The following is a 144,179-nucleotide window of genomic DNA, read 5'->3' as shown; positions in this document are numbered from 1 at the left end:
CATCGATCAAGGACGTGGCCTCCCAAGCAGACTACCCTTCACTGGCGCACATGGTGCGTAGGCCGCCGACATATGAACAGCGCCACCCAGATGTTTACCAGGATAAATTCAAGCGTGCGGTGGTCCTGGTCGAGGCAGATGAAGATGAAGGGGCTGCGGGAGATCAAGAGATAGCCGTGGCTGAATGGACTCGGGGGGCAAGCCCCGTGTCCTGTAAATGGGTTAAGCCACAAGGTCCTCCAAAAGGGTTTGACTTCGATGTGACCAAAGCTGAGCAGATTTTCGACCTCTTACTCAAGGAGAAGCAGCTAAAGTTACCTGAAGGCCACAAGATCCCCACGGTGCAGGAGCTGAACGGAAATCCATACTGCAAGTGGCATAACACGTTCACCCATGCCACCAACGACTGCAGGGTGTGGCGCCAGCAGGTCCAAATGGCGATAGAACAAGGGCGGCTAATTTTCAGCCAGCACGCCATGAAGGTCGACACACACCCCTTCCCCGCCGTTAACATGGTGGAGTGCACTTACCATGGAGGATGCCAGCCAGGATTCTCGTGCAATATCAACATGGTAGGACCTGGGCACCACTCTGGCAAGGACGGAGATGAGGGCAGCTGCTCTCATAGCAAGGACACAGAGGAAGCCGCTCCAAGCGATCGGCTCCGTCACGATGGCAAGCGCTACATCACAGAGGGAGAAGTGAGGAACGTAAGTAATCAGCGACCTCTCTCTGATCACCTCCTCAACAAGTATGTGCGTCAATACGACCAACGCCGGCGATACAACGACGATGATGAAAGAGATCGTCTAGCTAGGGACGCCAGGAGACACCGTCGGCATGATCGCGAAGAGGAGCGATATGAGCGTCACGCCAAGGAAAAGTCGAGAGAGCAAGACGACGTGGATAGGCACTGGGACTGCCCCTTCTTCGTACACTCGCTGGGATTCAGGAATGAGCCGATTGCCTACAATCGGCAACCGACCGTAATGTAAACAAAAGAAGAAGGATGCAGCTAACGTGTCCGTGTTCAAACGTCTAGGGCCTCTCCCGCCTCGGAACAAGCATGCTGAGTCCGCTCGGGTGGAAGATCTCGAGGAACTAGAGGACGATGATGAAGAAGAAGACAAGTATCATCGGCCAAGGTGGTGCCCCGATGGGCTCAGCCGTTCCCGAAGCGAAGGGTTCAGCGACTACGTGGGTTGGAGGAAGCCGAAAGGTTGTACCTGCACACGTTGAGGAAGGCGCGGCCTGATCTGGCCGCTAAAATTCAGCGAACCCTGGACGAAGAAGGTCGGCCACAAAGGAAAGAGTGGCGCCCGAGACAAAAGAAAGCCGATGATGAGACATCGGCTGGCACAAACATGGTGTTCATCCTTCCAACGGAGTTTAGTGCTCCAGAGTAGACGAAGCACCTGTGGCACAACTTGATCGCGGCCCACGGCCGGTCATCTTTGAGAAGCCACGAGAAAGAAGCTACAGGCATCTGAAGGCCCTGTACTTGCAAGGCTACATCAATGGGCAGCCTGTCAACAAGATGTTGGTGGACACCGGAGCGGTAGTCAACATTATGCCATACTCCATGCTACGTCGGTTGGGACGCTCTAGCTCGGATCTGATCAAGACCAATGTGACTCTGAGCGATTTCAACGGCCAAGCATCTGACGCACAAGGTGTTCCAAACGTGGATCTGACCGTAGGAAGGAAAACCGTCCCTACGACGTTCTTATTGTCGACAGCAAGAGCACTTACGCTGTCCAACTAGGGAGAGATTGGATCCACGCCAACTGTTGCATTCCATCCACGATGCATCAATGCCTAATACAGTGGGATGGAGATGAAGTAGAAGTCGTCCTCGCAGATGATTCAGCCGAGATTTCAACGGCTGGCATGAACGTTTGGGAGACATCAGGCCAAGAGCCACTCTCAGGCATCAATTTGGACGACTGCAAGCGCATCGACGTGACAAAGGAAGGGGTTAGGCTTGTTTTATCCACCGGCCTGACCGTGTAACAAGAGCAACATCTATGGACAAACGTGGCAATGCCGATCCATGTGATCGGCCCCAAGGATCTATGGAGGAACATTGCAAAACCTTCATTGAGCAATTCAACATGGACGCCGATTCCAGCAATCGGCCAAAATTATCCTCACCATTCATTTTACCTAGGTTCAGCATTGATCTAATAGGGAATGCCTGAAGAGCCGATACCCTCAATTACTTGAAAGAATCGGCTCGGGGGGCACTTAGATAGAAAGGACACGAGGATATGAAGTTTGAAGACGAGGATATGAAGTTTGAAGTGGCTGTCAAATGCCCAGCAACTCAAGATATATTCTTTGATGAGAATGGGTATTGAAGTATGGGGGCCGATGCATAAATCGGCCGTAAAAAATACAAATTTTTTAAGCATAGCCGATGCGCAGACATCGACTTAAGGATAGAAAGCCGATGCATGGCCATCGACTCAAGAGGTACATTTGGCAATGAAGCAGCTGTTATAACAGGGGCTCAATGAAGCAGTTGTCGAGTTACAAGGAGAGGCCCTACTGGATGAATTCCTTCGTCGAGTTCAGCAGTGCCAGTATAAGCGTACAGGGTGAGTCCAGCAAAGAGAGCATACCTATCTGTGACATTTTTGCCTGGGGTGAACCAAGGTGGCGACGTGGTCGATGTCACTTTCAGAGGTTGTTACGTCCAGAGTTTTGGAGAGCACCAGAAATTCAAAACATCCTCACCGGAAGTTGCATCAGCCTGCCAAAGATGATGAGCCGATCTGATCGACAAGACGCAAGAATTGAACTCGGAGAAGCTCGGGGGCAGCTCACCCCGAAGGTTCTCTCCTGCGGGGAGCCGATTTTGTTGAAATCGGCCGGCTCTCGCATTATAACTTGGAAGCCGATGGTGGCACATTTGGCTGGCTCACTACTTTTCTCGCCTTGATCGATGCTGGGGGGCAGCTTGCCCTGAAGGACCCTTTGCTATAGGAAGCCGATTTGGTTGAAGTCGGATGGCTCTGCATCTCAACTTTTTTGAGGAATGGTTGCCGCGAGGAAACAGAGCAGGATTTCAAACATCGCTGTAGATTATCGAAAGAAAATTTGTGGATAAGTGATGCTTGTCCTGCGTAAGTATCGACTCCAGCCCTCCGGGTTGATTCAGCAATAGGCCTAGAGCTCTCCCGAAGGCAAAGGGGATTTGGGAAAGAAGGATTCGGCAGGAGAACGTCTGGAAACCTAAAGTTAATAATGAGACCAGGCATTATTTCAGGAGTTTTGCCGTTAAATCTAACACTACGCTCAGTGACTACGGTTTGGACCTGTTCGGTTGGAAGTTTGGGGATCTGAGTTTGAGCAAGGTTCGCAGGTTACCGTTTGAGGAGGTGGCTAAATTGGTCTATCTCGAAATTTATCGTAAGAGACCGATGCGTTGCCATCGGCTCATTGAGCGTTGATCAAATTGACAATCGGCAAAATCAGTACGAAAGGAAATCGGCAAAATCAAGTTAAGGAAAAGTCTTCTTCATTAATAAGGGAGGATTTTTACAATGAAGAGCCGATTGCTCAAGAAAGGAAGAACAAAAGAAGAGCCGATTGCTCAGGGACTACTAATCCTACATTGCTAATCCTCGCTAGCATCATCGTCGGCATCGGAGCCGCCGTCGGCGCTACTTCGGAGAATTCCTCGTCGCTGCTGCCCCAGCCTTCGGCCGGAGCTTCTTCTTCCTCGTCATCATCATCATCCTCCCTGTCCGCCCAAGCGCGGAAGCGCTTCGCCGGCGGGTACCCAGCGGAAGAGGAGGAATCATCCTCCTCCTCCTCCTCTTCTCCTTCCTCGTCATCATCATCGTCCTCGCTGTCCGCCCACATGCGGGAGCGCTTCGTCGGCGGGTACCTGGCGGAGGAGGAGGCCTCTTTCTTCTCTACTTCTTCTTCTTTCTCCTCCTTGTCGGAGGAGATGGGGTTCGCCCCGGAGTGGAGGTCGTCTTCACTCTTGCTCTTTCGGCGAAGATTGGAGGGGGAGGCCTGAGGAGGAAGAAGAAGAGGAAGACATTGCTACAGGGGAAGAGGGTTTTTTTTTGGGCGCTGGTGGACAGAACAGAGCAGGGGGATGAAGTGGCGAACCGTTCGGCACAGATAAATAACGGGGGTGTAGTGGAGATTTAATGCCATGACGGTTCTCGAGGATGTGATGCCGAAATTATCAATTCGTGCAGAGAAGTCAAGGAGGCGAGGCGAAATGATGGAAGATTCTCGCGCAGCTTCGCTCGCCACGACATGACCCGACGAAGGAAAAGCATAATGATTTTGGAATTGTCATTTCCAAAACCAGGGGGCATGTGTTATCACCAGAATTTGACCGGATCAGAGGTGGGCCGCGATTGGAGATGGGCTTGAAGAATATACATGGAAGGAATACATGAATCGGCCTTGTATATAAAGTTTGGGCTAGTTTGCCCGTGTATTTGTACCATAGTAGGATACGTGTCGGTTAGAAAGAGTTTGGGCTCGTACCCGGTTGGGATTATTCCCACGTTAGAAAGTCTACGGACTATAAATAAGTATCTAGGGTTTATGAAATAAACAACAATCACGTTCACCACAAACCAATCTCGGCGCATCGCCAACTCCCCCGTCTCGAGGGTTTCTTCCGGGTAAGCATCATGCTGCCTAGATCGCTTCTTGCGATCTAGGCAGCACACGTTTATTCGTCGTTCATGCGTTGCTCGTACCGAAGCCTTTTGATGGCGAGCAACGTAGTTATCATAGGTGTTTTAGGGTTAGCATTGTTCTTCGTATAATATGCTATCGTCGTGCGACCCTTAGACATCTAGCCGCCCTTACACCTATCTTGGGTGTAAGGGCGGCACCCCGCTTGATCATTGTTTAGTAGATCCGATCCGTTATGATTGCTCCTTGTTCTTCAAGGATTAGTTTAATATCTCGCATTGTTAGGCCTTACAAACGGGTCGAAGGATCCAAAGGGCGCGTAGGGTGTAGTTTGCTAGCCCTAGACAGGATGTTCCGAGGATCAACTTCGTGTTGGTTTTTAGGCCTTGTCTAGGGTCGGTTTACGATCACCGTGCGTGGCCGCCGAGCTCGATCACGAGTAGGATGTTCCGATTATGCGGTGAAAACCCCAAATCGTAGTAGGTCGCTTTAGCTTTATCTTGATCAAGCAGGACCACCATCCGATCGTACACCTCGTACGCATCATGGGTGGATCGGCTCTTTGAGCCGATTCACAGGACAACCTGAGAGCCGATCGCGGCTCGTATTTAACGTTTACGTGTATGCCATGCAGGAAGCTAAGCGAGGCATCATCCAACACCTTCCTGACCAGGTATAGGTCAGGTGGCACGCCTTGCATCAGCATCGGACGTGCGTGCCGAAGGCTTTGCGGGCCGTCGCTCGGAGGGACCAGGGCCAGCCGCAGTCCTGGGAGATTCCCGGCTCTACGGTGTTGCCCGTCGCTGCCCGCCGGTGGGTTTCTGACCGCAACACGGTCTTATGATTTAGTTGGGAGACCGGTTTATAGGCTAGATGTCGTACTATCAAGGGGCTCTCGAGTGAGTAACTCGATCGTATCATTCGGAGTGCCGTAAAACCTTTGCATCCTTGCATTATCTTTCTTGGTTTTATTTGGATCTTATTCATGTGGTGTTTTAGAGCTTGTGGTTATTTTACGACAAGCTCTAGTTCATCGAAAAAAGATTTAGCGTAGATCACTTGTTGCGTTTTCGAGTTTGGTGATTTTCTCGGTTTCTCATATTGAGGGGTTGCACCTCTAAAATTAATAGAAAATCATACCCCACTAGTTTCCATATTTTTATTAGGGTAGCTCTTGTTGTCCTCTTTCCAACAAAATTGGTTTCATGTTGATCGGACTTTCCAAACTATAGTTATTGATTTTCTAAGTTTGCCCACATTTGGTTTTAATAGAAAAGGAGAGGAGTTTGGGCTGGCCGGTAGTACCGCCCTAGCTGGGCTGGTACCACCGCCAAGCACAGCCCGTCACCACCGCCCGCACTGTCGCCCGCGCTACCGCTCGTGGCGCCCTTCTCCCAGTAGCTTGCGCATGGTGATAGGTACCGAAACCGGTACCAAGCCCGGTGGTACCGACCGGCCCAGGCTGGTGGTACCGGCCACCACGCGCCTGCACGTTGTGCTCCCAGCACACGCCCTGCTCGATGGCCTTGCCGCGCTGGGCCCCACCCACGTGGCCGAGCTGCCCACCCACCAGGCCAACCCTCGAGTGCATGCCGCTCCTAGCGTTGACACGTGTCGCTACTCTTCTGCTCGCTGCGTGCATGGGCTGGGCGGTAGTACCGCCCCACCTGGCTGGTACTACCGTCCCATGGAAGAATTTGGCCCCCAACGGGCAGAATATTGGGGCTTCCTATTTAAGGCTTTTTTCTCTCTCTTTGGCATTGCTTCTTCCTCCTCTCTCTCAAGCCTCTCTCCTCCATTGTTGTTGACTTCTTTGAGCTTGATATCTTTCTCCCCTTCCAATGATTCTTGCATCTATTTGAGAGAAAGATTGAGGTGATCTAGATCCACACTTTGACCAAACCAAGTCATCTCTTTGTGAGTAAATCTTTGGGATCTAGATCTTGGAGAATTTTGTGTTCTCCTATTTGTTCTTCCTCTCCTATTCCCCCAGTAGCTTTTGTAACTTTGTTGGAATTTGAGAGAGAAGGATTTGAGCATCTTTGTGGTGTTCTTGCCATTGCATTTGGTGCATCGGTTTGACTTCTCCGCGGTGATACGTGGAGGTGAAAGTTCGTGAGATATTCACTTCGGGAGCTTGTTCCTCTTGGGTCTTTGGACCCTAGACGGCTTAGTGGTCTTTGTGGTGCCCTTGGGGACTCCAATTAAGTTGTGGAGAATCTTCAAGGGAAAGGCCTTTGTGGCAATTTCATCGGGAGCCTCCAATTAAGTTGTGGAGATAGCCCCAAGCTTTGTGCGGGTTCGGTGACCACCCTAAGGTTCCATATTGGATCGAGGTCTTCCCCTTTGGTCGGAAGGGTCGAGGAGCATAAGGTGAGGCCTTCGTGGCGTTTGGAGTGCTTTGTCCTCCACACCGCTCCAACGGAGACTAGCACTCGCAAGAGTGTGAACTTCGGGATACTTCGTCATCTCCGTCTCACCTCGGTTATTTCTATACCCGAGCTATTTACTTATGTACTTTACTTTGTGATAGCCTTCGTGCTTGAAGTTATATATCTTGCTATCTTTTTTTTTTTGTATTTCTTAGCATAAGTTGTTGGTGCACATAGGTGAACCCTAGTTATATAGGATTTGTGCTTGACAAATTAACCGGTAGTTTCATTCCGCATTTGTTAAGCCATAATCGTTAAAGTTTTAAACCGCATATTGATCCCCCTCTAGGAGGCATTCGTGTCCTTTCACATGGTCTATTTCTGCTTCTGCAATATCTAGCCGGCGTGGATGCACCCCTTTGGCTTTGTTCCATTTTAAAAATGTTGTCCTTTTGGATACAATTCGATCCTTCTACCGCCAAATCTCAATTTGTGAAAGCCTTCGATGGCTTCCTTATGAAAACATCCATTTGTATATGGTATAGATGGTCTTTCATTATTCTTCGTGATATTGACCACATTTCTGATCCCTATTTGCATTTCAATGGACTGGTCTGGTATGAGAAGTTTTGGGAAAGAGTATATTACACCATTTCTAATTCGTGAATGTCTAATGATCGTTGTGTCCTGCTTGCTGGATCCTCTACTATTCTATGTTCTTTCCAAAAGCGTTTTTTATTTTATTTTCTTTGAACCCTCCCATGCATGATTACATGGTGGATAAAACTCTCGTGTGATGTCAGGTTTTGTTCTTTATCAATGGAACTGGGGATGATGATCCATGTTGATCTAAAAAAAGCTTTAGAGGATGCATTGGCTCTATCTCTTGCTAAACAATGAAAATAAGTTACACCCTGAAATATGTGCGTTCATCGACAAGTGATAGGATCCATTGACTATCTTTTTCTAGACAATGAAAATAAGTTACACTGTGAAATATGTGCCTCCATGGAATTAGGATTCACCACTGCTTTCACGCTTGATTGTGAACTTATGATAAAATTGGGGAGGTGCCAATCTTAATTTGTTTCCTATTAGACTTTGCATTTAGCCATGATTACTACACATATTAGTAGCTAAAATAACATTAATAACTAAAATAACAATTGTATTCACCACTGCTTTCACCCGTGATTGCGAGTCTAGGATGAAATCGGTGAGGTGCCAAGATTAATTTTTTCCTATTCGACTTTGCATTTAGCCACGATTAGTACATATTTAGGCACTTCTACTGCAAGAATGTTGTGGTAAATTAACACTTTAACAGTTCTCCCAAATAAGAAACTGGAACCTAGCACTTACCTTGGCGTCACTAACTTGAGAACATAAAGCAGAAAACACGGCGTGCAAGGATGGATTACATCAAAATTAGTACATCTCAAGGGAAGTGAGTTAGTTAACATGTCATATCATACATTTTAATAGCTTAACATTACAAATACAACACATCAACTGCTTAGCAACATAGACTTCTGAGTCGAGATGATAATCGAGAATGTCTGACTCATGTCCTAATACTGCTATACTGGAAACATAGCTGGGGCACGCCATTCCGCAGACCGAAACATCATATACAAATTTTTCCTGGGAGATGGATCACCCATACATCACGAGGAAAGGCAGTTTCTCTGCGCACCTACTTCAGAACCCATCTTCTATGCTATGCTACATTTCCGTTCAGCCAGTCACTCTGGCTATCCTGCGAACCAGCACAAGAAACACACGATAAGTATATTCGCCGTGACAAACACAAACAAGCAAGAACGCAACACATGCTACACTTACGGTCAGAGTGGGAATTCCAAAGGCGTTAGAAGGAATGTACAATCCGAGAAGGGCGCGTCCATGTCGAAGTAGTCGGGAGGCAGCGGCTTCTCATGGCAGACGTCCGAGATATCGTCGTTGGGCAGCGGGTGCTCGTCGAGGTCCGACAGCACACCGTAGTCGACAGGCTCTGAGCTTCCAGCGAGGTCTTCGTCAGCCTGCAGCTGAACAGCACATGAGCCGGGGTCTTCCTCATCCTGTCACAGTTTCAGAAAATCCAGCAGTAACCATGAAAGCTAATGATGATGATGATTACCTGATCCTGCTCTGGTTCGAATGGGCTACCACTTAGGCGACGAGGCTGTGGAGGGTACATATTTGGGGTTGTAGGATCGATATTCATTGCAGATTGACCGGATTTGGCATCAACAGCATGCATCTGCGATTTCCCAGTGTTTGACTTCAACTGCCAAAATACTCTGGAAACGACAAGATCCCCGTGCTTTTCATCTTTCTCTACCCCAAGATGACACTGATGGATCGTCCAGTTAGCTTTATGTATCTTTCCCTTGCCACATTTCAGAACCAATATTTTCTTCCATCCTTTTGTGACACCGTTAAGTTTGATGGCTGAAGGTGTTCCGGTCATGTGCCATCTGATCTGCTCATCACAATCCGTGTGATTACTGTTGCTGATTTTCCGACGCTTGCGCTGACCAACATCATACGCGTTTGATATTGTATGGAAAAAATAACTGCTTCTCCCATCCATCTCTATACCTACAGGGGCATGTGAAAATTACCTAAACAATAATTTTCTCTTCAAGTAGTACTAATAGTTAACTGGTTAGTTCAAAAAAAGGTCCTGATGACATGTGAAGAATAAGAATCTTGTACCAGGAAGATTTTTGGGATGTGTATAACAAATTCCATCCACTTCCTCTATGGTTGGAATAAAGTCATCTATTAGTACATGGGACGCTGCCCTGCCAACCTTTCCTTCCAGATGCACAAGCAGTTGCTGATCAGTTGGTTCAAATTTAACACCAGCAGGGAGTCCTGGCCACTCTGATGAAACCTGCAAAACAAGGCATGGAGTGAACCAAAAATCAAGACGTTGTACACCCTCTGTATACGAATGCATGATATGTTGTTCAGAACATAATGGCTCAACAAGCATATCAAGCGTGAAAATGAATACAATGAAATTTTTTGCTTCCCACATGTCATTACTCATTACCATGCATATAGGATCTAACAACTCGTTGATTTTTAAAATTATTTGTGCATAAACTAAGTACTCAATCAACTAATTCATGGAGTACTAGTGTTGCATCTGACATACATTTTCTTTGGAACTAGTGCATTTTTAATCGCTGTTGAACTTCATGCACAAGACTGTAGGGAAAGTTACTACACAAATGAGCATAAATTTTTAAATCTAGCTATCATAATATATAGTTAATAACACTTACATCGCCATTATAGATGCGATATTTGCAATTTGGGCACTTCTTCCACACTGCCGCGACCCATTCCTCGATTTCTCTAGCTGTGTGTCTAATCATCGCAGCAATTATCTTCCCATTAATAATCAATGACCTGCAGGAGGAACTGTGAGATCAGTCTATCTTAGGAAGCATTTGTTTGAGGTGAACTGATGATTCTATATTCAACCAATGATTCATAACAGAAATCCGACCTGACCGAACAAAATTCTCTCTCCGGTTAATCAACAGATCTTTTAGATGCAAAACTGAGCAAACTAAGCTAGATGCACATGTATGAAAGAGTTTTTACAAGCAGATAACTAACTGAATTCTAGGTACAATGATAGGTTATCAAGAATAGTCAATGTCTCTGAGAACATATGCTAACTATTTTTTTCGAAAAGAACATACGCTAACTACGATGTACACTATTCAAAAAAGAAAAGTGTTACTCCTGTTCCGAAATGTAATAGTAACTACGATGTACATTTCAGAGCGGATGTAGTAGTAATGAAGACAATTAATTACGACCATGAACTGTGATAGACACTAGTGTACACTGTTTTGAATCCCCAAAACAATCATAGCCAGAGTATTGGCAAGAAGCTTTGTTTCTTCCCCTGTTTCGGAAGAAAGACGAGACTAATCTGGACCATGCCCGATCTAAACAGCCAATGATCTGAACAACGGGCACTCGGTGACAAACATGTGAAATTATGACCAGTGCCGCTTCTCTTAAACCAGCAGCTGTCATTTGCGTGCAACCGCAAGCGAACAGGAACCTGCAGGCTAATCAGAAGAATCCTGAATAAACACTTCAACTAGCAGTCAGTCAGCAGATAGAGGAACCCAACACCAACCACGTTCGAGCTGGCGTAAGGAGACGTTTTCTGTGATCCATGGATGCTGAACTCGGGAGCGGCACCATCTCGTGCTAGCAGAAATCGAAGATCCGATCAGCACAAATCGGCGTTCTGTATTGTGATCTCTGAGTCTGACCATTGCAATAGCCGAGAGAAGCAAACAGGGACGGACAAGCTGCGAACGAACGCGAGTTCAGTCCCCAACAATCGGAACGGAACGGAACAGAACGGAACAGAACGGACCAGAACGGAACAGAACAATGACCTTCTCTACCTTCGAGAGGAAGGTTCCTCGGTTCCTCCACCCTCGGCAGACCGCGAAACCCCTGCACTGCCATCGCAACAAGAACAGAACCGGGCCGTATACACGGAGGCCTTACCTTTTTTCTGCTGGCTCCTGTTTTTTTTTTTTTTTTTTGAGACGACTTCTGCTATCTTCTAGAGGAAGGCACCTCCTGTCCTCCTCCACCAAATCAGTCCCAAAACCCCCGCACGCCCACTGCAGCGACGAGAGGAACCTTGCCGGAATCACGTCGCCGGCGTTACACCGAGCACCTCCTGACGAAGCGACGTTGTCGAACGCATTTGTTCAGTCAGACTGTACAATCTCGTACCATCAGTCCATCACCAATCGACGGTCCAATCAAACAGCAAAAATCTTTCTCTACTTCGTGCCCACCTCGAAACAAATTACTTCAAAGGAAGGGGTGAGCTGCGATCAGAGAGCGAGAGAGAAACAGAGCCACGATACGGGATGCAATACTGAACGAACGCTGCACCTGCACCATCACACGCTAGCAGTAGTAGCAGGCAGCAAATCTTTGTGACCATCTCAAAACAAAGAAGCATAAGCGCACAGCTGCGACCGGCCGGAAATCGATCAGACCGACACCTGCTCCGGCAATCCATTTCTCCCTCAAACCGCACACGCAACAGAATCCGCCGTCATTCGCATTGCCCATCTGGATCAACGCTGAACCCCCCATCGGAATCTCCCCAATCCCCTCAGGAATTCGGAGCAGATAATAAACCCAGAACAAGCAAATAAAACAATAGAAACCCAGAGGAGAGGAGAAAGAAAAGTCAGACAGACCCAAGAGACTGAACCCAGGGAGACCAGAACGCGGCTTACCCTGCCATGGACGCCCGGCTGCGCTGTGACGGGAGGATGCCTTGGAGCAGGAGAGTTGGGAGCTAAGCAGGAGAGCATCCGAGAGACGGAGAGAGAGTGTGTGTGCGCGCAACTTCTTGGCAAGTGAGGTGGGAGGGGTTGCCCGGCCGGGGAGCCGGGTTTAAATAGGCTCGGGGTGCCGGGATGAGAAGACCGGAACGTGACCACCGCGCCTGGGTACAAAATGTCTTGTCCACGGCAACAAGCAACCCCCTCCTGCTGTCTCAGGTGCAGGCTCGGCGTCGACAGTGGACTCGGCCTAGCCATGGCTGGCAGCTTGCTCCTAGATTCTTTCCTACGGGAGGAATTGTTTCACATATTCCATTTGCTCTTGAGATTACTGCCATTCCGTTTCAAGGCCAAAATGGGATGTACCCATTCATGACAAGTGAGAAGATACATTGATCTCTTTCTCCTCCTAAACAATGGAAAATAAGTTATATTGTCAAACATGCTCGACTCAAGATTTACTAACTCCCTCCGTTTTTTTATTAGTTGTCACAGATTCTACATCTGAATCTGCGACAACTAATAAAGAACGGAGGCAGTACTACTTTCCCTCAACCATGAATAAAACAAGACTATACCCTGACACGTGGCGAACCGGGATTGGCCATGAGAGGTTCTCTATGCGTGGCTTGTGTGCTATTTTCCCTCAACCGCAAATTAAACAATACTTTTGTTAGGAGCCCTTGATAGGTGGCGAGAGGAGATTGGCTACGGGAGGTTCTTCATGTGTGGCAAGCGCGGTGATCTGTGCTACTTTCCACATCGGTGAAAAAAAAAGACTCTTGCCAAGACCTTGACTGACATGTGACAAGCGGGGATTGGCTACAGAAGGTTCTTCTTGTGTGGCAAGCGCAGTGTTAGTACGTTGTTGTTGAGCTGGAAAATTACCGGAACCAGTTAGCGAGAGTTTAGGGGAGTGTTTAAATTGGCAGGTGCAGGGCCAATCCCGAGCATTGATATCGTGAAGTCAAATTCTACTTTTGAACCCCGACGTTGCTTTCATCTCCTTTCAAACCTTGAATTCATGTTTCAAATCCCTTTCTCTATATCAAGGATCATCGCATTTGGTATCGAGGGTCAGTTATTTCTGCTTTGAAAATTGAAGAGCGGGGCAAAAATCATTGGGAATTGTTTCTCCATGAAATATGTTTGTTTGTCACTTAGGATTCACTGCTACTATCCCTTAACCTTAGATATCAAGAATTTTTTAGGACCCTTGACTGACAGGTGGCGGGCAGGGATTGGTTATGAAAGGTTCTTCATGCGTAGCAGGCGCGGTGCCGTGAGCGAATGTGTTGCTAAGCTCCAAAGTTGCCCAACCGGTTGACGAGTCTAGGGGAGACTTTAAATAGGCAGGCGCCAAGCCAATTATGAGCATCGGTATTGTAGTGAGTAAACTAAAATTCTATTCCTAAACTCCAATGTTGCTTATGTCTCCTAAAAAACTTTGAATGCTCAAATCCCCCCTTCTCTATATCAATTTTATGAAGGATTGTTACATTTTGTGTCAATGGTCAGGCAGCCTATCTGGAGATCAAAGAACGGGTCAAAATTCACAAGAAAACGATTTTCTGAATTCATTCGGTTACACAGTCTCGGATTTGCGCAAACTTTCCTCCGAGAACACCCGAGGTTGGTTCCGATCTATGTTCAAGCTCGCGGTGGCTCCTCAACGCACGCTGGCCCAAAATCGAGGAATCCTTGACTCGAATAATAGGCGATTGTGTGTCACAAAACGCTTGATTGGAGGCGCTACACAAGCAGGTGGTGGTCGACCGATCGTATGACCGCCATGGACCTCAAGGTCAACAGCATTCAAGAGCATCTAGGCACGCGCCGATGCATAGGACACACGACAATGGTGATTGCGGACGTCGATCAAACCCGAGCGCACTAGTAGAAAATGAGGCTTCCATCCAGCCCCATTAGTCCCCAAATGTTTTGAACCGTGATTAAGGGGTCTTTAGTCGCGGTTCGGGTGGTGACCCGCGACCAAAAGTCTGGGCCCAGCGGGCTCGGTCGATAGCTGGGGGACGGGATGGGCTTTAGTCGCGGTTGGCCAGGCCAACCGCTACTAAAGGTGCCCGAAGGCCTTTAGTCGCGGTTGGCCAGGCCAACCGGGACTAAAGACCCATCCCTATAAAAGGCAGCACAGCTCACTTCACTTAGCCATCTGGTGCCACTTCTCTTCACAATCTTCACAAGGGGTGGTGGGTTTGCTTTTGGTTCCTCTTATGCACACAAGGTGTTCGATGAAATGCCCGAAAGAATGAAAGAAACATGATATGAAGTGTCCGAGCCACACTTGAGCTTTCTCATTTATTTTTCCTCGATCGCGGTTAGCAACTTGAACCTTTCATGTGTCATTGATAAAAATATGCATGTGTGTAGTTCATTGTTTAATTTCTATTATTTCTAGCTAGTTAGTTTAACAAATGCATGGTTAATTATATACTTTATATAATAATAATGCAGATGAATCGGCAATGGATGTACGGTAACCGACTCTCCGGCGAGTTCACTACGGGTTTGAAAGGTTTCCTCGTAGTGGCTAATGCAAACAAGCAGGGGGGGTTTTGTTATCTGTCCATGTGTTGGCTGTAAGAATCAGAAGAGTTACTCTTCCTCAAGAGAAGTTCACCTGCACCTGCTTCGGCACGGTTTCATGCCAAGCTATAATTGTTGGACCAAGCATGGAGAAAGAGGGGTTATAAAGGAAGAAGATGAAGAAGGGGATGATATCATCGGTGACAACTATCCTGATCATCGATGGCCAGGAGAACCACGACTAAAGGTCCTCCGCTGGCGGCCACGTGGACGGGCCTTTAGTCGCGATCCGTAAGCAACCGCGACTAAAGGGAGGCTTTAGTCGCGCATATTTAATCCCGGTTGCGTAACCGGGATTAATGGTTGTTGCCAACCGGGATTAAAGGCCTTTTTCTACCAGTGGTGGCCCACGTCAACGACGCACCGCATTTGCATTGTCTGTCGTCCTCATCTCAGGTTGCCGCGGTGACACACCCAGCTGCGTCCAATTTGGGTTTGGAGGCCATGTCAATCTACATTGAGGGGATGCTTCGAAACCTCTTTGGGAGCCATCAACATTCTCCGGGAACGGTTTCTTTCATAAAACAATTCTATGTTAAGTAGTATGAGGGTTCTCGACGAGAACTTCTCGTTCTAGTCCAAAGATGGATTTCCTCTCATTTCTCTCATTTTGATGAACAAATCCAAACTTATGGCCGGCCAATCCTACTAGCGCTCAATATGGCCTCCTGCCATGCCCATGTCTACGCCTGCAGCCTACGATACACCCACATAAGATGGGTCACCTCAAGTGACTAGCCTGATAGGCTCGGCATGCACTGGCGCTATCGGTGGGCCATAGAGTGAGGCTCAGGCGGGACCCGCAGTTCCTAGCCTTGTTTCTTGCGAAGCCAGCGCATTAGGGCATCTCCAACGATCGTCTGTTTGCGTTTGCGCGGATAAAAAACGCACTCCAACGGCTAGACGGAAAACGTCCGCAGCGTCCGTCCTGACGCAAACGTGGACCAAATATGCGCCAGGAATGCGTCTATGCGGACGCGTCCGCGCGTCCGTTTGTATCCGTTTGGTCTCCATGCAGCCCTCTCTCTCCTCCTTTAATCACGCATGCGGTCAAATAAATACGTCTCTGCCACTGGAGAAGGGGCAGACGCATACGAACATACGGACATTTTTTTATGTCCGTGCCGAAGCAAACGGACATAAATATGCGTCGCCCCGTTGACGATGTCCTTAGCAGACCAGAGCGCTCAGGCCCACCATGTCCAACAAATGTCTTCCTCTCCAAGGTAACAAGGACACAAGGTACTGTAAGATAAGAACACGTCAGCTAGTTCCCCCTCCCAAACCCAACGTGTCCCCGGAACATCGAACCACGCGTACGTATGGCATGTACAGATGTACTAAAGCTAGTAGAGGACTAGGGAGATCACGGTGACTAGGATATTGCCCTTCGTAGTGAAATAAAGGGGTTATCTGGGACCGAAACTATATTTTCGTACACCAAGTTCTTCGTGCAAGAAGGTTATCCCTTCCTCAAAGAGTTAAAGTTGCTATATGCTCCAAAGTCCAAAAATTGATGTGTATTAGGGCATTTCCAACGCACCACGCATTTCGGACGTCTAAAATGTCCGCGTGCGTCCGTTTTCGTCGTCTGGCGGACGCTGAAATGGTCGCGCGTCCGTTTGCGTCTGGGACTGGCTCGGCGCAGGCCAGATTTAAAAAAATAGATTGTAGCCTCAAATTTGCACGAAATTACAGCCGCAAATTGAGGTCTGCAATATATTCATCACACTTTGCACAAGGTACGGCGCAAGATTCCCGGCCATTAGCTTCTCCATGCTCTGGGTGAACGAAATGGCATGCGCCTCCCGGGCTAGATCGGCCTTGGTAGCCTTATGGCCTCGGGGACGAGGTGGAAGGGCTGGACGAATTGGCTATGGTCGTGGCTGCGGCGGGTGCGAGGGTTTGCTCCGCATCCATGGCAGTGTGTGGTGACCCGGCATACCACTGCATGGTGTAGTATGCAAGTCTGATATAACACCAATGAAACACCGTTCCACTAGTATTATATCGCTCAGAGTGGTACAACAGAAACATATGCGGGTCCAAGGTATGTCTATAGAATTACAACATCGACTACGTTACATAAGATCATCACAGCCTCCTACTTTACAATGAGGTAAAACCGCAAATAAACTCCGGAAGAACGACTCGTAGTCTAATCTTATCACGAACTCTATTTGTAGAGTATTTAACTAGCTACGAGAGGCTAAGAATAGATTCTAGCTAATTAGGAGCTAGGTTTAGGAAGCTTGTTCCCTTCTATGGCTAAACTAGTTTTTCTCCTTGATGGATGTGGTATTCGACTCCTCCGACGAGGTCCTGTCTCTTGAAGTAGTTGTTGACTCCTCGGTCTTCGAGTTGCACCGTAGATCCTCCTTCGATGCCTCCATATCTAAGCGGGGATTTAAGAGTGGGATGAGTACGAGCGTACTCAACAAGTTCATTATAGGAAAGAGGTGTTTAATGCACTAGCTACAGCATTAGACCAGAAAGTCTAATACCAATGCAAGTTTTCATAACCATTTCTTCAAAAGGTTGCTTTTATTCGGAAGAACTATGTCCGTCGGCCTTCACCGGTTTACTAGAACTTCATGGAGCTCCTTTCCGGCCGCGTTCGCAGTTCCATATCCCGGAACGAGGAGTGACGAGTCACGGTTCTTTACACTCTGCGGAGGTGTGTTGCTTTACCCATAAGAGATCTTAACCTTGTTGCCAACCGAGCACGTTACCCGTCCACACTTCCTTTGGTGTGAGGCCCGGTATAAGGTCTAGCCAATCATGTTCCTCCGCTACCTCGAACACCCACCCTTTGTTGCATGCGCCGACCCTGGGTCCACGTCGGTCCCATTATTCCCGTATTTCAGGGTGGACCCCGACCACGACAACGAGTCGCTGGGCTCTACCATACACTCCTACGCCGGTGGCTGCAACCCATCATAGACCGCAATACCGTGGGGACTTAAGGCTTCCCCAACCTACCGCTTGTTCTTCGAACGACAAGTGTCTACGGACCGTGCCGTGGGGACTTAAGGCTTCCCCGACCTACCGCTTGCCGCCGACGGATACAAGTGTCTACGGTAAAGCGCATCCGTTGATGAACGAGAGGTGGAAACACTTTTGACTACTCCGTCCCACTCCGGATCTTATGGTTAACACGGGTATTACGGCACAAGAATCACTCGGCGACATTTGTTGTTTAATCCTAGATGGATATAAACCCGTGCAATGGAACCTCCACCATATCAACACAATCCATGGTTCCATTGCCCACCACATAGTCATATTCATAGTTATGAAAGTAGTGGTTTTGGTTTTTATGCAATAGTGATAATCATAGTACTTTGCAAGTAATTTGATAAAGATACTCAAATGACATGAGCAAGCGATGAACTTGCCTTTCTTGGCTGCAAGATTATGCGGACAAGGTCTTCGATGCGTAATAACTCCAAATTCTGAAATAGCATCATCGTCCGGTAAGGACGATGTTTAAAAGATTGGCAAGGATGCAATAATGCATAAGAATGAGATGCAATCGCTCTAAGCGTGACCTAACCCCGATGATTTAGGATCAGTGAGTTGTAATGATTGGTTTAGGGTGTGTTGCACTTTTAGAGTGATTCACATACAAGGTTCTTATTCAGGTGTGATTTACTTGGTATTATAAACAGGTAGATAATAAAGCATAATAATCAATTGAGCACACAAAGAATGATAATTGGCATAATGTTAACAAGAAAGGAACAGTGGTCATTTTAGTACTATATGGCATGGTTAATGATTAATTATCATATACTTTAAAAGAATAACTTTTGAAGAACATGTTCTTTAATAAAGAACAAGTATGGTAATTAAGTGGGTGGTTTTCTATGGTTGACTATGGCTTCATGTAGTTGTCTGGAATAGGTATTAGATGGATCCCAACAAAGTTGGATTCATCAACACCTAGGGCTTGTAAGGTGGAGTTAAGCCTAGGCATCCTAAGCAATTAATTACACATAGGTGCTATCAAGATTGGTTTATCTTGCTAGTGATAGCTGGCTAGGGTTTATAGATCCTTATAAGCAGGGTTGATGATGATTCCTTATTTTCTTCAAAAGAATAACTTTCGAAGAACATACTTCTTAAGTAAGAAGATGTATATCAATTAGGGTTGAGGTGGCCTAGGTTTTACTTGTTGGTTCCGGTAAGTAAGGAATAATTGGCTCCTAAATAGGATGGTTGATAATTAGTATCCAACACTAGTAGGGTTTAGTGGAGTAGGGAATGTAATACATAATAGTAGGTGTAGTTGCTATTAGGGTTCATCACAATGGTGTGATGCTAGTTATGGATAACTAAGGATGTGGTCTTTGGAATAGGAACTAGGGTTTTGTACTTGGTTGACCCTACTTGATTAGTTAGGTCTGATGAGGATGAACACATGGGATACCCATATATTAGTGATAGGTTTCTACATTTTATGTGGCCAAGACAAGTATTTATTTACTACTTTGGTTCTATGATTCGGAAGTCGGTACCATGATCACATATTCTAACCTAGGATTTAGGTTAGAAGCAATTTAAGTTTCATATGAAATAATGGAATTGGGTTTCCTAATGGAGTTAGGGTTTTAGGGTTTCACATGAAATGATAAATTCCTGGTTCTATTACTTATGAAATTAGGGTTTTCTAAATACCCTAAAGTTCTTGGATTAATAACTTCACTATCAAGTTGAAGTTATTTATGAGTTTGAATAAAAATAATATTGGATTTGACATTTTATTATTTTTAATGAATTTAATAACTAAGGTAATTATTAATTAGGGTTTAAATTTCCATTAATAAAGATTTATCAAAATAAAAAATAAAGAAAAATAGCTTTAATGTTTTCTTTATTTTCTTACTGGTTTTTATTTATTTTAGAAAGTTTTCCTAATTATTGAATTTTAATTCAATTTAGAATTAAAGAAAAGGCTTATTTAATAAGTACTAAATAATTAAATTTTTATTAAAAATAAAAATTTCATTTTATATTTTTATTGGCTAGATTTTTCTTTTATAGGAATTTTGATATCTCATTTGTATTTTTCGGAGCTTTTATGAATTTCCTATAATTATCTAAAGTTGCAGCAATTTATTGAATTGAATTTAAAACAAGGAAATCACTAAAGCTACCCGGTTAAACCTACCCACAGCCATCGGCTAGTGGGCCGATGACCATGTCACGTGCCACGGTGGCCTTTGACCGAGGTCAAAATCACCGAGATGGCGTTGAGGTGGCCGACCGGCGGCCAGGCAAGGTTGCCGCCGGCGATTCGGCGCTCCCCCGGAAGCGTGCGTGTGCACAATCGAACGAGGGTGATGCGACTATGCTACTGGTGGTAGCGCCGCTCCGGTTTGGTCACCGGAGCGTGCTCTCCGGCGAGATACCGCGGCGGCGCCCGCAGACGTCCGGCGCTACAACGATGCAGGGGGTTTGGGAGAGGCTTTTGATGCGCTATGGAGCCAGTGACTCACCGCGAGCATGCCGGGCGTGTCAGCGAGGCCAGAGGTGGACGGCATCGCCGGAATTCGTCACTCCCGGCGTCGGGGAAGACGAGCTCAACGGCGATGTTCTGGGACGCCCCACCTCGATTCCTCGCGCAGTAGTAGCAAGTAGAGCACGGCGACGTTGATGGTGTCTACGGCGGGGCTTGGGGAGGTTCCTACCGGCGGCGGGGAAGATGACCGGCGAGCTAGGGTTTGCAAAATTGGGAAAAATGACGAACACGAACAAAGGGAAATGCGGCGAGGTATTTATAGGCTCGTCGTCGGTCGTCGATGGTCGTCTGGTCCACGTTGGCGGCCGGGACGTGGCTCATCGGCGTCGCGGTGGCGAGCTCCAGGACGTCCAGCGATGAAGACGAAGATGGCTTCGTCCCTCTCGTTCTTATCCGAGCGAAGGGGTACGTGGGTCTGTCCGGGTGGCGGTTTGGAGCCGGGCCTTGGGCTGTTTGGTGGGGCTGCAGCGTGGGCCGCTGCGACGTGTAAGTCCAGGTGAGGTTCTCTCTTTTTTTTTCCTGTTGTTTATTTTATGTTTTATATATTTTCTGTTTTCAATTTCTAGTTTGAATTCAGTTTTGAATTCAATTCCGTTTGCGAGATGTTTGTAAATATTTTATTAAGATCCGGTGTAATGCTTATTACACCACTATTTTATTTGAAACAATTATCCGGTATGAGATTGAGTTTATACATATGTGCTTATTCAAAATAGCAATTGGACATGAGTTTATATTTTAATTTTCTTTTTCTTATGAATCAATTCTGTTTGGAATGATTAATGTTGATATTTTCAACTCAAAGTAATTTCAGAGGTTGAATTCGGTCTTGGTTTCTATTTGGGATATGATTACTTGCATGTTATTTTATGTGCACAATTATGTGTTAATAAATTGGGGATTCTACTAGGGCTCCTTCAAATTTTAGTATTATTATTATAGTTTGATATCACTTTAACTTATCTAGAGTATGTACTACTCTCATGAAGGTTGTGTCTTAATTATATAGATCAGTGGTTGGTATGAGTGGTTATTCACCACACATGGATTTTAATTGTGAGCACTAGATGTTTCTTAGGTTTAATTAGTGAAGCATAGAATTTAGCTAATGAGCAATTCTAGGGTCCTAATTATATTCACCTAATGACACATGGGTTAGAACTTAATTGTGGTTTAGGTTTTAGTTGTGATCACCCAAGTGATACACAAACTAATATTGGGATATAGGTTAGGGTTTTACTTGTGATCATCAAATAATTCACAAGTTAGTTTAAGATATGGGCCTAGGTTCTATATGTGAGTTCAACTCCATCTTACCTTGGCTAAGTTTGCTCTTCCTCCCAATTAACTTCTATTGCTATCCTCAATTTATCATTAAAGTAATTAGGGTGGCTATGGTTCTTCTTATAGTTAACTTTGGTTACACTGATGAATGGTTCCCACCATATAAAGTATAGAGTTTGGCTCTAAGGTTTTCTTAGGTTCTTTAATTTATGCAATGTAGATATGGTAGGTTTCTACTTATGATCACCAATTGTTTCATAAGTAAAGGTTGGGATAGGAACTTAGGGTTGCTTACTAGTTACCTCCCTATGATTTCATGTGGTGGGTAAAATCTACTTAATTTGGCAGGGTTTTAGCTTATCCTCACATATCTCAAGAGCATGATCATGGTTTAGGCATGATCAACTTGTTCTTAATTAATATCTCTACCTTAAGTTCTTAGGATTTATGATTATTACTCATTTTATAATTATCAAGGTTTGGCTTCCTAAGGTACCTCTCATTAAATAGATTTCTCACTTTAATGATCAAGCATTGTCTTGATCAATTAATGTATAGCACTTCTAATTTATCTTCTTGAATGGGACTACTATGGTTGCCTCTTAACTTTATATCCCAGGAGAATGCCTGAGATATTATGTTAGGGTTCTACTAATCAGTGATGATATAATCATCTGGTTATAAGAATAGTTCTCTCCCTCACATTCAATTGTTAGCTTAACTTTCTTGAGTGTAACACCTTAGCTTGGGCTCTCTTACAAAGGTATGGTTTATTCTAGGGTTTATGGTGTATTCACCATATCTCAATAGATATCAAGTCTACAACTCCACTTGGCTATCTTGGTTGAATTAATCTCCTCCTTACTTTATCAATTCATGGATATGTTATTATTCCATGTGATATTAGGTTGTCTCACCACTCCAAGATGAAGTGGTTAACCTCCTAATACTTTAGTTCAAAGGTTGTCCTTTATTCTAAAATAGGTAAAGCTTGGATTAGTACGAAGGGTCTCACACATTTGGGAAGGACTTTAATATTAAGCTGAGGTTAGGCTCTATAGAGATTGATGTGTTCATCAATGTCTATGTTAAATAAAAATGATTTATCTCTCTAGAGATGGTCTGGAATAATATCCTAGAGTTTCTCTTCAAAGTGATGGTTGGAATACATGGATGTATATCCAATGTTTACCACAAGGTTTGTCATTGTTTCTCTTCTAAATAACATAGAACTCTCACCCCTCTAGGTTTGATGTATTATAATTTGAAATAGAGAAGAATACATATTTTTAGAGTTGATCTCCATGTCATGTTTCCAAGAATGAAGTAAAATGAATACCATGAGATTCATGGTAGGATCATGGATTAATTTAAGACATGGAAAAGATAAGTCAAGAATGGTTTCTCCAATTATTGTTACTTGATTTCCAATTAAATGGATGTTCATATGTTATGTCAAGGATTACCATGTTGTGATCTTTTGTATGATCAAGAAATTGATCATTGAGTAAAGTGTTGTTGTGTTGTATATCAATTCCATTTGATCTAACCCCTTAGATCAAATCATCTCTACCCAAAACAAGGTTTTAACAAAGTCACATTGAGGTTTATAGCGCTTGACTTGATGAGCTACTTCAATTCCACCAAGGTCAAGTGAAACTTCAGATTCATGTGACTGTTTTACTTTAAAGCGCGAAAATTCCCAGATTTTCTATGCATGAATGCAATGCACACATCTGTTTCCTCTATTTTTGTAACCCCATTACCTGGGATATTACAGTCTCTACCCCTTAAACTAAACTTCGTCCTCGAAGTTTGAACTCTCTCACGTTTCCGAAGTGTGGTTCTGACTTATGCAGACTTAAACTTTTCTAGAACTCCATAGTGATCTCACTGGATATAATTGAATATATCCCTTGTCCAGATTCTTCCTGGAATCCATTAGGGTTTGTCTCCGAACATTAGTTTCTTACTCCAGTTCTACGATTTTCTTCCTGGAATCTAATAATACTTGTCTCTGAACCATGGCTCTTACTTTGATTCATTGATTTCTTCCAACTATTATAATCTTGTCTCCTATCTCATTGAAATTTCAATGATTGGGACTTCTTCTTGTCCTGGCAGTCTTAATTTGGGACTAATTGAATAACAATCTCCTATTTGATAAAATAGGTCTTTGTTTTCCCTAACTACCAAACTTGCAGTAATGGTGCTTAATAAAGTACTAACCATGGAATTGATCATGATGGTTTATTCCCTTAAGAATGGATTAGACTCATTTAGTCCATCCAATCCTGGTTTATGGTTGATACTTATATCTATTTTGGATTATTTAGGTTCCATGAAAGGAATCTTTCATGTAGTCTCCGATTCTGGTATGGTCAAATCCCTTCAGTCTTTGACCTTCTTGAGCTGTATTTGGTATATAGTATTTTCTTCGTCCAACTTCATTAAACTGAGCTGACTTGAGCTATCATACTTCTGAGTAAATATTACTTATTTTCCCAAGTGGTAGTCCAATTCTAACTTCCTCGAGGTATAAACCTCGGCTTCTGGTCTGACATCCTTCTGAAAGTAGTGTTTAATAATCTTATGAAAATAAGATCGAACTTCCTCTCAGTTCAGACCTTCTGCTTCTATCTAGCTTCAAGTATTGGGTTATTGTACATCCAACTCAATCTTTACTCTACCCCTTAGAGTTTTCTTATGATTTTCAACTCCTTTTCTTCCAACAATTGGACTTATGGTTGGAATATTGGTCTGGTTCTAACTTATGGGTTTTACTTCTTCTAAGGTTTCGCGAAGAATGTTGGTGGTGTATCCACTCAATTGTGGACATCCAATGTGAATCCTTCGACTAAATGATTATAGATCTAGCTATTTGGCTGACAAGATTTTTATTTGTTCACAAACTTTTGTTACAACTAATTAAATCGGGGACTATTTATAATACCAACTGATACCAGCTGTGGTTATTATACCAACTGTGGCTATTTGATATCTAAAGATGGATTCTATTATAGGTTCTGATCAACTGGACGAGACATCTTCTACTCTATCTCGTAGTGTTGATCCTATACCAATTGTGGTCTTCTGATATCAACTATGGTCTTATTAAATCTGCTATGATTTCATATATCACCTTCCTTCATTCAGGGTTTATTTTGCAAGAAAACCACTAGCTGACACTATGATTATAGTATCCTAGGTGATTTCCCATGCATTCCCTCTTCTATGTTGACTATGGATCTGCTTCAGCTTCACCATAATCATTATATTTCTCACCTTCATGCTTCTTTCGTACAAAAGTACTCCTCTGTTGAGGTAAAGCATGAGTTTTGGTTGGTACTTCCTTCTGAATATTGTGGTTGCTTCCCACAACTTTACTCATTTCTTCTGATGAACCTTCATCTTGTCTTCAAAATATTCAGAATTCGTCACTTCCTCACACGAATACTATTACCCTCTAGATCTATAGCATCAAGTAAGAACTTGATATAGCAACATGCATTTGCATACCAAAGTCAAACTTCATGCATGGATCTAGTCAAACAAGTAAAATCCAATAAAATCCAAGAAGATTCAGCTTTGTGTTTATAGTACACATCATCATAAGCCTGAATATGATTGTTGAGTAAGACATCTCTAAACATCAGGCTCTGATATGTAGTATAGAACACCACATAATATAGGTTTATATCGTGATACTTAGCACGAATATAGGGAATTCTACTATTTGTCTCAACCTTTACCTTAATTGTACATTTGCAATGAGATAAACTTGAAACAAAGTGGTCTAGGATAGTTGTGGTTAACCTAATTTTCTTTGGAAGTACTAACAAAGTGTTATACAATATATAAGTGTTATTGAGGACTATTTTGTATGATACCACTATTTCTAATATGGTTACTCTGAATACATATTTATTAGGATATAGTTCCTATACTTCCAAGTATTTCTATCATAAACCTATGGTCATGATGTGCTTGGCACACTTCCCATATTTTTGGAATACATTTATTACACTATTGTTTTGCACTAGGCTTCTTATTGTACTCCTCTTAATTAATTATGAGGTTCTAGTCCATCACATAATGATTCCTAGGTGAATCTTATATGATTACTACCTCTACCATGCATGTAGACATATTTTATTCCTATTTCTCTTCCTTACCTCCCATGATTGACTCGTCATGGTCTATACTACCTCATATGACTCATAGTTATTACTTATTATCAATTGTTTCACATGTCTAGATAATTTTCCTTACTCATTACTTAACTTGGTCTACATCTTTTATTAGGATATCTTAATTACCTTCATCTATTAACATAACTCCTATTACAGTTCTGGATAACTCTTACTTAATCATAACATATGTTGGTGCACATCTTCCAATAGGATAGCTTCCTTATGGTTGTATCCTCTCTTTGGACTACCATGTATTGTATACCAACTGTGATCTACTCATCTATTGTTTTAAGGACTTATTGATGTGCTACATGTTTAGGATTAGCTAACTAACTTCACTTAGGAAAGATAGGTAAGAAAGTTTGACTCAAGTGTGTCAGGATTATTCTCAAGTGAATATCCATCTCAAGTCATAAGATTATTTGGTTTGGCTAAGACAACTTCCTATAGACACTACCAATCCTATAGATCTCCTATAGAGGGTTTTAAACTTTTAATCCTAGGGTCAAAGCATTTGCTCTGATACCAACTGTGGTGACCCGGCATACCACTGCATGGTGTAGTATGCAAGTCTGATATAACACCAATGAAACACCGTTCCACTAGTATTATATCGCTCGAGTGGTACAACGAAACATATGCGGGTCCAAGGTATGTCTATAGAATTACAACATCGACTCGTTACATAAGATCATCATGACCTCCTACTTTACAATGAGGTAAAACTGCAAATAAACTCCAGAAGAACGACTCGTAGTCTAATCTTATCACGAACTCTATTTGTAGAGTATTTAACTAGCTACAGAGGCTAAGAATAGATTCTAGCTAATTAGGAGCTAGGTTTAGGAAGCTTGTTCCCTTCTATGGCTAAACTAGTTTTTCTCCTTGATGGATGTGGTATCTGACTCCTCTGACAGGGTCCTGTCTCTTGAAGTAGTTGTTGACTCCTCGGTCTTCGAGTTGCACTGTAGATCCTCCTTCGATGCCTCCATATCTAAGCAGGGGATTTAAGAGTGGGATGAGTACGAGCGTACTCAACAAGTTCATTATAGGAAAGAGGTGTTTAATGCACTAGCTACGCATTAGACCGTAAAGTCTAATACCAATGCAAGTTTTCATAACCATTTCTTCAAAAGGTTGCTTTTATTCGGAAGAACTATGTCCGTCGGCCTTCACCGGTTTACTAGAACTTCATGGAGCTCCTTTCCGGCCGCGTTCGCAGTTCCATATCCCGGAACAGGGAGTGACAGGTCACAGTTCTTTACACTCTGCAGAGGTGTGTTGCTTTACCCATAAGAGATCTTAACCTTGTTGCCAACCGAGCACGCTACTGATGTCTACGGGAGCTTCTATTCTTGTAGACAGTGTTGGGCCTCCAAGAGCAGAGGTTTGTAGAACAGCAGCAAGTTTCCCTTAAGTGGATACCCAAGGTTTATCGAACTCAGGGAGGAAGAGGTCAAAGATATCCCTCTCATGCAACCCCGCAACCACAAAGCAAGAAGTCTCTTGTGTCCCCAACACACCTAATAGGTGCACTAGTTCGGCGAAGAGATAGTGAAATACAGGTGGTATGAATAAGTAGTAGCAACGGCACCGCAACGAGTGCTTTGCCCAGGACAAGAAACAAGCAAGTAGTAACGCGAGCAGTAGTAACGCAAGAAAACAAGAAACAAGCAGCGATAGCGTATTTAGGAACAAGGCCTAGGGATTACACTTTCACTAGTGGACACTCTCAACATTGATCACATAACAGAATAGATAAATGCATACTCTACACTTTTGTTGGATGATGAACACATTGCGTAGGATTACACGAACCCTCAATGTCGGAGTTAACAAGCTCCACAATAATGCTCATGTTTAAGTAACCTTATAGTGTAAGATAGATCAATAGACTAAACCAAGTACTAGCATAGCATGCACACTCGTCACCTTCATGCATATGTAGGAGGAATAGATCACATCAATATTATCATAGCAATAGTTAACTTCGCAATCTACAAGAGATCATGATCATAGCATAAACCAAGTACAAACACGGTGCACACACCGTCACCTTTGCACACGTGCAGGAGGAATAAACTACTTTAATAACAAATCACTAGAGTAGCACATAGATAAATTGTGATACAAAACATGTTGCAATCATAAAGAGATATAAATAAGCACCTCACTATGCCATTCAACATTGAGTAAGTATTCTCGTGAAATATGGCCTAAGAGACCCACACGGTGCACACACTGTCACCTTTACACACGTGGGACAAGGAGTCTCCGGAGATCACATAAGTAAAACTCACTTGACTAGCATAATGACATCTAGATTACAAGCATCATCATATGAATCTCAATCATGTAAGGTAGCTCATGAGATTATTGTATTGAAGCACATAGGAGAGAGATGAACCACATAGCTACCGGCATGCCCCGAGCCTCGATGGAGAACTACTCCCTCCTCATGGGAGCAAGCAGCGGTGATGAAGATGGCAAGTGGAGATGGCAGCGGTGTCGATGGAGAAGCCTTCCGGGGCACTTCCCCGCTCCGGCAGGGTGCCGGAACAGAGACTCCGTCCCCTGCATCTTGGCTTCGCGATGGCGGCGGCTCCGGAAGGTTTCTGTGGTTTTCGTCGAACGCCCCGAGGTTTTTAGGTCGTGGGCTTTATATAGGCGGAGAGGCGGCGCAGAGGGCTTCCGGGGGCCCACACCCTAGGGGGCGCCCCCTTGGCCGCGCCGGGGTGTGGTGTGGTGGCCCTGCCCCCTTCTCTCGGCGGTTCTCGTGTGTTCCGGATGCTTCCGGTGTAAAATAGGAACCTCGGGCGTTGATTTCGTCCGATTCCGAGAATATTTCGTTACTAGGATTTCCGAAACCAAAAACAGCAGAAAACGAGAACCGGCACTTCGGCATCTTGTTAATAGGTTAGTTCCGTAAAATGCACGAATATGACATAAAGTGTGCATATAACATGTAGATAACATCAATAATGTGGCATGGAACACAAGAAATTATCGATACGTTGGAGACGTATCAGCATCCCCAAGCTTAGTTCTCGCTCGTCCCGGCGAGTGTAAAACGATAACAAAGATAATTTCCGGAGTGACATGCCATCATAAACTTGATCATACTATTTGTAAAGCATATGTAGTGAATGCAGCGATCAAAACAATATGTATGACATGAGTAAACAAGTGAATCATAAAGCAAAGACTTTTCATGAATAGCACTTCAAGACAAGCATCAATAAATCTTGCATAAGAGTTAACTCATAAAGCAATAATTCAAAGTAAAGGTATTGAAGCAACACAAAAGAAGATTAAGTTTCAGCGGTTGCTTTCAACTTGTAACATGTATATCTCATGGATATTGTCAACATAGAGTAATATAATAAGTGCAATAAGCAAGTATGTAGGAATCAATGCACAGTTCACACAAGTGTTTGCTTCTTGAGGTGGAGAGAAATAGGTGAACTGACTCAACATTGAAAGTAAAAGAATGGTCCTTATAGAGGAAAAGCATCGATTGCTATATTTGTGCTAGAGCTTTGATTTTGAAAACATGAAACAATTTTGTCAACGGTAGTAATAAAGCATATGCATCATGTAAATTATATCTTATAAGTTGCAAGCCTCATGCATAGTGTACCAATAGTGCCCGCACCTTGTCCTAATTAGCTTGGACTACCCGGATTATCACCGCAATACATATGCTTTAACCAAGTTTCACAAAGGGGTACCTCTATGCCGCTCGTACAAAGGTCTAAGGAGAAAGCTCGCATTTGGATTTCTCGCTTTTGATTATTCTCAACTTAGACATCCATACCGGGACAACATAGACAACAGTATAATGGACTCCTCTTTTAATGCTTTAAGCATTTGACAACAATTAATTCTTTTCTCATTAGAGACTTGAGGATGTTTGTCCAAAACTGAAACTTCCACCATGAATCATGGCTTTAGTTAGCGGCCCAATGTTCTTCTCTCACAATATGCATGCTCAAACCATTCAACTCAGGTGTAGATCGCCCTTACTTCAGTACAAGACGAACATGCATAGCAACTCACATGAAATTCAACAATGAGTTGATGGCGTTCCCCGATAAACATGGTTATCGCACAACAAGCAACTTAATAAGAGATAAAGTGCATAATTACATATTCAATACCACAATAGTTTTTAAGCTATTTGTCCCATGAGCTATATATTGCAAAGGTGAATGATGGAATTTTAAAGGTAGCACTCAAGCAATTTACTTTGGAATGGCGGGAAAATACCATGTAGTATAGGTAGATATGGTGGACACAAATGGCATAGTGGTTGGCTCAAGTATTTTGGATGCATGAGAAGTATTCCCTCTCGATACAAGGTTTAGGCTAGCAAGGCTTATTTGAAACAAACACAAGGATGAACCGGTGCAGCAAAACTCACATAAAAGACATATTGTAAACATTATAAGACTCTACACCGTCTTCCTTGTTGTTCAAACTCAATACTAGAAATTATCTAGACCTTAGAGAAACCAAATATGCAAACCAAATTTTAGCATGCTCTATGTATTTCTTCATTAATGGGTGCAAAGCATATGATGCAAGAGCTTAAACATGAGCACAACAATTGCAAAGTATCACATTACCCAAGACATTTATAGCAATTACTACATGTATCATTTTCCAATTCCAACCATATAACAATTTAACGAAGAGGAAACTTCGCCATGAATATTATGAGCTAAGAACACATGTGTTCATATGAACCAACGGAGCGTGTCTCTCTCCCACACAAGCATGATGTAATCCAATTTATTCAAACAAAAACAAAAACAAAAGCACACAGACGCTCCAAGTAAAGCACATAAGATGTGACCGAATAAAAATATAGTTTCAAGAGAAGGAACCTGATAATTTATCGATGAAGAAGGGGATGCCTTGGGCATCCCCAAGCTTAGACGCTTGAGTCTTCTTGAAATATGCAGGGATGAACCACCGGGGCATCCCCAAGCTTAGAGTTTTCACTCTTCTTGATCATAGTATATCATCCTCCTCTCTTGACCCTTGAAAACTTCCTCCACACCAAACTTTAAGCAAACTCATTAGAGGGTTAGTGCATAATCAAAAACTCACATGTTCGAGAGGTGACACAATCATTCTTAACACTTCCGGACATTGCTCAAAGCTACTTGGAAGGTAATGGAACAAAGAAATCCACCCAACACAGCGAAAGAAGCAATGCGAAATAAAAGGCAGAATCTGTCAAAAACAGAACAGTCCGTAAAGACGAATTTTAAAATGGCACCAGACCTGCTCAAATGAAAATGCCCAAATTGAATGAAAGTTGCGTACATATCTGAGGATCCACGTAAATTGGCATAATTTTCTGAGTTACCTACAGAGAATTAGACCCAGATTCGTGACAGCAAAGAAATCTGGAACTGCGCAAGTAATCCAAATCTAGTATTTACTTTACTATCAAAGACTTTACTTGGCACAACAAAACATAAAACTAAGATAAGGAGAGGTTGCTACAGTAGTAAACAACTTCCAAGACACAAATATAAAACAAAGTACTGTAGCAAAATAACACATGGGTTATCTCCCAAGAAGTTCTTTCTTTATAGCCGTTAAGATGGGCTCAGCAGTTTTAATGATGCACTCGCAAGAAATAGTAGTTGAAGCAAAAGAGAGCATCAAGAGGCAAATTCAAAACACATTTAAGTCTAACATGCTTCCTATGCATAGGAATCTTGTAAATAAACAAGTTCATGAAGAGCAAAGTAACAAGCGTAGGAAGATAAAACAAGTATAGCTTCAAAAATTTCAAGCACATAGAGAGGTGTTTTAGTAACATGAAAATTTCTACAACCATATTTTCCTCTCTCATAATAACTTTCAGTAGCAACATGAGCAAACTCAACAATATAACTATCACATAAAGCATTCTTATCATGAGTCTCATGCATAAAATTATTACTCTCCACATAGGCATAATCAATTTTATTAGTAATAGTGGGAGCAAATTCAACAAAGTAGCTATCATTATTATTCTCATCAAGTGTAGGAGGCATAGTATAATCACAATAAAATTTACTCTCCATAGTAGGTTGTACCAAAAGACCACTATCATTATAATCATCGTAAATAGGAGGCAAAGTATCATCAAAGAAAATTTTCTCCTCAATGCTTGGGGGACTAAAAATATCATGAAAACCAGCTTCCCCAAGCTTAGAACTTTCTATATCATTATCAACAATGGTGTTCAAAGCGTTCATACTAATATTACTACCAGCATGCAAATAAGATTTCATAGGTTTTTTAATTTTCGCATCAAACAATCCATGTTTTAAATCAGGAAATAGAATAAGAAGCTCACTCTTGTACATTATGCCAAACTAGTGTAAACAAGAAACAAAAAGATGCAATTGCAGGATCTAAAGGAAATAGCTTCGAGCACACACACAACGGCGCCAGAAAAATACTTTACCCGAGACCGTAGTATGAGAGCCTTTTACCTTTCCTCCCCAAGCAACGGCGCCGTAAAAGTGCTTGATGTCTACGGGAGCTTCTATTCTTGTAGACAGTGTTGGGCCTCCAAGAGCAGAGGTTTGTAGAAGAGCAGCAAGTTTCCCTTAAGTGGATACCCAAGGTTTATCGAACTCAGGGAGGAAGAGGTCAAAGATATCCCTCTCATGCAACCCTGCAACCACAAAGCAAGAAGTCTCTTGTGTCCCCAACACACCTAATAGGTGCACTAGTTCGGCGAAGAGATAGTGAAATACAGGTGGTATGAATAAGTAGTAGCAACGGCACTGTAACAGTTGCTTTGCCCGAGACGAGAAACAAGCAAGTAGTAACGCAGCAGTAGTAACGCAAGAAAACAAGAAACAAGCAACGATAGCAGTATTTAGGAACAAGGCCTAGGGATTACACTTTCACTAGTGGACACTCTCAACATTGATCACATAACGTAATAGATAAATGCATACTCTACACTTTTGTTGGATGATGAACACATTGCGTAGGATTACACGAACCCTCAATGCCGGAGTTAACAAGCTCCACAATAATGCTCATGTTTAAGTAACCTTATAGTGTAAGATAGATCAATAGACTAAACCAAGTACTAGCATAGCATGCACACCGTCACCTTCATGCATATGTAGGAGGAATAGATCACATCAATATTATCATAGCAATAGTTAACTTCGCAATCTACAAGAGATCATGATCATAGCATAAACCAAGTACTAACACGGTGCACACACTCGTCACCTTTGCACACGTGCAGGAGGAATAAACTACTTTAATAACAAATCACTAGAGTAGCACATAGATAAATTGTGATACAAAACATGTTGCAATCATAAAGAGATATAAATAAGCACCTCACTATGCCATTCAACATTGAGTAAGTATTCTGTGAAATATGGCCTAAGAGACCCACACGGTGCACAAACTGTCACCTTTACACACGTGGGACAAGGAGTCTCCGGAGATCACATAAGTAAAACTCACTTGACTAGCATAATGACATCTAGATTACAAGCATCATCATATGAATCTCAATCATGTAAGGCAGCTCATGAGATTATTGAATTGAAGCACATAGGAAAGAGATGAACCACATAGCTACCGGTACAGCCCCGAGCCTCGATGGAGAACTACTCCCTCCTCATGGGAGCAAGCAGCGGTGATGAAGATGGCGGTGGAGATGGCAGCGGTGTCGATGGAGAAGCCTTCCGGGGCACTTCCCCGCTCCGGCAGGGTGCCGAACAGAGACTCCCGTCCCCCGCATCTTGGCTTCGCGATGGCGGCGGCTCCGGAAGGTTTCGTGGTTTTCGTCGAACGCCCCGAGGTTTTTAGGTCGGGGGCTTTATATAGGCGGAGAGGCGGCGGCAGAGGGCTTCGGGGGGCCCACACCCTAGGGGGCGCCCCCCTTGGCCGCGCCGGGTGTGGTGTGGTGGCCCCGACCCCCTTCTCTCGGCGGTTCTCGTGTGTTCTGGATGCTTCCGTGTAAAATAGGAACCCGGGCGTTGATTTCGTCCGATTCCGAGAATATTTCGTTACTAGGATTTCGAAACCAAAAACAGCAGTAAAACAGTGAACCGGCACTTCGGCATCTTGTTAATAGGTTAGTTCCAGAAAATGCACGAATATGACATAAAGTGTGCATATAACATGTAGATAACATCAATAATGTGGCATGGAATACAAGAAATTATCGATACGTTGGAGACGTATCAGTTACCCGTCCACACTTCCTTTGGTGTGAGGCCCGGTATAAGGTCTAGCCAATCATGTTCCTCCGCTACCTCGAACACCCACCCTTTGTTGCATGCGCCGACCCTGGGTCCACGTCGGTCCCATTATTCCCGTATTTCAGGGTGGACCCCGACCACGACAACAGTGCTGGGCTCTACCATATACACTCCTACGCCGGTGGCTGCAACCCATCATAGACCGCAATACCGTGGGGACTTAAGGCTTCCCCAACCTACCGCTTGTTCTTTGAACGACAAGTGTCTACGGACTGTGCCGTGGGGACTTAAGGCTTCCCCAGCCTACCGCTTGCCGCCGACAGATACAAGTGTCTACGCGTAAAGCGCATCCGTTGATGAACGAGAGGTGGAAACACTTTTGACTACTCCGTCCCACTCCGGATCTTATGGTTAACACGGGTATTACTGAGCACAAGAATCACTCGGCGACATTTGTTGTTTAATCCTAGATGGATATAAACCCGTGCAATGGAACCTCCACCATATCAACACAATCCATGGTTCCATTGCCCACCACATAGTCATATTCATAGTTATGAAAGTAGTGGTTTTGGTTTTTATGCAATAGTGATAATCATAGTACTTTGCAAGTAATTTGATAAAGATACTCAAATGACATGAGCAAGCGATGAACTTGCCTTTCTTGGCTGCAAGATTATGCGGACAAGGTCTTCGATGCGTAATAACTCCAAATTCTCGAAATAGCATCATCGTCCGGTAAGGACGATGTTTAAAAGATTGGCAAGGATGCAATAATGCATAAGAATGAGATGCAATCGCTCTAAGCGTGACCTAACCCCGATGATTTAGGATCGGTGAGTTGTAATGATTGGTTTAGGGTGTGTTGCACTTTTAGAGTGATTCACATACAAGGTTCTTATTCAGGTGTGATTTACTTGGTATTATAAACAGGTAGATAATAAAGCATAATAATCAATTGAGCACACAAAGAATGATAATTGGCATAATGTTAACAAGAAAGGAACAGTGGTCATTTTAGTACTATATGGCATGGTTAATGATTAATTATCATATACTTTAAAAGAATAACTTTTGAAGAACATGTTCTTTAATAAAGAACAAGTATGGTAATTAAGTGGGTGGTTTTCTATGGTTGACTATGGCTTCATGTAGTTGCTGGAATAGGTATTAGATGGATCCCAACAAAGTTGGATTCATCAACACCTAGGGCTTGTAAGGTGGAGTTAAGCCTAGGCATCCTAAGCAATTAATTACACATAGGTGCTATCAAGATTGGTTTATCTTGCTAGTGATAGCTGGCTAGGGTTTATAGATCCTTATAAGCAGTGGTTGATGATGATTCCTTATTTTCTTCAAAAGAATAACTTTCGAAGAACATACTTCTTAAGTAAGAAGATGTATATCAATTAGGGTTGAGGTGGCCTAGGTTTTACTGTTGGTTCTGGTAAGTAAGGAATAATTGGCTCCTAAATAGGATGGTTGATAATTAGTATCCAACACTAGTAGGGTTTAGTGGAGTAGGGAATGTAATACATAATAGTAGGTGTAGTTGCTATTAGGGTTCATCACAATGGTGTGATGCTAGTTATGGATAACTAAGGATGTGGTCTTTGGAATAGGAACTAGGGTTTTGTACTTGGTTGACCCTACTTGATTAGTTAGGTCTGATGAGGATGAACACATGGGATACCCATATATTAGTGATAGGTTTCTACATTTTATGTGGCCAAGACAAGTATTTATTTACTACTTTGGTTCTATGATTCGGAAGTCGGTACCATGATCACATATTCTAACCTAGGATTTAGGTTAGAAGCAATTTAAGTTTCATATGAAATAATGGAATTGGGTTTCCTAATGGAGTTAGGGTTTTAGGGTTTCACATGAAATGATAAATTCCTGGTTCTATTACTTATGAAATTAGGGTTTTCTAAATACCCTAAAGTTCTTGGATTAATAACTTCACTATCAAGTTGAAGTTATTTATGAGTTTGAATAAAAATAATATTGGATTTGACATTTTATTATTTTTAATGAATTTAATAACTAAGGTAATTATTAATTAGGGTTTAAATTTCCATTAATAAAGATTTATCAAAATAACAAATAAAGAAAAATAGCTTTAATGTTTTCTTTATTTTCTTACTGGTTTTTATTTATTTTAGAAAGTTTTCCTAATTATTGAATTTTAATTCAATTTAGAATTAAAGAAAAGGCTTATTTAATAAGTACTAAATAATTAAATTTTTATTAAAAATAAAAATTTCATTTTATATTTTTATTGGGTAGATTTTTCTTTTATAGGAATTTTGATATCTCATTTGTATTTTTCGGAGCTTTTATGAATTTCCTATAATTATCTAAAGTTGCAGCAATTTATTGAATTGAATTTAAAACAAGGAAATCACTAAAGCTACCCGGTTAAACCTACCCACAGCCACTGGCTAGTGGGCCAGTGACCATGTCACGTGCCACGGTGGCCTTTGACCGAGGTCAAAATCACCGAGATTGCGTTGAGGTGGCCGACCGGCGGCCAGGCAAGGTTGCCGCCGGCGATTCGGCGCTCCCCCGGCCGGAAGCGTGCGTGTGCACAATCGAACGAGGGTGATGCGACTATGCTACTGGTGGTAGTGCCGCTCCGGTTTGGTCACCGGAGCGTGCTCTCCGGCGAGATACCGCGGCGGCGCCCGCAGACGTCCGGCGCTACAACGATGCAGGGGGTTTGGGAGAGTATTTTGATGCGCTATGGAGCCAGTGACTCACCGCGAGCATGCCGGGCGTGTCGGCGAGGCCGAGGTGGACGGCATCGCCGGAATCGTCACTCCCGGCGTCGGGGAAGACGAGCTCAACGGCGATGTTCCGGGACGCCCCACCTCGATTCCTCGCGCAGTAGTAGCAAGTAGAGCACGGCGACGTTGATGGTGTCTACGGCGGGGCTTGGGGAGGTTCCTACCGGCGGCGGGGAAGATGACCAGCGAGCTAGGGTTTGCAAAATTGGGCAAAATGACGAACACGAACAAAGGGAAATGCGGCGAGGTATTTATAGGCTCGTCGTCGGTCGTCGATGGTCGTCTGGTCCACGTTGGCGGCCGGGACGTGGCTCGTCGGCGTCGCTGTGGCGAGCTCTAGGACGTCCAGCGATGAAGACGAAGATGGCTTCGTCCCTCTCGTTCTTATCCGAGCGAAGGGGTACGTGGGCTGTCTGGGTGGTGGTTTGGAGCCGGGCCTTGGGCTGTTTGGTGGGCCGCAGCGTGGGCCGCTGCGATGGTAAGTCCAGGTGAGGTTCTCTCTTTTTTTTCCTTTTGTTTATTTTATGTTTTATATATTTTCTCGTTTTCAATTTCTAGTTTGAATTCAGTTTTGAATTCAATTCCGTTTGCGTATGTTTGTAAATATTTTATTAAGATCCGGTGTAATGCTTATTACACCACTATTTTATTTGAAACAATTATCCGGTATGAGATTGAGTTTATACATATGTGCTTATTCAAAATAGCAATTGGACATGAGTTTATATTTTAATTTTCTTTTTCTTATGAATCAATTCTTGTTTGGAATGATTAATGTTGATATTTTCAACTCAAAGTAATTTCAGAGGTTGAATTAGGTCTTGGTTTCTATTTGGGATATGATTACTTGCATGTTATTTTATGTGCACAATTATGTGTTAATAAATTGGGGATTCTACTAGGGCTCCTTCAAATTTTAGTATTATTATTATAGTTTGATATCACTTTAACTTATCTAGAGTATGTACTACTCTCATGAAGGTTGTGTCTTAATTATATAGATCAGTGGTTGGTATGAGTGGTTATTCACCACACATGGATTTTAATTGTGAGCACTAGATGTTTCTTAGGTTTAATTAGTGAAGCATAGAATTTAGCTAATGAGCAATTCTAGGGTCCTAATTATATTCACCTAATGACACATGGGTTAGAACTTAATTGTGGTTTAGGTTTTAGTTGTGATCACCCAAGTGATACACAAACTAATATTGGGATATAGGTTAGGGTTTTACTTGTGATCATCAAATAATTCACAAGTTAGTTTAAGATATGGGCCTAGGTTCTATATGTGAGTTCAACTCCATCTTACCTTGGCTAAGTTTGCTCTTCCTCCCAATTAACTTCTATTGCTATCCTCAATTTATCATTAAAGTAATTAGGGTGGCTATGGTTCTTCTTATAGTTAACTTTGGTTACACTGATGAATGGTTCCCACCATATAAAGTATAGAGTTTGGCTCTAAGGTTTTCTTAGGTTCTTTAATTTATGCAATGTAGATATGGTAGGTTTCTACTTATGATCACCAATTGTTTCATAAGTAAAGGTTGGGATAGGAACTTAGGGTTGCTTACTAGTTACCTCCCTATGATTTCATGTGGTGGGTAAAATCTACTTAATTTGGCAGGGTTTTAGCTTATCCTCACATATCTCAAGAGCATGATCATGGTTTAGGCATGATCAACTTGTTCTTAATTAATATCTCTACCTTAAGTTCTTAGGATTTATGATTATTACTCATTTTATAATTATCAAGGTTTGGCTTCCTAAGGTACCTCTCATTAAATAGATTTCTCACTTCAATGATCAAGCATTGTCTTGATCAATTAATGTATAGCACTTCTAATTTATCTTCTTGAATGGGACTACTATGGTTGCCTCTTAACTTTATATCCCAGGAGAATGCCTGAGATATTATGTTAGGGTTCTACTAATCGGTGATGATATAATCATCTGGTTATAAGAATAGTTCTCTCCCTCACATTCAATTGTTAGCTTAACTTTCTTGAGTGTAACACCTTAGCTTGGGCTCTCTTACAAAGGTATGGTTTATTCTAGGGTTTATGGTGTATTCACCATATCTCAATAGATATCAAGTCTACAACTCCACTTGGCTATCTTGGTTGAATTAATCTCCTCCTTACTTTATCAATTCATGGATATGTTATTATTCCATGTGATATTAGGTTGTCTCACCACTCCAAGATGAAGTGGTTAACCTCCTAATACTTTAGTTCAAAGATTGTCCTTTATTCTAAAATAGGTAAAGCTTGGATTAGTACGAAGGGTCTCACACATTTGGGAAGGACTTTAATATTAAGCTGAGGTTAGGCTCTATAGAGATTGATGTGTTCATCAATGTCTATGTTAAATAAAAATGATTTATCTCTCTAGAGATGGTCCGGAATAATATCCTAGAGTTTCTCTTCAAAGTGATGGTTGGAATACATGGATGTATATCCAATGTTTACCACAAGGTTTGTCATTGTTTCTCTTCTAAATAACATAGAACTCTCACCCCTCTAGGTTTGATGTATTATAATTTGAAATAGAGAAGAATACATATTTCTAGAGTTGATCTCCATGTCATGTTTCCAAGAATGAAGTAAAATGAATACCATGAGATTCATGGTAGGATCTGGATTAATTTAAGACATGGAAAAGATAAGTCAAGAATGGTTTCTCCAATTATTGTTACTTGATTTCCAATTAAATGGATGTTCATATGTTATGTCAAGGATTACCATGTTGTGATCTTTTGTATGATCAAGCAATTGATCATTGAGTAAAGTGTTGTTGTGTTGTATATCAATTCCATTTGATCTAACCCCTTAGATCAAATCATCTCTACCCAAAACAAGGTTTTAACAAAGTCACATTGAGGTTTATAGCGCTTGACTTGATGAGCTACTTCAATTCCACCAAGGTCAAGTGAAACTTCAGCTATCGTGACTTGTTTTACTTTAAAGCGCGAAAATTCCCCAGATTTTCTATGCATGAATGCAATGCACACATCTGTTTCCTCTATTTTTGTAACCCCATTACCTGGGATATTACACAGTGGCTGCAGCGGTAAGGACGTCCATCGCTTCTGGACTACTCGCCCCGGTCTAGTTTGATATTTCGCGCGGGGAATGACCACTGGCGGGAATAAGATCGGCCTCCCTGCCACTGACGCGCGGGTCCTACGTCTTTTTCGGCGGACACTCGGCGCGACTGCGGAGCGTCCGCGGAGACGCAAACCTGACGCATATTTAGGCCAGATTTGCGTCTCCGTGGACGACCCGATCACTTTGCGTCGCCCCGCTGGAGCAGGATCCAGGCGCATTTTCGATCACGGCGGACGCAAATGGTCGCTCAGCGTCCGTTTCCGTTGCGCCGCTGGAGATGCCCTTAAGCCCAGCCCATTTTTGTTACCAATGGGGATTCAAGCAAGAGACTTGTTTTATACGATGGGGCTCTATATGTGTATCCAAATGAACTCCGCCAATCAATGGAGGGAGAAAACTCGGACAGTTTAGGGAAAGAGTCAGTTCATTGCCTCCTGACGAGGCAAGATCGCGGCAACTCCCCCTGCTCGTTCAGCATGCACGGTTCCCAAATCCCAACCACGGCCTCGCGTAAAGCCGGTAGGCGAGTACTCCCTCAGGTCGGATTTAATCGACGCGGAGGGAGGCATGCATTTGCCTGTTATAAGCAGGTTGGTGCGTCAATTAAAGAAGTTCAGAGGTAGTACTGAGCAAGGTGGGTCTACTCTAGGGATCCCAGGTCCACGCAACCAAACTTGACGCGACCGTGATCAAGTCCCGCCAAGAACGGGCAGAGCTACTAGTCAATTTTAATAAAATTAACCTAAATCTAGAAAGATCTCACAAAATAACCTCGCTTCCAAAAGATTTCACAAAATAACCTTTTGCTCGGCTCCACACAAGATGGAGTCATGCTCAGTAGCACGGCTCCGTCTCATGTGGAGCCAAGCTGAGATGCACGGCGCCATTGACGGAGCCAAGCTCCTAAGCATAACACCGTCCCAGGCGGAGCCAACCTTAGTAGCACGGCTCCGTTCCAGGTGGAGCCAAGCTCAGTAGCACGGCTCCGTCCCAGGTGGAGCCAAGGTCCTTAGCCGTTTTCTCACAACAATTGAGAGTGGTTCATGCACTTAGTGAGGACCAAGTTTATTGAGCCCAACAGCGAGGTTTGCATCATCTCGGACCACCACCAAGGGATACTCAAGACAGTTATTTTCTATTTTGTGCTTGTTTCCTTTTAAATGGTTATGTGTGCAAAATTGTCACCGGCGGGCGCTTAAACCCCTGCTGCGATAGAAAGTCGCTCTACAACCTAACCTTGTCAGAAAAGACTTTGAGTCACTGATGCACACGAAACTCGTCAGAAGTAAGGCGCTCAGCTGGCAATACTCATTAGGCGCATGCGAGAAATTTTGTGGTGCCTTCGGATACTTTCCGAGTTATTATATTGTCGGTTGGTTAATAAGCGTCTCCCTCAGTTCGTTCTAATTTTCTAGTGAGTCTGGACGTCTTTCGGTTTGAGGTTGTGAGCTACAACCTGATGCTTGTTGGTACTAGATCGCACCCAAGAACCCAAACTATTGAGGGAGCACATTGCAAAGAGAAGTAGACTAATATAGCAAGGATGGATGATAAAATCTATGACAATTTTTATACTTCATGATAAAAAAAACATGTCAAGCTGCTGAGGAAGCACACATTGCAAAGATAAATAGAATAATATAGCAAGGATAGATGACAAAATCTATGACAAGTTATACTTCATGATAAAAAGCATCTCAAGCTGCCAAGGAAGCACATTGCAAAGATAAATAGAATATATGGCAAGGATGGATGACAAAACTATGCCAAATTATATTTCATGATAAAAAAACATCTCAAGCTGTCGAGGAAGCACATTGCAATGATAAATAGAATATATATCAAGGATAGATGACAAAATCTATGACAAGTTATATTTCATTATAAAAAGTAGTTTATATGTTAACAAATTGATAAAAAGCTATAAAATACATATACTATGTCTTCCATCACTCTACTTTATCACCATAATGGTGATAGAGAGGACATGTATGGCGACGACGCCGGAGGTACGAACCACACCGAGATCGCACTCTATGTTGATGTGTCACCCCGGTTCAAAAGAGTAATGTTAAGGAACAATTAATAACAAATTGAGAAGAATACAAACTTGCTATGGTACATCTTCAAATTTTGCACACATAACCACCTAAATGAAAATAAACATAAAATAGAAAATAATTGTGTTGAGTATCTTTTGGTGATAGTCAGAGATGATGCAAACCTCTCCGTTGGGCTCAATAACCTTAGTTCTCGTTAGTTGCATGAACCAAAACGGCTAAGGACTTTGGCTCCACCTGGGACAGAGCCGTGCTACTAAGTTTGGCTCCGTCTAGGACAGAGCCGTGCTACTGAGCTTGGCTCTGCCAGGGACGGCGTTGTACTTCTAACCATGGCTCCATCCGGAACGGAGCCGTGCTATTGAGTTTGGCTCCACCTAGAACGGAGCCATGCTATTGAGTTTGGCTCCATCTTGTGCGGAGTCAAGCAAAAGATTATTTTGTAAAATCTTTTCAGAACCAGATTATTTTATGAGATCTTTCTAGATTTAGGTTAATTTTGTCAAAATCAACGAGCTACTACACCGCGCAAGATCGTGATTTAAATCGTGAGTGAGCACTGAGAGTAAGAAAAAAAAAAGAGCTAATTACACAACTAGTCCTACAACTTGTTCACCATGTGAAGGTTTAGTCCTAGAACTTGCAAAACATGTGATGATTTGATCCTCAATCAACCAGAAACTGACACGTGGCAATGTAGGTTTTGCAGAAAACTTCCTAATATTTTAATTTAGCTAATCTGACCTTGCTGCTGCCTCCTTACATACGGGTCCTACCTGTCAGTGAGCGGCGGAACAAAATAAAATATTTTGTGAGCAAACTGATGTTGCCACTAGACCATGGAACGAGTAGTTATGTACCTTACGAAGATAATGTATTTAATCTATTTCATCCGAGACTGCCGGAAAGAAAAATGGAAATAGAGTTTATTCCTGCATCAACATTACTGAAAACTTTTACTTGGCGCACAAAGTTTAACGTCCATATTTTTGAAAAACTATAGTCAATATGTGTAGGTTAAATTTAGTAACATCACAATTTTGAAATGATGTTTAAATTTTTTGTTCTACTAACTACGTACGAAAGATAAGTCATGTATTTTGTTGGAGATGAGTGTTTTCAACACTGATTTATCCATGAAAATCATTTTTTTGAAGTTCGGGTTCCCAATTTTGTAGGTATGCGGATTCTCATATGAAGGGAACTAGATGATGCTCCGCACGTTGTTGCGGAAATTTCTACAGAATTAGAACCTAACTAACTTAACATTTGCCATATATGGTGGCTTAAGTATATAACAAAAAGATGCAAACGATATCCAATTTCTTACAATCTGTACTTATCACATGAGCACCTAGCTCCCCAGAGCCGCGTGGACTGTGATACATCCATGCCCAACGCACAAAGTGAGTTCCTAACAGACTGGACCATATACTGATTACTTTTATGTTGTGCCTGCGTAGAAAACAAATTGAATTAAAATTAAGAGTCGTCTGCCCTTTGAATCACAACAATATGTGTAAGCAAGTAAACGTCAATATGAAGCCATTCACGTAGGTATGCACATTAAGTTATGCTGAAATGTATGAGTAGCCCATAAACTGAGATTTAGCATAGGAGAAAGTATTTCAAAGAAAAATGGCAAAGATATGCCATAGGACACATTACTTAATATGAGGTTTTCTTACCAATCTCATGCTGGGTATTTAGGGGTGTGAGAGAGACACTATCGATATTTTCAGTTGGCAGCCGCCCAGTTGACGACAATTGCACACATCACCCATCTTGAAAGATGGGAGCAGAGATCTTCCTACAAAGAAAATCATCAACACTACTATATAAAAAAAACACTACATGGTCCACAACTCCACATACATACATGTGAGATAAGAATGGATAGAAGCAGCGGGCAGCATGGGTGGACAAAGGCAGAGATCGGCGACCAATTACAGGAGGTGTTGCTTGCTTACTAATGAAGGAGATGAATGATGCTGCTATTGTCTATTGGTGGTGTCGTGGAGAGAATCAAGTCAAGGCCCAGCATAAGATGCAAAACCGGAGGATATTATTGCCATGCCGGCGCTTGATCTATCTCCATAATCGAAAGAAAACACCTACGATAGAATTGGCCGGATGCTCAACTTCACGCACGAACACCTGCTTCTAGCTCTTGTTCATCTGCTGGATCCACGGAGATAATGATGTAGAATTGTGGTGATGCGATGGCCCGAATCCAAGAGTCTTCGGTCTCGGAGGTGTGAGGCGGAGCTGATGAGGAGGCGGGGGAGACACGCAAAGCTTTGCATATCCATAGCAGATGCCGGAGGGTACTACTTGTAGAGGATCATTTATGCATGGAGGCGGAGGTGGAGGTGGGACCGAGGAGAATAAACATGCCGCTATCTTCTCGCATGCCTTGTACAGGCTCCCATCGATTTGTTTCCAGAGCAAACGTAGCGTCGTAGAGTAGTCGGCTAGCGGTAGCTGAAGAGATTAATACACCTAGGGAAAAAAAGGTCGTTTGCCGCAATTGCCAAGGTCCAATCAACCCTACAAAATCTGAAAGGAATAGCAGGCGTCAGAAGTGAACAAATGAACAATATAAATGGCCAAAACTTACTGCGTGGGATGTTGCATCAAAAATCTATTAGAGAAAATATGGAGGCCCACATGATGATGTGGACATCTTGTATGTTGAGAGAATTCACTTAGTGGGTTGCTCCTATTTAGTTATTATAGATTATAGATATGATGTTATATGAAGGCCAACTTCATGTGCCGCATTTACTTTTTCTCATATAAATTTCTGGTATATATGTAAGTATATATCTTCATATGTTACCGCCACACTTATATTTCGTATTCACATTTGAACTTTCTAATTCTAAGGATGCCCACTAGAAGTGTTGCATGTTTGTTAACTGGAGGCGGTGGTGATGTAAAATAAAGTTTCTTTACGAAAAAGATAACAATATACTATTATGCACAATGGATATTATTTTAAGAATGCTAAAGATATACTTGAATGTTTTTTTTCTAAACCTCATATGCTCTAGTTCCTAATTTATACATTAAAGATCTTGTGCTTGATGTTTCGAATCTGGAAGATGATTCGTATTTGAAACTCTTGCTATAATATTTTTATAAAATTTAACAAAGAGAGTGTGTATAAGAAAATTACTTACTCAAGTTAAACAGAAAGAGTTGCGTCAGCACTTGTTCGTGACTTCGAACCCTCTCCTAGTAAATAAAATTTTATGTGTTTCTTCTCGTTTTTCTTTCCAGTAGTCTAGTTTAGGATAAAATAAGCAAACGTCGTAAATAGTATCACAGACTGATGGCAGGTCTAGTGGCTACACGCTAGTTTGAGCATGAGGCGGTACCAATGTCAGATTTGCTAAATTAAAATATTACGGAGTTTTCTGTAAAAACTACGATGCCACATGTCAGTTTCTGGTTGATTGAGGACCAAATTTTCACATGATTTGCAAGTTGTTGGACCCTACAATAGGTTTTGCAAGTTCTAGGACTAAAACTTCACATGGTGAATAAGTTCTAGGACTAGAGGTGTAATTAGCTCGAAAAAAAAAGAATAATGCGCCTAGTTACTCTCCTTTTATTTTGTTCCGCCGCTCACTGACATGTAGGACCCGTATGTAAGGAGGCGGTACCAATGTCAGATTTGCTAAATTAAAATATTAGGTAGTTTGAGCACAGACTGATGGCAGGTCTAGTGGCTACACGCTAGTTTGAGCATCGTCAGGTCGTGAGTTCAAACCCTCGTTCACACAAGTCCTTTTATTTTGTTTCGCCGCTCGCTAACATGTAGGACCCGTATGTAAGGAGGTGTACCAATGTTAGATTTGCTAAATTAAAATATTAGGGAGTTTTCTGTAAAAACTACGATGCCACGTGTCAGTTTCTGGTTGATTGAGGACCAAATCTTCACATGATTTGCAAGTTGTTGGACCCTACAATAGGTTTTGCAAGTTCTAGGACTAAAACTTCACATGGTGGATAAGTTCTAGGACTAGAGGTGTAATTAGCTCGAAAAAAAAAAGAATAATGCCCCTAGTTACTCTCCTTTTATTTTGTTCCGCCGCTCACTGACATGTAGGACCCGTATGTAAGGAGGCGGTACCAATGTCGTATTTGCTAAATTAAAATATTAGGGAGTTTTTCCGTAAAACTACGATGCCACGTGTCGGTTCGGTTGATTGAGGACCAAATCTTCACATGATTTGCAAGTTGTTGGACCCTACAATAGGTTTTGCAAGTTCTAGGACTAAAACTTCACATGGTGGATAAGTTCTAGGACTAGAGGTGTAATTAGCTCGAAAAAAAAGAATAATGCGCCTAGTTACTCTCCTTTTATTTTGTTCCGCCGCTCACTAACATGTAGGACCCGTATGTAAGGAGGCAGTACCAATGTCAGATTTGCTAAATTAAAATATTAGGGAGTTTTCTGTAAAAACTACGATGCCACGTGTCAGTTTCTGGTTGATTGAGGACCAAATCTTCACATGATTTGCAAGTTGTTGGACCCTACAATAGGTTTTGCAAGTTCTAGGACTAAAACTTCACATGGTGGATAAGTTCTAGGACTAGAGGTGTAATTAGCTCGAAAAAAAAGAATAATGCGCCTAGTTACTCTCCTTTTATTTTGTTCCGCCGCTCACTGATACGTCTCCAACGTATCTATAATTTCTGATGTTCCATGCTAGTTTTATGACAATACCTACATGTTTTGCTCACACTTTATAATGATTTCATGCATTTTCCGGAACTAACCTATTAACAAGATGCCACAGTGCCAGCCTCATGTTTTCTCGTTGTTTTTGGTTCCGTAAAGGTCGTTCGGGCAATATTCTCGAATTGGACGAAATCAAGGCCCACGATCTTATATTTCCACGAAGCTTCCAGAACACTGAAGAGGGACCAGAGGGGAGGCCCAGGGCCCCCACACGCCATGGCGGCGCGGCCAGAGGGGTGGCGCGCCCCCCTACTGTATGGGCCCCCCAGAACCCTTCCGACTCCGCCTCTTCGCCTATAAAGTCCCTGGCGACCTAAAAACGCGATACCAATTGACGAAACTCCAGAAAGACTCCAGGGGCGCTGCCGCCATCGCGAAACTCCGCTCGGGGACAGAGTCTCCGTTCCGCACGCCGCCGGACGGGGAAGTGCCCCCGAAGCCATCTCCATCGACGCCACCGCCTCCATCATGCTCCGTGAGTAGTTCCCCCATGGACTACGGGTTCTAGCCGTAGCTAGTTGGTACTCTCTCCCCCATGTACTTCAATACAATGATCTCATGAGCTGCCTTACATGATTGAGATTCATCTGATGTAATCGGTGTTGTGTTTGTTGGGATCCGATGGATTGTTACATTATGATTAGTCTATCTATATAAGTTTGTGAAGTTATTGTTGCTCGCAATCTTGTTGTGTTTAATGCTTGTCACTAGGGCCCGAGTGGCATGATCTTAGATTTAAGCTCTATACTTATTGCTTAGATTGTATCTACAAGTTGTTTGCACATGTCTATGTCCGGAACCCGAGGCCCCGCAGTGACAAAGAATCGGGATAACCGGAGGGGAAGGCTTAGATATGAGGATCACATGTTTTCACTGAGTGTTAATGCTTTGCTCCGTGCTCTATTAAAAGGAGTACCTTAATTTCCAAGAGATTCCCTAGAGGCCCTACCGCCACCGTACTGGTAGGACAAAAGATGTTATGCAAGTTTCTCATTGCGAGCACGTATGACTATATATGGAAAACATGCCTACATGATTAATAATCTTGATGTTCTCGTCTTAATGATATTTCAATCCTATCAATTGCCCAACTGTAATTTGTTCACCCAACACTTGTTATTGGAGAGTTACCACTAGTGTAGATAGTCGGGAACCCCGGTCCATCTCTCATCATCATATACTCGTTCCTATATGTCATTGGAAGTAGTATCAACTATTTTCTCGGTGCCATTGCTCTCATATTACCGCTATCGCCGTCGTGTTACTCGTTACTATCGCTCTCATATTATCGTCGCTTTCACATCACCCCCGTTACTAGTGCTTTTCCAGGTGCAACTTGAATTGACAACTCAGCTTGTTAAGGCTTATAAGTATTCTTTACCTCCCCTTGTGTCGAATCAATAAATTTGGGTTTTACTTCCCTCGAAGACTGTTGCGATCCCCTATACTTGTGGGTTATCAAGACTATTTTCTGGCGCCGTTGCCGGGGAGAAATAGCTCTACTCATAAGTTCACCTGGGTAGTACACTCTACTTCTCTCTCTCTGTTTTTATTTTATTTTGTTTTGCTTAGTTTACTTCTGTCTAGTTTCTTTGTGCTTAGTTTATTTTTGTCTAGTATTATTTTGCTTAGTTTACTTTTGTCTAGTTTCCTTTTGTTTTGTTTTATTTTTCTTATATACCCAAAAATCCATAAAAATTTGAAAAACCGAAAAATAAAAAACTATTGCTATGGGAGAACCTACAACCTATTTGGAGCTTATAGAATTATATAATAATTATAGAGAATCAAGAACGGGAAAAGTTATGAGTGATGTGATAGAAAAATTGAATACAATTGCTAAAATCTTGCTTAAACGCCATGATATAAACTCGTTGCTCTAAACAGGATACTAAACATCTTAAATTTCAATGTGGCTTTAGTGAGGAAGTTTTAATTAAGAACTATAATTGGAATAGCTATATTCATTTTGGGTTCGAAGAAGTAGAACAATTTGTCATATTTATGGGAGCCTCTGAGATAGAATCCTTCATGTCTAAAAATTATGAAACTTGTGCTGTTTGTAAGGACCTTAAAGATTATGTCTCTTCTATCCTTAATTTTTGCATAGAAAGCTACAGTGATAATCCTTATATCATTGATTATAAAGAGAGACTCATTAATGCACAAGAATGCACTCACAATTTGGAGGAACCAGTGGAAGAAGAAATTGATGAACCTGAAAGCTCATTTGATGAAAAAGAGGAGGAAATTGATGAACCTGAAAGCTCATTGGATGAAAAAGAAGAGGAGAGTGATGAACAAAAGGAGGAAGAATGGATTAGCTACCCATGCCAACCTTCTAATGAGAGTAACTATTTATCTCTTACATTATTTGATTGTCCTCCATGCTTACCAAAGGAGGATGAATGTTATGTTCCTGTGGATTCTCTTGAAATATTCCCTATGAGTAAAACTTGTGAGAATGATTATGCTACTGTTATCTATGATAATCCATGCTACTTTGATAAATTTTATGATAATGCTTTGTTTGTGCCTGATGTCGAAATGCATGGTACTAAAGAGTTCTGCTTGGCAAATGTTTATGATAAATCTCTAGATGATGGTCCTATGTTACTTGATAATATTAATTGTACTACTAATTAATGAAAATGGGATTGAAGAGGTCTTGACTTTATCTAGGAGTCCCATATCTTTTGAGATTGATAAATCATCTTGTTATATTATTGCTAAAAGTGGGTTTGAAAGTTTTAATCCCACTATTTTTGAGCTTGATAAAAATTATGTGTTTATGGATCATGAAAAGTATGATGCATGTGATAGTTATATTGTTGAGTTTATCCATTAAGCTACTGAAAATTATTATGAGAGAGGAAAATATGGTTGTAGAAATTTGCATGGTACTAAAACACCTCTCTATATGCTGAAACTTTTGAAGTTGCTCGTGTTTTATCTTCTTATGCTTGTCACTTGGTTCTTCATGAATTTATTTGTGTACAAGATTCCTATGCATAGGAAGTGGGTTAGACTTAAATGTGTTTTGAACTTGCTTTTTGATGCTCTCTTTTGCTTCAACTCTTATTTCTTACGAGTGCATCATTAAAATTGCTGAGCCCATCTTAATGGCTATAAAGAAAGCACTTCTTGGGAGATAACCCATGTCTTTATTTTGCTACTGTTTTGTTGTGTCTTGGAAGTTGTTACTACCGTAGCAACCTCTCCTTATCTTTATTTTATTGCATTGTTGTGCCAAGTGAAGTCTCTAATAGAAGGTTGATACTAGATTTGGATTTTCGCGCGTAGACAGATTTCTATCTGTCACGAATTTGGGCATGGCTCTCTGTAGGTAACTCAGAAAAATCTGCCAATTTACATGCGTGTTTCTCAGATATGTACGCAACTTTCATTAGTTTTGAGTTTTCTGATTTGAGCAACGGAAGTACCTCTTAAAAATTCATCTTTACTGGTTGTTCTGTTTTGACAGATTCTGTCTCTGTTTTTTGCATTGTCTCTTGTGGACTTTAAGTAAGGCTTTCTAAACGTGGAGAGTCGTAGCTAATGTTTTATTGAGTTCTTGCAATGTGTCACTACAGACCAAAGTGGATTAAAGTTTTTTGAGTACTAACCCCTCTAATGAAGTTTATGAGAAGTTTGGTGTGAAGGAAGTTTTCAAGGGTCAAGAGAGGAGGACGATATATGATCAAGAAGAGTGAAAAGTCTAAGCTTGGGGATGCCCCCATGGTTCATCCCCGCATATTTCAAGAAGACTCAAGCGTTTAAGCTTGGGGATGCCCAAGGCATCCCCTTCTTCATCAACTTATCGAGTTTCTTCTATTGAAACTATATTTTTATTCTGGTCACATCTTATGTTCTTTACTTGGAGCGTCTCGTGTGTTTTTATTTTTGTTTTGTTTGAATAAGATCGGATCCTAGCAATCCTTGTGTGGGAGAGATACACGCTCCGCTTTTTCATACGAACACTTGTGTTCTTCGTTTTACTTTTAATGTTCAATGACAAAAGTTGGAAGCTATTGCATTTATTGCTATTTGGTTGGAAACGTAAAATGCCTCATATTGTCTTGAATAATTTGATACTTGGCAATTGTTTTGAGCTCTCAAGTAGATCATGTTTACTCATGCATCATGTAGTTTAAACCTATTAGTGGAGAACTACCATAGAGCTTGTTGAAATTTGGTTTGCATGATTGGTCTCTGATACGTCTCCGACGTATCGATAATTTCTTATGTTCCATGCCACATTATTGATGATATCTACATGTTTTATACACATTATATGTCGTATTTATGAATTTTCCGGCACTAACCTATTAACAAGATGCCGAAGAGCCGCTTGTCGTTTTCTCGCCGTTTTTGGTTTCGAAATCCTACAAAGGAAATATTCTCGAAATTGGACGAAATCAACGCCCAGTGGTCCTATTTTGCCACGAAGCTTCCGGAAGTCCGAGGGAGAGTAGAAGTGGGGCCACGAGGTGGCGACACACCATGGCGGCGCGGCCCAGGCCCCGGCCGCGCCGCCCGTGGTGTGGGCCCTCGCGTCGCCTCCCGACCTGCCCTTTCGCCTACTTAAAGCCTCCGTCGCGAAACCCCCGCATCGAGAGCCACGATACGGAAAACCTTACCGAGACGCCGCCGCCGCCAATCCCATCTCGGGGGATTCTGGAGATCACCTCCGGCACCCTCGCCGCAGAGGGGAATCATCTCCCGGAGGACTCTTCACCGCCATGGTCGCTCCGGAGTGATGAGTGAGTAGTTCACCCCTGGACTATGGGTCCATAGCAGTAGCTAGATGGTTGTCTTATCCTCATTGTGCTTCATTGTTGGATCTTGTGAGCTGCCTAACATGATCAAGATCATCTATCCGTAATGCTATATGTTGTGTTTGTCGGGATCCGATGGATAGAGAATACTATGTTATGTTAATTATCAATCTATTACCTATGTGTTGTTTATGATCTTGCATGCTCTCCGTTATTAGTAGAGGCTCTGGCCAAGTTTTTGCTCTTAACTCCAAGAGGGAGTATTTATGCTCGATAGTGGGTTCATGCCTCCATTAAACCTGGGACAGTGACAGAAAGTTCTAAGGTTGTGGATGTGCTGTTGCCACTAGGGATAAAACATTGATGCTATGTCCGAGGATGTAGTTATTGATTACATTACGCACCATACTTAATGCAATTGTCTATTGTTTTGCAACTTAATACTGGAAGGGGTTCGGATGATAACCCGAAGGTGGACTTTTTAGGCATAGATGCATGCTTGGATAGCGGTCTATGTACTTTGTCGTAATGCCCAATTAAATCTCACGATACTTATCATGATCATGTATGTGCATTGTTATGCCCTCTCTATTTGTCAATTGCCCGACCGTAATTTGTTCACCCAACATGCTATTTATCTTATGGGAGAGACACCTCTAGTGAACTGTGGACCCCGGTCCTATTCTTTACATCGACATACAATCTATCTGCAATACTTGTTTCTACTGTTTTCTCGCAAACAATCATCTTCCACACAATACGGTTAATTCTTTGTTACAGCAAGCCTGGTGAGATTGACAACCTCACTCGTTTCGTTGGGGCAAAGTACTTTGGTTGTGTTGTGCAGGTTCCACGTTGGCGCCGGAATCCCCGGTGTTGCGCCGCACTACATCCCGCCGTCATCAACCTTCAACGTGCTTCTTGGCTCCTCCTGGTTCGATAAACCTTGGTTTCTTTCCGAGGGAAAACTTGCTGCCGTGCGCATCATACCTTCCTCTTGGGGTTGCCCAACGAACGTGTGAGTTACACGCCATCAAGCATATTTTTCCGGCGCCGTTGTCGGGGAGATCAAGACACGCCGCAAGGGGAGTCTCCACAATCTCAATCTCTTTACTTTGTTTTTGTCTTGCTTTATTTTATTTACTTTCTTGTTTGCTCCATTATATCAAAACACAAAAAAATTAGTTGCTAGCTTTACTTTATTTACTGCCTTGTTCTCTATATCAAAAACACAAAAAAATTAGTTACTTGCATTTACTTTATCTAGTTTGCTTCATTTACTACTGCTAAAATGGCCACACCTGAGAACACTAAGTTGTGTGATTTCACTAGTTAGGCTTAATGGAAAACAACAAAAATATTAGATATCTTTATAGTATTTATCTTGAGTTAGGACATGAGGTGTTTGAAGAGAAAATTAAAAAACCCATGGAAGTTTGTTTGCAAAATAGTTGTAGCAATGTTATTAGCATGAACTCTTTGAACACTATTATTGCTGATGCTATGGAAGAATTTAAGCTTGTGGAAGCTGGTTTTGATGAGCATGATATTTTTAGTCCCCCAAGCATGGAGGAGAGAATTTACATTGATGACACTTTTCCTCCCATTTATGATGATAGTGGTATTTTGGTGCCACCTACTATTGAGGATAAAGTTTATTATGATTATACTATGCCTCCTACATTTGATGATTATGGTGATGAGAATAATAATGATAGCTACTTTGTTGAATTTGCTCCCACTACAATTAATAAGAATGACTATGCTTATGTTGGGAGTAGTAATTATTTTATGCATGAGACTCATGATAAGAATGCTTTATGTGATAGTTATATTGTTGAGTTTATTCATGATGCTACTGAAAATTATTATGAGAGAGGAAAATATGGTTGTAGAAATTTTCATGTTACTAAAACACCTCTCTATATGCTGAAATTTTTGAAGTTACACTTGTTTTGTCTTCCTATGCTATTCACTTTGTTCTTCATTGGCTTGTTTATTTACAAGATTCCTTTTCATAGGAAGTGGGTTAGGCTTAAATTTGTTTCATACTTGCTTTTTTTTTATTATGCTCTCTTTGCTTCAACTCTCATCCTTATGCGAGTGCATCACTAAATTTACTGAGCCCATCTCAATGGCTATAAAGAAAGCGCTTATGGGAGACAACCCATGTTTTTACTACAGTACTTTTATTTTATATTTGAGTCTTGGAAGTTGTTTACCACTGTAGCAACCTCTCCTTATCTTAGTTTTGTGTTTTGTTGTGCCAAGTAAAGTCTTTGATAGTAAGGTTCATACTAGATTTGGATTACTGCAGCGATTACAGATTTCTTTGCTGTCACGAATTTCGACCTGCCTCTCTGTAGGTAGCTCAGAAAAATATGCCAATTTACGTGCGTGATCCTCAGATATGTACGCAACTTTCATTCAATTTGAGAATTTTCATTTGAGCAAGTATGGTGCCATTTTAAAATTCGTCTTTACGAACTGTTCTGTTTTGACAGATTCTGCCTTTTATTTTGCATTGCCTCTTTTGCTATGTTGGATGAATTTCTTTGATCTATTAATGTCCAGTAGCTTTGTGCAATGTCCAGAAGTATGAATAATGATTGTTTCACCTCTGAACATGTGAATTTTTGATTGTGCACTAACCCTCTAATGAGTTTGCTTGAAGTTTGGTGTGAAGGAAGTTTTCAAGGGTCAATAGAGGAGTATGATATACTAAGATCAAGAGGAGTGAAAGCTCTAAGCTTGGGAATGCCCCGGTGGTTCACCCCTGCATATTCTAAGAAGACTCAAGCGTCTAAGCTTGGGGATGCCCAAGGCATCCCCTTCTTCATCGACAACATCATCAGGTTCCTCCCCGAAACTATATTTTTATTCGATCACATCTTATGTACTTTGCTTGGAGCGTCTGTTTGTTTTTTTTTTTTGTTTTTGTTTGAATAAAATGGATCCTAGCATTCATTGTGTGGGAGAGAGACACGCTCCGCTGTTGCATATGGACAAATATGTCCTTAGGCTTTACTCATAGTATTCATGGCGAAGGTTGAATCTTCTTCGTTAAATTGTTATATGGTTGGAATCGGGAAATGCTACATGTAGTAATTCTAAAATGTCTTGAATAATTTGATACTTGGCAATTGTTGTGCTCATGTTTAAGCTCTTGCATCATATACTTTGCACCCATTAATGAAGAAATACATAAGAGCTTGCTAAAATTTGGTTTGCATATTTAGTCTCTCTAAAGTCTAGATAATTTCTAGTATTGAGTTTTGAACAACAAGGAAGACGGTGTAGAGTCTTATAATGTTTACAATATGTCTTTTATGTAATTTTTGCTGCACCGGTTCATCCTTGTGTTTGTTTCAAATAACTTTGCTAGCATAAATCTTGTATCGAGAGGGAATACTTCTCATGCATCCAAAATCCTTGAGCCAACCACTATGCCATTTGTGTCCACCATACCTACCTACTACATGGTATTTCTCCGCCATTCCAAAGTAAATTGCTTGAGTGCTATCTTTAAAATTTCCATCATTCGCCTTTGCAATATATAGCTCATGGGACAAAATAGCCTTAAAAACTATTGTGGTATTGAATATGTACTTATGCACTTTATCTCTTATTAAGTTGCTTGTTGTGCGATAACCATGTTTCTGGGGACGCCATCAACTCTTTGTTGAATATCATGTGAGTTGCTATGCATGTCCGTCTTGTCTGAAGTAAGGGAGATTTAGCACTCATTTTAATGGTTAGAGCATGCATATTGTTAGAGAAGAACATTGGGCCGCTAACTAAAGCCATGAATCATGGTGGAAGTTTCAGTTTTGGACATATATCCTCAATCTCATATGAGAATATTAATTGTTGCTACATGCATATGCATAAAAGAGGAGTCCATTATCTGTTGTCTATGTTGTCCCGGTATGGATGTCTAAGTTGAGAATAATCAAAAGCGAGAAATCCAAATGCGAGCTTTCTCCTTAGACCTTTGTACAGGCGGCATAGAGGTACCCCTTTGTGACACTTGGTTAAAACATGTGTATTGCGATGATAATCCTGGTGATCCGAGCTAATTAGGACAAGGTGCGGGCACTATTAGTATACTATGCATGAGGCTTGCAACTTGTAAGATATAATTTACATGATACATATGCTTTATTACTACCGTTGACAAAATTGTTTCATGTTTTCAAAACCAAAGCTCTAGCACAAATATAGCAATCGATGCTTTCCTCTTTGAAGGACCATTCTTTTACTTTTATGTTGAGTCAGTTCACCTATTCCTCTCCACCTCAAGAAGCAAACACTTGTGTGAACTGTGCATTGATTCTTACATACTTGCATATTGCACTTGTTATATTACTTTACATTGACAATATCCATGAGATATACATGTTATAAGTTGAAAGCAACCGCTGAAACTTAATCTTCTTTTGTGTTGCTTCAATACCTTTACTTTGATTTATTGCTTTATGAGTTAACTCTTATGCAAGACTTATTGATGCTTGTCTTGAAGTACTATTCATGAAAAGTCTTTGCTTTATGATTCATTTGTTTACTCATGTCATTACCATTGTTTTGATCGCTGCATTCATTACATATGCTTACAATAGTATGATCAAGTTTATGATGGCATGTCACTCCAGAAATTATCTTTGTTATCGTTTACTCGCTCGGGACGAGCAGGAACTAAGCTTGGGGATGCCTGATACGTCTCCGACGTATCGATAATTTCTTATGTTCCATGCCACATTATTGATGATATCTACATGTTTTATACACATTATATGTCGTATTTATGCATTTTCCGGCACTAACCTATTAACAAGATGCCGAAGAGCCGCTTGTCGTTTTCTGTTGTTTTTGGTTTCGGAAATCCTACAAAGGAAATATTCTCGGAATTGGACGAAATCAACGCCCGGGGTCCTATTTTGCCACGAAGCTTCCGGAAGTCCGAGGAGAGTCGAAGTGGGGCCACGAGGTGGCGACACACCAGGGCGGCGCGGCCCGGGCCCGGCCGCGCCGGCCCGTGGTGTGGGCCCCTCGCGTCGCCCCCGACCTACCCTTTCGCCTACTTAAAGCCTCCGTCGCGAAACCCCCGATGCGAAGAGCCACGATACGGAAAACCTTACTGAGACGCCGCCGCCGCCAATCCCATCTCGGGGGATTCTGGAGATCACCTCCGGCACCCTGCCGGAGAGGGGAATCATCTCCCGGAGGACTCTTCACCGCTATGGCCGCCTCCGGAGTGATGAGTGAGTAGTTCACCCCTGGACTATGGGTCCATAGCAGTAGCTAGATGGTCGTCTTCTCCTTATGTGCTTCATTGTTGGATCTTGTGAGCTGCCTAACATGATCAAGATCATCTATCCGTAATGCTATATGTTGTGTTTGTCGGGATCCGATGGATAGAGAATACTATGTTATGTTAATTATCAATCTATTACCTATGTGTTGTTTATGATCTTGCATGCTCTCCGTTATTAGTAGAGGCTCTGGCCAAGTTTTTACTCTTAACTCCAAGAGGGAGTATTTATGCTCGATAGTGGGTTCATGCCTCCATTAAATCTGGGACGATGACGAGTAAAGTTCTAAGGTTGTGGATGTGCTTGTTGCCACTAGGGATAAAACATTGATGCTATGTCCGAGGATGTAGTTATTGATTACATTACGCACCATACTTAATGCAATTGTCCGTTGTTTTGCAACTTAATACTTGGAAGGGGTTCGGATGATAACTCTGAAGGTGGACTTTTTAGGCATAGATGCATCTGGATAGCGGTCTATGTACTTTGTCGTAATGCCCAATTAAATCTCACAATACTTATCATATCATGTATGTGCATTGTTATGCCCTCTCTATTTGTCAATTGCCCGACCGTAATTTGTTCACCCAACATGCTATTTATCTTATGGGAGAGACACCTCTAGTGAACTGTGGACCCCGGTCCTATTCTTTACATCGACATACAATCTACTGCAATACTTGTTCTTACTGTTTTCTCGCAAACAATCATCTTCCACACAATACGGTTAATCCTTTGTTACGTGCAAGCCGGTGAGATTGACAACCTCACTCGTTTCGTTGGGGCAAAGTACTTTGGTTGTGTTGTGCAGGTTCCACGTTGGCGCCGGAATCCCTGGTGTTGCGCCGCACTACATCCCGCCGCCATCAACCTTCAACGTGCTTCTTGGCTCCTCCTGGTTCGATAAACCTTGGTTTCTTTCTGAGGGAAAACTTGCTGCTGTGCGCATCATACCTTCCTCTTGGGGTTCCCAACGAACGTGTGAGTTACACGCCATCAGTCTCTCTAAGGTCTAGATATTTTCTGGTAAAAGTGTTTGAGCAACAAGGAAGACAGTGTAGAGTCTTATAATGCTTGCAATATGTTCTTATGTAAGTTTTGTTGTACCGGTTCATACTTGTGTTTGCTTCAAAACAACCTTTCTAGCCAAAGCCTTGTACTGAGAGGAAATGCTTCTCGTGCATCCAAAACCTTGAGCCAAAACCTATGCCATTTGTGTCCACCATAACTACCTACTATGTGGTATTTCCTGCCATTCCAAGCAAATACTTCATGTGCTACCTTTAAACAATTCAAAAGCTATTATCTTTTATTTGTGTCAATGTTTTATAGCTCATGAGGAAGTATGTGGTGTTTTATCTTTCGATCTTGTCATTTACTTTTGACAGACTTTCACAATGGACTAGTGGCTTCATCCGCTTATCCAATAATTTTGCAAAAAGAGCTGGCAATGGGGTTCCCAGCCCCAATTAATTACAACTTTCACTAATAATTCTCTTCATATGTTTTGCCCTGATCTATCAGTAAGCAACTTAATTTTGCAAATAGACACTCCTCCATGGTATGTGAATGTTGGAAGGCACCCGAGGATTCGGTTAGCCATGGCTTGTGTAAGCAAAAGGTTGGGAGGAGTGTCAACCATAAATAAAACTAAAATACATGTGTAAACAAAAGAGAAGAGGGATGATCTACCTTGCTGGTAGAGATAACGTCCTTCATGGGAGCCGCTCTTGGAAGTCTAGTTGATAAGGTAGTTAGAGTACCCGCTACCATTCGTTGACAACAACAAACACCTCTCAAAACTTTACTTTTATGCTCTATATGATTTCAAAACTTAAAAAGCTCTAGCACATGATTTAATTCCTGCTTCCCTCTGCGAAGGGCCTTTCTTTTACTTTATGTTGAGTCAGTTTACCTACTTCCTTCCATCTTAGAAGCAAACACTTGTGTCAACTCGTGCATTGATTCTTACATACTTACTTATTTGCATTCATCATATTACTTTGTGTTGACAATTATCCATGAGATATGCATGTTGAAAGTTGAAAGCAAGCTTGCTGAAACTTAAATCTTCCTCTGTGTTGCTTCAATGACTTTACTTTGAATTTATTGCTTTATGAGTTAACTCTTATGCAAGACCTTTTGATGCTTGTCTTGAAAGTACTATTCATGAAAAGTTTTGCTATATGTTATCTATTTGTTAGAAAGAGAGTGGATTTGGTAACCACATGTATAGGTGTGCACCCACGCTACAACGTTAGATTTTCTTTAAGATTCTCACCTCACACACGGAGACCAAACGACGTGAAACCTGCTTTTTCAACTTGATATTCTCTTCTGTGTGCTCCTGACGCGACAACCTGACGTTGTCTGGGCTCTGAACTAAGCGCGTGGGTCACGGGTGAGCAACAAATTAACAACTACCATGCATTGGTCTCGATGGGTACTTTTTTTACTTGCATTGGACAGGGTGTTTCTGCACCCGGGTGCATATGCACCCTTTATTTGAAATGCATATTAAACATATTTCCAAATGTTAAAAAAATAAAAACAAAAATGCCTCGTGTATACCTTGACATGTTACATGTTCACAAAGTTGTTTCAGCAAAAACCGATATGTTTTGTGCCCTGTACTAAAAAGATAAATTTTTGGTGTTAAAATAGTCTATTTTCGAGGCATTATTTGTCTTTTTTACACATGGTACAAAAATTGTTGGTTTTACGTGAAACTTTATGTGTACACATAGAACATGTCCCTCTACATGCTAAATTTTTTTCCTAAATTTTTTTACTTTTTGAAATATGTTTTATACATACCAGGTGCATATGCACCCATGATCAGTTTTGGTTTTCTGACTTGCATTGCCTTACTTTTCAGGCCAAGCTAGCCATAGCATTTTTGTACATACATGATTTGTTCGAGCGTAGACTCCGGCCGAAAAATAATACTGCAAGTAAATGCGTTGCATTCCTGCCAAAAAATTGATGTACATATATTGGGGTATGATGCCACATATCAAGCCACATCATGTTTATTTATATTGGGGTAAGATGCGTTACGAAGCATACACAGGGGTTCGGGAAATATAAGTAATCTATACCTACTCATATACACGTTTGGTATAACCTTTTATAGAACTACTTGCTTCGGTCAAACTTAATATATTATGTATTTTCAATTTTTTTAAAACCTATTATGTATATTTTTTTTTTAAAGCAGAAACACTGGTGTGAAAGACACATTCCACTATTGAAGGTGCTATTTTGGCCGGCGGCAGTCTGGCCAACCACCGGGTACAGAAGAGACCACAAAACTATGGTGATAGATGCATCGACATGGGTCCCACCTAGGCTGCTACTAGTTTTGTACGTGCATGCAATTAGTTCGAAGATCGAACGTGCTAAATCTTGATTATTTTGCTGTTTGCTCTTCGCTGTGCTGGTCAGTGAGAGCAGTGTGTGTTGGTTCCAGCGCTTGCTTTTCACTGTTGAGCATAGAGAAAGGACTCTGAGTACAGTACAAAAAGTATAACCTTACTTTGCATCCGTGACCGCATCCATGTACCTCCTTAACGTTTTAGCTAACGTCTGTTAGCCACGTGTTGGACATTTAGACCGTGCTCACCTATCCATCTAGTCACCAAGCTTCATTCGTTGTTAGAAAATATAGATCATTACCTCATATGCTTTACAATAGTATGATCAAGGTTATGTAAGTAGCATGTCACTACAGAAATTATTCTTTTTATCGTTTACCTACTCGAGGGCGAGCAGGAACTAAGCTTGGGGATGCTTGATACGTCTCCAACGTATATATAATTTACGATGTTCCATGCTAGTTTTATGACAATACCTACATGTTTTGCTCACACTTTATAATGATTTCATGCATTTTCCGGAACTAACCTATTAACAAGATGCCACAGTGCCAGTTCATGTTTTCTGTTGTTTTTGGTTCCAGAAAGGTTGTTCGGGCAATATTCTCGGAATTGGACGAAATCAAGGCCCACGATCTTATATTTCCACGAAGCTTCCAGAACACCGAAGAGGGACCAGAGGGGAGGCCCAGGGCCCCCACACGCCATGGCGGCGCGGCCAGAGGGGGGGCGCCCCCTACTGTGTGGGCCCCCCAGAACCCTTCCGACTCCGCCTCTTCGCCTATAAAGTCCCTGGCTGACGAGGGATCACCTCGCCAATGCCTACGTATTGTAGACTTGGGTTTTGGGAGAGAGCGACGATGGAGATTCCGGAAGCGAGATTAGGCACACGACGTACCCAGCTTCGGGTCCCCTCGGTGGAGGATCCCTACATGCTGCTAGCAATCCAGTATATGATCATAGATGTGTTTACAGGGTGCCGCCGTAGGCGGAGCTACGTTGTCTATATTCTGTCTATCTATTTGTTGGCCTATCTATTCTCTCCTATTTCGGGTGCCCTGGCTAGCTTTATATATGCAACCAGCCTAGGGTTTTACAAGAGTCCTAGTCGACTACTTCTTCGGGTTGCCTTGTTGGGCCTTCTAAATATTGGGCCGAGCCGATCCAGGTATACCAATAATGGGTACCCGAAGGGTATACCCATGTCACTGGCGACCTAAAAACGCGATACCAATTGACGAAACTCCAGAAAGACTCCAGGGGCGCCGCCGTATCGCGAAACTCCAATTCGGGGGACATAATCTCTGTTCTGGCACGCCGCCGGGACGGGGAAGTGCCCCCGGAAGCCATCTCCATCGACACCACCGCCTCCATCATGCTCCGTGAGTAGTTCCCCCATGGACTACGGGTTCTAGCTGTAGCTAGTTGGTACTCTCTCCCCCATGTACTTCAATACAATGATCTCATGAGCTGCCTTACATGATTGAGATTCATCTGATGTGTTTAATGCTTGTCACTAGGGCCCGAGTGGCATGATCTTAGATTTAAGCTCTATACTTATTGCTTAGATTGTATCTACAAGTTGTTTGCACATGTCTATGTCCGGAACCCGAGGCCCCAGAGTGACAACAACTGGGATAACTGGAGGGGAAGGCTTAGATATGAGGATCACATGTTTTCACGGAGTGTTAATGCTTTTCTCCGGTGCTCTATTACTTAAAAGGAGTACCTTAATTTCCAGTAGATTCCCTAGAGGCCCGGCTGCCACCGACTGGTAGGACAAAAGATGTTATGCAAGTTTCTCATTGCGAGCACGTATGACTATATATGGAAAACATGCCTACATGATTAATAATCTTGATGTTCTGTCTTAATGCTATTTCAATCCTATCAATTGCCCAACTGTAATTTGTTCACCCAACACTTGTTATTGGAGAGTTACCACTAGTGTAGATCTCTGGGAACCCCGGTCCATTTCTCATCATCATATACTCGGTCCTATATGTCATTGGAAGTAGTATCAACTATTTTCTGGTGCCATTGCTCTCATATTACTGCTACTGCTGTTGTGTTACTGTTACTACTGCTCTCATATTACTGCTGCTTTCACATCACCCCTGTTACTAGTGTTTTTCCAGGTGCAGCTGAATTGACAACTCAGTTGTTAAGGCTTATAAGTATTCTTTACCTCCTCTTGTGTCGAATCAATAAATTTGGGTTTTACTTCACTCGAAGACTGTTGCGCTCCCCTATACTTGTGGGTTATCACTCACTAACATGTAGGACCCGTATGTAAGGAGGCGGTACCAATGTCAGATTTGCTAAATTAAAATATTAGGGAGTTTTCTGTAAAAACTGCGATGCCACGTGTCAGTTTCTGGTTGATTGAGGACCAAATCTTCACATGATTTGCAAGTTGTTGGACGCTACAATAGGTTTTGCAAGTTCTAGGACTAAAACTTCACATGGTGGATAAGTTCTAGGACTAGAGGTGTAATTAGCTCGAAAAAAAAAGAATAATGCGCCTAGTTACTCTCCTTTTATTTTGTTCCTCCGCTCACTAACATGTAGGACCCGTATGTAAGGAGGCGGTACCAATGTCAGATTTTCTAAATTAAAATATTAGGGAGTTTTCTGTAAAAACTACGATGCCACGTGTCAGTTTCTGGTTGATTGAGGACCAAATCTTCACATGATTTGCAAGTTGTTGGACCCTACAATAGGTTTTGCAAGTTCTAGGACTAAAACTTCACATGGTGGATAAGTTCTAGGACTAGAGGTGTAATTAGCTCGAAAAAAAAAGAATAATGCGCCTAGTTACTCTCCTCGACACTGTATCGGTGGCAGCTTGCTGTTAGATTCTTATCAGATGAGAAGATCCGTTGGTATTGATCTATGTCTCACGCTGAACAACTGAAATCAATTAAATCATCAAGGACATGTACATCCATCGACTCGGAATTTACTAGCTAGACTCGGCATGCACTGACTGACGGTGGGCAATCCAGCGTGGACCGGGCGATTCCTGCTTGCTGGCCTCGTTTCTTGCGGCATCAGTACACATCACCACTGCGTCTCCCTGTCTTGTCTCTGTCTCTATGTTCCCCTGATTTCTTGCCCAGCAAGGTAACAAGTTAAGAACAAACCAGCTGGCTCCTCCTCTCGGGTCCAACATGTCCCCGAACATGGAACCACCCGTGCTCACTGCTCAGTGCAGGTTATCGCCGTAAATGCCGCCGAGCCCTTGGTGTTCAGTTATATTTGGTCCTCCTTTTGCCTTTCTTGTGGTTGCAGTGAACTAGGCCCAGACCATTTCTATTCGGCGAGGAATGAAACAATAGGTTTGGATTGAATCGTGGATTCGTGGTGTAGCTCTGTGTAGGCAATAATACTGTGTCGCCTCAAGCCGATGGCTACTGTTAAAATAAAAAAAAGGCGATGGCTAGTTGCTAGAACAAAACTATGCGTACGTGTTAGTACTCGCCCCTAAGCTGTTTGCTGGGATCACGCTCTGTACGGAACCAAACTACTTTCTTTGTTTCAAAATAACTGTCGTAGATTTATCGACATTTATATGTATTCAGACATGTTTCAGCGATAGATATACACACATAGAAATCTACTCCTGACGAGGCAAGATCGCGGCAAAATCAGCTGCTCGTTCGGCCTGCCCGTTCCCCTACCACGGCAACACACACAGGGCGCGCGCCGCCAAGAGCATGCAGGATGGGTCTACGGCCGGATCCGCAGGTCTTTGCCTTGACGCGACCACGGTCAAAGTCTCCCCACGCTACTCCTGACGACCTGAATTCTCCGGCCGGCGCGCGATGTTCAGGTTCAGCCGTACGTAGCGGCCAGACTCTATCGTGCAGTGCTATGTTGACTGTTGACCTTGGCATGACTTTACTTTTGACTTCTTTTCACTCGTCAGTAGATAGGGTCTGACATTAGAGCATCTCCAGCCGCGTCCCCAAAGTCTCTCCCAAACCGCACCGGATTGAGCGTTTGGGGGACGTGTTTTGTTCGTGCCGTGTTTGGGGGACGTCGCTCCCCAGCCGCGTCCCCCAAACGCCCCCCAAATGAATATTGGTGCACGAAAATAAAGGTTTTCATTCCATTTTGATTATATATTACAAAGTTTGAATGAAAACGGCTAGCTTTCATCTAAACCTACCCTACTGACCGCCCGGCGGTGCGTTCGACGGCCCCGCCCCGGCGTCGCCTGCCCTCCGCCGCAGCTCTTGCTACGCGCGCCGCCTCTCCGTGCATAGGGCGGTAGCCAGACGCCGGCCGCTCCGGCGACCGCGTCGACGTCCGCCCTCCCTCGCCGCACCGCCTGGAGGGAGAGCTCGATGGCGCGATGAATCTGCGCCTCTTCGCGGGCACGGGCGTCGTCCTGGAGCTTCTTCTCCGACTCGAACGACTCGACGAGCGCGCGCTGCTGATCAGCCGCCTCGTCCGGGTGTGGCCCGTCGTCGTCGGACCACTCGAACTCGTCGTCGTCGTCCTCCTCCTCCACCTCGGTCTCCTCCTCCTCCTCCGCCTCGGCCTCCTCCTCCTCCATATCAGTTGGCGCCTCCATCATCGCCGCCGCCAACTGTTATCACCAGAATTTGACCGGATCAGAGGTGGGCCGCGATTGGAGATGGGCTTGAAGAATATACATAGAAGAAATACATGAATCGGCCTTGTATACCAAATTTGGGCTAAATTGCACGTGTATCTGTACTATAGTAGGATACGTGTCGGTTAGAAGTTAGAGTTTAACCCGTGCACGGTTAGGTGCACGCCTGAATTAGAAAGTCCCCCGGACTATAAATATGTATCTAGGGTTTATGAAATAAACAACAACCAACGTTCAACACAAACCAATCTCGGCGCATCGCCAACTCCCCGTCTCGAGGGTTTCTTCCGGGTAAGCACCATGCTGCCTAGATCGCATCTTGTGATCTAGGCGAGCACACGCGTTTATTCGTCTCCCATGCGTTGCTCGTACTGAAGCCTTTTTGATGGCGAGCAACGTAGTTATCATAGGTGTTTTTAGGGTTAGCATTGTTCTTCGTATCATATGCTATCGTCGTGCAACCCTTAGGCATCTACCCGCCCTTACGCCTGTCACGGGTGTAAGGGCGGCACCCCGCTTGATCATTATTTAGTAGATCCGATCCGTTATGATTGCTCCTTGTTCTTCAAGGATTAGTTTAATATCTGCATTGTTAGGCCTTACAATGGGTTGGAGGATCCAGCGGCACGTAGGGTGTCGTTTGCTAGCCCTAGACAGGATGTTCCGGGGATCAACCTCGTGTTGGTTTTTAGGCCCTGTCTAGGATCGGCTTACGATCACCGTGCGCGAGCGCGAGGCCCAATCACGAGTAGGATGTTCCGATTGTCGGTGAAAACCCCAAATCGTAGTAGGTCGCTTTAGCTTTATCTTGATCAAGCAGGACCACCATCCGATCGTACACCTCGTACGTATCATGGGTGGATCGGCTCTTTGAGCCGATTCACGAGACAACCTCGAGAGCCGATCGAGGCTCGTATTTAACGTTTACGTGTATGCCATGCAGGAAACTAAGCGAGGCATCATCCAACACCTTCCCGACCGGGTATACGTCGGGTGGCACGCCCTTGCGACAGCATCGGACGTGTGACCAGAAGGCTTTGCGGGCCGTCGCTCGGAGGGACCAGGGCCAGCCGCAGTCCTGGGAGATTCCCGGCTCTACGGTGTTGCCTGTCGCTGCCCACCGGTGGGTTTCTAACCGCAACACATTCGGGCACGCCCGGTGGGACAATCTTCGACATCCACCGCATCGCCATCTACATCTGAGATGGCGGAAGGCACTCCGGTCAAGTACGAGGATCTGACTGACGAGCTCAAGAAGAAGCATGACGAGATCAAGGCAGTCCTCGAAGCCGACCTCATCGGCTCTTTCCACGGAACCCGCTCCCACGGCATCGGGTGGAAGGGGTTCTCACCCGAAGGCGCGCTCGATGGAGTGGACCCGTTCGCCCGTCGGAAGAACGCACCGAGTCGCTGCGTCGGGAGATCAACTTCATGGTGGCTCATTCGCCGCACCGCCACTCGAGAGCTCGGTGAACACTTTGGAGCGTGTCGCTCGCGTGTGATCCGGAAATCCCGAGCCATCGGTATTCTCCCTCGGGACCAGCTCGGGGACGTACCAAGGAGAGATGCCACTCCGGTCCCGTCCGCCGCCGCCGTTCGCGTTGGCGGCACCGGGAGTGCCGATTTCACCGGCATCCACCGTTAGCATGGTGGAGCGCACTTACCCCGGAGGGTGCCGGCCAAGATCCTCATTCGACATCAACATGATAGGGCTCGGGCACCACCCTGGTAAGGACGAGAGACGAGAGCGACCGCTCTCACGAGCAAAGTCCAGGGGGAAGCTGTTCCACGCGATCGGCCCCGACACCTCCAAAAAAATCCTGGTTACAATCAAGATGAAGGCCGATTCCAGCGTTCGGCCCGCATTACCCGTTCCACACACTCTCCCCGTATTTGGTGTCGCCCTCACAGGGGACGGAAAGCTAGGATATGGGTTTACGTCGGCTGACGAACTAGAGGAAGTCGACATCGGTCCTGGGGATAAGCCGCGTCCAACCTTTATCAGCAAGAAGTTAGATCCACATCTTAGGGGTCAGATGATAGCTCTGCTGAAAGAATACCCAGATTGCTTTGCATGGGATTACACAGAGATGCCCGGGTTGGACAGGAGCATCATTGAACATCGGCTTCCCCTTAAGAAAGGGTTTCGGCCGTTCCAACAACGAGCACGTCAGATGAAGGCTGAAATCCTGGAAGAGGTCAAGAAAGAGATCGAGAAGATGTTGGCCGCCTGGGTTCATCGGGCCATGCGGGTATGCTGAATGGATCTCCGGTATCGTTCCTGTAGAAAGAAGGACGGCCGGTGGCGTGTGGCCATCAATTTCCGAGATCTTAACGAGCCACTCCAAAAGATGAGTATCCGATGCATGTGGCGAAACATTGATCAATGCGACTCGCTGGCCACAAGGTTTTAAGCTTCATGGATGGCAACGCCGGCTATAACCGGATCTTCATGGCCCCGGAAGATATACACAAGACCGCATTCAGAGTACCGGAGGCGGTAGGCTTGTTCGAATATGTGGTCATGACCTTCGGGTTGAAGAATGCGGGTGCAACATACCAAAGAGCCATGAATTATATATATCACGATCCGATCGGCAAGTTGGTGGAAATCTACATCGATGACGTGGTAGTCAAGTCCGTCTCCATGGAGGGACACTTGGATGATTTGCGACGCATCCTAGACCGAACTCGGAAGTTCGGACTCGAGAATGAATCCAAAGAAGTGTGCCTTTGGTGTGACGGCCGGTCGGTTCCTAGGATTTCGGTTCATGAACGAGGAATTGAGATCGGCTCGAAAAGTCAGGAGGCAGTGCGTACCATGCAGCCGCCCACCACGAAGAAAGAGCTCCAACGTCTTATCGGCAAGATCAACTTCGTCCGCCGATTCATCTCTAACCTGTCAGGACGAATCGAGCCGTTCATGGCGTTGGTGAAGATTAAATCTGATGACGAGTTTCATCGGGGGCGAACAGCGAGCGGGCGTTTGACGAGATTAAGCGGTATCCGACAACGCCGCTGTGCTAGTCCCACCCCAACAAGACAGGCCGTTCTATATCTACTTGTCGATAGGCCGACACGTCCATCGCTTCGGTGGTGGTGCAACTTTATGAGGGTGTTGAAAATGTCGTCTTCTACCTCGGCGGAAGGATGTTGGATGCGGAGACAAGGTATCCCGAGGTCGAGAAGCTTTGCCTTTGCCCGTTCTTCACCTGCACCAAGCTCCACCACATCCTTTTGAAGGCGAAATCATCGTCATCCGCAAGTCGGACGTTGTCAAGCACATGCTGTCGGCCCTCGTTTTAAAAGGCCGGCTTGGTAAGTGGATGTTCGCGCCGACGGAGTTCGACCTTCGGTATCGCCCTGCGAAAGCGATCAAGGGACAAGCGTTGGCCGATCTTATAGGCTGAGCGGATTAACACTAATATAGCGGCACTATCCGTACGTGCGTGGGCTATGTTCTTCGATGGATCGGCTTGTGACGATGGTTGTGGCATCGGCATTCCGCTCGTGTCGCCTCGGGGGCAACATATTCTTTCGCCATCGAGGCTAGTCGCACCTTGCACCAACAATGTTGCTTGAATATGAGGCGGTGCGCAAGGGGATGGAGTTGTTGTTGGAAGCCGGGGCGGAGGCAGTTGAGCTTTTGGAGACTCGAAGTTGGTGATCTCTCAACTCACGAAAGAATACAAGTGCGAGAGTGAATCACTTTTCCCATATTGGGTGGAGTGTCGTGAGCTGATGACACATTTTCGGTACATCAATTTCAATTGGGTCCCAAGGTCTCAGAATACCGACGCAAATGATCTCGCACAGATGGCGTCAGGATACAAGGACATACCTGACGGGTCGAAGTTCGAGTGCGGTTCTTGGAACGGGACGATTGGAGAGCCGATATCTTCAATTACTTGAAGGATTCGGCTCGGGGGCACCCAAAAGGATAAGATACAAGGCTATGAAATATGTCCTCATAGGAGATGACATGTTCTACGGGACGTTGGAAGGGTTACTACTTAAGTGCACGGGACCAACCGAGTCTAACCGGCTCTTACATGAGGTGCACGAAGGCGCTCGTGGAACTCACCAATCGGCCCATAAGATGAAGTGGTTAATTAGGCGATCGGGGTTTTATTGGCCTACCATGCTGGAAGAGCTGCTTCAACTACTACAAGGGATGCCAAGCGTGTCAGATGTTCGGGAAAATCCAGATGGTACCCGCGTCAGCAATGAACCCCATCATCAAACGTTGGCCATTTCGAGGTTGGGGCATGGATATGATCGGCAAGATACACCCTCCGTCAAGCAAAAACCACGAGTGGATTCTGGCCATTACAGATTATTTCACCAAATGAGTGGAGGCCGTACCCATGAAGAAAGTAAAATCGGAAGATGTTATCCAATTTGTCAAAGAACATGTCATTCATAGGTTCGGGATCCCCCAAACCATCACGACCGATGGAGGTTCGGTCTTTGTTTCTAAAGAATTCAGAAAGTTCTGTGATGACATGGGGATTAAGCTAATCCGATCGTCTCCATACTACGCTCAAGCCAACGGGCAAGCTGAAGCATCCAATCAAAGCCCGATCAAGCCGATTAAGAGGAAGATCGAGGAGAACCCCGGGGTGTGGCACGAGACGTTATCGGAGGCTTTGTGGGCTTATCGCATGTCATGCCATGGAGCTATAAAGACTTCGCCGTACCGGCTTGTCTATGGGCAGGAAGCCGTATTACCGTGGGAGATTACGAGCTGGGTCAAGACGTGTCACGTTTCGAATGACTCGACACCCGAGGAATATGCAACCCCGATGAGTGACACTATTGAGGATGCAACGGAACTTAGACTTTGGTCGTTAGAGAAGATTAAAGAGAACAAAGCCAGAGTAGCTCGGGCATACAATAAGAAGGTAAGGCCAAAGGAGTTTCAAGTTGGCGATCTAGTATGGGAAGCCGTGTTGCCACTAGGAACCAGGGATAAAGCATACGGCAAATGGTCTCCTAATTGGCACGGTCCTTACAAAGTCATCCGAGGTTACGAAGGGCAATGCCTACATGCTTGAACAGTTGGATGGTGTGAAGTTCCCAGTGGCCGTCAATGGCCAACATCTCAAGAAGTATTTCCCAAGCATGTGGGAGGATGGGCAGTGAGTTATGGAGGCCGATTTCAAGATCGGCCAGTAAAACAAAAAAAAAAAAGCTACAGCCGATGTACGGACATCGACTTCAGTATACAAGCATGAAGGGACAACAGTATGCGTACAGCCGATGCATGGGCATCGACTTCAGAATAATAAAAGCCGATGCATTGTCATTGACTCTAGAGGGGCGAGCTCAATCATAATATTTGGGATAAGTCATCCTAGCGGTTGTTGAGGAGTCCAATCTGCACGTTTGAGGTGGTTTGGACGGAAACTAGACCTGTTGGACCGTGTGGATAGGCAACGGCTTGGCCTCGAATCGCGGTTATAGTGCAAGCCGATGCCCGTCATCGGCTCTTTGTACGAGCGACTTCGTTTCGACAATCGGCAAGGTCGACAAGAAAGTAAGACTAATTGGGGAATACTCCCTTCATTAATAGTGGGATTTCTTACAAAGAAGGAGATGATTGCTCGGGGAAGAAAGGACAAAAGCCGACTACTACTACTAGTCCCTAATCTAAGGGCCGTTGCTGCCCTCATCGCTGTCGTCACTGCCGCCGGCGCAGCTGCTGATAGGCTCCTCATCGCTGCTCCCATAGCCTTCTACGGGAGCCTCGTCTTCCTCATTGTCGTCATCGCTGTCGTCATCCCACCAGGCGCGGAGGCGCTTCGCCGGTGGATAACCTTCGAGGGAGTCATCGTCGTCATCCTCCACCTCTTCCTCGGAGGAGGTGTAGTTGTCCCAGGAGAAGCAGTCGTCCTCACTCTCCGCCTCCTCCTCCCCGTCGACGAGGAATCGGAGGTCGTCCTCTCCGTCGGTCAAGGATTTGTCATCCTCGGACCAGATGGAGGAATCGTGCTCCTCCTTGTCCCACGTCGTTGGGGCGAGAATGTCGTGCGCCGCCAACGAGCCCCACTCTGGCGTTGGCTCACGGAAGGGAGATGATACATCGGAGAGGTTTGAGGAGGAGGAGGAGGAGGAAGAAGACATGGCTACGGAGGAATGGGGGTTCTTTGCCGATGGCTAGTACGGAGCAGGAGGGTGAAAGGACAAACTGCTCGACGCGGTTAAATAAAGGATGTAGTGGAGGTTCAATGCCACAGCAGTTTCCGAGGAAGTGGTGCCCGACAGAAGAAAAATTTTGCAGGCCACGCGGAGAAGTGGAAGAGGCAAGGCATCGTAATGAAGGATACTGCGGCAGTTCTGCTCTGCCACGACATGACCCGACGAAAGAAAAGCGTAATGATTTTGGAAATGTCATTTCCAAAACCAGGGGGCATGTGTTATCACCAGAATTTGACCGGATCATAGGTGGGTCGCGATTGGAGATGGGCTTGAAGAATATACATAGAAGAAATACATGAATCGGCCTTGTATACCAAATTTGGGCTAAATTGCCCGTGTATCTGTACTATAGTAGGATACGTGTCGGTTAGAAGTTAGAGTTTAACCCGTGCACGGTTAGGTGCACGCCTGAATTAGAAAGTCCCCCGAACTATAAATATGTATCTAGGGTTTGTGAAATAAACAACAACCAACGTTCAACACAAACCAATCTCGACGCATCGCCAACTCCCCCGTCTCGAGGGTTTCTTCCGGGTAAGCACCATGCTGCCTAGATCGCATCTTGCGATCTAGGCAGCACACGCGTTTATTCGTCTCCCATGCGTTGCTCGTATCGAAGCCTTTTTGATGGCGAGCAACGTAGTTATCATAGGTGTTTTTAGGGTTAGCATTGTTCTTCGTATCATATGCTATCGTCGTGCAACCCTTAGGCATCTAGCCGCCCTTACGCCTGTCACGAGTGTAAGGGCGGCACCCCGCTTGATCATTATTTAGTAGATCCGATCCGTTATGATTGCTCCTTGTTCTTCAAGGATTAGTTTAATATCCGCATTGTTAGGCCTTACAAAGGGTTGGAGGATCCGGCGGCACGTAGGGTGTCGTTTGCTAGCCCTAGACGAGGATGTTCCAGGGATCAACCTCCTGTTGGTTTTTAGGCCCTGTCTAGGATCGGCTTACGATCACCGTGCGCGAGCGCGAGGCCCAATCACGAGTAGGATGTTCCGATTGTGCGGTGAAAACCCCAAATCGTAGTAGGTCGCTTTAGCTTTATCTTGATCAAGCAGGACCACCATCCGATCGTACACCTCGTACGTATCATGGGTGGATCGGCTCTTTGAGCCGATTCACGGGACAACTCGAGAGCCGATCGAGGCTCGTATTTAACGTTTACGTGTATGCCATGCAGAAACTAAGCGAGGCATCATCCAACACCTTCCCGACCGGGTATAGGTCAGGTGGCACGCCCTTGCGACGAGCATCGGACGTGTGACCGGAAGGCTTTGCGGGCCGTCGCTCGGAGGGACCAGGGCCAGCCGCAGTCCTGGGAGATTCCCGGCTCTACGGTGTTGCCCATCGCTGCCCGCCGGTGGGTTTCTGACCGCAACACCAACGCGTCGGCCTCCGCCGCCAACTCGTCCGCCCGCCTCGCCCAGGCCGCCTCTGTTGCCGCCAGCGCCGCCTCCCGCTGCTGACGCTCCTCCGCCGCCAGCTGCTGCTGGCGCTCGATCGAGTCGCGCCACCGGCGCTCGATCACCTCCCGCCGTTCACGGTAAAGCGTGTCCCGCTCCTCCTGCTGGCGGCGGATATCAGCAGCCCACCGCTGCTCCATCTCCTCCGTCCAGCGCCGTCGCGCCTCCGCCGTCTCCTCCGCTGCGGCGGCGAACACCGCATTGGTGTCCGCTGTCGCCTGCTCGTGCCACGCTGCTGCCGCCGCGGCCTCATCAGCTGCGGGGGCAGGGGCGTAGAACACCGCTAGATCCGCCGCGTGCGCCGCCTCACGCCGCTGGCGGGCCTCCTCCTCGAGTACCTCCCGCCGCTGCTGACGAGAGCCAGGCCAAAGCGGCGTCCCTCGCCGCCGCCGCTCATCCCGGGCGGCGGGGTCGATGTCCGGGACTGGAAGTGGAGGAGACGGCGGTGGAGGGAACTGGCCAGCGCCGGGGTGGTTCGTCATTGCCACTGGTGGTGGAGGAGACGAGTGCTGTGTTTGTTGCCGGCGGCTGTGGTGGTTACCAATTACGCTGGGAGGCCTTTTATAGACGCTGGCGTCGGGAAGAAAGCGCGGGAAGAGACGAGAAGAGGCGGGAAGATCGCGCGGGAACGGGCGGTGGCGTGCGAATGCCGGCGACGCGTGGAGGCTGCGCAGCACCGACGGGACGTCTCGCCTTCCCCTCCGTCGCCATTAAGGCAAAGATGCGTCGCGCGATTAACTTCCTTCGCGAGGTAGGCGACGGTTAGGTCCAAACTTGAATGAGTCGCTGACGGGTCGGCCCCGCCACTCCCCGCCTCGCTTTCCGTTGTGTCCGGCGTGCCCGGAGCGTCCCTGGTGGGACGGGGACTGGCTCGGGGCGCCGGACACCGTATCGGGGCGCCGGACAAAAATGGGCTTTGGGGGACGCGGCTGGAACGGTTTTTTGGTCCAGCGCGCCCCAGGTGACGGTTTGGGGGACGCGGCTGGAGATGCTCTTATTCCGAGAGATTCAGATGCTGCCGAGCCTGCCGTGCAAGGATTTTGACTCTTCTTTTGCTAATTCAACAGCTAGGAACGTAGATGAACAGCTAGGGTGCTAGACTAGCGGCGCATGTGACAGGACTCGTCCAGGCTGCGCCCCAGGGCCGACGAAGGAACACAGGCCAGGGCCGACGAAGGAACACAGGCACACAGCTACGACGCGCAAGCTCGTGACTGTAATCGTGAGCCGATTAAGGTCATCGTGGTCATGCTCTAACCGAAATGAAGGTCAGCATATATACTCTCAACTCTTGAGCCGATCAACATCAACAGGATCTGATCTAAATTAGGGCCAACATAGTCATTCCATGTTAGTGTACGTCAGTGTCGGCCGTAAAAGGTATACACGTATTTAACTTGCAAACATGTATATCTAGTTGCCATAACGTGCATGCTGATGATCCCACTACAATGACGGAGCGGTTCCAACTTCCAAGTAGTTCATCCGCCTCCAACGCCGCCTCCACATCACCTCCGCCGCCGCCCGCCGCGTGAAAGATCGCCAACGCCAATCGCAGGCTGCCGAAGGAACACCCCATGCCAGAGGTGCTGCTCCTACGTCTATTGGTTTGATTCGTTCTCGTGGTACTGCAGCTTTTCTTTTCCTGGCTAACGATTAAGTAGTCTGGACGTGTTTAGCACTAGTACTTGGGTAATCTTGCTTCAGCCTTGAAGTCAGTCGTATGGGCATATGAATTTATCCAGCAGTGGCTTGGTTAGAGGTTGTATCAAATAAATATGCTGCCTATCGGAGACGAGTAGCTCTACTAAATCTGATCCATGGTTTTGTTTACAAAGCTGAGTACTACTAGTCTCTAATCGATTCTGGTAATTTGTACACAGGTTCGGATGGTCTTGGTCTTCCGATCTTGAGTGAGTTAGCGTGAACACCGTGTACCTACAAATATTTTAACAACTATGCACATGGTAAAATTATATTCTAGTGTTGTGATCAAACACACAAAACCGCAAGTGAAGACTTTGCTCTTTCAGTAATACTGAGCTGGAAAGTTACATTGTGAAATATGTGTGTCCAACGATTTATGATTCACTACTAACTTCACCCTTCCTTGACTGACAGATGGCAAGTAAGAATTGGCTAGAAAAGGCTCTACATGCATGGCAGGCGCAGTGCTATGAATGAGTAGGTTGTTGAATTGAAAAGTAACCCGAATCATGAGAGAAAATGTTTCCGAGATTTTTTTTATTACCGCCACTACTCTTTGAGCCTAAAGTGAGAGGATGCATTGACTATCTCTTTCTAAACAATGGAAAGAAGTTACACGGATCGACTTAGAATTCACTACTTATGATTCACTGATAATTTCACCCTTGACTGGCTGGTGACAAGCTCGGATTTATTGTGGAAGGATTTTCATGTGTGGAAAGCGCAGTGCTTTGAGCGAGCATGTCGTTGAGCTGGAAAATTACTTATGCCACGAGAAAAATGATTCTGAGTTTTTTTTTAATGATTACTTCCACTCCACTTTAAGGCTCTGTTGTAGTCATACTCAATAATTTAATCGGCAATTTTTTCCTCACTGAGAAGGGCTGGAGACAAGGAGATCCCCTGCTATTCAATCCTTTAGTAGATTTACTAACTAGAATGTTGATTAAAGCTTCTAATGCAAACTTGATTAAAGTTCTTTGCTCGAATATCTACCCTGAAGGTGTCATTTGCCTTCAATATGCAGATGACATCATCATTTTCTCTGTAATGATATGGATTTAGCCACAAACCTTAAATGGGTTCTCACTTGCTTTGAGCAAGTCTGTGTTATGAGGATTAACTATTCCAAAAGTGAGGTTATTTCTCTTTGTTTAGATGATAATGAAACTACTTTTTTTGCTAACATTCTTGGGTGTGATGGTGGCTCATTCCCTATTGAATATCTAGGTATTCCCCTGCATTATGAAAAGCTTAATTAGACTGGAGGATGTCCTACCTCTAATAGATAAAAATGTAAAAAAGAATTCATGGCTGGAGAGGCAAGCTTATTTCCTACGTTGGCCAACCTTGATTAAAACATCCCCGGCTAGCATAACGGTTCATCTCCTATCTTTCTTTAAATTCTCAAAATGGGATCTTCATCTCATCAAAACTCACATGGATAACTGCCTTTGGAATGATTTTGAGAGCCATAGGAAACTGCATTTAGCTAACTTGAAGCTCGTGTGTAAAACGAAAGAACATGGAGGCCTAGGTGTTCCTGATCTTGGAAATGTTAATATTTGTTTGCTTGCTTCCTAGATTAGAAGTTACTCTAAGGACGAGGAAAACATTGGAAAACTATAGTGGATGCTAAGTATGATACTAACTCTCCAAATGTATTTTGTACTAAGACCACAAGCACCTCCCAATTTTGGAAAGGGGTTATGTGGGTTGTTCAAAGTGCCCAGTTTGGTTATAGATGGAAGATAAGGAATGTGTTGAAATTAGATTTTGGGAAGACACCTGGTGTGGCACTTCCCTTTTGGCAGTTCAATTTTTGACCTTTATGTGCTTTGTAATGAACCGATCAAAACTATCCAACAAATCGGGATGGTTCTACCCTCAAACTAATCTTCAGAATAAATATTTGCAGCACCTCTAATGCAACAATGGTACGAGCTTAAGGCCATTACTAATAGTATCAACTTCTCCATTGATTTGGATGCCCTTATCGGGCAATGTGAAGTAAAGGAGAATACTCAACTTTTTCCATGTATGCTATCATAAATTTTGGAGGACTCACTCCAATTGTCATCCATGTTGTTTGGAACCTTCATATACCTCATGTATACCTCCTAGAGTGCACATTTTTCTTTGGCACTTATCTCAAAATAATGAATAGAGATAATCTAAAAAATGAATCCAAATAAACTTGAATGCTGCATTTTCTACATTGACAATGAATCCATTGAGCATTTATTCTTTCAGTGCATTGTTGCTAAGAAGATTTGATATGAGTTTTCCTCCTTTTCCATAGGGGATGATTTTATGTCCATTTCTAATTTTTGGGTAGCGAATAAAAAAGCATGCAGTTTTAAATTCAGTTTGTGCTGCTTCTGCACTTTGGTGTATTTAGATGTTTAGAATGATATGATCTTTAGGGGTCAATCCAGGCTCAATTTGAAATAGTTTATGCGGATTATCTTGAATTCATTTAAGAGATGGGATCTCATCTTCACAGAGGACATGTCAACAAAGGTGGACCACTCTGTGACCATGTGTTGGGATCCTGCGTTGATACGTGCATTTTGCATCATCATTATTGCTACATATAGAGTTAGTTTTTTTGTTATTTGCCTTCATACATTGTTATTTATGCATTTTAGATGATTTTTGGGACTTTTCTACAAAGTCCCCTTCTTTGGTATTTAATTTCTGGGAGGCGTGAAAACCTCCTTTTTCGTATTTTATTTGTTTCAGGACTTTCTGAATCTCAAAAATTTAAGGAAAAATTACCTGATCAGTTTTTCATCCGAAGGAAGGCCGTGAGAGAAAGAAGCACACGAGAGGCCGGGGCCACGAGGTGCAAACGAACACATGTGGCGCGACCCAACTTCCTAGGCACGCCACCCACACTCGTTCGCACCTTGGACATCGTTCCTGTCCCCCTTTTATTCCAGACACTCTGTTTCGCCCAAAAGGCTAAGCAATATTTTTCCCGAGATTTATTGAGGCGGCAGCGGAGGCGGAAGTCCTCTCCTACTCCGTTAGAGGGCAGATCCTGCTGCACCGGTGCCTCCGGTGAAGGGGAAAGTGACAGTCATCGACATCCCCACTCCTCCTTGGCTTGGGAGGAAGCATCTCCATCAACATCTCCACCAGCACCATCATCACCACCATCTCCATCTACGAGATCGACGTCATCCACCTCATAGTTTGTGTTGAATTGAACCCCGGATATTTTTTTAGTGCTATTGCATATTTGTGATTGGTAATTTGTCATTATTTGGTGGGGATATTATATATTCAGATTTTGTCGGAACCATTATGCCTCCGGTCCACATAATGTTTGTCACTTGTGAGTAGTTCCCCAACCTGAGGGCATGTGATGTTTTGGCTATGATTCTATATAATGTGAAATAAGTATTTGATCAAGTTTTCTATCTTTTATGTTGTTCTATGATGGTTTTATGCGAACATCGACTGCATACTTCGCATATATGGGCTCATAGGGCTTTACTTTGATGTAATGCATTAGTGTTGGAGGGGTCGGAATGACAGAAACCGTCTTCCAACACTGTGGGTTGCATTAGAGGGGTTTATGTCAGAGACCCTAAATCTTATGGTTATGATAAGACATTTATGTCTTAATGATTACTATACTTGCACATGAAAATGGCTCTAGGACCCATCACAAGAGGTGTATTTGCACATGTTTATGGCTGCACCTAATTAAAGCTCCGCCCGTAATTGAATAAAGTTTGACAAGATATTTACCATGTTGTTTAGAACTCAGATGCTAGTGAATCCATGCCATCCTCAGAAACTTTTGTCTCATATAATCACCCACACTTTAGCTTGTCCTCTTGCTGCACAGAGGATTGGGCTTTTCTCTCATCGAGATTATTTACTTATTTGCTATTCATTTTCCGCACTTTATTTTTATTGTAAACTATATACCCAAAACACCAAAACCGTTACTTTATTATTACTGCTTTCTTGTTATTTTTTCTCACCAATACCTTTAGCTTCTCGTGGGTTCGATAACCTTTCTTTATTAAAAAATACTACAATTAATATCCTGTACTTAGGAGCCATCATGTGCCAAGACTTCCGTTTGATGGAAGGGTGATTCTTCTCAGAAAACCAAGGTGGGATGGAAGTGATAATGGCAAATCCTCGCCTGCTGCCAAACGCACGGCGACCCAAGGACCTGGACTACACCTACATCAAGCCTGGAAGCGTCTTTTGTGCTCTCACCTCTGTAGCTAGTAGTGGTTTATTTCTGCTTTTGCAATATCTAGCCAGCGTGGATGCACCCATTTGGCTTTGTTCCATTTAAAAAAATGTTGTCCTTTTTATTTTCTCCGACTGTCGGGAGAGGGCACGTGGCTACCACGCTATAGAAGCGTTCGCGTCCTTTTTATTTTCTTTGAACCCTTACAGGCATGATTACATGGTGGATAAAACTCTCGTGTGGCCCCGTGTCGCACCCAGGCGACACCGGGGGCGACCTGACCGCCACCACTACCCTCCCCCACGCCTCACCCCCATCGACGTCGCTGCCGCCGGCCCTTGCCGCCGCCGCGGCGGGCCCTGCTGCCGAAGGTAGTAGGGGATCCTCCCTCTTCTCTGGTGGCCCTGACGAAAGGTCGAGGCGGTTGGGGCGTCGTCGGCCGGCTCGTCGGCGCAGGGACGCCGGGGCGACGACCCTGGATGGCGGTGGAGGTCCCCTGCCCTGCTGCTGCGACGGGGGTGGGCTGGCGGGCAGGGGCTGCTCGTGGCGGTGGATCGTGGGCTTCCCGCCCAGATCTGGCCTGCCGGCCGATGACATGGACGGGCGGCGGCTCGTGGCCCGTGGCCGGGGAGGACGGCTCCCCTCTGGATCTGGTCGCCTCGGCTTCTCGGGCGCGGTTTCGTCATGGCCAGGTGGGGGTTTGGTGCCGGCGAGGTGTGGTGCTCGTGCGGGCGAGGAGGCCAGGGCGGCGGCCCTGGAACGATGCTGCCACATCAAGGCGGCCGGGAGGTCTCACGGTGTGCATGGCCAGCGTGTGGTGGCTGTGCCACACCTCCGGTTGGGTGGTTGCGTGCAGCCGGAGGAGAGGAGGTCGGGACGGTGGGCTTTGCGAGGCGCACCACAGCGTGAGGTGCTGTGGTGGGAAGGGCGTCGACGCTGGAGCGGTGGCTCTGGGAAAGAGGCGGACGAGGGTGCTGCTATGAGGACGTCGGGGCGGCGGCCCCGAGACGGAGGGCGTGGCGAGGCTCACCATGGCAGGAGGTGCCCTGGTGGTCTAGGAGCTGCAATGTGGCGACGGCGAGCTGCACGGCAGGCTTGTCATCTGCGTTTGATGGACAGATTTCATCGACTTGGGCTTGGTGAACTCCGCGCGAAAGCACTGTATCGACCTCGGCCGATGCCGGTGATGTCGGCGTCTTCGGACGTCGCTCCCCTCGTTGGAGGCATCGTCGAGGAGCTCCTTCACCACCCACGTCGCTTCGAGTCTCGGACTCTCCGGGTGAAAATCTAAACTCCTGTTGTGGTCGGAGTGGGCATCGGCGGCGTCATCGTCGCTTACCCCTTGGGGGCGTCGCCTTGGAGGCCGATACTCCATCAGTCTACGTTGGCTTGCTTTGCTTGGCTGATTCTCTATCGGCCAGGTGTGTGCGCGGTCTCGGGACCGGTGTGGAAGCCGCAACGGTGGCTCCAGGAATTCGTCTACATTCATGGTGATGCCTCTGGTCAAAGGCGTCGACTCGACTGGTGGCAGTGATGTCGGCCTCGCTGGGGCGCGGTCTTGGGACCGGTGTGTTTGGGTTGCAGTAGTTCGGATGTCGGAGCGGTGGCTCCAAAAGCGGTTGTCTAGATCTAGGGTGTCGCCTTTCCCACTTAAGCGGAAGAGTCGTCGGCTCATGTGGTGCGCGGTCTCGGGACCGGCGTGTTGCGTTGTGTTGTTCGGTTTTCGGATGGTTTCCCGTTGCTTAAAAAAACTCCCGTGTGATGTCAGGTTTTGTTCTTTATCAATGGAACTGGGGATGATGATCCATGTTGATCTAAGAAAAATTAAGAGGATGCATTTGCTCTATCTCTTACTAAACAATCAAAACAAGTTAATCAAAACAAGTTACACCCTGAAATATGTGCGTTCATCGACAAGTCATAGGATCCATTGACTCTATCTTTTTTTAGACAATGAAAATAAGTTACACTGTGAAATATGTGTCTCCATCAAATTAAGATTCACCACTGCTTTCACGCTTGATTGTGAATTTAGGATAAAATCGGGGAGGTGCCAATATTAATTTGTTTCCTATTAGACTTTGCATTTAGCCATGATTACTACATATTTGTAGCTAAAATAGCAATTGTATTCACCACTGCTTTCACCCTTGATTGCGAATCTAGGATGAAATCGGTGGGGTGCCAAGATTTTTTTCTTTCCTATTCGACTTTTCATTTAGCTACAATTAGTACACATTTAGCCACTTCTACTGGAAGAATGTTGTGGTGAATTAACACTTTAACATTTCTCCCAAATAAGAAACTAGAACCTGGCACTTACCTTGGCGTCACTAAGTAGAGAACATAAAGCAGAAAGCACGTCCTGCAAAGATGGATTGCATCAAAATTAGTAAATCTCAAGGGAAGCGAGTTAATTAACATGTCATATCCTACATTTTAACAGCTTAACATTACAAGTACAACACATCAACTGCTTAACAACATAGACTTCTGAGTCGAGATGATGCTTGAGAATGTCTGACTCATGTCCTAATACTGTTATACTGGAAACATAGCTGGGGCACGCCATTTCGCAACCGAAACATCATATACAAAATTTTCCTCGGGAGATGGATCACCCATACATCAAGGAAAGGCAGTTTCTCTGCGTTGCACAGCTACTTCAGAACCCCTCTTCTATGCTATGCAATATGCTACATTTTCTTTCAGCCAGCTGGCTATCCTGCTAACCAGCACAAGAAACACACGATAAGTATATTCGCCGTGACAAACACAAACAAGCAAGAACGCAACACATGGTACACTTACGGTCAGAGTGGGAATTCCAGAGGCGTTCCAAGGAATGTACAATCCGAGAAGGGCGCGTCCATGTCGGAGTAGTCGGGAGGCAGCGGCTTCTCATGGCAGACGTCCCAGATATCGTCGTTGGGCAGCGGGTGCTCGTCGAGGTCCGATAGCACACCGTAGTCGACAGACTGTGAGCTTCCAGCGAGGTCTTCGTCAGCCTGCAGCTGAACAGCACATGAGCCAGGCTCTTCCTCATCCTGTCACAGTTTTAGAAAATCCAGTAACATGAATGGCAGTTGATAGCATTGCAGTAACCATGAAAGCTAATGATGATGATAATTACCTGATCCTGCTCTGGTTCGAATGGGCTACCACTTAGGCGACGAGGCCGTGGAGGGTACATATTTGGGGTTGTAGGATCGATATTCATTGCAGATTGACCGGATTTGGCATCAACAGCATGCATCTGCGATTTCCCAGTGTTTGATTTCAACTGCCAAAATACTCTGGAAACGACAAGATCGCCGTGCTTTTCATCTTTCTCTTCCCCAAGGTGACACTGATGGATCGTCCAGTTAGCTTTATGTATCTTTCCCTTGCCACATTTGAGAACCAATATTTTCTTCCAGCCTTTTATGACACCGTTATGTTTGATGGCTGAAGGTGTTCCGGTCATGTGCCATCTGATCTTCTCATCACAATCAGTGTGATTACTCTTGCTGATTTTCCGACGCTTGCGCTGACCAACATCATACGCGTTTGATATTGTATGGAAAAAATAACTGCTTCTCCCATCCATCTTGATACCTACAGGGCATGTGAAAATTACCTAAACAAGAATTTTCTCTTCAAAGTAGTACTAGTAGTTAACTGGTTAGTTCAGAAGGTCCTGATGGCATGAGAAGAATAAGAATCTTGTACCAGGAAGATTTTTGGGATGTGTATAACAAATTCCATCCACTTCCTCTATGGTTGGAATGAAGTCATCTATTAGTACATGGGATGCTGCCCTGCCAACCTTTCCTTCCAGATGCATAAGCAGTTCCTGATCAGTTGGTTCAAATTTAACACCAGCAGGGAGTCCTGGCCACTGTGATGAAACCTGCAAATCAAGGCATGGAGTGAACCAGAAATCATGACGTTGTACACCCTCTATATACGAATGCATGATATGTTGTTCAGAACATAATCGCTCAACAAGCATATCAAGCGTGAAAATGAATACAATTAATTTTTTTGCTTCCCACGTGTCATTACCATGCATATAGAATCTAACAACTCGTTGATTTTTAAAATAATTTGCGCATAAACTAAATACTCAAGCAACTAATTCATGGAGTACTTTTCTTTGGAAGTAGTGTATTTTTAATCGCTGTTGAACTTTATGCACAAGATTGTAACAGGGAAAGTTCCTACACAAATGAGCATAAATTTTTAAATCCTGCTATCATAATATATAGTTAACAACACTTACATCGCCATTATAGATGCGATATTTGCAATTTGGGCACTTCTTCCATACTGCGCCGACCCATTCCTCGATTTCTCTAGCTGTGTGTGTAATCATCGCAGCAATTATCTTCCCATTAATAATCAATGACCTGCAAGAGGAACTGTGAGATCAGTCTATCTTAGGAAGCATCTGTTTGAGGCGAACTGATGATTCTATTTTCAACCAATGATTCAGAACAGAGATCCGACCTGACCGAACAAAATTCTCTCTCGGGTTAATCAACAGATCTTTTTAGATGCAAAACTGAGCAAACTAAGCTAGATGCACATGTACGAAAGAGTTTTTACAGGCAGATATCTAACTGAATTCTAGGTACAATGATAGGTTATCAAGAATAGTCAATGTCTCTCAGAACATATGCTAACTAATTTTTTCCAAAAAGAACATACGCTAACTACCAAGTACATTAACTCGAAGAAGAAAAGTATTACCTCCTTTCCGAAATGTAAGCCTTTTTAGAAAGATAAATTAGCTCTACGGAAAGGGTTATATTTCGGAAAGGTGGTAGTAATAATGAAGAAAATTAATTACGACCATGAACTGCGATAGACACTAGTGTACACTGTTTTGACAGATCAAGATCTTTTGATCACTACCCCACTAAAGTACTGCCATCAATTTCGGTTTTGCAGTTCTTTAGCCTTGCGTTGCTATTTCTGGAATCCCCAAATCAAACATAGGCAGAGTATCGCCAAGAAGCTCTGTTTCTTCCCCTGTTTCGGAAGAAAGACGAGACTAATCTGGACCATGCCCATTGATCTAAACAGCCAATGATATGAATAATGGGCACCCAGTGACAAACATGTGAAATTCTGACCAGTGCCGCTCCTCTTAAACCAGCAGCTGTCATTTGCGTGCCACTACAAGCAAGCAGGAACCTGGAGGCTAATCGGAAGAATCCTGAATAAACATTTCAACTAGCAGTCAGTCAGCAGATAGAGGAACCCAATACCGACCACGTTCGAGCCGGCGTAAGGAGACGTTTTCTGCGATCCATGAATGCTGAACTCGGGAGCAGCACCATCTCGTCCTAGCAGCAATCGAAGATCCGATCGAGCGGCACGAACAACACGTCTGTCTCTCCTTTGTGACCATCTGAAAAGGAATTTACAGGGGCGGACAAGGTGCGATCAGAGAGCACCAGGAGATGAGATCGATCCAGCTCCAGCAACACTCAACGAATGCTGAACCTGCACAGCACAAATCTGCGTTCTATACTCTGATTTCTGAGTCTGATCACTGCAATAGTCGAGAGAAGCAAAGAGGGACGGACAAGCTGCGAACGAGCACGAGTTCAGTCTCCAACAGTCGGAACGGAGTGGAACAGTGTTTCTCTTCCTTCGAGACGAAGGTTCCTCCACCACCACCTCGGCAGACCGCGAAACCACTGCACTGCCACTCCGACGAAGAACAGAACCGGGGGCCCGATACACGGTGCCCGCGCGCGGAGGCCTTACCTTTTTTTGGCTGTTCCTGTTTTTTTTGAGACCTCCTGTATAGTATCTTACAGAGGAAGGCACCTCTTATCCTCCTCCACCAAATCAGTCCCAAAACCCCCGCACTCCCACGGCAGCGACGAGAGGAACCCTGCCGGAATCACGTCGCCGGCGTAACACCGAGCATCCCCTGGCGAAGGACGTTGTCGAACGCATTTGTTCAGTCAGACGATATGTACCATCTGCTTCGTGCCCACCTCGAAACAAATTACTTCACACGGACGGACGGGCGAGCTGCGATCAGAGAGAACGCCGTGCCTGCAGCATCACATACTAGCAGCAGGCAGCAGCAAACCTCCACTCTGCTTTGTGACCATCTCCGAACAACGAAGCAGAAGCGCACAGCTGCGACCGGCCGGAGAGCACCACGAGATCAATGATTAGTCTACACAAGGCAGAAGAACCCCTCCCTATGCGCCCCTGCCGGAATCACGTCGGCGGCGCTGAACCGGGCATCTCCCTGTCGATCCCGCGCGCATTTGCTTCGGTCAGACCGACATCTGCTCCCAAGGCTCCGGCAATCCATTTCTCCCTCAAGCCGCAGACGCAACAGAACCCACCGTCAATCGCAACGCCCGTCTGGATCAACGCTAAACCCCCCATCGGAATCCCCAAATCCCCTGTCGATTTCGGAGCAGATAATAAACCCGGAACAAGAAAAAAAAAAGCGACAAGAAAAACCCGGAGCAGAAAGAAAAGTTAAGAGACCCATAACGCGGCTTACCCACCCTGCCATGGATGCTCGGCTGCGCTGCGACGGGAGGAGGCCTTGGAGCGGAGAGTGGGGAGCCAGAGCAGGAGAGCATCCGAGAGAGACGGAGGGAGGGAGAGAGAGAGTGTGCGTGTGGGCAACTTCTTGGCAAGTGCGTGCGTGCTTAAATAGGCGCGGGGTGAGAAGACCGGAACGTGACCACCGCGCCCGAATACAAAATCTCTTGCCTACGGCAACAAGCAACCCCCTCCTGCGGTCTCGGTCCGGTCGCTTGGCGGGGAGCTGGGCTCGGGTGCAGCCTCGACGTGGACGCTCAGGTCCAAAGTATATCCCTCCGGCTCCGGCCGGTGCGCGACGTTCAGGCTCAGTCGTACTAGTAGCGCTCGGAGGCTATCGTGCAGTGTTGTGTTCGCTGTGGATCCCCACGCGACCACCGTGAAAGTCTCCCCAGGACCCAGGTCCATTGCCCTGCTCGACGACCTGAATTCTCCGGCTGCCGCGTGATGTTCAGGCTCAGCCGTAAGTTGCGGCCAGAGCCAGACACTATCGTGCAGTGCTGTGTTGACTGTTGACCTTGGCATGACTTACTTTTGACTTCTTTTCACTCGTACTGGAGTAGATAGGGTTTGTCAGACGCTGCCGTGCAAGGATTTTGACTCTTCTTTTGCTAATTCAACAGCTAGGAACGTAGATGAACAGCTAGGGTGCTAGACTGCGCCCCAGGGCCGACGAACGAACAGAGGCACAGAGGTACGACGCGCAAGATCGTGACCTGTCTTAATCGTAAGTTGATTAAGGTCGTCGTGTTCATGCTCTAATCGAAATGAAGGTCACCATATATACTCTTAAATCGTATAGGCCGATCAAGATCAACAGAATCTAATCTAATTTAGTCACTGCATGTGAACGTGGGGAGCAAGTGAAAAAAATAATCCACCACTTGACTTGTAGCGACAGTGTCTGCCATCCGAGGTATAAACGTACGGTACTAACTTGCGAAAACTCTATGCATATTGACGTAAACCGTGCTGATGATTGCACTACAATGAGGCAGCGGTTCCAAGTGGTACATAGTAAGATCACAAATTATCTGAATAACTTGCGTCAGGCATCATCATCAACAGGAAGAACGAGAGGTACGATTGCTGTTAGGGCTGTGCTCCGGTGTCCCCCCCTTGGCGAACGATGTTCAGGTGGTAAACGTGCGTTTGGTTCGTGACCAGAAAATATGGATGATCCCATCCCAAAAGCCGAATATTTCTGAGAAAGGCTGGACCATATGATCCGTGAATTTCATGACTAATCTCACTAGCCGCCTATCCATGGCCGTCGACGCGACTCCGACACCTGCCACCGTCGTATGTGTGGCTCGCCAGCTCAGCGGCGGCCACCATGTCACGGCGAGCGGTGGGCTTGCTTTCCCGCGTGGCTCCCTAGCTCGACATCGGCGGCCTCCAGGGCGCGGTAAGCGGCGGGCTTGATTTTCAACGTGGCTCCCTAGCTCGGCGGCGGCGGCCTCCATGGCGTGGCGAGCAACGAGCTTGCTACGTCTGCGCCACACCCAGTCGAAGAAACGGCCTCGCTAAGTATGTGCGGGTAGTGACCTTACTAGGCACGGATAGGCGGCCGCCCGCTAGGTCCGGCCTCCACCACAAAGGGAAAAGGACCCGTTAATTACATATTAACCGGTGTGTTAATGGCATATTTATTTTTTCTATTAATAGTTAATTAAATATATTTTATCCCATCACATCTCGTACATGTTTGCCCATGAACCAAACACACATGTTAAGTCAACCCACGAAGGGGTATCAGCAGATCCTAGCCGTCTAAATAGAACAAAGTTTAGAGGGGGGACACCGGAGCAATAGCCTTGCTGTTAACCAGCGTAAGTTTCTGATGAACTTTTCAGAAACTTACTACGACCGTGCAAAAGTAGCAACGAACCAATGAAGAACTAACGAGAATGCCTGGGTTAACAGCGTAAGTTGCTGTTAACCAGCGTGTGTTAACCAATGAAGAACACGTGCGTCAGTCAGTGGTGAAAATAGTATCAGAAGCTCAACGGTGCTATCAACTCAAGAAACAGAGCACCCTAGGTGAAAATATGAAACACACGCACGTGTTAATTATTTGCAGAGTAAGGCCTTGTTTTCACTTAGGCCTTGTTTTGTACAGCGTATGAATCTGAAATTTTCACTTAGGCCTTGTTTTGTACCGGTGTTTTTAGTGGACTAGTTGGGTTAATCCCCTGAAAAGATTCCCCTCACCCACTTCATGTTAAAACTTTTCTGCAATCCTGCGAGGCTCTGCGAGCGTAGAGAGTGTCTCCAAAACGCAAAGAGAGGGCAGCGTTTCAGTTTACAGAGATATCCAACTGTTTTGGCTGGGATATTTGAGGCTGAGCCCAGCCAAACACTGCAAGAATGTTAGGCTGCCTATGAGGCTCTTTAACTTTTTCGATAGAAATATTAAGTCTCTGTTTTACGGAGTGAATTTCCTTTTGTAGATCTTTCTCTAATTCTTCAATTGCTCCTTTTTTTTCTTTAGTAAATTGGGGAATTCACTACGGATTAGTATTTTTGGGGCCTCTGAGTTATGTCCGCATTGTCGTAGAAAGTGTTTCTCGACTTGTCTGATTAAGGTACAAATTTAGCATCTATGTGGTTCTGAACATAATGGTTCAACAAGCATATCAAGCGCCAGGGGAGGAACCAGGCCCAGTGCTAAAAGAGCTGTAGCATCGGCCCAGCAGCTGTCTGTGTCATGCAACGAGTGTGTTCAATTTCCATGCTTCAAATCTGATTCGTCCACACTCGAAAAAAAAAAATCTGATTAGTCACCCTCAAAAAAAATTCTGAATAGCCTAGCTGACTAGGCAACTCCCCTGCTTGTTCGGCATGCAAATACTCTGGAATCTCAGGCAGGCTCGGCAAATACTATGGAAAACCTGACAAAACCGATGTGCAAAACAAGGCATGAAGTAGCAATCTACAGCAGTTCTGCGTATATATACACTTATTAACTTTTAAAACTCTGTATTAGCTTGCAAAACTCTATATGTACCGACATAGAACGTGCCGATGATTGCTCTACAATGACGCAGTGGTTTCAGGTGGTAGATCACTAATTTCTGACTAATAACTTCGTCAATCATTATCAATCAATAGGACGAACGAGAGGTACAGCTACTGTTAGTAGTGACCAGCTTAAGTTTCTCTTCTGTACTTTTGGATACTCCTACGGTTCTTTTCTTCCAAGGAGCAACGGCCAAAGAGATGCAGAAGAAAACACCTGGAAAGAAACTGGGGAAATGGCATGCAGGAGAAAAGCTAAAGCTATTCGTCAGGACTGCAGGTGTGTAACATCTGGAGTGGCACTTACCCTGCCATCCTATTCTTAAAACGGCATTAGGGAACAAGAGTTTCGTTTCAGAAACTCGTCAATGGTGCCAAGATATCATAAGCTCAACGTTGTCATCAAAACAAGAAACAGAACACCAAACGTGAAAATATGAACACATGCACATGTAATTATCTGCAGGGCAAGGCCACTTGTACAGCATATGGAACTGAATTTTTCACTTAAGTGTCAATCTACAGCAGCTCTGCGTTTTATATATCAATCAGGGAGGGAATATGAATAAGCAATGACACGGTTGAGCTCTTTCGGAAAGGTAACCAAAGCCTCGATCAAGCATGCGCTATGCTGTCAGGTGCTCCCATGTTCCATTACACGTTACAAAATCATGAGCCCATCCATAACCACTCCCCAAACAACCATCAACTAAGTCAGCCAATCATACCAGATGCAACTGCCAGTGCCAGCCGCTCTCCGGCAGCCTGGCGGTAAGCACCCCTGCACAGCAGCGTGCCAGGTGAACCATAAAACCTAGCCACTTTCTCTCCTGCAGTATCCAGGGAGAAGATACCGGTACCGGTCGACATTCTGAAGGAGGAAGCTAGGAAGATGGACGGCAGAATATGTACTTGGAATGGGCCCCAACTTGGCAATGATCTCTTGGAATGTATACTCTTCAGGAAGCATGTCGAAAAGATCTGCCCCTCTGCATATCACATCTTGGATCCTTTCAGGGTTCAGGAAGTACTTGAATTTGATTCGATCCACATGGCTATACGCTTGCATCTTGAAGACAAAGTCGCTGATGTAGCGGAAGCAAAAACTGCAGTGCCACCCTGAATCAGCAAGGAGCACATCGGTCTGCCGGTAATGCGCATACCTTGTCGTCCCAGACCTGTACCTGTGTATTGATGCCCTCCAACTCTTGTCATCCAGGAAAAACTCGAACGAGTACAGGTAGTTCCTGAGCTGAAGATGAAGTATCTGAGGAGTGTCGTCGCACCATCTCAAGAGATCGATGGTGTGCCCACTTGGGATTTCATCAACATCTGACATGATCAATATGTCATCATCCTCAATTTTCGCAATCTTAATTAGCTGGTCCAGGGCAACCCTCTGATATGACTCCTCAACAAACGGATTTTCGCCCTTCACAAACCTTCCCCCAATCGTACCATACGTCAGCCGGGATTCAGCAAACCGAAACCGATGGCGATTTTCCTTGAAGTGGAGGGGCTTCGTCATGCCAGTGAAAGTTGAGTTGGACTCAAGCAGCACAAACTCCGACACGTAGGGGCTGAGCTCATTCCAACGGAGCTCAAGGATGTCAAGCTCATTGCTGAAGAGCACAGCATCGAAAACCCGGCGCGGGGTCTCCCGGACTTTCCACCCATGCAACTTGCAAAGGTTCTCCATGGTGACATTCTCGTTGTAGTAGTGAGGGATTATCTTGAAGGGCTCGGGAGGAGATTCCCAGATTGGGCGCAGGAAGTAGGTGACCTTCTGACCGTGCGCGTATATCATCAAGACTACCATTGGCACGCCAATCAAGAGGGCCAGCAGCACCCTGAAATCGAATCCCCTGAGCGCACACTTAAGCCTCGACATGGCCAGAACAGCCTTCGATGCAGGCTGCAAGGATAAACATGAGCTGTATGAGAAATCAAGAAGGCAGGAATAGACCAGATTATACTCGTAAAAGCACCAGGTATCGACATGCCAACCACTCCACACACAACTATTTAAAATCCAGGCATATGCTGTGTTTACTCTGTAAAGTCGATTGCCAAGAAAGGAACAAGCATGCCAACACGGCAATAAGCAAAGCCTACTTGCCAAAAGGATATAACCTCCAAAAGCACTGGCCAAACATTATCTTTCTCGCAACAGGTTATGCTATAGCCATGAAAGATTGATTGAAAAGTTCATCAGAAACTGGCTACGACCGTGCGAAACTAGCAATGAACGAATGAAGAACTAACGCCAGAGCTACAAGCATGGACACCAAAGGCTAAAGACAACATCGCTCGCGAATACTGAAGCGCAAGGTTAGGAAAATTATGCAACACAGCAACAGCATGAAACCAGTTGCTGAAGATACTGGTAATGCTAACTAACCAAAAGCTGCATCTTTCTCCTAACCATTCAGGGATGGAACACTAGGCCGCGAATATGTGAATTCGAAGAGCAACTAATAACGAACATTGACGGCACAGGTGGAGGTGGCCGTGATGGAAGCAAGCAGGATAGCCACATACTCATCTCGAGAAATATTCCAGCGCTGCGAATGGCGGCCCATACATACCACGCAGTTTCGACACGTCGCCAGATTCTAGCGAGCACCGAAAAGGCGTGAGGGATCGGAACTCCATAGCCTCCACCCACCTAAATCCCCTCCCTTATCGTCGGAAGCAGGGCGGATCGAGGCCTACGCGGAAGGCATGGAGGAGCGAATTCCTCCGCTCCCGAATTCCGACCAGCATCCCAACCGAAATTTGGACTCTGGGCAACAGGGGAAAAAAGAACAGCAGGCGTCGTTCACGCGTTGCGGACCGGACTAATGGTCTAGGCGTCGCGATAGGGGAAGCGGACCTGGGAATCGAACCCGCGTTTTATCGAAGAGGGCAGATCTGGACGAGGCGAGGCCGGGGAGGGGGGAGGGGATGGGGGAGGGGGAGGGGGAGGGGAATGGCTCTCACCTCGCCGCAGACGCTGTTGCAGATGCCGTCGTTCTTCTTGTGGCCGTAGTTGCCGGGCTCCGGCATCGCGGCGCCGAATCAACCCGCCGCCGCCAGAGCAGACGAATCCGACGGCAGCAAAGGGCGGGGGGACGCGAGGAAATCCCCACCCACCGGACCCGCGCGCGCGAGGGAGGAGGGGGAGGAAACCCTCAATGGCGCGGCGCGCGCTGGGGCGGGCGGAATCTCCCCGGCGATCGCCGCGGGAGGGAGAGCTGCCTGCCTGCCGCCGCCGCCGCAGCACGGGGGGATGGGGGCGCCGGCTCCGGTGGTTGGGTGTTGGCTGGGTGGCGCCTTTTGGGTCGTGGCCCTGGATGTCTCTAGGTTTTTTTGCCGTTTCCCGTTACGGGGTCGTGCTGCTGCGCTGTGCTGCGGTGGGGTAATTACGGGCGTGCGCAACGCAAAGGGGGGAAAACAAACGTGGAGCCTCCACCAATTATAACCGTTTGGGTGGCCGGCATCCTCCTCATCTCATCATATCCATCGCCCCGCCCGCTCCGGTGGCGCTGCTGCGGCTGGGCTGTGACGCGATTTTTATTTGTCCCCACGCTCGCCTGGAGCGGCGCGATGTTTGTCTCGGGATGGAGGGAGATACTACGTAGATATTAGATAGGCATCCACTGCCATGGCATTTTGCCCTAGAAGAATATTCTCGCTCATCATAGAATTTGCCAATCTCACAATTGTTTCCATTTCTTGCTTTGAGTGTTTCTTTAAGTGGGTCGGCATTCTTGGTGGAGGGAGGTCATTTTCTTTATTGGATGCTATAAAAGGGTTAGGATATCATTGGCATCCAGCTCATCCCCAGGCCTTGCTTACTTCTCAGGTATTTGCCGAATTCAGCTGGAAAATTTCTAGCCCACTGGTGGATCAGGAAAGCTTCCCACAATCGAGTTTACTTCGAGGGGTTTCCGAAGACCATAGTCAATCAAGTGAACCGACGAAAACCTCCTTCCGCGAATGCAGCGCCTTGTCCCCGCTGAGTTCTCACTCCTCATCCCCCTCCTTTCTTCCTAGGGTTTCTTTGTTGCCGTTGGCATCCGCGTCGAAGCTTCGGGACCGTAGTCAATCAAGTGGGCCGCCAGTCTTGGTGGAGGGTGGTCATTTTCTTTGTTGGTTGCTAAAAGAGTCGTGTGGGGTATATGATTGGCATCTAGCTCATCCTCATCGTGACTATAATTCCTAACCAAGGATAACGTAGAATTGGCATTCATCTATTTCCCTGTGTTGGTTCCACAAGCTTTATGCATCATAACTACTCAGAATCAAAAAAAAAGTTTGTTCTTCTTGGAGACGTGGTGGCAGCATGGCATCATCAGATGGCTACGTATAGCAACGCTTATTTCTTGTTGACCGAGTAAGTACCAACTTTTTTGTATATGCTAGTACTCCCTCTGCCACATGAAGATTGTTTGAACTTTGTCATAATTTGGATGTATCTAGGCACAATCGAGATGGCTACGTCTAGCAACGCACTAGTACTCCCTCCATTCCATAAAGATGAGATTTGTCAAAATTTGGATGTGTCTTGTTTAGATACATTCAAATTTTGAAAAAAAATTATAGATACAGTCAAATATTGACAAATCTCATACAACCTTCATGGAGTGGAGGGAGTACTACTTCTCTTTTTACGTGGAAAATATACATCCCCTCGTCTCACGCGATCCTACCCTCAATGTATTTTCAGAGAAGGTTTCGAGGACGGAGGCATCTACGCAGATGCTACACATGGAACATCACAGGCGAATGCAGGGGCCTTGTTCCTGCTGAGTTCTTAAGCCTCATCTTTCCGCGCCAGAGCTTCATGACTGTGGTCAATTAAGAGTGCCGCCATTCTTGGTGAGGGGAGGTCATTTTGTTTGTTGGTTGCTAAAAGAGTTGGGATATATGATTGCCATCCAGCTCATCCTCATCGTGACTATAATTCCTAACCAAGGATAACGTAGAATTGGCATTTATCTCTTTCCCTCTCTTGGTTCCCCAAGCTTTATAAGCAGCTAAAAGGATATCACGGCCGGAATCAAAAAGTTCTTATCCCTTTCCTAGGGTATGCTTCCTGCACGGCTCCACCAACCGGACCTGGTTAACGGATCAACGCATGCACGGATCGCACGCACCGCATCGTGTTCGCGTTCCCAGAACGGCCCGGAATTGATTTCTTCCCGGATGGCATCTTCCGATGAATGGACGTGACGTATAACATGGAATTGATTTCTTCCCAGGAAGGTAATGTCAGTTTCCTCGTTATTCCTCTTGGAGACACGGAGAGGCAGCATGGCATCATCGTCAAGGATGGCTACGTGTATAGCAACGCGCGCTTATTATTGCTGACCAAGAGACTTTTTGCGTGCGTTGGTAGTACTGTATAACGGATCACTTTCTTTTTTGCGTTGAACTCTTTGAGACTTGAGTACTCTTGAGACTTTTCCGTGGAATTCACAGATTCGGGGAGCAGAACTTTAAGCCTAGGATTTGATGGATTCCTTCATTCTTCGTGCAAATTAATACATATACTGTACTCCCAAGTAGTAGCAGTTTGTTAGAATATTAAAAAGTATTTACAACTTTTATAATCAGTACTACTCCGTATAAGTTACCGATGAATCTTGGAAGCATCCTGCCCTGATCGGAGTAAGCAAAGGTCTCTCGTCGCCGGCCGGCTACGAGGTGCAAACCGTGAAGGCACACCCGCTTCCGACGACGATTCTTAATTTCGAGCCGGACTTGACGAGGTCGCCAGGGACATAGACAGCCGGCCAAGCCAAAAAGGAAGTAGTATTACTAGTACTGTATGAAAACTTCGGACTGTATGTTTCAAAAATAAAAAAATTCGGACTGTAAAAGAAGACGTCGTCTTTCCCTGGGCAGTAAGGATAGTTTACTTTGGAATTTAGACCCTAAAGGTTTTTCTGTTAGATCCCTATACAGGGCTCTGAAATGGAGCATTTTAGGCTTTCCTTTCAAAAAGCTCTGGAAGATTAAGATACCCGCCAAGGTCAAAGTATTCCTATGGTTGGCTATTCGAAAAAGCGTTCTCACCAAAGATGTGCTACATAGAAGGGGCTGGGAAGGGGATTGGATGTGCCAGTTTTGTGGCTGTGATGAAAACATATCTCATTTGTTGTTCTCATGCCCATTGGCGCGATATATTTGGAATATAGCTTCTTGTGCCTTTGGATTTAAGAATAAACCGAGATCGGTTCAACATTTATTTGGGCCATGGATTAAAAGTTTCCCCAAAAAAAATAGATCGAATATTTATGTTGGTGCCGCTGCGATTTTATGGTCGATTTGGAAAACCCGCAACAATGCTTGTTTTAGGTCTATTAGACCTGTTGATCCACTTACAGTGATTAATATGGTTTGTCAAATGATGTCCTCATGGGCAATCTTGCAGGTAAAGGAACCAAACCGCATTGCACTCAGCTGGGGAGCCAAGTTATTCCTGCGATTGTCAAGTGAGGTGTTCCGAGCGTCGAGAGGATGGAGGCCGGTGGTTCCAAGATTGACAGGATGACCTGGAGAGGAAAACTCAGCTACTGATGTGAAAAAGCAGTCTCTGACTAGTCCCCCTCCCTGTTGTGTTCGCTCTTGCAGTTGTCTCAAGTGTGTAGCAAAAATAGGTTTCGGGCTTATGGCTGGAGTTGGCTGTAATAAGTTCTGAAGTTTTTTTCCTTTTTCTGTTCGATGGGCTAGTTTTCTGTTACATTTTCTTGCGTTTGTTTGTAGCGAACATATGGTTTCTTTAATGGAAATCGGGGGGAAACCCCTTATCTGTACTACTTAAAAAGAACCAGAGTGTTCCGTCGTCAACCGATACCATGGTACGTCGATGGCTTCGTCCGACTCCCCGTCCCACTAGATCATTTGCATTTTAGTCCTCCACAAAATCAAAATCAACCACAACCCACTCCCGCTGAACCAAAATCGCCACATCAACTTGACAGCCCTCACCTCTCCGTCTACGCTCCCTTGCTCCGGCGGCCCGGGCTTCGGATCTGGCGAGGAGGGTTCGTCCAGCACCACATCTCCCAGTCCACCGTCGACGCACAGGTTGGTGTTGGAGGCTCGCCCAGGCCCACCTCCTCCCACGCGGAGAGACGACGACGGCGACCACGCGCTCAAGACCCGCGTCCCCGCCCCCATCGTCCTCCTCCGTGCTGCCATGCCCCAGCACCACCTCCTCCTCCAGCGCCATCGCATAGGACGACGACGAGGGCACCGGCGCCCCTTCCTTCTCCATCCACGCCGCGGAGGTCAGCGAGGTGGGGATCGGCCGATGCGCCTTCGACGACGACGCATTAGCCCTGCTGGTCTTCCCTTCCGAGGCCATTAGGTCTCCATTCCGTCGCCACCGAGTCTCACTGCCTCCGCCGCCACCCGAAGCTGGATGTGGAACTTCTCGACTCAGGTGAACAAGCCATATAATTCCAATGGATGAGATCTCATATGAATTGATGGTTGATTCGTGCTTTAAGGGTTGCAATAATTTGCTATCTGATGAACTGCTCCAGCCTGCAAGGTCTGGCCCTGATGCATATTGAAGCAACGCAAAGAATATAAGAGCAAATTCCCCTTCATAAGAGCTGGCTATATAACAAGTCAAAACACGTTTTTGGTCGGTCCTCAAATACTCCCCATCACAGCCGCCCTAAGCTAGCCTGGCTGATCTTACCGTTGCTGCCTCTCGGTGCTTGTCCTGCTTTAATCTGTATGAAATTTGTACTGGCATGTGATATTTGTAAAATTAGATGGATATTCCTATCATGTAGAGTATACTGATGGCAAACATTGATCTGACAAATAGAATTTCAATTCAGCGTTTGTAATCCTACCAACTTTACGGAAATAAAAAGCTTTTTTGTGGCATTGTGCATAGAATCCAGGCTAACTCGTGGTTGCAGGCCATATCTTATCTCGTAACATACAACTATATTTTCCTCTCAGGTGCCACTAAAGTCTGAACCGCAACCATGCACGAGCCTAGAAAGTTTTCAGCTGCAGAGCTTGGTGAGACATGAAGAGAGGATGGCTAGGGAGTTGGCTCAGAGGAGAATTTTCAAGGCGCAACCAAAACTGAAGGGGTAAGTAGCATATGCAATATGTTGTCCCAACTCCCAAGACCTCTTAATTTATTTGGGAGAAAGGTTAATAATAGCTTTTAAATTTCGTTGCATGGATCTATTCAGAAGAAGGGGAAGCCTATCGCTGAAGTGCAATAATTTGAATGGCATGTTCATGAGAGAGAAATTTAAATATCGGAATCTAATACAGTATTATGGTCAGTTATTTTGCGAGTGTGCTCTTTCTGTTATTCATTGTGGAGCTAGAAAATAACTTTGAGTACCTCTTGAAAAAATAGATTGATTTGGAGGTTTTACGGGGCATTTCTCTGCGATTCAGGTGAAGGAGATCACTTGCAAGAGGTCATGAGAGTAGAACGAACCTGCACATAAGGTACATAAGCATATCCTTACATGTTCCTCAGATGTTGTAGTGGTGCAAGTGCAAGCACATCTTCTTCTGCTCTAGCACTTAACCACTGTGTGTAATCTGCATGTGAAGATTGATGAAGAGAAGGCAGTGAAGCAGCTGAGGCGGACCTCGGTGCCACAAGCATGGCCCCTTCCAAAGTTTGACATACTGTTTCGTCCACAAAGGTGAGCAAAAACCACCAAATCACGTCATCTACGTTGCTCAGCTTGCTGAAGTTTGGTTTTCTCACAAGCCTACAACTGGATGCAAGTTGACGAAACATGTGACCAGGCCCAAGTCACCACAGGTTCACGTGAATGAAAGAGGGCGAGAAGGCACACTTTCATGAGATGATCTCAATCTGCAGCTGCTTACCATATGTAGTATATTTTCTTTTCTTTTACCTTGACGCACAAGATCATCCCCTATCTTGTTGCTGATAAATGCACATCACCGGAATTAATATTGTTGTCATTCTTTCTTATCGATATATAGGCCTCCGAATTACATGGTATTTAGTCAGTCGACAGAACTGATTCAGTGGTAGAAACACTGAGATAGGGCCATTTAGGATTGATGATTGATGTTTATTGTGTATATTAACTCATGTTTGTGCGTTGTTAGGACCACCTTAATACTTGTACTGTACTAATAAATTTCTTATCATAATTTTTCAATATTGAAATGAATGCGGGAAGTATCTAGCTGGTACAACAAGTTTGTTTGTGTTGCATTTATATTTTGTATACTGTCTTAAAATATAAATAAAATTATCAATAAAAATCTGACCTTTTGTCACTTTGAGGAGGGATTCCTGGAATAATGCCGAAGCAAAAGCATATACAAATGATGTATTATTTATCATCGACATACTATATGTGTTCAATATTTTTATAGTACTGAATTCTTGCGAATAATGTAGTATATAAATGCCACTCTTTTCATACATTTAGTGATATGTGGTAGTCTTTCTATTTATCTTCAGTTTTTCTACTTGCTTAATTGCCTTAAATTTTTCTCAAGTAATAATGTCAGTCTCACTGATGACCAATGTAGAAGCAGTGGTAGGAGCAACAACAACAGAAGCAGGGTAATACTAAAGAAGTGAGCATTCTTCCCTTTCTCTATATCTTCAAGGTAGTAATACTTAGGATGGCATAAATATAGTGTCCTCACGATGTGCAATTAATGAAAATACTTGATTGAATGATTGTAACAAACTGTTGAGATTTAATTATTGCAAGCCCTCAAGATTGCTTGTTTTCTTGATCAGGTGTCGTTATTCCGGTGGTGATATAATTGGGCCAAGTAGTTTACCTCTGCTAAGCGAAGTGGGCAAAGAGTTCCGGAAGGGTTAGTGGAAGTATATGGACTAGCTAGGACGTGCAACTCGGTAGGAAGCTAAACTATCCATATCGCTGCAACTTCAAGTTAGTTGGGTCTAATGGATCTAATAATTTTGATGGGCAAACAGTGCAATGACACAGTAGAAAAATGTAATTCAACAATGTAGAAGTTTCAATTTTGTGGAAACTTTTGATAATTGAATCATATGTTCAAGAAATATCTTCGGTAGCTGAAACACAATGGTTTTGTGTGAGTAATTCCTATATGTTATATTTTTTTGACTGAGATTAGGTGTTTGTTTACCGGAATCTGAAATTGTCTTGTTGTATACCAATTGTTGTTGTTCGGGTATTTGGTTGTTCATCCAAGCCATTTTATATGATCCCATGCATCGAAAGGCCTGGTCAATAAATACTTTGTTGGAAATTTTGTGTTGTTCGAGCCAATATTCCAATATTAAACAGTAAGTCAATGAATTGCATTTGTCCTTCTCAACAAAGAGATTGTGTAGAAAAAGAGAGCGTACGTAACAGATTAACTATTTAGTTTGTTGCAATGACGTGGTATGTCTACGGCCTTCCCGAAAGGTCAAATGGAGCAGTGGTACTATTCTACTTCCTCCATCTATAAAAGGATATCTTAAATTTATCTAATTTTAGATTACAGATAAATCAAAGATATCCTTTATATGGACGGATGAATGTAATTGTTGCAACACACATCACACTTGACTATAAAATTTATGAAACAAGTTTTTCTCCTCGCGCTTCTATTCATCATCTTCAATACTGGTTATCTTATGCCATCTTTATTTTTTTTACTTTTTTAAACATCACGATAATATATATCGCGTGCAACGCACGGGCATTCAGCTAGTCTCAAAAAAAAAAAAAAGACGTCGTCGTTTGGTCCATTTGGCGAGGCTCTCCGCCTGTCCAGTTCTTTCGTTCGTGCAAGACAGTAGCTACCTTCCAGGGTTAAACGAAGGGTCATATCGATCCTTGTTTAGTTTGTCATGGACATGTCGAAAGTTTCTTGTACACGCCTGCTATACAAGATTGACGCGTTGACCCATTGGCTACCGGAGACTGACTTGCCAAGTCGCGTCGGAATAAACTTATGCCCTCTCCGTTTTTATTTACTTTGCGTATTAGGTTTAGTCAAAGTTAAACTTCATAATTGAAATCATCGAGAAACGTAATACCAAATATATGTAACATGACAATATAGTTCATAACAATTTTAGTACTCTAGATTTTAAATTATATATGCTAATATGTTTTCATAAACATTTAGTTAAACTTGATCTAGAAACAACTTTCTGGTGCGGAGGAGTTCCTGGAGCGTCGTTGTTGCGTGGTGACGGTGTGATTTTTAAGCGGTGGTGGCTTCGGCGTGTCGCGGAGGTGGTCTAGGGGCGGCATTGTTGCGTGTGGCACGGCCATCAGGCGGAGGACCGGTTGGAGCTAGGGTTGGGTCCCGAGCTGCTCGGCATGGGCCAGATCTTGTCCTTGTTGCGTGCTGAGGAGTGACGCCGCACGCGAGCACATATGCACATGAGGCGACAATAGAATTACAGAAGAGAGAACGTAGGTGGCCATTGGAGGGAGAGGGTTAAGGTTCTCGAAAGAGAAGAAACACAATATTGGGAGGGTATTTGCAAAAAAAAAGTCACCAGGGCACCAAACTAATGGCCGCCGTCACGGAGGGACCGAAACGCTTGCACGGGGCAATTTCGTGATCCAAAATTCACGATTTACAAGTTCATTCCAAAAATTCATATCCAAGGTAACTTCATAGAACAAATTGGTGCCTTTTCTAATAGTTAGATAATTTAACACGTTTACCAAACTCGGAATATAAACTAATTGTGAAAAGATGGAGTGCTGCATCTTCCATAGCCTTACTCAAACAGCACCAATAGTATCGTGAAGATAGAACTTATTTTTCTTCTCCTCTTATGCACCCTTCCTCTGGCCGCAAACATTAGAGCATCTCTAGCATATCCTATAAAAGTGGTCAAACTCTTAAAATAACCGAATTTTACAATTTTAATCGAAAAATGACCTCAATCAGATCCCTTAAAATCGTATGCTACGTAAATATTTGTGCAGGGCAGCGTGAACACACGCTGGCGACCATTGTATCTTAAGCTTCGGAGGCAAAACTAAGCAAAATTGACAGGACATGATCATGTATACCGATCAATACTAGCGGTTAGGAAATTTCACTTCGCACCAACACCTTCCGTGGGTAGACCCTCCGGAGTCTGGCCAAATTTCGGCTAACCTCAACTTAATCCGGGCGGAGATGGAAATCAATCTACCGCAAGATGCCGAAATCAAACGGTGGCTGTCGAAAATGGCTCACCGCAAGTCTAAATCGGGTTGGATTCGGGCGGAGCGGGACGGTCTGGACCTCAACCTAGTCAGGGAGAAGGGCGGCAATGCGATTGCCCGCAGGTCAGCGGCGGCGGGGGAGGGGGGGGGGGGGGGGGTGTGGCAAAGCTTACCGGCGCGGCCAACAAGCTTAAGTGAGCAGCGCGGAGACATGAATGTGTGGGCAGCCGGAGGTAGAGGATGGTCTAGGGAAGAAGAGAGGAGAAGCAATAGAAAACTTTTTAAAAAAAAATATCTTTTTGAAGAGATTGATATGGGATATTTTATAATTTGCCACGCTTTTCTTTGATCCTCTATTATTTGCCATGTGGCCACCACATATCAGTGACAATGACAGTTGGTGGTTATGTGGCAAATAATAGAGGTGTAAAGAAAATTATGGCAAATTATAAAATGCCCCGATTTGTAGTCCGGTTTTATGGGATCTGTTCTAACATACCCTATTTGATACCAAAAAAAACCGTTTACAGTAGTTTTATAGAAGTTTTAAGGTCTAAGTTTGACTGGATCTGCTAGAGATGTTTTTACATGTTGTTAACTGTCATTTTCGCCAAAAGCAGGCAAGCATTTCTAGCAGAGAGAAAAATAGCCAATTGCCGCCTTGCCGGTGCATCATAAAATCTGCAAATCTGCCTTGTGCGGCTGCTCACACACACCACACGCATACTGCTATCTGGTCATTCTCGCCAAAAGCAGACCCCCATTTATAGTGGTCCACGATCGTTGAACCATTGGAGAAATCGACAGGCACCTAGCTCCGTCAGTGGGTTCAGTAGTGGCACGATCATATGCAAATTGTGTGCACGGGAACCATAGAGACGGCAGTGGCCAATTCTCGACGAACCACTAGTTCAGATTTCGTGGCCGGCATAGAACGTGCATGAAGTCGAGAGATGTCCAAGCCTAGCCACGCACTCACACCAAGATTCGCCCATGAAGCACCACGCCGAAACGAACAAATTGATTGGTTGATTGATCTACCTAGCCATCACAACAAGATATGGGCCAGTTTTTTCACTGCCGAACAAATTGTGTGGATCGGCCAGCCTGACACTCGCTTCGACTATAAGTCTATAACCATGACCATGAGGATGGTCTAGTAGGTATCGTCAATTCAGGCATTTAGCTAGGAACAGACGCCTAGATCAGATCAGAAGAGGAACGTATATATACGTACTGAGAGAGTGAGAGTATACACCCACGGCTCTGTTGAATATATAAGCAAATATCCATATGAAATAATCCGTAGAAGTAATTGATAAAACATAACTATGGAAATAACAAATAAACTAATCATGCAGACTAGTAAGATAGATGAACAGATCACATGTAAATAAGACAAACCGATCGCATCTACCACAGTAACTAGAAGAAGAAACTCTAACAAAGACTGAGAGAGAAACGACAAGATCACATACTTCGCAGCAGCGTCGTTGTCGCCCATGTTGAGGTTGTCGAAGAAGTCGCTGAGATCCGGGAAGAAGTTGTCGGTGTGGAGGAACTCGTCGTCCGAAGACGACGTCGTGCTGCCGGTAGTCGCGCCCGAGCGCTCCCCAAAAACCTGATTGCCCCTCACCCGTACGGGTTCACGAGAGGCGGGGTTCCGGAGGCCTCTCGTCCCGGCGGTCGGTGCACGCCGACGGACGGGATGAGGAAGACGAAGGCGGCGGCTCAATGAGCTGGAAACGGGTAGTCGCATATGTGGCACGTACGAGGCTAGGGTTCTCGTCCGCGCTTATATAGTGCGGTTCGGGAAGGTCGTGGGGCGCAGCCCACGTCCGAGTCGGCACAGCCACGATCCAGAAAATCCGGAAGGCAAAACGGCTGAGCAACGCGTCCGTTAATGACTCAAAATTGATTACACAATTAATTTCCCAAACAGCAAAAAGATAAGCTCGGCTCGGCGAGATTCCCGCAACCCGCGGCGCGTCGTGACGAGGCGAGGCGTGGCGAGGCGGGCGGCGGAGGAGGAGGAGTGCGCGAGGGCTCTCTCTCTTCTCACTCACTTACTAGGACTAGAACAGCCCACCTTATATACCACTCCAACTCTCTCCCAACTAGCAATGTGGGACTAAACTTTAGCCCCTACTAGTGCTGCCACTGATTTATTATATGGGCCATGTGAGTTTCAGAATTTGATAATGGGCCATGGGCCAAAGGCCAAATGCCCACAAATTCCAGCAATCCCCCACAAACTCTTATTGGCACATCTCATCAATAAGTTTTCAGAACATTGTTTTATATACCGGTATGTCGTGGAGACTGTTAAGTTGAACTTCCACTTAAAGCTTCATATTACACTAGATTGCAACTTGGATAGTGGACTATGCCTTGAACTATAAGTTTTACGCGCACTAGCTTCATACAAAGCCTAGACCGATACTAGGCTGCCGCGAGGCTTCCTCGCGGTTTGGAGCTTATACGTCATACTCCGGGGCCTTTCATGAGTTTACTAGAGAGCACCCAACTCTCATAGATTGCGACGTTTAACAATCGGACTCATATAGGTGTGTTCTTCAAAAGATGTTACGCAGGACAACATCTCTGCTAAAATAAGCCACTTAGAACACATTAAGATAATTATCAACTCTGTCATGCGGATTAGGAGAGTATTGCATCTTACGGAGTGGTACAATTGCTATAGGGATATACTCTCCTCCCAAGCCGACCAACAGCTTGTCTCCCGGCTCTAATTCACGGGATCTCCGATCACATAGAGTGGGTTACCACCGTGGGCAGCTCATAGTGTGGGTCTCATACCCATCTCCCTCGATGCATTTTCTATCACATTTCGTGATAGTCCCTTTGTGAAGGGGTCTGCCAGGTTTCTAGACGTATGGATATAATCCAACGCTATAACTCCGGAGTTTCTCATTTTCCTGACAGTTTTCCGTCTCCTCTTCACATGCCTTGATGACTTCATATTATCCTTAGAACTTGTTTACTTTGACGATCACGGTTTGATTATCACGAGTTCATAGGAATAGCGGGTATTGGTTTTTCAACCACGGGTAAGTCCATCAATAGCTCACGAAGCCACTCGCTTCAACGGTGGCCGTGTCTAATGCTGTGAGTTACGCTTCCATAGTTGACCTCGTAATGATGGTCTCGCTTGCAAGACTTCCGGGAAACGACGGCACCTCCAAGTGTAAACAAATAACCACTTGTGGCCTTAGTCTCATCGGCATCGGATATCCAATTTGCATCACTATAACCCTCAAGTACCCTTGGATACCCGAGTATAGTGAATGCCATAACTCGCAGATGCCTTTCAAATAGCGCAAAACTCTCTCAAGAGCATGCCAATGAATATCTCCAGGTCTAGACACAAAACGGCTGAGTTTACTTACAGCAAAGGAGATGTCAGGCCTCGTGGCGCTGGCTAGATACATAAGCGAGCCAATGATCTGCGAATATCGCAATTGATTTCTAGCAATTCTTTTATTCTTACGAATTATCACACTAGGATCATAAGGCGTTGGAGAAGATTTGCAGTCGCTATACCCGAAGCGACTCAGGATCTTTTCCACATAGTGGGACTGAAGCAATGTAATCCCACCATCGTCATCCTTTAGCAGCTTGATGTTTAAGATCACATCAGCTACTCCCAAGTCCTTCATCTCAAAGCAACGAGATAGGAACTCCTTGACCTCCTTAATCACATTAAGGCTGGTCCCAAATATCAATATGTCATCGACATAGAGACAAAGAATAACTCCTCGCCCCCACCATGGCGATAGTATACACACTTGTCGACCTCGTTTACAACAAAGCCTTCAGCGGTTAAAGTTCTTTCAAACTTCTCATGCCACTGCTTAGGCGCTTGCTTAAGCCCATACAAAGACTTCAGTAATTTACACACCTTTCCTTCTTGACCATCTACTACGAATCCATCAGGCTGCTCCATATAAATTTCCTCTTCAAGCTCTCCATTTAGGAAAGCAGTCTTAACATCCATTTGATGAACGAGAAGACCATGTGAGGCAGCCAAGGATAGTAGCACTCGAATGGTGGTCAATCTGGCAACAGGTGAGTATGTATCAAAGAAATCTTCACCTTCTTTACGGGTATAACCCTTGGCCACAAGACGTGCCTTGTACTTTTCAATAGTACCATCGAGCCTAAGCTTTTTCTTGAACACCCACTTGCATCCTACAGGTTTGCACCCATAAGGACGATCAGTCACCTCCCAAGTTCCATTAGCTAAGATGGAATCCATCTCGCTACGGACAACTTCCTTCCGATGAGTCGGCATCCGGAGATGCATAGGCTTCGAGATAGAAGTGGGAGTGTCGTCCACGAGGTACACAATGAAATCATGTCCAAAGGACTTTGCAGTCCTCTGTCTCTTGCTCCTTTTGGGAGCTTCATTGTCATCCTCCACAGGATTATCAAAGTGTTCTATAGCCATGGTAGGTTCAGGAAATGGTTCCTGAGTAGATGAACTGGGCATCTCCTGAATTGATGAGCTAGACGTTTCCTTCATAGGAAAGAAATCCTCAAAGAAGGTCGCATCATTCGACTCCATAATTGTACCAACATGCATGTCGGATACTTCAGATTTTACTATCAAAAATCTATAGCCAATGCTATGAAATGCATATCCCAGAAGAACACAATCCACGGTTTTTGGTCCAAGCTTGCGCTTCTTGGGTATTGGCACATTTACTTTCGCCATACAACCCCAAGTTCGTAGGTAAGAGAGTTTCAACCTTTTCCTTTCCCATTCCTCAAAAGGGGTAATGGTTTTGTTCTTTGTGGGGACACGGTTTAGGACATGACATGTAGTCAATATCGCCTCCCCCACCATGCCTTGGATAGACCCGATGTATCTAACATGGCGTTAACCAACAGTTAGAGTACGGTTCTTTCTTTCGGCCACCCCATTTGACTGAGGTGAGTAGGGAGGCGTCCTCTCATGGATAATACCATGTTCCGCACAAAAGGAATCAAACTCGTTGGAAAAATACTCTCCACCACGATCAGACCTTAGCCGCTTGATCTTTCGATCAAGTTGGTTTTCTGCTTCAGCTTTAAAGATTTTGAAGTGATTAAAAGATTCATCTTTAGATTTCAGGAGATACACATAACAATATCGAGTAGAGTCATCGATTAAAGTCATGAAGTATCTTTTCCCTCCTTTTGTCAATTCACCATTCATTTCACAAAGATCCGAATGTATAAGCTCCAGCGGTGCCAAGTCTCTTGCCTCCGCAGTCTTGTGAGACTTACGTGGTTGCTTAGCTTGCACACATACTTGACACTTGGATTTCTTGACAATAGAAAATTTCGGAATTATATTCATATTTGCTAGCCGCGTCATGCACCCAAAATTAATATGACAAAGTCGTGAATGCCAAATATCGGACTCACTATCATTGCAAACATGATTAATAATTTGAGTACATAAGTCTGACAAAGATAAGCGGAACAAGCCTCCGCACACATAACCCTTTCCAACAAATTGTCCACACTTGGAAATTACAACTTTATTGGACTCAAAGACCAACTTAAAACCATCTCGACATAAAAGCGATCCGCTAACGAGATTCTTATTAATGGAGGGAACGTGCTGCACATTCTTCAGTTGGATGGTCTTTCCCGAAGGAAACTTCAGATCCACCGTACCAACACCACGAACGTAAGCACGTGAGCCGTTTCCCATCAGCACGGAGGAAGTCCTTGCGACCCGATAAGAAGAAAACATAGAGACATCGGAACATACATGTGTATTGGCTCCGGTGTCTATCCACCAATCGAGAGAATTACATACCGATACGTCTCCAACGTATCGATAATTTCTTATGTTCCATGCTACTTTATTGATGATACCTACATGTTTTATGCACATTATATGTCATATTTATGCATTTTCCGGAACTAACCTATTAACAAGATGCCGAAGAGCCGATTGTCTGTTTTCTCGCTGTTTTTGGTTTCAGAAATCCTAGTAAAGAAATATTCTCGGAATTGGACGAAACTTTCGCCCGGGGTCCTATTTTTGCACGAAGCTTCCGGAAGACCGAAGAGATAACGAAGTGGGGCCACGCGGCGGCCGGAGGGGTGGCCGGCGCGGCCCAAGCCCCGGCCGCGCCGACCTACCCCTGGGCCCCTCGTGTGGCCCCTCGCGTTGACCCTCCGCCTACTTAAAGCTTCCGTCGCGAAACCCCCAGCATCGAGAGCCACGATACGGAAAACCTTCCAGAGACGCCGCCGCCGCGAATCCCATCTCGGGGGATTCAGGAGATCGCCTCCGGCACCCTGCCGGAGAGGGGATTCATCTCCCGGAGGACTCTACACCGCCATGGTCGCCTCCGGAGTGATGAGTGAGTAGTTCACCCCTGGACCATGGGTCCATAGCAGTAGCTAGATGGTCGTCTTCTCCTTGTTGTGCTTCATTGTTGGATCTTGTGAGCTGCCTAACATGATCAAGATCATCTATCTGTAATACTATATGTTGTGGATATACTTCATAGGTATACCATCGACATGGTCTGATTCCGGCAAGCCCGGGTGGCCCAAAGATGGTGGTGATGGCATATGGCCCACCGGGCAGCCCAGTTGTTGTTGATCAAGATGGAAGGTGTCCAACCCAGGAACAAGGAGTCGGATCCGAACCACCCTATAAGGTAGCCGGATCCGAACCGCCCTATGAAGGTAGCCGGATCTGAACCGCCCTACAGAGGTACCCGGATCCGAAGAGGTCTATGCCGGAGTCGGATCCGTGAAGACCCATGAAGGAAGCCGGATCCATGATGACAAGTTAGGCATAGGTGGATCCTTGACGTACACGGCAAGACATTGTACCGTAGTTAGGCAACTTGTATTCCGGGTAGGACTCTCCGTAGAAACCCTAGATCCGGGCGCCTATATAAGCCGGATCCCGGGAGCCCTGAGGGGGGATCTCGAGCTAGAAACGAGACAACCACAACCATTGTAACAACGCGCAAGCGCCCAGATAATACCAGACAAGCAGCAGTAGGCCCTGTCATCGTGCAGGTGTTCCGAAGCTGGGTAACTCGCGTACCACCGTCCCGTGTGCACTCCGCCCTATGGCCCCTACTTCTTTTCCCCCTCGTGAGGATCCCTCCTCCGAGGTATTGTCGATTAGGCAACGACAGTTGGCGCCCGCCGTGGGGCCTGAGGCGTCTGGAGGCCGGAACCGGGAGGGCTCCGCCATGGGAAGCTACGACGACTCGATCGCTGTGGGGCGCGTACTCTACGCTGGGAATTTTCCGATCGTCCCTCCGGACGAATTCTGGATTCCGGCTAGGTCAAACCCCGTCAAGTTCTCCATCGTCCCAATCGGCGGCATCCACATCTTCATCGGCGAAACCGTCGATTCCGACGGAAACGCTCTGGTAGTAATCGCCGACGCGACCGCCGCCGAGCTGGACGCAGCCGCGAAGATCCGATTCGAGTCGCAGGAACTTCCTAGGGAAGATTCCGCCTTAGATCTGAAAAATTCAAATCCTGGTTTTGGTAGTCGGATCCGCACCTATATTTTTGGTTGCCGGATCCGCGCCTACGTTTTTGGTAGTCGGATCCGCACCTATATTTTTGGTTGCCGGATCCGCGCCTACGTTTTTGATAGTCGGATCCGCACCTATATTTTTGGTTGCCGGATCCGCGCCTAAGTTTTTGGTAGTCGGATCCATATCTATTTTTGGTAGTCGGATCCGCACCTATATTTTTGGTTGCCGGATCCGCGCCTACGTTTTTGGTAGTCGGATCCGCACCTATATTTTTGGTTGCCGGATCTGCGCCTACGTTTTTGATAGTCGGATCCGCACCTATATTTTTGGTTGCCGGATCCGCGCCTAAGTTTTTGGTAGTCGGATCCATATCTATTTTTGGTAGTCGGATCCGCACCTATATTCTTGTAGCCGGATCCATACCAAAATTTTGGTAGGTGGATCCGCACCTAAATTTTTGGAAGTCGGATCCACACCTAAATTTTGGTAGGTGGATCCGCACCTAATTGCTGGTAGCCGGATCCGCACCTATATTTTGGTGATCGAATCCGCACCTACAGGACCACCGCGACAATCAATCTCGCACCGGCTCGACGGAACGCCGAAGAAAAATCGCCACGACCGACGTTGACTCCGCTCCAAACAGCTAAGTCCTTATTTATATTTAATATTTTAATTTTTTTTTTGATCATGAGATTAAGATTGGTTCACTCATATCCTGAGTCTTTTACCGCTTTCACTATTGGTCATATCTTTTCCACGATTTGCCTCGCGCTCGTGAAAAACTTTGTACTGTTTTTGCCGCTTAAGGCTCCAAGACTGCTGCAAAATTTCCGCCTTCGGGCGTTAGCTTGAGTTTTCTGGCCTACACGTTTTCTGTTGTTTATATGTGGATTCCTTAGTAGTGACATTTCGGTACTTAAAGCCGGCCTCTCGTTTCGAGGTTCTTGATTATTTCGCTATTAAGCGCTATCGCCTCAGCAGATGTTCCGTGTTTAAAGTTCGCCGTCTCGCGAAAAGTCAAGCATATAAACCGGAAGAACGGATAAACCAAGTACTTGCTTAAAACATATAAATTACATTAACTGTTCAAGATAGTCGAGTTGTTTCCGCCTTGACAGTTTTATGTTGTTCAACTACTGCATAGTTTCAGCTTTAAAACATTTGTTCAAAGGCCGTTTTTATTCCGCCTTACATTTGTTCGTTGAACATGATCAAAGAAACAATTTAATACAAATATGCTTTTATGTTTATGTATCAGGTACATGATGCTTGATTGCACTGTGCTTAGCCGGAACCAACCCTCGGGGCTGCGATTTTGATCTTAAGTGAAAAGTGTGTTTCCTTTCGAGTATTAGTGCTGGAAATTTCCGCCTAGATGCTTGGGATTTACACTATTCCTTAGTCACATATAAAGATAAAGCTACTCTAAGAGCTCCAAGCCGGATTTTCAAGTAAATTCACCTTGGCGCTCGGGGGCTACATCGATGAAGTTCTCTTTGGAGCAACTAACCGAAAAATTTCCACCTTGACGCTTGGGGGCTAAGTTTCTGAGCATCGAGTCTCCTTGGAGCAAGCCGACTCAATGCTCGGGGGCTACATACATATGGTTATGTCAAGAAAAATTTCAAAGATGGCGAAAATCTGGCTAACTAGTCGGATCCGCACCTAATTTTTGGTAGCTGGATCCGCACCTAATTTTTGGTAGCCGGATCCGTACCTATATATTTGGTAGCCGTATCCGCAACTAATTTTTGGTAGTCGGATCCGCACCTCAATTTTTGGTAGCCGGATCCGCACCTAATTTTTTGTTAGTTGGATCCGCACCTATATTTTGGGTAGTCGGATCCACACCTATATTTTGGCTAGTCAGATCCGAACCTATATTTGGCTAGTCGGATCCATACCGAAGATTACGTTGGATGGTGTCTTCGACGAATCTGACCATTGGATCATGAAGTTTCCGACCAATACTTGGTTGGAGATATGAAGTTTGGAGTCCTTCAAGATTCTCTATTATTCGTTCCAGCCAAAGGATGAAGATACATGCGCAAGCTGAGCTGGATGGAAGAACGGTAAATCTTGGAGAACTCCGGGGCTACTCGTTGTGGATATACTTCATAGGTATACCATCGACATGGTCCGATTCCGGCAAGCCCGGGTGGCCCAAAGATGGTGGTGATGGCATATGGCCCACCGGGCAGCCCAGCTTGTTGTTGATCAAGATGGAAGGTGTCCAACCCAGGAACAAGGAGTCGGATCCGAACCACCCTATAAGGTAGCCGGATCCGAACCGCCCTATGAAGGTAGCCGGATCTGAACCGCCCTACAGAGGTACCCGGATCCGAAGAGGTCTATGCCAGGAGTCAGATCCGTGAAGACCCATGAAGGAAGCCGGATCCATGATGACAAGTTAGGCATAGGTGGATCCTTGACGTACACGGCAAGACATTGTACCGTAGTTAGGCAACTTGTATTCCGGGTAGGACTCTCCGTAGAAACCCTAGATCCGGGCGCCTATATAAGCCGGATCCCGGGAGCCCTGAGGGGAGCTCGAGCTAGAAACGAGACAACCATTGTAACAACGCGCAAGCGCCCAGATAATACCAGACAAGCAGCAGTAGGCCCTGTCATCGTGCAGGTGTTCCGAAGCTGGGTAACTCGCGTACCACCGTCCCGTGTGCACTCCGCCCTATGGCCCCTACTTCTTTTCCCCCTCGTGAGGATCCCTCCTCCGAGGTATTGTCGATTAGGCAACGACACTATATGTTGTGTTTGTCGGGATCCGATGGATAGAGAGTACTATGATTATGGTGATTATCAATCTATTGTTTATGTGTTGTTTATGATCTTGCATGCTCTCCGTTACTAGTAGAGGCTCTGGCCAAGTTTTTACTCTTAACTCCAAGAGGGAGTATTTATGCTCGATAGTGGGTTCATGCCTCCATTGAATGCGGGACAAGTGACGTAAAGTTCTAAGGTTGTGGATGTGCTTGTTGCCACTAGGGATAAAACATTGATGCTATGTCTAAGGATGTAGTTGTTGATTACATTACGCACCATACTTAATGCAATTGTCTCGTTGCTTTGCAACTTAATACTGGAGGGGTTCGGATGATAACCTCGAAGGTGGACTTTTTAGGCATAGATGCAGCTTGGATGGCGGTCTATGTACTTTGTCGTAATGCCCAATTAAATCTCACTATATTTATCATATCATGTATATGCATTGTTATGCCCTTCTCTATTTGTCAATTGCCCGACTGTAATTTGTTCACCCAACATGCTTTTATCTTATGGGAGAGACACCTCTAGTGAACTCGTGGACCCCGGTCCTATTCTTTACATAGCATACAATCTATCGCAATTGTGTTTTACTCGTTTTCTTTGCAAACATCTTCCACTCGATACGTTTAATCCTTTGTTACAAGCAAGCCGGTGAGATTGACAACCTCACTGTTTCGTTGGGACAAAGTACTTGGGTTGTGTTGTGCAGGTTCCGCGTTGGCGCCGGAATCCCTGGTGTTGCGCCGCATCACATTTCGCGACCATCAACCTTCAACGTGCTTCTTGGCTCCTACTGGTTCGATTAAACCTTGGTTTCTTTCTGAGGGAAAACTTGCCACTGTGCGCATCATACCTTCCTCTTGGGGTTCCCAACGGACGTGTACATCTACGCACATCACATACTGAAAGGACAGTAGGGGAAATACCGTACCCAACGTCCTTCATTTCAGTATCAACGCCAATAACAACATTTGCGGACTTGCCGCTGTTCCCACGCCGATCATGGCGTTCTGGGCAATCAGGAGCCCAATGTCCAGGAGCGCCACAAACATGACAGTTCCCTTTCTTCTTATAAGGAGTCTTCCTTTTGAAGTTGGTTGAGTTGGAGGCTTTGTTCTTCTCGTCAAACTTGCCTTTTCCATTGTTCTTATTCTTAGACTTGTGAGATTGGAAGTTCTTCTTCTGTACCACATTGGCACTGGAACCTCCCTCAAAACTACGAGTGCGTGTGTCCTTTGCTCTCGCCTTCTCTTCCACATGAAGCGAGCCAATGAGATCCGAAACGGAAAACTCTTGTCTCTTATGTTTCGTAGAAGTAGCAAAGTTCCTCCACGAAGGAGGAAGCTTGGCAATAATGCCACCGGCCACAAATTTGTCCGGTAAGGTACACTTAAACTGCTCGAGTTCCTTGGCAAGTGACTGAATCTCATGAGCCTGCTCAACCACGGAGCGCTCATCAGTCATCCTGTAGTCATAGTATTGCTCCATGACATACAGTTCAGTGCCAGCGTCCGAGACCCCAAACTTGGCCTCGAGCGCATCCCACGCATCTTTACCATGGTCGAAAGCCATGTACGGATCAACAATGTTGTCCCCAAGAATGCTGAACAAGGCCGCCTTAAACATGGCGTCGACCTTCTCAAACTTTCCCTGCTCCTCTGCAGAGAGAGGCCCCTCAGGTCTAGCATCTGTGGCGCTAAAACAGCCTAGGTTTGTAAACCATAGGACTGCCTTTGTGCGCCACCTCTTGTAATGCATACCATCAAAGGAGGGAGGTCGAGTAGCGGCAGCAATGCTGCTTGAATTGATTTGCCTATAATCAGGTTTTTGGATTGATGAATATATAAGCAAATATCCATATGAAATAATCCGTAGAAGTAATTGATAAAACATAACTATGGAAATAACAAATAAACTAATCATGCAGACTAGTAAGATAGATGAACAGATCACATGTAAATAAGACAAACCGATCGCATCTACCACAGTAACTAGAAGAAGAAACTCTAACGTAGACCGAGAGAGAAACGACAAGATCACATACTTCGCAGCCAGCGTCGTTGTCGCCCATGTTGAGGTTGTCGAAGAAGTCGCTGAGATCCGGGAAGAAGTTGTCGGTGTGGAGGAACTCGTCGTCCGAAGACGACGTCGTGCTGCCGCGAGTCGCGCCCGAGCGCTCCCCAAAAACCTGATTGCCCCTCACCCGTACGAGTTCACGAGAGGCAGGGTTCCGGAGGCCTACTGTCCCGGCAGTCGGTGCACGCCGACGAACGGGATGAGGAAGACGAAGGCGGCGGCGCAATGAACTGGAAACGGGTAGTCGCATATGTGGCACGTACAGGCTAGGGTTCTCGTCCGCGCTTATATAGTGCGGTTCGGGAAGGTCGTGGGGCGCAGCCCACGTCCGAGTCGGCACAGCCACGATCCAGAAAATCCGGAAGGCAAAACGGCTGAGCAACGCGTCCGTTAATGACTCAAAATTGATTACACAATTAATTTCCCAAACAGCAAAAAGATAAGCTCGGCTCGGCGAGATTCCCGCAACCCGCGGCGCGTCGTGACGAGGCGAGGCGTGGCGAGGCGGGCGGCGGAGGAGGAGGAGTGCGCGAGGGCTCTCTCTCTTCTCACTCACTTACTAGGACTAGAACAGCCCACCTTATATACCACTCCAACTCTCTCCCAACTAGCAATGTGAGACTAAACTTTAGCCCCTACTAGTGCTGCCACTGATTTATGATATGGGTCATGTGAGTTTCAGAATTTGATAATGGGCCATGGGCCAAAGGCCAAATGCCCACAAATTCCAGCAGGCTCCACCAAGAATATGTATATGGCGTCCGTCCATTGATCGGGGCGGTGACAACGAGGCATTTTCTTGCGTCGGGGAAGAAGCAACGCCAAGAATGTCGTGCGATGAGCTGTCCGGTTGCGCGTCGAATTTTCCAAGAACTCCCGCAGCGATTTGGCAGCAACAACTCGCAAACCACGGCACCTTTGATCTGAAAATTGACTCTCTCTCTCTCTCTCTGTTGATTTTCTTTTACGGGTCATCTACCGGTGCATAACTATGTTTCATTCATGGTCGTCTCTACAATGTGTGAAGATCGATTCCTGTTTACGATTGTGTCTACACGACGGAAGGATATAGCAAGGAATTTTTTTTCCAACATGGATGACATCGTATTTTACGGATTGGCCCTCCTTCGCTATGGACATGCCTTTATCTTTTACATTATGTAATCACATCAGGACTTCTTCTATTTTTCTGGAACTTCTGGTTATGTGCGGCTATGTGTATTTCAGTTATGCAGAGACCAATGTAATGTTTAAATTTTTTAAGTAATAAAACATCTATTATCGAAAAATAGGACAAACAGGAGAGGACGAAATCGTCGAGCAAGCCAGGCACGGATCCTGCCCGAACATGTGCAGACCATGGCACGGGACAATTGGTTCAAACATGGTCGTGATCTGGTGCTTGATCAGGTCAAAGTCAAGACATGGTTAGTAATAATACAATATAATACTTACTTTCTCCAATTCATATTACTTGTTTCTAATAAAAATATATCTAAAACTAAAATATGTCTAGATAATCCATATGTTGGCGATAATTAATATGAATCAGAGGCGGTATATATTTTGGTAGATTCCCTGTGATACATAGAACAAGCCATTCTCTCCAAGTGGTGGCTGCCACCACGAAGGCTTTAAAAAAATGACCATTTAGTTATCGGCTTACCTTTGCTAATGTTTGATTATGTAGCTGCAACCATACCATGCCTGATTTGGCATCTTTGCATTACATCAACCCTAGTAAGGAAAAATAGTGTGCATCATTCTGATGTAGTGGTTAGAGGCTTAAACTTCTTTTGAAGAAAAAAATGCAATAAGAATGCAAATATACCATAGATTCATAGTGATGCATATTAGATACCCGATGGTTACCATGTTTGGACCTTTTGATCAATTAGTATTTTAGTGGAAAATAGGGGGTCTGATGATCTAATTCTTGAGATTGTTCTTTTCTTTCGAAATGGGGAAGCCCAGCCTCAACGTCGACTTATGGCTAATTTATTTCATTGCTAAAGTTTATTTATCACATAGTACAACTTAAGGATCGCATAATGCTAAGACATGTCTCAACGATCTTAAAAAAAGATGACAACATGAACTGGATTTCATGCTATCGTGTGGTTAAAACGTTAGCCACACTAGTTGTATAAATCTCGTGCAATAGTTCCATGCGATATGTGATGGATTTCTTGGGATTGTTCATTCTTCTATGTGTTGTATGGTTCTTAGAATGAATTTTATGAAAAAATAATAATTCTAAAGATCCTTGAGGCTTGCTCCGGTACAACCCCTCCCCCTCAAACTCGCCAAGATTCTTTTGCACTACTTGAAAGGGCTATTTTGTCTTTCACATCTGGTCCAGTGAAATATTTTTTCGCTTAGAATTCAATGTAAATTAAGCGAGATTGGCATTACAAAATTTATAATTACTGTATGTTATTCTTCTGACACCTATATCTTGAAAATCGACTAGCAAGAGTTCAATTCCGGGAGCACTGAAAACGACCGTCCTTACGTCGTTTACAACGTAAATTTCCGTGCAAATTAATCAGTTCATGGTCTTCCATTTCATTTTTAGCAGACTGGGTATACTTACCTACGTAGGCGTACATCAGTAGGTGGGACAGGACTGATTTAACAACGTAGCAAATCTCGAGTCCTTCAGCCACCATTTGATCGTGAGCCGAAGACTATCTATGTTCAATCCGCATTATCCCCTCTAACATGTCATCAGGAATATTTTATTACAATTGCCACCAATAATGGTGCAAATCAACTCTCAAAATATTTAATGTACTAGTTCTTCAAAAACTACTTGACCCCGACCAGATATATAAAAAACGTTTGTGTCTTCACCGATTTTAGGTCAACCAAATTAAATCTAGGACTCGCAAATTGAATTAGCGGCAGGAATGAGCTGGGCAGTATAATTCTCAATGACTCACGTTTCACGGGTCGCTTCGCATATGGGACTTGGGGTGCTAGTCGTCTAGCACTTTCTTCTGGTGGTTGAAGCCATAGACGGTGAGGAGAGGCGTCGCCGGCTCGCCGCCATCTCCGTCAATAAGCTCATGGTGGTTCTTCCAGATCTTTTTTCCGGAGGGAGTGTTATTGTGGATGTGAAGTGAAGGGTTCTTGTTCTTCATCTTCTTGTCAGCCCTCGTAGAGATGGTGAAAGGGAGATGAGGGACAGAGCTTTGCGTCCAGGTGTATATGGAAGTCGGGTGGAGCTTATCTTCCATGGTCAAGATTTTTCAAGGCTCGAAGGTGAAGCTCCTCTTTGGTGTTTTGAGATTGCATCTAGGTCTGAGCACATCAACAATGGTTGTTTTGGAGCTACGGTTGGGCGGCGGTCTTCTCTGGAAGCGACGCCGCCCACGAAGTTGGTCGATTGCGGCCTCGGCGCCATTGTTTCTTCAGGTTGAAGGGCGGCCATCCTCTTTCCTCCCGGCCAGTAAGCCAGATGGGAGGCAGCAACTCTCTCCTCGCGAGTTCTTTGGAGCAGCCATGGAGGCAACGCCGTACCAAGAGGCCTCGTCCCCGGTGCTGGCGGTGCTATGCTCGTGCTGGAAGGGTCTTGGACCTGATTGCGTTTTCCACCAAGATGTTGAGGTCCTCCTTGCATAAGTTAGGAACCAAGTTGCATTTTGTTGGCTTCTTTGGATGTGGATGCAAAATGCACTATCTTTATATTAATATAAGTGGTCTCCAGGTCCTTCGGGGTTGTCTAGCGCTTTATGATTCACCAACACTTTACTTTGTACTCCCGTACATGTATTGTGTTGGCTCCGAAGGTGATGCGAGGACCTTACCGTTGGACACAGCTACAAACCACCACCATTGGGACCCGCTTGCCAGTGTAATAGAAGCGGATTGCCTATCTTCGCCCGCCTCCACGCCCTCTTTATTCAGCTTGGTCCGTTAGAATTTCAATAACTTTTGAGCAGCATATACAACGAAAAGTGAGTATTGCACTTTAATAAACGATACTTCTAGTAACGTGGCATTACAATTTACATAGCTCATCAGGGGTGCACAAGTGTAAAATTGCACCAATTTTTTTTTCTGAAAATACCGGTTGGCTGATTTCGTAGACAAAAATGTTTGCTTATAACGATTTGCTTATACAATGGGCCTCCACTGAGTCGAGTCCATCACTAACATGCAGCAGATAAAAGCCCATCTCCTCACGCTAAGCGCGGGAAACCCAAATCCTCCATTCCTCCTCCCAATTCCCAATTCCCCAATTCCTCCACAGCTCCGCCTTCTCCTCCCCAAACCCAAAACCCTAGAACACTTCTTCTTCGGCTCCCTCACGCGAAGTTTGGCCGCCATGAGCGCTCCCATGGAGATCTCCTTCGACCCCTTCCCTCCTCCTCCCGCTCCCGCCCCCGCTCCCACTCCCGCCGTGCCGCCCTTCCCCTCCAGCCCGCCGCTGGAGCCCGCAGTCGACACCGCCGCCGCCGTCCCCTCCTCGCCGCAGCCGACGGCGGCGGTCGTAGCCGCGCCCACCCCGCCCGACGACAAGGTCCTCGTATCAGGTGGGTGCCGCGACGCACGAGTCCCTAACGCCGATTTGGTTTCGCTGGGGTTGATTTTTGTCTTGTGCGCTCGCAGTTGAGGTGCTGCTGCACGCCGCGAGCACGGCCCGCGCGGAGGAGGTTCGAGCAGCAGTTGAGAGGTCCGTGCTCGTTCCTGCTTCTGTTCCGAGCTTGTTTTGCTGCTGCTTGACAGTGGGGCCTGTTAGATATAGCTGCTGGGCACTAGAACAGTGCATTTATTTGGTGGAACTCGGTCATACATAGATTTGCTAGTTGGGTCAGCTGGATTTGCTTTAGGTGGAATTGACAGAAATGTTGGTTGAGCTTATGAGCAGCAAATTGGAGCAATGTGTCGATTTAATGTAGCAACCAGCTAATTACATTTTCTAAAAGGCATCACAGTGTATGATTAGATTTCAAGAGAAAATACTACTAACCTCCGTCTATAAAAGGATGTCTCAACTTAGGACAAATTTAAATGTATCTAGATACTAAAATGGATCTAGATACATTCAAATTTTGACAAAGTTGAGACATCTATTTATAGACGGAGGGAGTACTCCCTTTTGGGGGCGGAGGGGGTAGTTGAAATAGAAAGTTTTATGAATAATTATGAATCAGATGGGATTCTGGTATCTAACATGGATATAAGCTGGTCATTCAGAAAACTATTGTGTTCATCATTGGCTTATTGAAAGTCTGAAGAAGGCTATAAAGGACTTCCAAAAACAACTACCATCTTCAATTGTTAGTGTTATGATCCGAAATTATGGCTAGATCTGAGGTCGCGGAATTTGCATAGCTGCCTGTAGAGATCTCTGGGTTTAGGCTCATAGCATATGTATTAATCTGCACGATTATATCCTCTCATGAGCTATTACTGTTTGTTATTGCTCGCGCTTAATATTTACTAGCTGCTTTCTTAACCAGGATGTTAGAAACTCGAAGTCTGAGCTATGTTGATGGTCCTGTCTCGATACCTGCTGACAATCATTTTCTTCTAAAACATGTTAAAAGGATCCAAATATGTGATACTGGTATGATGATTCACCTAGGCACAAAGTGTGCTATGACCTCTGTTATTTATGCGTCTCTTCCTGAATGCCTGCCTTTGATGTAGATGAGTGGATTGAGAACCACAAAGTTCTGCTGTTTTGGCAAGTTAAGCCTGTTGTTCATGTGTTCCAGGTATGCATATAATTTTGTACTGGCCCTACTTCAGTCTTTGCTGTCTAAATCACTTCCGGTTACATGTTATTGTTTGCTATCTTGATCCTTTGATGAATTGTGTGCTGGAGTTGTTTCATCCTCGGTTCTTCACATCATAAGATTTTGTTCTAATGCTGCTGCTGTACTGGTGTCTACTTGAAATTTCACACTTGGTCTCTATTGAAAAGAATATTGGCCTCTTCCCAACAGATATATTGCTTGATGTTGTGAAGATGCATTGTTTTTGTTCAAGTTTATTGTAAACCTCAAGGGCCAAGCTAATTTGTCTATGTTGCAGTTAAGTGAAGATGGTCCAGGGGAAGAACCAAGTGAAGATGATACACTCTCGAGCTTCAATGAGTGGGCTCTACCTGCCAAAGAATTTGATGGATTGTGGGAAAGGTTTGGTTTGCGATCATCACTACAGTCTGTATGTTTTGGTTATGTTTCTGACCCTGCAACTGCTTGCAGCTTACTATATGAAGTCGGTCTCAAGCAGAGGTTGCTGAGATATGCCGCTAGTGCTTTGCTATTTACTGAAAGAGGTGTAGACCCATGCCTTGTTTCATGGAACCGGTAAGCACCTTTCACATCGTTAAGCATCTTGGCATATCATCAGGAGTATATTTTTTTGGTTGAAATTTTCCACAGTAAAGATCATACTGGCATAGAAGATAGAAGCCCCCTAGGGTCCTTTATTTTTGTGCAGTTGGGGCTACACTTGGCTTCTGAAACCTATAAATGACATGCATGTAGTGCTTAATGAAACTGTAACTAGACAGTAGACTACTGTCTCCTTCCTCTTGTTTGAATCTATCAGTGGGTGTTGTTTGGGAGAAACTACTTATCTTAATGCCCTGCCAATGTGCAGCTTCCATCTCTATAATTTATTATCTGAAATATATAAATTATGTCTTATGTCTGTGACATCAAATTACAGGATTGTACTTTTGCATGGCCCACCTGGAACAGGAAAGACTTCATTGTGTAAAGCATTAGCTCAGAAACTTTCTATTCGCTTCAAGTCAAGGTTTGTGCTGTATGATCTTCATTACTAATGCTTTGAAAACTAATATTGTGGTATTAATTACTGACACTTCTCACTAGGTATTCTATGTGTCAATTAGTTGAAGTCAACGCCCATTCGTTGTTCAGCAAGTGGTTTTCTGAAAGTGGAAAATTGGTATGCCTTTTTTGTGCTCATATTGATAATGTTATCGTGTAATATGTTCACATGCTGAAATCATATCAGCATTTTATGGTAATTTAGGTTTGATTTGTTTGCATGATCTGGAAATTTAGCCATCCTATGATACCTCTGCTAGTTTTGTGACTCACATATTAACTGAGTAATTGTTGGTCAAATCCTTGTCCCTTTTAGGTAGCTAAGCTTTTCCAGAAGATCCAGGAGATGGTGGAGGAAGAAAGCAACCTGGTATTCGTATTAATTGGTATGTTCATGACAAAACTGGTGAAATGGCTAGATGATACATCTCTATTATCTGGCTAGCTCAATCCACCCCTTGTTCATCTTATCTATTCATAATTAAAGAGTACTTGTCATTTCAATGTGTTTTTTTTTAACTTTAGAAAAGGCCTCATTACTGATGAAATAATGAGCCCTATTGAGCTACATGACATTGGTGTATAAATAATATAGCATGCTATTTTCCCTTTTTGTGAACATAGAGAATAGAGATCAGCAACTGGTATTTTAATCAAGATCATCACAGTTTTGGTTCCTTGGCATTGCTCCCCGGCTGCAGGCCAGCAAAACACACCGTAGGGCTCACATAAATTGCTGACTGAACCTCGGGATTATATATTTTTGATTTGCAGCATGCTGTATATTTGAACCTTAATCTCTTATTTGACATTTATGCATTTTAATACGTTATATTGCAGATGAAGTTGAAAGCCTTGCTGCTGCCAGACAAGCTGCCATATCCGGCTCTGAACCTTCAGACTCCATTAGGGTAAAATTTTCATCAATTTTCTTTGCTATATTGAGCATTTATCAGGCGGTTTTACACTGTCTTCTTTCATTGTGTAACCTTCAGGTGGTAAATGCGTTGCTAACTCAAATGGACAAACTGAAGGCTTGGCCAAATGTTATCATTTTGACAACATCAAATATCACGACAGCTATAGGTACTGATTCTACCTTTCGAGCTTTTCCTTTTTCTTTTTCCTGAAGCTAGTTAATGATTTAATTACCTGATGGCCTACGCTGTCATTTCTGTATGGTATATGCAAAGTTGCTACATTTTTTTTTTGCATGATTACCTGTGTTTTTAGAATATTGGTGCTGTAAATGATCAATGTCTGGACAAACTTCGACGTTTTGGTGTGTGTTTAGTTGGTTAAGTGAATTACAGTTGCCAGGAGGGAGAGCAATTGAACAATGAACATGTTTAACAAGATAGTATTTACTACCTTTTTGTATCAACTAGTTCTACATGATGGCATATAACTGTTAAGACAATCTTGGCCAGCAACAAAGAAAAATCAACTATGCTTGAGTAGTCACTTGTGATATCTGTTTGGCCAACAGAAATGCATAATGGTGGACATTCATTCTCTTATGTCTGTTTTCGATATTCTTTGCAGACACGTATTGATTCTTAAAATCAATAAATGCTAACTATCGTCTAGTTTGCAGATATTGCATTTGTTGACAGGGCAGACATCAAGGCATATGTTGGACCCCCTACTCTTCAAGCACGCTATGAGATTTTGAGGTCATGCATACAGGAACTTTTCCGAGTAGGGATTCTTGCATCCCCTCAGGTATTTGATCTTTTCGCCAACTTGGTTCTTGTGATGCTGTATCTTTTGTTATGGTACGTCGTTACAGAGGCTGCTTAGGACTGCTGTGTGCATGAGGCAGTGGTTCTGAGCAAACCTCTTCAGATTTCGGCCTTCTAGCATTCTCTGAATCTTAGAGGCATTTTTCATCTGCAATTGTAGGGTGGTGATTTGCCTTCTATTCTGAGTTATTCAACCCTTAAGGAGAAGTTGCACTGTCCCGAGGCTGCAGAACCTCATACACTTCATCTCTCTGAATTACTGCATCAAGGTGCAGAACAGTGCGAGGTAAATAATGGAGTTTACAGTTGCCTTAGATTTCTTTTACAATTTATAATGGTGAGATCAACCCTTAAGCTATCTGCTGCAACTCATATCAACAGGCTTATAATGGTGATTATTTTTCCATTCTTCCACAGGGATTAAGTGGAAGATCATTGAGAAAGCTTCCTTTCCTGGCACATGCTTCTGTCCCCAACCCTTCGTGCTGTGACGCCACCTCGTTCATGCACACGCTAGTACAGACTGCACGGAGAGAGCTCCTGGAATCACGCGGTTGATTCTATGCTGATTGCTTGGAGGAGCGAATGGCTAACAGTTCGATTCAAGTACCGTGTCCCTGATCTGATGCATAGTTTGAACTAATTCGAAGTCTGAAGTTCTGAAATACAAGCTAGTCCATTCAATCTCTCGTTTTGGAACAGTTGGTAGTCCAGTATAGGGGTGGTTGTTGTTCCATTACTTCCTGTCTTGTGTAAATTGTTGCGGTAGGATGTACTACACCTTGAGGGATGCGCTTTGTTATGTGATGAACTCAATGGCTTAATGCCATACTTGGGGATGACTTGATTAGATTTGTTTTCAGTTCTAGTTGGAACTTCAGATGAATATTTACGTAGCCTTGTCATCCCCACGCGAAGCTTTAGCAAATATTTCCCTCCTTAGGGACCGAAATGAGTAAACAACATAGAAAATGCACATCCTAGCTTTATGACCACCTGTGAAAGACTGAGCATCTCTCGTTGAAGGAATATTTTGCCTTTATGAGACATAAGTGTGACACCTCTTATGTTGGTTCACTAAAATGCGTGTATGATTTGAAAGAAAAAGAAACTGCGTAGAACATCTTGTTCACTCCTCTCGCCCCACCTTTTTATATTTATAATAAAATTACAAACTGGTACTCAACCAATGCAATTTGGATGGAGGATGTAACAAGCAATGCCGTTTTGCTAAATAGAATGCACCTATACGTGGTGTTAAGGGTGAGCTTATTGAAGAATGAAGATGCTAGGAAAGCAGGATGCTCTGAGCAAGAAACTAATACACATGGCTTGTACAGCTTCTCAACTTTCAACTCTTCACTATGGCAACGCTGTGAGCATATTTCTACCAAATCGTCCAGGTTCCTTCGAGAAGTGAGAAGCCAACGTTTCTGATTTTCATCACAAGACAGAAAAGGTTGGCTTCTCTATCTGCGCTATCAATCTACCGACATTTCCGACCACTGGAACAGATCGACTCGTCATTAACCAACAATTGTACCCATCAATTTCAGCCTCAGACTATAAACTGCAATTCACCGTGCAACTTCTTAAAGACTAAACAGTTTCCATAAAGCTATGGTAGTGAATGTACATAAGGGAAACAATAACCATGACATTGTCTGATAAAAATGTGCATGGCACAGAGACCATCATTCATGTTACAACCCCGGCTTTCACCTCTGGGCTCCACTTGTAGGGTCATACGTTGCAGGATAGGGAGCTGGTGGTGCCTGTCCCGTGTTAGCAGCTCCACTGCTTGCCTGAACCGGCGGAGCAGGATACCCCGTGCTAGCAGCCGCACCGTACACGTTTGTGCCATCAGTAGCCGCGCCACTGGTTGTTGGATGCTGAGGTGCAGCGTACGTGCCGGGATAACCAGGCTGAGCATACCCTGCAACTGGATAGCCAGAATAGCCCGCGTATGCATTAGCATGCATCTGGTAAGCATTGGCGTCATAAGTGGTTGGGTAAGCATATCCTCCGGCTTGAGGGGTTCCTTGCTGATATGCTCCAGCTTGTGGGGTTCCTTGCTGATATGCTCCAGCTTGTGGGGTTCCTTGCTGATATGCCCCATGCTGGTATGCCATAGCTTGGGGGTTTCCTTGCTGATATCCTGCAGCTTGGGGATTTCCTTGCTGATATGCCGCAGCTTGGTGGGTTCCTTGCTGATACGGCGCCGTTTGGTGGGTTCCTTGCTGATATGCGGCTGCTTGAGGAGTCCCTTGCTGATAGGCTGCTGCTTGAGGAGTCCCTTGCTGATAGGCTGCTGCTTGAGGAGTCCCTTGCTGATAGGCTGCTGCTTGAGGAGTCCCTTGCTGATAGGCTGCTGCTTGAGGAGTCCCTTGCTGATATGCTGCTGCTTGAGGAGTCCCTTGCTGATATGCGGAGGGGTGATTGGCATATGCATTTGCATACGGATTTGTGGCTGCTGACGCCGCTGCAGTTTGTGCAGTCCCAGGCTGTGGAGCTGTCACATGTGCTCCTGCTTTGTGGAAAATCAGATGCAATTAAAGTATTAAAGTGCCACTAAACTCGAAAGGAGCAAAGTATGCATACATATGCATCTCAATATGTGGATGCCGAGAAATGTACAAGCCAATGATAAACACCAGTAAAAGCATATCAAGTAGAATTATGTTGCAATCTCGCATGCCATGCGCTTAATGAATTCATGAGTGTAACTTCTCATGGCATTAGCCGTTTAGCGCTAGTGTTGTGAAATATGCAGGTAAGATAACTGCAAAGTATATTTGGCCTATCTTAGTAGTTCCTCGAACAAGTCTAACAAGGCACCTAACTTAATCACACGAGCTAGTAGAAGCAAGTTCACCAATTTGTTGCGCTACATCAAACAATTTCTATGGTGCACAAGTTTCATAATAACTCATAAACTCATCTACTTCGACACAAGTAACACAGAAGAAAGAACCAGAAAACACATGTACCTAGGCATGATAATAGCAATCTGCATCGTCTGCAGGAAATCAGAAAACTAGTGATGGGTACGGATACCCATGATCCAAGAAGAGGAAAAGCATAGGTACAAATAACTAAGACACAAAAAAACTAATGGGATCTACTATGTACATAATGGCTCAACTACTTCGACATAAGTAATTACAAAAACGTACAAAACACATGTACCTAGACATGGCAATACCAATCTGCCATTTCTGTTGGAAACAACAAAGTTGGTGATGGGCAAGGGGTAGCAATGATCCAAATGCAGAGGAACAAATAGGCACAAACTGTTCCAAGATGTTTAAAACTTGTGGGATTTACTATTTACATAATGAACCCCACCCCAACCCAACACACATACTCTTCCTCCCCTGCCCCAAGAATGCAGCATAGTCCATGATGAGTTGAGACTCTCCATGAAAACATAGCAGCCCAGTTCAATCTATGTCATAGACATTAAGGGAATGAGGAGAAATCAAATACCATGTGCTCGGTTTGTAGCATTTGCCACATCAGCTCGTAACTTGTCAGCCTCTGTAGTCATGGTTATCAAGTTAATTTCCATTGTCCGCATCTGCTCGACTTGCTTGATGTTTGTATTTTTTTCATACTCAAACGCAGATCTTAACATGAGTAGAAAAAATCATATTATTAAAGCCATATTGAATACCAAAGCTCAGGTTGGCACGGAAAATGTTAAAAAAGAGACACGACCACAAACCTTAGACTGAGATGCTCTTTCCGTAGCCCATCTAGCTCCGCAACCAATTCAGGAAGGTTACTATTGTCAACAGGGAAGTTCTGTATCTCTTTAGTCAGTATCTCTATCTCAGAAGTAAACCTCTGCCTCTCAGTAATAAGCCGCTTTGCCTCCATATGCACTTGGTGAAGTTCTTTCTTCACTGCATCACCAGCCTGTATGTCTGCCTCCATTAATCTGATTCTCTCCACCAAATCTCTTATGTGCATATCAGTCTCTACCTGGACATCACCTAGGTGGCTGCGAATCATTTGCATTTCTTTCTCAGTTTCAACAATATCCTGTCTCAAAACCACATGGCTTGATGCCAATCGCTGATTCTCTCTGATAAGCTTTTCTGCCTCTCCGGTCACCGCGGCAAGCTTGTTCTCCAGAATCTCCAAAATGGTGGCAGGAGAAGGCTCTAAAGGTTGGCGGGCAGAGAGGCTGGGTGTAGAGAATGCACCATGGCGCATTAGGCCTGGAGTTTGGGAGCTCCGTCCATCTGAGTGTCCGCGATGAGCCATTATCCTAAAATAGGAAGTAGTGTCAAAACAAGGGGGCCGAGTTCTTGAGCTTCTTCAGCATTCGGCACAGGCAGGATAATAATTAAACATACATATTGCAACATGCAAAGACAAGTACCCACAATTTTGTACTGGACAGCATTTAAATGCATCATGAAAATTGACATAGCACCTCACCATTTATTGCAGACCCAATTAGCAGTTTCAAGGTAGGTAACGCAAATTTAAAATGCTGGCTACTTCTTTTGCCTAGTCAATAATTTGTTCCAATAAAGATCACTTTTGAAGGGAACGAATGAAGCTTGCATCTAAGCCAGCAGAACCAACAAGGGAGTTTGTGTTAGTGGACTAAGTGCAGTCGCACCGATACAAATACACGTAGCAATATCGGGCCGATATCGTTTCTTTTAATTTAAGTAGTGTTAGTAGCAACAGCAGATTGCCTTTTGATTATGTTGTTTTGCTTTTGTCCTAATCTTAGTGAAGTTACTGAAGTACCTTCAAACTATTTACTATTCAAAACCCATGTAGCAATTCTCTTGTTTTAGTCTTGTATGTATTGAACAATTCAGCAATCTGAATAAATAAACACAAAAGAAGGCATTCCAATTTTAAGCTCCAGCAACCACAACATAAAAGCAGGAGCCTGGGAGGGAGCACCGGAGCAGCCATTAGGGGGATCTGCAGGTCACAGGAGAGAGAGGGTCACAGGGAGGAAGAGGAGATGTATATTGCTGCCTTCCTGGAGCCACCGCCTTGCTCAGGATATAGGTCGAGGGAGGAGAGGTAACATATGACCTGGGCTCTTCCTGAGCTGGGTAAGTGTCCATCGGGTATCAGAGAGGCATCCAAATCACGTATGAATTAAAATCATTTATTTTTACTGCTATGTTCTCAGATGCTCTGCCATACATATAGTATCAGATATAGATACGCTAGTCCCTATAAGTACAGGTGCTGCATGTAGATACGAGGGTGGCTTCCAGCATTACCCAGGGTCGAGTATTATTGACAGATAAACCACATCCTCAAACATGGATTCATCTCCAACCTCTCAAATAGACCATAATATTTGACAAATAAGTTCACATCTCACAGTCAATTTCACAGTCACGCATAAGGTATTATGCCATACCCTTTGGCGTCTCTAATATACCTCCATACCAAAACCTAGGGTTTATAACAGAAATCATGCAATGAAACGTACAAGGAGGAAAGCAAGAAAATTGAGAAGGGGGTGAACACATACCCGGCAGCAGAGGAGGCAGAGGTCAGCAGAGAGGGTGGCGACGGGGACGGGGCGGCGCCGAGTCGGAGTGGGTGTGGGTGCTGGGTGGTGTCGGACCTCCCCACGGGAGGAGTTCCTCCGCCTTCGATGCGTCACGGGTTCGGAGGAAGGAGGGCAGCACCGGACGCCTCTTCTCCCCTGCTCCTGCGCTTGCGAAGAGAGGAATCGGCGGTCGGCGGCGCAGGACTCGAGCCGGGAAGGGGATACAGGATTTGTTTCACTTCCGAGCCAGCCGTGACCGTGAGGGTTTCTGCTTCTTCTGCCAATCTTTGGCTTTGTTGCTTGGGAAAATTAGTTCTGTACCATTAAAAGATCCACACTTTAGAAAAATACCACACTGAAAGTTTTATCTTAAAAAAACTACCACTGAAATCTAGCTCTGTTATTGCCTTCTGCCACTACCGTGAACTGGAGGTTAACAGGAGCTAAAAACAAATGGAGCAAAGGTTATGCACACATCCCAACAGCCTTTACGACGCATTTTCACGCCCTCTACAGCAGCACTTCATTTGCTTCTCAAACAACATTACAGTACTAGCATAAATTTAACAGCATAAAAGCAATTTCCAGAAGAATATAACAACAGGGACTCAGGGAGGTAGAATATCATCCAGCCAAAACGTTGAGCATACAACCCCGCTAGAAAAAACGTTGAGCATATAAAGAGATTCGGAGGAATTAACCTTCTGGAAGTTGAGAATCGTCCATCCTCAGTTTAACGATTCCTTATCTCAATAGTGCAAAATCCCAAAAAACTAGGGTTCAGACACTTCACAGAGCACGGCAAGGAGAGGGACGGAGAGGGAAAAAGGATGAAGAGGGTCAGTACCATGGAGGAGAGCACGGAGGAGGGGAAGCCGCCGCCGGGAGGCGCACCGCCGGCAGATGGCCGCGGGAGGGTCGCGCCGCCGAGTCGCGCCGCCGGTATTCCCTTCTTCGTTCGGTCTAGGCGCTGTGTGCGTGCGTTGTGTTTAGTCCTTGTCTCAAGTGCACATAAGTGCTTCCAGTTTTCAAAATATTTAAAAATTGTATATCTTTGTTTCAAAAAATTATCAAAATTATTTCATGAATGCATACACATCTCCGAAATTTCCATAGAAATTGCATTGTATTTTGAGCTATAAGAAAAAAAAATTGGCTACTTATAAAGGTAGATATTTGTAGAAATTTATCTTTTTATATAGCTCAAAATACAACATATTTTTATTTAAAATTCTTACCGTACCTTAAAAATATTTATATATATGTGAGTATTTAATTATTATTTTTAGAATTCAAAAAATATGTTTTTAAATATCAAAGTACTGGTGCTCATGTGCTAAAGACACTTTTCAATGTCTCAAATGGCTAAGCTGAACCAATTTTCGTGGCAGAAGGCAATAACGGAACTAGATTTTACTGGTATTTTTCTAAAGTGTGGATCTTTTAATGGTACAAAATTAATTTTTCCCTTTTTTTTTTGTAATCTTACCAAGCGTTTACTCAAAAGTTCCATACTGCTCTGCTCTCTGACTCTCTGGTAGTACTAATTTTTTTTCGAGACTTTATCGTTTGTTGATTTATTTTCTTTGGACATGGCAAGTCACATCCACAGAGCTTAAATTTTCAGTGCAACTTTATTTACTTGAAGAGAAAAAAAAAATCATGACGTGAATACTACTAGCTCCAGGGTTGTCTGGCATCAATCGATTGAACCGGGCATGAAGAATTGGATTGGAATACTATTATCCGGTTGCCATCTTGACTTGTAAAGTACATCAATTGGAGAAGAGGCTATAAAAGGTGTAAAATTCAGTCCTAAGCACTCGGAATTTCGATTTGATATATGGAGTACATAGATATAAGTAAATCTCTTCCATATGAGGGAAAAAAGGGCTGAGAATTAGGCAATTCTAAGCTGAGGTAGTAATTTATTTCTGTATACTAGAAACCGACACTTCCAGAATCCAGACCAAAATTCTTACAGGGCAAAATAAAGCACGACCTTGCATAACCATGCAAAGTCTCAGATGATAATTCAGAATAACAGATCCGGGTTCATGCAGTGATGATAACCATGAACCAGAACTGACAATAAACTTTCCATGTATGTCAGATTCACCCTGCAATGCAAGGCGTTTACCCTGCTACAAAGTATCGTGACAAGAAAAATCCTGGTGGGTTCCTCAATTATTTTGAAACAGAATAGACGATCTAATGCTGTACGGAAAAATAACGCTCGGGAGTTGGGTGGGACTTGTAAACCAGCCCCCCAAAAGAATAGATTCTTCAGGCCTGCATCAGGTATCTAAGCCAGATTAGCAATAACTGCATCAGTAACTTCCTGGGTCGTGCTGTCGCCGCCCAGATCCTTTGTTCTGTATCGGCCTTCCTCAACGACACGCTTCACTGCAGTTTCCAGACGGTCTGCAAACGATGGGAACTGCAAATGCCTCAGCATCATGGCAGACGATAGAAGCAGGGCGACAGGGTTTGCTCTCTGCTGCTCGACAAGATTGTCATTTCCCACATTTCCTGCAGAAGCACCTTGCTCGAAGATGGCATGGTCCTGGCCCACATTGCCTGCAACGTGATGCAGCATACATAGATCAAAGACCTCAAACTTGAGTTTGCTTAAAAAATACATACATGTGGTTCTAACATCTCATGAAAAGGGGGACATCATCAAATGTCAGTCATTATTCCAAAAGAAAACGAGCATTAAACATATGTAAAAGCCTAAAACACTGTACTATAGCACCAAATACACTAATCAGCGACCAGAAAATAATCGTGAATTCCAGGAAGAAAAAAGTGTTGGCATGTTAATTGTATGTATGAAGAACTGACCACATAAACAAATACAGACTAAATTCTTACCTCCAGGCATAACACCAGTTCCTCCAACAAGACCTGCAGCTGTGTTGGCAACCAAGTTACCATAAAGATTGGGTGTAACCTACCAAAACAATCAAAAGATGCAAGTTAGGAAACCTGCAGGTAACCCCAAGGAATGGCATACTTGAAAGAAACATTTGGGAATACCAGGATGATTAGATGCATACCATAACATCAAATTGTTCAGGCTTTGAAACAAGTTGCATACAGCAATTGTCAACAATGATTTCATTGTACTCAATACTAGGATATTTTGCGGCAATCTCACGGCAGGACTCCAAGAACAAGCCATCAGCAAGCTTCATGATGTTTGCTTTATGCACTGCTGTGACTTTCTTTCGGTTGTTGAGGTAAGCATACTCAAAAGCATATTTGGCAATCCTCTCAGAGCAAAACTTCGTGATCACCTAAAAACTCGAATCAGTGGCAGTAACAAGGAAAAAAAATCTAGAGGACAAACTGAAAAGGAATGCACATGCTGAGCAATTATATTTTCACTTATAGTTTCTTGAATAAACTCACACAGAAAGTCAAGACAGACAAGACGTTGCTCATAGGCTTACAAGACAACAAAATGCAAGAAATAAGCACATTTTCAACATATCTAGATGACTAGATCTACTTGATAATTAACGGAAAGCACGCTAACCCCGTGATATTCATGTATTTTTCACATCATATGCTCAAGAAAATTTATAGGTGAATAGATAATAACCTAACCCCATCGACTTATTTGTAGCCAGCAGAGCCTATTGGCTATTAGTATTGGCTAGAATAAACACACCCATAAATCATGATAGCAGCTTCATGGAAAACTGTATCACGATTTGGCCAAATAGTAACAGCAGCAGATTCTACAGAAGGCCTAGAGTGTTTGGTACTTATTATGCCATCATGAATGAATTAAATTTAATGAGAAGCTTTGGATCTATGTCAACCACAAATGCATGATATCAGAACAATATTCTAATTTCTGAATAAACTAGAAAATTACTCAAACTCATTGTAGTAATATCAAAGCATTTACCAGGCGACGGCGCATTTCTATTAACACGCTACTCTTAAGTTCTCAATAAATGAGGAAATTGCTGAAACTCATACTTAGTACAACTGCAGTGCTTACCTGGCAAACACCGACCAATTAATTCAATTATTTATTAGAAACCTCCTAAGTTACATCTCAAGATTTGATAATTGAAGCACATGGGAAACATTGAACCGTTCTTTTCGCTAGTGAAAGGGCATCATTTCATCCATAATGGGGGCGGCAAATTTTGATTCAGCATTTCACAGGTCTACCTAGATGCACAACCAACTGTGCCCCCAATTCCCAGTTTCAACCTTGTGAGGCATGAATGCGATTAAATAAACTACCAAGCAATTTTGAGAAGCATCTTATCATGTTGACAAATTCAGATAGCTCAATTTTACATATATCAGGCTAACAACCTTCCGGCATCACTTTGTCGAGGATAAATCATGTGATCTACTCGAATAATCGTATACAATGTACTGGCAATAGCGATCAGGAATTCGGTCACGAGTCATAAGGTCACCGAGAATCACATCAGGCATCAACCACTGCAACAGGTGTACCTAGATGCACAACCAACTGTACCCCCAATTCCCAGTTTCAGCCTTGTGAGGCATGAATACGATTAAATAAACTACCAAGCAATTTTGAAAAGCATCTTATCATGCTAACAAATTCAGATAGCTCAATTTTACATACATCAAGGTAAAAACCTTTCCGGCATCAATCACTTTGTCAAGGATAAATCATGTGATCTACTCGGATAGTGACAACTTCGCAATAGGAAACTCTCCTCTCAACCATGAACTAGAAGTGATCTGCAAAATCTAATGATCGTATACAATGTACCGGCAATAGCGATCAGGAATTTGGTCACGAGACATAAGGACACCGAGAATCACATCAGGCATCAACCACTGCACTGGTGAAGGACTGAGGTTGATCCTCTAAACAACAGACAGACATACAGAGAGGGAGGGAGAGGTGCGGAATTAGGCATACCTTGAGGCTCTCTACGACCCCGGGCACGACCTCGTGCTCGAGTCCCGAGTACTCGCCCTCGGTGTTCTCCCTGATGACGACGATGTCGACGTTCTTGTGCCTGGTGGGCAGTCCCGGTACGTTGGCGCAGTTGACGAGCGAGGCGTAGAGGTCGAGCTCCTTGCGGAGCTGCATGTTGAGGGAGGAGACGCCCCCGCCGACGGGGGTGGCGAGGCCGCCCTTGAGGCAGACCTTGTTGCGGCGGATGGAGTCGATGACGGCGGGCGGCACGGCGGGCATGTTGCCGTGGACGTCGTAGGACTCGAAGTAGAGCGGCGCGTGCATGGCCTCCATGACCTGCTGCACGGCGCCGGTGACGAGGGGACCGATGCCGTCGCCCGGGATGAGCGTGACGGGGCGCGGCGTGCCGTCGCCCGGGCGCGGCATGTAGGTCACCGTGCGGCGCGCGCCGCCGCCGCCGTGGCCGGGGAGAGGGGGCGGGGAGGAGAGGAGGCGGCGGAGGAGCGGGGCGGATCGCCGCGCCATGGGGCCCGAGCTGGCTGGCGTTGCGGCGGCGGACGGATGCGGAATTGCGATCCGGGAGGCGGAGGCGGAGGCGGGCGTCCGGGAAGAAAGGAGGAATCCCAACACCGAAAGAGGGAGGAGACCGGGAGGAAGAAAGGGACGGTGGAGATGGGTGGATACTTGTTCTTTTACGATTTTGTCCCTGGAAATGTCAGGTATTCGCTACCTGCAAAAGCTTCCTTCGCAAGAATAAGATGCGCCAGTTTCTCAACAAAAAAAAAAGAAGATGCGCCTCTTGCAAGCGGGGCCATCAAGGAGAGATGTTTCCATTTTCCAAGCTCCGGATTTTTTTTCTGTTCAAATGGTCGATGCTCCTAATACAGAATTGTCGAGTTGGTTTTTTGCTGAACAAAAAATTGTACAGCACTAGACTTGATTTTGAACTTGACACTTGAAAATAAGCGATCACATAAAGGTGACCATCACATAAGCTAAGCTTTCGTTTCGAGAAATATCATCATATTTATATTGATCAATCAAGAAGCGAAGTACAACCCAGCTTTTACATTTGATTTGAAAGAGAGGAACATCATGTTTAAGCATGCTCCGATTCGGTTGACGTCGATTGGGCAACCAGCGTGAAGTCGCACTCACAACTCACAAGTCACAGCACACATACACTACAGCCTGTATCGGTAAAGCAAATCCAAATTAGACTTGAATCTGCTGAACTGCATACACGGAGCACTAGTCATGTGCCTACCAAAGTGGGCAGTTGCAAAATGATGCCAAGTCTCATACTTGCATGCAAAATATAGCTGGTTTCACCGTCACTATCCTGGTTTCTGCATCTTCGAACCGCCTGAATCTAACTGTTCACAAGAACAAGCACACCATGGGGTTTTTTTCGAGGAATAAGCACACCATGGTGGAAGTCCAAAAGAGGACCCAGTCAAAAAGAGGAAGAAATAGGCAGACGCTTCTCAACACAGTTCAATGATCCTGGCTTCAAATCTTGAGACCTTCCTTGGAGCCTGTACACAGCTGCCAACCAAAATGAACAGAAAATCATAACCAGCTTTTACGAAATTCATGATCAAATCTGTTCCATGTTGAGAAATTCAGGTTCAAGATCCTCCTTATGAAGGATCACAAGTAGCATATCTTACACCACTACACAGAAAAATATAGATGGAGACTGAGAGTACATGAAAAACAAGATACTTGTGTCAGTACAACACACATGTGCAAACAAATAAGTAAGATACAAATAGAAGAAGATCAGAATTGATTGGGTGATGCTGTAGAATGATCCGGAATCAACTAATAGCAAAGGAATAGGAAGACACCAAGTGAGATTGCAAAAGGTTCGAGTAGCCAAATAGCAGGATGATTCAGAATAAACATTACACACATCAGACAAAGTAATGGGCAGGTCAGCTGTACCTTGCTGATGACAAGATCTCTGCCCTTAATTCAGCCTGGCAATTTGTCTCCTTAGCAATGAGTTCTTGTATTCCTGCAAAAATATTAGCGCAGACATGGTAAGAAATCGTTTAGTGTTGATGTAAGTAACATATCTAAAGATAATTCTTGCAAAACTGGTGATCAAAAGGGGTGAACTGGTAGGGAGAGCAACAGCAAAATGAAAAGAATAACATACAAAGATGCATCCTATTAAAACTGAAGTGCAGTATTAAAGTTATTCCAGTACATGCAAAATAACAATTATATCTGGTACACCAATCAATCTACAAGCATCGTTGAAGTACTGGGAATGATAGCAAGCAAGCACGCGGAGCCTGGTCATACGGCGACCAGCTCCACAGATACATGCAGCCTGTAGCGCCGTATGCACCCCTAAATTATTCAGTAAAAAACGTCTGTACTCTTTCTAGTTCATGTCCTGATGCCCCCTTCACACACAAACAACATGGATAGTGGTTTTTTATAGCCCATTCAAAAACCACCAAGTTCCAAACAGGTGCACTCATGTGGACCAATTTACTAACCATGAACAACAGCACCAAGGATTTATAACTATTTCAATTGAAAACCAAAAAATGGCACAAGTTCAAGTCCAACATTAATGCACACTTCAGTAGTTTAGTCGCAACTGTACATTGCACAATACTTGCTATAGGGCAAGACTTACACCCAAAAATAACATAGCTTGTATGTGTAACTACTCTACCTTAAACTCAAGTATGATATACCTTCCATTTCTAGCACCAAGATCATGCAGCGGAAGGAAATTACCACTCTATTTTGACTTCTGGTAGCTTCAAATGTTAGATTTATGACACAAAACATCGAGATGTCCTTTGATATGAGCCTTCTAACAGGATGTGTGTAGAATGTATATTATCTACCATTCCCAGCTCACTTACCACCTGGCTCTTCTACAGGAGGTATGATTTCCCACTCTACCACTTTCACTAAGCTACCTCGTGAGATATGCTGGCCAATTGCAAATTTTGTTAAAGAGAGAGAAGACATACTGCAGACTAAAAAGACATAATTTCTCCGATTCGTAATCTTCCAAATATGTGCACGGTAACCCTTGCAAAGAGTCGTGTTAAATATGGCCTGGCTTGACCTTGCAGCCATTGCGTTTCTGTTAAACTGATGTGCTTGACCTTGCAGCCATTGCGTCGCCGCTGGGAGCCGCTATGGGCTCCTTCCCTTGCCGGTACTTGGGCCTGCCGCTCGGTTTCCGCCGCCCGCGGCGTATTGACTTCCAGCCTCTCATCGACAAGCTGGGGAGCCGTCTGGCGCGATGGAAGCTTCGCCTTTTCTCGCACGCCGGCCGCTTGGCGCTCCTCAAGGCTGTCCTTTCGGCGCTGCCGACCTACCTCTTCTCGGTCTTCGCCCCGCCGGTGTGGCTGGTGAAGGCCGTCGACAAGATTCGACGTGCGTGGTTGTGGGCGGCCGACGTCACCTGCTCTGGCGGGCGCTGCAAGGTCGCCTGGGCTAGGGTCTGCCGCCCATGGCTCAAGCTTATTGCAGTGCGGGAGAGTGTACATGTGGCGTCTCCACAGACAAACACATCAGTTTAACAGAAACACAACAAGCAAAGGCAACTACCACCTGATGGCGCGCGTGACGACCGCTGTTCTCCGTCTCCCGAGCAAGCCCATCCAGCTTTCTTAGCATCCCAGAGTACAACTCCTCCACCTCGGTTGTGTACCCACTGGCCGAAGTCAGCATCGCCTGTAATCTGCTCGGCCCGAACCCCTGCGTCATCCGATCCATCGCCTTCTTCTCCCCGAGGCCGTAATCCCTTGCCGGCGGCCGAGGCATCCACGGCATTGGCGACTCCGCCGCGAAGGTGTGATACTGGCCCCAAAAGCCAGGACCCACGTTGACGACCTGGAGGGAGGCGGGGACGAAGAGGGAATCGACCAACAGGAAAGCGCGGTAGTCGAAGGAGTGAGTGGAGAGGTTGGAGGAGGCGGAGGGGGCCAAGAGGACGAGCACGAGGGGTTGGGCGCGGGGTAGGGATTTGGAGAGGGAGCGGGCGACGGCGGCCTCTCGCATGGAGGGGCGGAGCGTCGCGCTGCGGCGGGAGGAGAAGAAGCCGACGGCGTCCGGACGGCCGGGGGAGTAGGGGTGGAAGCGGCCGAGGGCGTCGGAGAGGGAGGCGGGTTGGGCGAGCGAGGCGTGGCCGGTGATGGAGATGGTTAGGGTTGGGGCGGAGGAGGTGGGGGCGTCGTCGTCGTCGTCGAAGAAGGATGGGGGAGGGGGCGGGGGGCGGACGGCGCGGCCGAAGAGCAGACCGTCGCAGTCGCCGGCGGCGTTCCCACAGCAGTCGAGGAGCGCCGCGAAGGCCTGGCCGGAGACGGAGAGCTTCGCGGCGTCGGTGGCGGCCATTTCGGGGTTGGGATTTGGGGTTTGGCCGTTCGGGGGCTTGCTTCGGAATGGAGCGTCTAGTGACAAAATATATGTGTTTGCAATCCTTTTTTTTTTTTTTTGCACAAAGAAGGGGTCACGCAGACCCCAGAGAGCTGCATTATATTAAACGTGGCAGATACAATTTACAGGATAGTCCCTTAAGCATCACTCGCACTAAGAACCAACTATTTGAAGAAAGGGCCTCCAAAGTTAAAAAAGCACCTTGGGAAGAAAGATAAGAAAGCAATCAAGTCCCTTGGCACCTCCGCCACAGATCGCCGGTGACCTCCAGGCGTCGCCGCCGAGGTCTGAGGGCAGTGCGCTCGAGGGCCCTACTCCGACGACGAACCGAAGCCGCCGGCCACCGCGAGCACCACCGGGGACGTACCACTTGGGGGCGTTGCGGCGTTGAGCACGCGACAGATCGGATCCGGATGATGCCTCCGCATTGGAGGTAGAAGACGGGCCGCCCTTTCGCCGAAAATCACGACGCCAAAGCGAGCGTCATGTGTTCCGCTTGAATGGAAATCGCGGCTCCAAAGCACCTCGTAGGCAACCAACATGTAGCCACCCTCGCCGATGCAAAAGCAAGAACACATCTTCATCTCCTTCCCACGCATCCACGGTCGGCCAAAGGAGAATCCCCTATCGTCGCTTTAGCCTCATCGGATGACCACCAAAATCACTTGCGGGAATCCGGGAAGAGCTCCCCAGATCTGCGGAGCTCATCGAGCTTATTGAGCAGATACTTGGCCTTCTAGATCTCCAGGACTGGCTCCTGCCATCGGAGCACCAAGATGAGGTAGAGGAAGACCAAGAAGCCACCGCCGTCGCTCGGGGACGACGGAGCCCGACCTGCAGGCATGAAGCCAGACGCCACGGAGGGACACTAAACTAGGAACCCTACTCTACAGCTGTACAGGGGCGGGTCCCTCACCCTACCTCAACGCCGGCAGCCGCCGGAGAAGAGAGGGGAGGGGCCTGACGGCCCGGATCTTGGGTGTGGAGAAAACTAGAAGGGGAGAAGAGGAGAGCCAGGTGACAAGGTATTAACTTGTCAATGCCTACAAGTAGTAGACTAGGGTTTCGTTGGATGTAGAGGGCAAGTAGATCTCGAAGGTTTCAGCCGAAAAGTACTCGACAATGTAAGAACTAGGGTTTGTGAGACAATGATTCGATTTCTTTCTTTGTCCCTCGACTCCCCCTTATATAGGAGGTGGAGCCGAGGGTTTCGTAACATACATGTTTACAGAGTCCGGGAGGGTTTCTAACCCGTCCCGCAAGATTACGAATAATGCTTCCTATTACAACTCTAACTTTCCTTAACAGTATCTTGGGCTTCCGAATCTTCTTATCCTTCGGGTCATGGGCCTTTAGTAAACCCTGGGTATCTTCTTCGGCAGGCCCATTGGGGATGCCTATGTCAGTAGCCCCCGAGATTTTGTTTGAATCGTAGAGTCAAGGAAAATCTCCACCTTTATATTTATTCGTTAACTCCGAACTTTATCACATATCTTTGCATATGAATTTCTATATTGTACAGGGGATAATGGTAGTTGGGGCTAGTTCATCCGACGGATCGGTACTAGTTAAGCTGCTCTAGTGGCAATCCGCAAAAACCTACTTCAAAATCACGTCCCCGGACATGATCTCGGGATACTCGATGTAAACTTCGACCGGTGCCGCTTAAGGTCTTACCATTCCGTCGAGTCCCGGTCATATTTATCGGGTACCTAACGCGTCCGTTAGGATTTTTCTTCGTATCCGTTGATACGGAAAAAGTAGCAAACCGACGTCGAGACGGCGCCACGCCACGAGAATGGATGCGGGGTCTTACCTTCGCAAAGTTTTGCGGCATTCGAAACCGTTCGCATCTTTGGCGTTCTGAGAATATATTGTCGAGTGCTTATTCGGCTGTTTGAATAGCACATTTTATTGAGTCAATGTATGACTTATATTGCCTTCCCGATGGGAGTATATGTAGAGTTATTTGTATAACTCGAAATATACTCACTCCTTTCTTTCTTTCTCTTCTCTCTTTTCTCTCTTTTTTTTATAGTTTCATCGGGCACGCGAACAGCGTTCCCGATGGGAGTAGCCCCCGAGGCTACAGCCAAGGACGTGTGCTTGGTTGTAGGCTCAACATTCTAATGCCTCATGTCACTATATTGTCTTTTTTCTCGAGGTTTTATATCTATCGGGTGCGCGAACAGCGCTCCCGATGGGAGTAGCCCCCGAGGCTATGAACAAATACTTGCGTTTGGTCATAGGCTCGCGCCATTTCTATTTTGCCATATTCGAACGTTTCTTTTTTTCAAAGTAGCCCCCGAGCATTTGAGCAAAAACTTGTATTTGATCAAAGGCTCTCGAGATAAACCATAATCTTCTGGTGTCGCCATTTTTGCAAAGCTTCATAGCCGAGAGTTTCTTCTACCAAGGTGACATCACCGTGCGATGACGACCACGACCAATATATCAGGAAAACGCGAGAACCGCTTATCTCTCTGCCTTGTGGGCCCAAAAATCCTGTCAAATTGACACGTTGTGCAAGTGGGGGATACACGTCCTCCGCTTTTCCTGGCGCACGTACTGTAGCCGCTGTGCTTTCTCGTCTATATGAAATTACTTTTTACCCCTTGTCCATGTGTACAGCATCTATTCCGCAAATTCTCAATCCAACGGTGCGTCTGCTCAGCGCACCTCTATATAGAGGCATCGTCTTCCTCCTCTAGCCCTTTCGCTCGCGCCGCATCTCTGCTTCTCCTTTGCAAGATTCTCCATTGCTCTCGTTGCTTCAAGCGCCCAGCCATTCGCACACCCTTCGCCACCAAGCTCATTGATGCCACGTCGCGCGCGTCTGACCAAGCACAGCTCTCCAGAATCTGCCATGGCCGCCGAAGATGCGGGTGGGAGAGATCCAAAATCTCCGGCCAGGATATGAATCTAGCTGAAGAAACTAGGATTCACCAAGAAGGAGAACGCACTCGCGCTTCCCAAGGAGGAGAGCTATCCATCGCCTCCCCATGGAGTATCGGGTCGGTTTGTTGACCATCTCATCCGCGGTCTTTCTCCCCCTATCCATGAATTTCTTCGGGGTCTCCTTTTTGTCTATGGGCTTCGGCTGCATCGCGCGACGCCCAACTCCATCCTCCACGTGTCAATTTTTATCACACTGTGTGAGTGCTTCATCGGGGTCCAACCTAATTGGGCTTTGTGGAAGCGCATTTTCTGCATTCGCCGTAATAGCTCTCACGGCGTCGCCTATAATATCGGCGGCGTCGTTATCTGTGTTTGTCCTGACGTCGATTATTTCGACGTCAAATTCCCCGACTCCGTCCAAGGATGGCGAAAGAGATGGCTCTATGTACACGAAGAAAGCTCGGATTCAGTGGAGTTCAATAATGCTCCTTTTGATGGAAGAACCAAGATTCTTCGCCGCCGATCCTGGGACGCTGAAGCTACCGAAGAAGAGAAATTGGCGACAGAGGCGCTGATGACTCGCATACGTGAGCTTCAGAACACCTGCGGCAAGGAATTATCGGGTATCCAAATCACCGCCTACTTCCTTAGGATTAGAGTGCAACCTCTGCAAGCTCGGAAAAATCCTCTTTGGATGTACGCCGGTGACGAGGATGTCGAGAGGCTCTCCAAAGAACTTCCTGTGAAGGACTTAGAGAATCTGATCCGAAGGATTTCCAAGCTTAGCAAGAAGGACAGCATTCCTACTTCTTGCCGCGTTGCGCCATACAGTGGCGCCAATCCCCTTCCCGAGGTAATCGTTCCGTTCGGTTGCTAAATTGTCTTCTCGAGTTTTATTTTTTGTCGACTACTATCTTGTTGGCTTCTGTGCAAAACGCCGTTCTTTTTATCGACACTCTTTCTTTTTTATTGACATTCTTTCTTTTTCTCAGAACCATCCCTCTCTCACTTCTCTTCCTCCTCTTCCTGAGGGTGGAGAAGTTGAAGATCGTACCGTTGTCGATGATGACAACCAAGGTACCTCGCGCCACGAAAGTGAAGTTGCGGGTTCTCACAAATCCGCGGCTTCTTCCGAAAAGATGTTGAATCCGAGGCTACCGCCTCAACACACTCCCTTCCACCTCGTCGTTTCTCCAAGGAACAAGAGGAAAAGGGAGGAAATCGAAGATTCCGGCACCTCCAAAGCCGAAGAAATTGGTCCTTCAGAGAAGAAGGCAATTTTTAATCCATACGAAGATGCCCTCGTCAGCTCGTAAGTGACCCCTTGCTTCTTAACATTTTACTCCTGTCAATTTTTGTCTATCTTGCTCCTTATACTGTCGCCATTTTTTGTAGCGGTGACGAGGAAGAAACGCCAGCTATTGACGTGACTGCTCGAATGAGTATGTCGCGTACTTTAGTTGTCTCGGAGGTGCACGTTGAAGGAGAAGAATCTTCGCCTCCTCAACAAAACATCCAACGACCTACTCCTCACAGGAAGCCCCCGTGTCTCTTCACCAAAAAGGGCAGGGGTTGAATTAGTCACGGAACCTACCTTACAATTGGGTGGTTCCTCGACTCCTCTTTTGGATGATGTAAGTCCCTTCTCTCTTTTATGCTAAGTTTCTTTTTTCGATGCTCTCGACTTTTTTCGTTTGCCTTGTTTGTGCTTTATGCTGTCGAGCTCTTTACTATATTGACACTTTCTTTCTCTATCTTTCTATATTAGCTTTTGATTAAGGAACTCATCCGCATCGGTGCCAAATTTGTCGGGTACCGTGAATACGCTAGCAAAGCTGAAGGTAAAATTTTGCTACTCCTTCTGACCCGCAGCTGATCTCTCCTTTTTTGTCATCGTCTTGATTGGTTTTGACTATGTTGGCAGAAAATCTTGCGGAAGCCAACCAACGTGCTGATGCACTTGCTAAAAATTGGAGCAAAGTGAAAAAGCTCGGAAGAAGGCTGAAGCAGACGCCAAGAAGGCCAAGGCCGACGCTGAAAAGGCGAAGGCAGATGCTGCTTGCGTTGAAGATCTGCGGAAGAGGCTTCATGACGCAGAAAATTCTTTAAGCGACAAAGTTGCTCGAGAAGAGAAAATCCTCAGTCGCTTGGAGTCACAGAGCCGATGTTTTGTCAGTAAGTGCTTGAATCCTTGTGCATTTTCTCGGGTAACGTCATATTTTTCGAGCTTTCTTATTTTTACGAGTTATCCTTTGCTCGTTTTCAGGGAGAACTCATCAAGACTACGAAGTGGATGGTCCTGAAGGCGACGAGCTTCTCGACGCGCTGTCCCTTCTTGAAATTCATCGGGATGAAGCACGCGACGGCCTTGCTGCCGCTGAGGCCGGTCTGTCGAAACTTTTCCCCTACTTCTTCCCGAAGAAAGAGGAGCCCAACACCTTCGTCGCTCTTGCCAAGGCGTTCAACGTGCCGCAAGATCTTGGGCTCAAACTTCGCCAAGCGGTCCTGAGGGTTGGCGTGGAAGGCACTATTGCACTGATTGCGGATAGCCAACAAAACGTCGACTGGACCAAGGTTGGCAACATAAGGGAGATGGAAACAAAGGAGTGGCAATCTCTGATTAAAGCTGCCAAGCCTCCCTCCAAACCAATTCTTTCCTTCCTTGGTGTTAAACCGACTCCTGCTCCAAGCACGTCCAAGCCGGAGGTCAAGTAGACCATCCTTTCTTGTCCCTTTCTTTTTTCTTCTGATCTTTGTTGCTCTAGTAGTTTTGGCAACGACTGCTTCCATAGTCCATTAGGGACCCTTCTTTTGTAATAGCGATGTATATACTTCGAGAATGAAATGGAAATCTATCTTTGCTTGATGATTGATATTGAATCTTTTATTTCCGATTGATTTTTGACAACTATCTTGCGACTCCTCATCCTTCAGATGTTTTACTGCGTCGTCCCGTTCGAAGAAAGTTCCTGTTACTGTCGAGCGTGCTGAAAATTCTTCGAGTAAAGATTCAGCAGAAGACTTGGAAGAACTTCGCCAACAACTCCAGTCTACGAAGAAACAATCACTTATGATGATGGAACAATCTCGAAAATCAACCGAGAGGGAAAAGATTGCGCTTCAACAAGCTCAAGATGCCATAGCTGCCAAGGAAGCCGCTGTTTCTGAAGCTACAAAAGCGACCACTCGAGAAAATTTTATGCTTGATTTGATGATTGAAGCCAGTCTGAGATATGTCAGGTATGCTCTTGCAAACCGAGATTCTCGTTTTCTCGCTATGTCCTTTTTTGAGATTCTTATGTTGTCGCCAACAAATAGGCTCCTTTATCGATGCTGCTGCTGAGGATGAAAGGGTGAACACCAGGACGAACCTCCTTGTTAACCTTTCTCTCGACCACGGTTCTCTTTTCTGGGCTACTCCAGAACGTACCCGACAGATTGTCAGGTTTCAAGACCGCGCCTGTCAGGTTCGGGACTTCCTTGATTTTTGCACCAGAACATTGACCCTGGTTTACAAGACGCTGTTTCCTCGAAACGAGGCACCCGACACTATTCTTGGTTTGTTGGAAAAGTTTCAAGATGCCCCTCGTATCCATCACTTTGTGCGAGCCCAACTATCTGCTGGTGCCAGGTTTGCTATGATGATGATCAAGATCTGCTATCCAAAGTTTGACATGAGCCAAATTGTTACCAAGTGTTTAGCCAAGATGGCGAAAAGGAAAAGGGATGTCGGCAAAATTGATGATTATGTAACCCCTGTTGTCGAAGATATGATGGATGAACTTCTTCGGATGGATTCTGAATTCTTCGTAAGGGGCAGCTATGCTGAACATAGTACTCGTACTGCAAATACTGGACGGATGACCATAGATAATATACTGAGCCGCAATTGACTTTCTTTTTCTTTTATCATGTCAATTTTTCTCGGAAATGGCATCTTGTATTGTTGTAAACATATACTATATTGTAAAGTTAGGAAATATCTCTATTTTTCTTCATAAAGCCCCCGAGTGTTTCGGTGGTAAATCTCTTTATTGTGTATGCGAGGTTTTAAACCAAAGCACCCAAATTGAATATACTATATTTGCGGCTATAAGCCCTCGAGTATTTTGTTCTTTTGCTGATTGCTATGTTTGTGTCTTCTTTTTATTTGGCGAGGTATTTGGTACCAAGGCGAAATATTTCTTGCAGTTAGATTCATCTATGTTGTGTGTATATTGTAACTTCAAGGTGTAAGCCCCCCAGCATGTCGAAGGAAAAGATATGTATCTCCACTATCTTTATTATATTGCAGCACCGCGAGCCCGCCTCATTAAAAACCTTTCCCGGCCCCACTTGGTGCCCCGAAAAAGGAAAAGAGTGCGTCTGGAAACTCGTGGGCGTTTCAGTACATTGTATTTTTACAAGGAGGACTATATTTCGATACTAAGCGTAAAAACGCCTTAGGCGTGCCACATTCCAGGGGTTTTTCTCGGGAACCCCTGTCTTCTTATCCTTGATCCTGTATGCTCCTCCTTCGATGACTTCTGTGACGACGTAAGGGCCAAGCCATGGCGACTCGAGTTTTTCAATACGTTCTTGATTGAGTCGCAGGACCAGGTCTCCAACTTGAAAGGATCTTGGTCGCAAACGTCGACTGTGGTAGTTTTTCAGGTCCTGCTGATATTTAGTTACCCTTGACAATACTTCATCTCGAGCTTCGTCGAGTGCGTCAACGTCGTCTTCCAATGCTCTCCTGGAGACTTTTTCATTGTACTCCGTGACTCGAGGAGAGTCGTGCTCTATTTCTATCGGCAGTACTGCCTCTGCTCCATGGACCAGGAAAAACGGAGTCTCTCGTGTCGTTTGTATTTGGTGTTGTTCGGATGCTCCATAACACACTCGGCGGCTCCTACGGCCAAGTATGTCGAGCTTTTTCCGGTGGTCCTAACAAACGCTTCTTGATGCCATTGCGAGATGATACCATTGGCTTTCTCGACTTGGCCATTGGTTTGAGGATGTGC

General features: G+C 44.9%; 6 protein-coding genes across 10 annotated transcripts; 1 reads left to right on the top strand and 5 right to left on the bottom strand.

Moving 5' to 3' along the window:
* Positions 1-79,633: 79,633 nt before the first annotated feature.
* Positions 79,634-85,264, bottom strand: LOC124671852 (NAC domain-containing protein 73-like). The gene is made up of 6 exons (XM_047208173.1): positions 85,184-85,264; positions 82,921-83,047; positions 82,368-82,548; positions 81,790-82,253; positions 81,508-81,703; positions 79,634-79,758 (listed from the first exon to the last, which is right to left on the bottom strand). Exons 1-6 carry the CDS (start codon positions 85,189-85,191, stop codon positions 79,634-79,636), a joined length of 1,101 nt encoding a protein of 366 aa, XP_047064129.1. The 5' UTR covers positions 85,192-85,264.
* A 3,409-nt stretch (positions 85,265-88,673) lies between these two features.
* On the bottom strand, positions 88,674-91,352 carry LOC124676541 (beta-1,4-mannosyl-glycoprotein 4-beta-N-acetylglucosaminyltransferase-like). Its single transcript, XM_047212583.1, has 2 exons — positions 91,227-91,352; positions 88,674-90,159 (listed from the first exon to the last, which is right to left on the bottom strand). The coding sequence occupies exons 1-2, from the start codon at positions 91,290-91,292 to the stop codon at positions 89,059-89,061; spliced, it is 1,167 nt and encodes a 388-aa protein (XP_047068539.1). The 5' UTR covers positions 91,293-91,352; the 3' UTR covers positions 88,674-89,058.
* Positions 91,353-117,172: 25,820 nt separating this feature from the next.
* LOC124671851 (pachytene checkpoint protein 2 homolog) lies at positions 117,173-122,104 on the top strand. Its single transcript, XM_047208172.1, has 14 exons — positions 117,173-117,368; positions 117,445-117,508; positions 118,299-118,405; positions 118,489-118,556; positions 118,876-118,979; positions 119,049-119,153; positions 119,518-119,607; positions 119,685-119,760; positions 119,959-120,028; positions 120,483-120,553; positions 120,638-120,728; positions 121,240-121,367; positions 121,548-121,673; positions 121,805-122,104. Exons 1-14 carry the CDS (start codon positions 117,173-117,175, stop codon positions 121,943-121,945), a joined length of 1,437 nt encoding a protein of 478 aa, XP_047064128.1. The 3' UTR covers positions 121,946-122,104.
* An 875-nt stretch (positions 122,105-122,979) lies between these two features.
* Positions 122,980-127,840, bottom strand: LOC124675082 (protein FLX-like 2). Of its 4 annotated transcripts, none has more exons than XM_047211151.1 (6): positions 127,631-127,742; positions 126,909-127,244; positions 125,115-125,663; positions 124,877-125,016; positions 123,774-123,914; positions 122,980-123,743 (listed from the first exon to the last, which is right to left on the bottom strand). In XM_047211151.1, exons 3-6 carry the CDS (start codon positions 125,657-125,659, stop codon positions 123,106-123,108), a joined length of 1,464 nt encoding a protein of 487 aa, XP_047067107.1. In that variant the 5' UTR covers positions 125,660-125,663; positions 126,909-127,244; positions 127,631-127,742; the 3' UTR covers positions 122,980-123,105. The 4 variants fall into 4 exon arrangements, with proteins under 4 accessions (XP_047067107.1, XP_047067108.1, XP_047067106.1 ...); XM_047211152.1 differs by having other exon boundaries at positions 122,980-123,773; positions 123,804-123,914; XM_047211150.1 differs by lacking the exon at positions 127,631-127,742 and adding an exon at positions 127,777-127,840 and having other exon boundaries at positions 122,980-123,914.
* Positions 127,841-128,920: 1,080 nt separating this feature from the next.
* LOC124676612 (isocitrate dehydrogenase [NAD] regulatory subunit 1, mitochondrial-like) lies at positions 128,921-132,406 on the bottom strand. Of its 2 annotated transcripts, none has more exons than XM_047212649.1 (4): positions 131,860-132,406; positions 129,992-130,231; positions 129,807-129,885; positions 128,921-129,509 (listed from the first exon to the last, which is right to left on the bottom strand). In XM_047212649.1, exons 1-4 carry the CDS (start codon positions 132,382-132,384, stop codon positions 129,235-129,237), a joined length of 1,119 nt encoding a protein of 372 aa, XP_047068605.1. In that variant the 5' UTR covers positions 132,385-132,406; the 3' UTR covers positions 128,921-129,234. The 2 variants fall into 2 exon arrangements, with proteins under 2 accessions (XP_047068605.1, XP_047068606.1); XM_047212650.1 differs by having other exon boundaries at positions 129,992-130,219.
* An 884-nt stretch (positions 132,407-133,290) lies between these two features.
* LOC124669254 lies at positions 133,291-136,236 on the bottom strand. Its single transcript, XM_047205905.1, has 3 exons — positions 135,454-136,236; positions 133,810-133,882; positions 133,291-133,397 (listed from the first exon to the last, which is right to left on the bottom strand). Exons 1-2 carry the CDS (start codon positions 136,234-136,236, stop codon positions 133,835-133,837), a joined length of 831 nt encoding a protein of 276 aa, XP_047061861.1. The 3' UTR covers positions 133,291-133,397; positions 133,810-133,834.
* Positions 136,237-144,179: the final 7,943 nt, after the last annotated feature.

Source organism: Lolium rigidum, chromosome 7, assembly GCF_022539505.1.
Source record: "Lolium rigidum isolate FL_2022 chromosome 7, APGP_CSIRO_Lrig_0.1, whole genome shotgun sequence".
NCBI lineage: Eukaryota > Viridiplantae > Streptophyta > Magnoliopsida > Poales > Poaceae > Lolium > Lolium rigidum.
This window is presented reverse-complemented; position numbering and strand designations above follow the sequence as displayed.

Bases quoted from the DNA above. Each gene is read 5' to 3' on its own strand.
- LOC124671851 (XM_047208172.1), top strand. From the start codon at position 117,173: ATGGAGATCTCCTTCGACCCCTTCCCTCCTCCTCCCGCTCCCGCCCCC. The intron at 118,980-119,048 runs GTTTGGTTTGCG...AACTGCTTGCAG, and splicing joins TTTGATGGATTGTGGGAAAG to CTTACTATATGAAGTCGGTC. The intron at 119,761-119,958 runs GTATGCCTTTTT...TGTCCCTTTTAG, and splicing joins TTTCTGAAAGTGGAAAATTG to GTAGCTAAGCTTTTCCAGAA.
- LOC124676612 (XM_047212649.1), bottom strand. From the start codon at position 132,384: ATGGCGCGGCGATCCGCCCCGCTCCTCCGCCGCCTCCTCTCCTCCCCG. The intron at 130,232-131,859 runs GTATGCCTAATT...TCGAGTTTTTAG, and splicing joins GGGTCGTAGAGAGCCTCAAG to GTGATCACGAAGTTTTGCTC. The intron at 129,510-129,806 runs GTAAGAATTTAG...ATCACGTTGCAG, and splicing joins AACTGGTGTTATGCCTGGAG to GCAATGTGGGCCAGGACCAT.
- LOC124669254 (XM_047205905.1), bottom strand. From the start codon at position 136,236: ATGGCCGCCACCGACGCCGCGAAGCTCTCCGTCTCCGGCCAGGCCTTC. The intron at 133,883-135,453 runs GTGGTAGTTGCC...ATATTTTTGCAG, and splicing joins GTCGTCACGCGCGCCATCAG to GAATACAAGAACTCATTGCT.
- LOC124671852 (XM_047208173.1), bottom strand. The intron at 82,254-82,367 runs GTACAAGATTCT...CATGCCCTGTAG, and splicing joins ACATCCCAAAAATCTTCCTG to GTATCAAGATGGATGGGAGA. The intron at 81,704-81,789 runs GTAATTATCATC...AAACTGTGACAG, and splicing joins TCGAACCAGAGCAGGATCAG to GATGAGGAAGAGCCTGGCTC.
- LOC124676541 (XM_047212583.1), bottom strand. From the start codon at position 91,292: ATGCCGGAGCCCGGCAACTACGGCCACAAGAAGAACGACGGCATCTGC. The intron at 90,160-91,226 runs GTGAGAGCCATT...TTATCCTTGCAG, and splicing joins GCAACAGCGTCTGCGGCGAG to CCTGCATCGAAGGCTGTTCT.
- LOC124675082 (XM_047211150.1), bottom strand. From the start codon at position 125,659: ATGGCTCATCGCGGACACTCAGATGGACGGAGCTCCCAAACTCCAGGC. The intron at 125,017-125,114 runs GTTTGTGGTCGT...ACTCATGTTAAG, and splicing joins AAAGAGCATCTCAGTCTAAG to ATCTGCGTTTGAGTATGAAA. The intron at 123,915-124,876 runs GTATTTGATTTC...TCCACAAAGCAG, and splicing joins TGCTACAAACCGAGCACATG to GAGCACATGTGACAGCTCCA.